At 39.8% G+C, this 144,179-nt stretch overlaps 6 protein-coding genes, 1 non-coding gene and 7 pseudogenes across 10 annotated transcripts; 9 read left to right on the top strand and 5 right to left on the bottom strand.

The window, feature by feature from the left end:
• The window catches only part of LOC143559867 (hypothetical protein At1g04090-like), a 3,349-nt pseudogene extending 1,562 nt beyond the window's left edge, over window positions 1-1,787 (top strand).
• Window positions 1,788-5,915: 4,128 nt separating this feature from the next.
• LOC143559881 (protein SOSEKI 1-like) lies at window positions 5,916-19,620 on the top strand. The gene is made up of 6 exons (XM_077048318.1): window positions 5,916-6,137; window positions 7,394-7,564; window positions 7,766-7,835; window positions 17,414-17,532; window positions 18,465-19,134; window positions 19,452-19,620. Exons 2-6 carry the CDS (start codon window positions 7,426-7,428, stop codon window positions 19,618-19,620), a joined length of 1,167 nt encoding a protein of 388 aa, XP_076904433.1. The 5' UTR covers window positions 5,916-6,137; window positions 7,394-7,425.
• A 249-nt stretch (window positions 19,621-19,869) lies between these two features.
• On the bottom strand, window positions 19,870-22,772 carry LOC143559866 (uncharacterized). Its single transcript, XM_077048309.1, has 4 exons — window positions 22,155-22,772; window positions 20,899-21,159; window positions 20,737-20,828; window positions 19,870-20,654 (listed from the first exon to the last, which is right to left on the bottom strand). Exons 1-4 carry the CDS (start codon window positions 22,752-22,754, stop codon window positions 19,958-19,960), a joined length of 1,650 nt encoding a protein of 549 aa, XP_076904424.1. The 5' UTR covers window positions 22,755-22,772; the 3' UTR covers window positions 19,870-19,957.
• Window positions 22,773-30,469: 7,697 nt separating this feature from the next.
• On the top strand, window positions 30,470-30,850 carry LOC143559880 (uncharacterized). Its single transcript, XM_077048317.1, has one exon. It carries the CDS (start codon window positions 30,470-30,472, stop codon window positions 30,848-30,850), a length of 381 nt encoding a protein of 126 aa, XP_076904432.1.
• A 10,664-nt stretch (window positions 30,851-41,514) lies between these two features.
• LOC143559899 (small nucleolar RNA snoR116) lies at window positions 41,515-41,598 on the bottom strand. The gene has a single exon (XR_013140017.1). It is a non-coding gene; the product is annotated as a small nucleolar RNA snoR116 (small nucleolar RNA).
• Window positions 41,599-43,494: 1,896 nt separating this feature from the next.
• LOC143559865 (protein PIN-LIKES 7-like) lies at window positions 43,495-57,642 on the top strand (annotated as a pseudogene). Its single transcript, XR_013140011.1, has 7 exons — window positions 43,495-43,929; window positions 44,002-44,121; window positions 44,618-44,678; window positions 56,698-56,737; window positions 56,820-56,872; window positions 56,950-57,135; window positions 57,213-57,642. The product of XR_013140011.1 is annotated as a protein PIN-LIKES 7-like (transcript).
• A 1,504-nt stretch (window positions 57,643-59,146) lies between these two features.
• Window positions 59,147-61,132, top strand: LOC143559888 (E3 ubiquitin-protein ligase RDUF2-like). Its single transcript, XM_077048324.1, has 2 exons — window positions 59,147-60,350; window positions 60,839-61,132. Exon 1 carries the CDS (start codon window positions 59,428-59,430, stop codon window positions 60,319-60,321), a length of 894 nt encoding a protein of 297 aa, XP_076904439.1. The 5' UTR covers window positions 59,147-59,427; the 3' UTR covers window positions 60,322-60,350; window positions 60,839-61,132.
• On the top strand, window positions 60,324-67,247 carry LOC143559879 (citrate synthase, mitochondrial-like; annotated as a pseudogene). The gene is made up of 16 exons (XR_013140012.1): window positions 60,324-60,350; window positions 60,839-60,868; window positions 63,476-63,541; window positions 63,627-63,816; window positions 63,892-63,974; window positions 64,097-64,146; window positions 64,226-64,303; window positions 64,383-64,511; window positions 64,596-64,638; window positions 64,736-64,822; window positions 65,360-65,461; window positions 65,560-65,667; window positions 65,763-65,813; window positions 65,953-66,026; window positions 66,842-66,893; window positions 66,978-67,247. The product of XR_013140012.1 is annotated as a citrate synthase, mitochondrial-like (transcript).
• Window positions 67,248-69,134: 1,887 nt separating this feature from the next.
• Window positions 69,135-98,059, top strand: LOC143559889 (callose synthase 2-like; annotated as a pseudogene). Its single transcript, XR_013140014.1, has 43 exons — window positions 69,135-69,241; window positions 82,145-82,383; window positions 82,475-82,575; window positions 82,688-82,806; window positions 82,885-82,978; window positions 83,061-83,171; window positions 83,247-83,363; window positions 83,624-83,716; window positions 83,842-83,933; window positions 84,021-84,147; window positions 84,223-84,360; window positions 84,439-84,515; window positions 84,604-84,688; window positions 84,936-85,058; window positions 85,543-85,660; window positions 85,742-86,062; window positions 86,840-86,892; window positions 86,980-87,040; window positions 87,128-87,209; window positions 87,303-87,352; window positions 87,453-87,539; window positions 88,232-88,369; window positions 88,454-88,545; window positions 88,640-88,724; window positions 88,804-88,964; window positions 89,041-89,164; window positions 89,585-89,685; window positions 89,765-89,888; window positions 89,987-90,138; window positions 91,195-91,304; window positions 91,399-91,524; window positions 91,606-91,674; window positions 91,765-91,957; window positions 92,044-92,203; window positions 93,129-93,248; window positions 93,320-93,435; window positions 93,610-93,693; window positions 94,497-94,609; window positions 94,688-94,917; window positions 95,000-95,794; window positions 95,867-95,917; window positions 97,411-97,596; window positions 97,672-98,059. The product of XR_013140014.1 is annotated as a callose synthase 2-like (transcript).
• A 473-nt stretch (window positions 98,060-98,532) lies between these two features.
• On the bottom strand, window positions 98,533-99,503 carry LOC143559864 (kiwellin-1 pseudogene; annotated as a pseudogene).
• Window positions 99,504-99,890: 387 nt separating this feature from the next.
• On the bottom strand, window positions 99,891-101,591 carry LOC143559863 (aspartic proteinase CDR1-like). Its single transcript, XM_077048307.1, has one exon. The coding sequence runs from the start codon at window positions 101,217-101,219 to the stop codon at window positions 99,891-99,893; it is 1,329 nt and encodes a 442-aa protein (XP_076904422.1). The 5' UTR covers window positions 101,220-101,591.
• Window positions 101,592-103,560: 1,969 nt separating this feature from the next.
• On the top strand, window positions 103,561-106,290 carry LOC143559862 (metacaspase-6-like; annotated as a pseudogene).
• Window positions 106,291-114,733: 8,443 nt separating this feature from the next.
• LOC143559878 (F-box protein At2g27310 pseudogene) lies at window positions 114,734-115,753 on the bottom strand (annotated as a pseudogene).
• Window positions 115,754-142,963: 27,210 nt separating this feature from the next.
• Window positions 142,964-143,734, top strand: LOC143559877 (uncharacterized). The gene has a single exon (XM_077048316.1). It carries the CDS (start codon window positions 142,964-142,966, stop codon window positions 143,732-143,734), a length of 771 nt encoding a protein of 256 aa, XP_076904431.1.
• Window positions 143,735-144,179: the final 445 nt, after the last annotated feature.

Here is a 144,179-nt window from a genome sequence, read left to right as displayed (position 1 = left end):
TACTGAGTACGATGATGATGATGATGATGATGATGATGATGATGATTTCATCAATATTTTCAATTTCAAAATTTTGATAATATGTGTCAAGTTTATAATTCTAAGTACTCTAATGTAATGTTAATCATTGAATATTTTCAATTTCAAGAATTTGACAATAATATATTAACAAGTTTTAAAACTTAACTAAATTTTCTTGCTATGATGATAGGGGATGGTTTTGCAACCGGGACTATTGATTTAGGAGGATTACAGGTTTGCCAAATCACTTCATTCGACAAAATTTGGTCTGCGCTCAAAGGCGGACCAGACAATAAGGGTGCAACATTCTACGAGCCATCTTCAATACCAGATGGATTCTTCATGCTCGGTTGCTACAGCCAACCTAACAACAGGTCTTTATTTGGATGGATTCTTGCGGCAAAAGCCGTCTCAAATGAATCTATCGCGTCACATACTTCCTTAGCTAAACCAACAGACTATTCTCTAATTTGGAGTAGTGAGTCTACAAAACTAAAACAAGAAGGTGGCAACTGTTACATTTGGTTACCAATGCCTCCCGAAGGCTACAAAGCCGTCGGTTATGTTGTCACAAACTCACCCGAAAAACCATCTGTTGATAAGATCCGGTGTGTCAAGTCAGAATTCACTGATGAAATTGAAGTTGATAGATGGATTTGGGGGTTAGACAAGAAAGTTAATAATAATAATAATCTGAATATGTATGAAACAAGGCCAAAAGATAGGGGTGTTAATGCTTTAAGTGTGCCAACAGGATCTTTTGTAGTTCAAAATGTTGGTGCACCTGCTGACATGTCACAAGTTTGTTGCTTGAAAAATATAAACAATAATCTTATGGCTATGCCCAATTTGTCACAAGTTGAAGCACTAATTCAAGCTTACTCGCCTATTATTTATTTTCATCCTGATGAAGAATACTTTCCCTCATCAGTCAATTGGTTTTTCCAAAATGGAGCTTTGTTGTATGAAAAAGGCAAGGAAAGCGAGCCAAGAACGATACAAACGGATGGATCAAACCTACCGCAAGGTGGTTCTAATGATGACTCGTATTGGTTAGACCTACCTATAGATGGTTCATCTAAAGAAAGGGTCAAGAAAGGTGATTTGGCACATTCTTGTGCTTATTTCCACATAAAACCTATGTTTGGAGCGACATTTACCGATATACCCGTGTGGGTGTTCTACCCTTTTAACGGCCCAGCAAGGGCAAAGGTGAAAATTTTTAATGTTAAGTTAGGGAAAATAGGTGAACATGTTGGTGACTGGGAGCATTTGACATTAAGGATTAGTAACTTCAATGGGGAGTTGAAAAGTGTTTATTTCTCGGAACATAGTGGAGGACAATTGATTGATGCTTCTGATATCGAATTTGAAAATGGGAATAAGCTCGTGGCCTATGCGTCGTTGCATGGTCATGCATTTTACTCGAAGCCCGGGTTAGTTTTACAAGGAAGTGGAGGGATAGGGATACGAAACGATGCATCAAAGGGCGAAATGGTTATGGATACAGGTGTCAGAGCGGTGGTGGTGGCGGCCGAGTATTTGGGGCCGATGGTTGTTGAGCCACTATGGTTGAACTATAGTAGAAAATGGGGTCCAAAAATAATATTACAAATGAGATCAAGAAAGTGAGGAATGTTCTGCCATTGGTGTTGAGAGGTGCATTTGATAAATTTGTTAAAGGGCTTCCCAATGAAGTGTTTGGGGAAGAAGGCCCTACAGGCCCAAAAATGAAATATAATTGGAGTGGGGATGAGAAATATTAATTTATTTATTTCGTTTAATTATCATAATGTGTGTAATTACATTCTATGATGTTTTCTTTAAAATTATTTTGATTTTTAGATTAAAAACTTTAGGCACAAATCAATGGGAATATGATAAGACCTATTAATCAAAAAAGTACAGTATGTGAATTTTTTATTTTATTAAATAATTGAAATTAGTATGTTAATACTCTCTCATTTTCTCTTATTGGTACACAAAACTTAAAACTGTCTTATAGTCATGACATATAAAGTTGTTTAATGAGTTGTATTCATGTTTGATATTTGTATTACGCGCGTCGCTTCTTACTTGTTAAACCTGTTAAGACACGAATTGTCAACCCTAATATATATATATATATATATATATATATATATATATATATATATATATATTTGAACACAAGGCATGTCACCTCATCAATAAAAGAAAAGGGTGAACTTTCTTAAGATAAAGTTTGATGGTACCTCATATAGATATCCTAAATTAAGAACATTTTATATAGATTTATTTCATTACTTTAAGGGGGTAATACATAGGTATAAAATCTGATACTCTGACAGGTTTATATTGATTTTCTGAATAATCCCAAACAGGAACCGAATGTAATACATGATAAATGATAGAGATAGGAATGGGGAACATAGGGTTTACAAAGTACCGTAGCGAATGAACCCATTCTCTTTTGGTGAGCGAGCTCATCTAACTACGATATTAAAGCAATACATAGTTTACACATGGCATTTAACTAAGCTATCTATACAAAATTACACATCAAGAATTTCCAAAAAAGTTGATGTTTCTAACACAAATAGCTCCCACCACCTTCTAAATGATCATGATCATTACCGCCTACCAAAGGCCAAGACAACGAAGGCTCAACCTTAAAATATTTAATTACGTGTGATATAGCTTTCTATAGAATAATGTTGTCAATATATATATAACAATCCCTCATGAATCATGGATCCTATTAAATATTATCCTAGAATCATTTTTAAAATGGTTTTGGATCTCACCAGTTGTATGTCCCTCTCTATGGATACAGAACGTTTGATTATATTAAACTTATAAATTAAGTTTTATGCAAATCATAACTCTTTAGCCAAGCTGCGTACGTTTAACAACTATATTCTATTTACTTATATGCAAAAAAGTTACAAAATTAATCATTAAAATTTGGTTAATGGTTATTACTTATATAGTTATATGCTAAGAGTGTCTTCGGACTTTGGATATTGCGAATATGAAATTATGAATCATATAAGGTGTTTGGTTGGATGATTGAAATAAAATCTTTTAGATTGGGTTGTCTCCAAACATTCCAAATTAAAGGGGTTGGTTGGGTATGGAATCTCATACATATATTCCCTTTCCATTATGTTGGGGTAGCATCTGACTAACGTGTTGTACATAATAATCCTTAGCGAGAGTTTTGCAACAAGTTAAGAAGTATCCACGATGGATATAAAATGACTGAGATGCACCCATCGTTGAGGTAATATATCAAGGGTAAGATGCCGAGATCGTTCAAGAATACAAGGGCTTTTAGTACCGGAATGCGGTCAACAACTATATAAACCCAATAATTTTTTTTTTAAATTAAGAAACCTAAACATAGAAAACAAAATATATGTGTTTGAAAACGATCACAAGTAATAATCACGTGAATTTGATTTCCCCCTTAATAACAAGATTAACCCTTTGTGGACTACCAAGAAAAAGTTGACTTGTGAGCTTAAGCAAAGGTCGTGCCTTTGTAAGACACGGTCGCGCCTTGTGAGACACGGTCATGGTCAGTATGTGGGGTCCATGGATTTTTTTTCACTTGGGAGAGTAGCACGGGCCGTGTTTTGCCAAGCACGACCCTATATTGTTGTCTTCTTTATCTTTTTCTCATGATCAAAGCACAAGGTGTGTTTTGTCAGTTTCTTTGTAAGAACTATATTTTGAACACGAGAACACTTGTTTTGTCATTTTAAGGTTTGTTTGTTCATAAAAATCAAATATAAGCAAATAAATAAATTATTGTTCGTGTTAGACAACCTAAGATGTGATGTGTAAAGTCTTCTAAGATATGTGATGTGTAAATCAACAAAAGTGACGCACCCGGGTTTTGGAGTGTCACATAGTGTGCTACCCCTCTTGGACAAATGTTAGAATACTTGTTTACTAGACACATGTATAATGTAAATGTCACCCAACAAACTTCCTTTTTGTTTTGGTAAATTACATGAGAAGATAAAGCTAGTTACACTATAAAAGAATATATTATCATCGACCCCTCCATGATAAGTATTCATAACCCACAACTGTGGGTGGGGGAGTGTTGGAAGCCGGGAGAAGAGTTGTCTCTCTGGCTTCGATACCATTCATGACCGTTATTGTGTCATCACAAGAAGATCACATGCTACTCACCTAGATCTAGAGGTATGTGTCAACAAACTACTGATCATTGTTTAATGTTTTGAAAATTACAAACATAAAAAGAAAATTTGGAGGCAAAGGGTGTTGGAAAATTTCTGCAAACGATTATTCATTGGAATTTTGAGAGTCGTGTAAACACTATCAGATCAAAATTATTTGTGGTTCACAAATAATTTGATCGGATGAAACTAAGATTTAAGAGCAAGAATCAAGTATGGATTTGTGTATGTTATGATAAACTAGAAGAAAATTCGTATGATCAAAAGAACATTGTATTAGGGTTTGATACATGGATAATGATAATTGTTTTGCAGTTATCATAAACTGAAAATACGCACTTGTTATTTTATTAACCTTTGTGACGAAAATTAATTAATTATCTAATACGTTTTTAATAAAGCAACATATGTTCGAAATACGTTATAAATAATACTTTGCAGTTATTATAAGCAGCTCAACCTCAGCCAGGGGCGCTGCCCCTTGGACCCTGCCAGGGGCTGCCGTCCCTTGGACCCTGCTACCAGGGGCGTTGCCCCTTGGAATCCCCATGACTTAGGATTATAATAAGATCAAATAAGTGTGCACCTCGCACCCGACTTATTTAAATTCATATTACAATTAATTTGATCAACAAGTTAATCTCAATTACACTGAAATCACTAATAAAGGGGAACTAATACAACGGAATATGGAGGCTCATGACTAGGTGTTGTAGGTCGAGTGCATGTTTATGCGATAACCACTCCTACTAAGAGGGGTTGGGGTACCTGTGTAGGTAAGGTTTATGAGTAGTTTACCACATGGCAAACTCACCCCTAACTATATGGGTAGTTTGCCAAATTACAATTTGTGGCAAAGGTTTACCGTGTGGTTATATGACCTTTGAAGAAATTATAATGCCCATTAATAATCAATATATTACATATATTACAAAAAAAAAAGTTTTAGGGTGCCTATGAGTAGGTGTTTCCAGTTATTTTCTTGTTTGTAGGTACTTGAGGGTAGAAATGAAATAACATGTATGATTGGCCAGTGAATGAGTAATACCCATGAGTGTCCCTTCCTCTCTAACCATGGAAGAAATGTTGCACAGTAAGGAGTCATGGCTCCATAACACGTAAAAAGATATTTACAATCCAAAGTTACAAACATTATGAATAGAATCTATCTTGTCATGTTTTTAGCTAGGATAATTAAAGACCTTGATACCTGATTTTATATATACATACATACATCATACATGTGTTTATTTTAATGAAACGTAGATTATAAACCATCATATATATCATTCTGAGGTCATGAAACGGCACGCAGACTTTTGAAGATGCTGCGTGGATTTCACCATCAACCAATTATCAACCACCACCATCTTAACAACAACCTCTTTTTGTCTGTCTTCTTTTGTGTGTCATGTGTGTATATAAGCACACATAATTAACCTTAATTCTTCCAAACACAACTTTTGTGTTAAGTTTCTGTCTTTAATATCATTTGTTTATTAACTTGGGAATAACAGGTGAGAATTCCGTCATCAGTTATTTCATTATTCACATCAAAGTAAAAGGCAAACTAGCAACAAGTTACGCGGCTACTTCTGAATTGTCTATCCAAATCATGTAGAAAACTTTGACCTTGATTCCTTTATTGTTATTCTAAATGATCGCCTAATTGTGTTTTATAAATTAAATTCAAGAGATTTTAATATATATGCATGTTTTTGCAAAACCCTACTTGAATTATATGATTTTGTCTCACTTCGTAATATCTTCTTTTTTTAGTTTTTGAATTCTTTTATGATTGTTGCTTCGTTGGATCGGAACTAACTTCGAGTTACAAACAGAAAAACTAGATAGAAGATTAATCTTGTGATCGTTCAAGCTCATGGAAGAACCCGGTTTTGCAATAGAACGTAGCTTCAAAAGGTATGATTAATTTCTTTATTCTTGTAAGATATGTATATGAGTTATAACTAGTTTGAAAGTATGAATAATTGTAATATAAAATCAGATCATATATATGAAGAAGTTTCAATTTAGTTTAGTTCTCAATTTTATGGATTCAGTAGATCGAATCAGGCCGGCTAAACCCTTTTGAATGCCTAAAACAAAACAAGAATTCATGACGTAATTAACTTCTGTTTTTATGTAACTAGTTTTTACTTTTTCTTTTTTTTTCTAACATGATTTTTAACGGAACTCGATCATGCTGTGCATGACTGCATGGTAACTAGTTAATTTTGTAAGAAAATTATTATTATTACTATTATTATTTTGAGAATAGTATACGTACTATTTGTATTATTAGAATTTGCTTCAAACTATTAATATCAATGTCAACAATAAACTCGTAGTGTTTAGTTTATACACAATTTAAGAAATAGGCCAGAACATATCAATGTCAACCCAACCATCTATCATTATTTATATAACTAATATTTTTTTACCATTCGTATTACTTTAATTTTATGGCCAACCATCAACAACCGGCTTAACAATGTTACAATAACAAAACCTTAAAACTTTTGTCTCGATTAATTCATTTTTTGTAGCTAGGTTATTATTATAATTCATTTTTTGTCTCAAATAATTCATTTTTTGTAGCTAGTAGATATTAAATGTATATTAAATCATTAGAAGTTTTATAAAGACAATATCATATAAAAGTAAAAACGAAACTATTAACTTTTCAAAACTTTTTTTAAAAATATAAAATTTGACATTAAAGATCATAAAGTTGTATTCATTTTAGGTATACAAATTTAAATATTATTTGTTATTATCAACTAATTATATAATCAAAATAGTATTTGGGGGAAATAAAAACGTTATTTTAATAGCACAACAAGATTAATATTAAGTGATAGCTAACCATTTAAACAAACATAACGAGTTAATATTAATCAGAATCTCTCAAACGTAACGTTATTTTAATAGCACAATCTCTCAAAACCTAACTCGGTTTGACTCAAGAAAGACTAATGTTCGCTCGATTAGAATACAAGAATTTATCGAAAGAAAGACTAGTTGCATTTTGATGAACCCTAACGACGTATAAATTATACATATCTTATCTAGATCAAATGGTTTCCATTTGTTACTTTTCAAATGTGTATAGCATCTACGCTAATAGACATATCTTTTTATGCTAATATATTGCCTTGGTTTCTCCTTCCACACAGAAGATCAATGGAGGCACAAGCCACCACCGTTAATGGCGGTGTTTGGAAACGAAGTTGGTGGTGAAGTGAGAAAAGTTCATATTATTTATTACTTGTGCCGCAACGGGCGTGTCGAACACCCTCATCTCATTCGCATCCATCATCACTCCCGTAACGGTGTACACTTAAGAGGTCAATAATTTCTTAACAAAGTAACTAATAGTCTAATAGTGAAATGCATATACATGTTGCATATGTATATAGAACTCAAATTAGACTTAAACAAGATCATGTGACTGTCATGCTTTACTATGTTTGTCCAAGAAAACAAAACAAAAATAAATAAGTCATTTCCTAGGAAATATGAATCATCAAAAAGTTATTGGTTTGTAGATGTTAAGAGGTGGCTTGTGGAGCTAAGAGGAAAAGACATGCCAGAAAGTTTCGCTTGGTCATTCAAGAGGTTTGATTCTTTGTTGAAGAAATACTAAGTGACCCCGGCAGATTAAGGATAATCTTAGGGTTAAGTAGATGTTTCCCACGAGGGTTAGGTCCGGCAAAGATGGTTATTCTTCTCAGCCTGCAAAACAGACACCGTGAGCTCGTCACTGAGAAGGGGGGGTTCCTCCTGGTGACCACCCTCCGGCGTGAGAATCAGACTAGATTGCTCTGAATATAAGTGTATATTAAAAGAAATAGCTAGAGATGATAAGATAATATCAGATGATATATGATGATATAAGATAATGATACCGTTCCAAGGTGTTGGAGTATTTATAGCCGAAGGTAGGTTTCCAAGCAGGTACGGCCAGCTGTACAATATTCCTTTTCCACCAACTACAGGCTACGCACATGCCACGATGGGAGTTGGTGAGTAGGCAGCGGCTGATAGTGACATGGCCAACTGTATAATATTCCTTTTTCACCAACCATGGGCTGTGTACGTGCCACGATGGGAGTTGGTGGGTAGGCAGCGGCTGATAGTGACATTTTGTACTAGAGCGTTCTCCTCCTCGTACTGTTGTCGGTGAGCTGTCACCCTGTGATTGGTTCATGGGCTGCTTTGGTCAGATCTTGTCTATTTTGTCCATACCTTGGCAGGTATAGTACAAAAGATCTTCCAGAAGCGTACGGACTGGCTCATTTGGGCGGGAGTATTCCCGCCCTGCTCATTCCTTCTTCAGGTGACATTACTGAATTATTAAGAGTTAGTGCCTTGTGCGTGTAGCCTTACTATTAGTGCGGGTAGCCTTCCCTCATGGCTTGTATCCGCAGCTGCGGGAACAGGCGGGGTACTTTACCACTGGGAGGCTTTTCCTGCGGGAACAGCTGGCGTACTATGCGTAAGGTCTTCATCTCTCTGAGCATGGTGGGTCCTGCGGATCCAGTTGGTCTTTGCGCAGACGTCCCTCTTCAAGGTGAGTCTTGCGGGTCTAACTGGGCTCTGCTAGGACCTACCTCTTCAAGTCCCCCCAGTCCATTGTTCTCATGAATTGTTAATAAGTGATGTGAACTTTTGGACTTAAGCAAGGGGTTTTGAAAAGGGTTTTTAGTTTTAAGGTTTTCCGTGGGGATTCTTCCCGCGGTTTTCCTAATGTCACGTGCAGAAATTCCTGACTTTTCTGCTTGATCTTTGGGTATGATGCGGGTAGGTGTGTAACCTCCTCGCAAGTCAGGAGCGTTGAGTTTCACTTGTGTAGATTCTCCACGAGGTTTTGGTAGTTTTAGACATAGTGATCAATTATGTTAAACAACCAATTCCATCTTGGAGCTTCAAACAATCTAGTTCTCAACGTTCCCGCTATGCGGGGATGTTATTTCCCTTTCCACAAGCATGGCCCAGAAGATCCTTCTTGGTTTTAATTCCCTGCAAGTGCTAAGTATGTGAAGGGTTTCGCCTTGACACTGTACCCGCACTCGTCTTATAGTTTCTTGATTTCCAAGGTATTCTTGGCTTCAATTCCCTGCAGGATCTAAGTATGTGAAGGGTTTCGCCTTGACACTGTACCCGCACTTGTCTTACGGTTTCTTGGTTACCAAGGTATCTTGTTAGCTTCGATTCCCTGCAAGTGCTAAGTATGTGAAGGGTTTCGCCTTGACATTGTGGGTGCACTCGTCTTATGGTTTCTCGCTTTCCAAGGTAAGGGGGTATATTCCCTCTTATTTTTGAATCTTTGAATCTTTTTGAATCTTTTTGAAATTCGAAGAGTTGGTGAAAGGATAAGAACAGTCCAAACTGTTGAAGGGACGTTAGCGTCGTCCGACGGTTTCTTCTGACAGTTTCAGGACGTGTAGGAAGTTATGGCGACGTGATAGTATATGGTCATTCCAGACGCTTTTTCAGGCGCGTGGGCGCGAATTTTACGGCACGCGTCCTGTTGCCAGCTTGCTTTCCACGTGTCATCGTCTCATTGCGCCTGCGCTTTCTCTCTCCTCCGCATTAAATTCATCGCATTCATTGCGATGAGTATATAAAGGGGGAGAGGGTGTATCTTAATTCACACCTTCACTTCACTCTTCTTCTTCTAAACGATTTCTGGCGAATACTCTAACTTTTCCGTCGAGCATTCTCCTGAAATCGTTCTCTATCATACCTCCAAAATGTCTTCTACTCATGATCCTGAGGTTACTGCCGAAGAGTCCGACGTATACCCTGAGAACCCGATGTCCGCGTCTGACAAGGACGACAATAGTACTGCTGACGAGTGCCAGTGTGCTCTCTCTGTCGATATATACAACTATATCGTCAAGAAGTTCATGCTCGATCCTTACGAGCCTGAGTTTCTGGAGCCTCACCAGACGGTGTATGATGCCCCCAAGGGTAAGATAGGGGTTTATGCCTCATCCTTCATATATGGGAATCTCAGATTCCCATTAACGAAGTTCGTATACCGTGTTCTGTAGAAACACGGTGTACATTTGACGGAGGTGCACCCGATGGCGATCGCAAAGGTTCGCCACTTTGAATGGGTGTGCCACATTCTGGGCGTTGAGCCCCGCGTCGACCACCTGATGACCTTCTATTCCTGGAGGTGCATCCAGGGCTGGTATACCTTGGTCACTCGGATCAAGGGTTTGAAGATCTGCGCTACCGAGCGCAGTCTTCGGTCTTGGAAGCGGGAGTTTTTCTATATCTCCGCTCGCGTCGTCCCCATAGCGATGGCGTTCAAGAACGGGAGAGCACTCCCCAACCTTCACGCCTCCAACTAACAGGAGACTGAATGGTTTACCAAGATCTCCCAGATCCAGACTCCGGTTTACCGCTTTGCGGAGTCTGGGATGGTGATGCTTGGGATGAGCCGGGTATGGAAGGATGCCGGTTCTGGGACGCCACAAGTACCTATCATCCTCGAATACGGTTTGAATTCTACTCCCTACGGTATGCTCCGTCTTTTTTGCTGATTTAGGGTTTTTCTTCTAACTGTTTCTCTTTTATTTTTAGAGGGAAACAACTTGCAATCGCTTCTACAACCGCGGGAGACTGGTGGTCCTGCTCGACTGGGTACTCGTGATCTCGACGAGAACGAGTTGCCCATTTTGGAGCAAACGGCGGATAGGTTCGTGGAGATCTACCCGCCGGGCCACGAGATTTTGAGCGCCACGCGGCCAGGTAAGGGATTCTTTAACCCTCGCCCTCTTCATGCTCAAACCTCTGCTGGAGTTTCCCTAATTTTATTATCTTCTGATGTGGAATCCGCAGATGGGCCTTTCTTCGTGAGGAAGAAGAAAGCTGACGGCGTGAAGGGCAAGGCGAAGGTCGCCTCCACCGCCGATCAGGGAAATCGGTCCGAATCGGAGACCGAAAGTGAGGAGGCGGCGGGGAACCCTGGTGAGACCATTGTCACGGGGGTTGGGACAGCTGTCACCTCCGAGCAGCCAAGGGTTACGACGGTGACAGGCATGAAGAGGCCAATTCCATCGGGTTCGTCCCCGCCCGTCAGAACCTTCAAGATTAAGAAAACCCGTAAGCATACTTTTTATTTATCTTACCCGCAATTCTTTCCGCCATTGTTTTTAATATTTTGTTATCTTCATGCAGGCGTGGATGCAACCGCATTCCAAAGTGGTGCGGGAAGGAGCAATTCTGGACCCACGACGGTAGGTTTGGTTAACCTACCCGAGGCGATGACCCAGGCAGCTGCGCCTGTTTGCAGTGTTGGTTCGGTTGCTCATCCCGTTGAGGCAACTGTTCCAATTGTGACGTCATCTCCGCTGGCTATCAGTGCCATCTTCACTGCATCCTTCACTGAGCCGGCGGTGATTTTTTCTGCGGGCTCCTCCGCAGCGGCGGCCACGGTTGTGAGTACACCTCCAGTGAGTTCACCTCCGATGGTCTCTACCGCGGCGGCTTCAACCGTGCCTCCGGCACCGGCGACTACCTCGTCCCCGGCCGGTTCATCAGGTATGTTCAGGGTTGGGGCTTCTAGCCAATCTCTGTCTCCTTCCCATCTCCCTGACCTCTTGGATGGATATCCCTTAGGTTCGGGTGATGGGTTTGGCGGCTACCGGCCTGTTGTCGACCCTACAAGTGCGTAGGGTTATTTTGGCCTATTATCTTTTTTTTTATATCATTTTTTCCTAACCGTTTTTTGTTTTTGCAGTTTCGGATTCCAATGAGGTGTATGTTCCACGGTGGAACATCCGCCGGGGAACAACCCTTCGAACGGCTGTGGACTGCGTCGAGTGGGCGCGTCACGCAGCCCCAAGCGTTGCGTTGGGGGAGGCCATGTCTAGCTACCAAGAGGGTAGGCTAACGAATGAGCTCCGAATCCTCCTTGCCCGGATGCAGCCGCGAGTCGAGTTGCGTTGTCGTGAAAACGACAAGTTAAAGACGGCGCGTAGCCTGGAAGTGGCTCAGGCGCGAGCAATCCGGGAGGAGAATAAGAGGCTTGCCGCCATTACTGCAGAGAAGGAGAAAGCCTTCAAGGACCTTGAGGTCGAGGTCCAGGCCAGGCATGAGGCCCGTTCCAAGGCTACCCAAGCTGTTAACGAACAGCTTAGGTTGGCTAAGGAAACTGCGCGGAACGCGACCGAAAGGGCCACCAAAGCTGAAGCCATTGCTGAGCCTCTGCGCGCCGAGAATGAGGAGCTAAAAGCCAAACTAGAGAGGCTTCAGCAGGTTCATGATGCTTTGGCTTTAGAAGATGCCAAGAAACTCCAAGAGCTCCTGGACCAGAAGGGTATGCTTGACCGCACTGAGCGTAAGCTGAAGGGCGTTGAAGAGGCTGCTGCTAAGGAAGTGTTGTTTGCCAACCTTAACAAAAATGAAGCCGAACGCGCCCGTGACCAAGCTCAAGCTGCCCTCCAGGAAGCTCTGATCACCAAGGAATGGCTTCTACGAGAAGCGTTGTCACAGGTATGCGTAGCTTCATAATATCTTTACGCTTTTCTTTATACTTAGAAAAGTTTTTGATACATATATATTTTTTTTTGTAGATTGTGCATCGGATCTTCACGAACACATCTTATGACGATGCCATGAGAGCAGCCCTCAACGCTTCCCATGAGGATGGGGAAAAGGCTGGTTTCCTGCTTGGTCTGGGGTTTGTTGAGAAGGGCATCCCGCCTTCCAACTTCCCTCTTTATGACGTGGACACTGAAGCTGCTTACGACCAAGCAGTGAACCAGTATGCTGTCTTCCCGCATCCGGTGGTGGAGAAGGTGAACGAAATTGCTGCTGCTGATGATGGGCTAACTATTCTCAAGGCTTTCCTTGAACCGCCACAGCCAACTGATGGTGCGGTTCAAGTGGGTTTGGAGGGAGTGGTCCTGAAGTTTGAACCTTGAGATCCCTTCCCACCGTTAGGATAGATTTACATTTCTGTAGGCGGGTAGATACCTGGCCGTTCTTGTAATGTTTGAATTTTTTATGAAATATAAATGTTTGTGCGGGTGGGACCGTCACTTTCAGTTAATGACTTGCTTTATAAACGTTATATGACTTGCTCATGCATATTATAGTTTAATTTGGCACTTGTTTTGCCTTATAAACAATATATGATTTGCTCATGCATACTTTAGTTTAACTTAGCAATTTTCCAAGTGTTTTGAATAAGTTAACCTTTCGACGCGTGGTTGTCAATAGGTTAGTGTTCAGTTTCCTCTATCATGATTGTGCAGGTAGGACCGTCACTTTCACTTAGGATGACCAAACTTCACCTATAACTGACCTGCGTGAAGGTTTTCCTCATCTTTTTAGAAATTTTCTAAGTGTTTTGAATAAGTTAACCTTTTGATGCGTGGTTGTCAATAGGTTAATGTTCAGTTTCCTCTATCATGATTGTGCGGGTAGGACCGTCACTTACATTTAGTGGGATGACCAAACTTCACCCATAACTGACCTGCGTGAAGGTTTTCCTCATCCTTTCCTTAGAAATTTTTACCGTTTTTTGTGTTTATGCGGGTTTTGCCGCCTTCCACACGCAACGACTTACTTTCCCACTTATTTATGCGGTGAATACCGGCATATCAGTGTGGTCAGATCATAAGTAAATGTAAGACTATCAGCGTCAATGTGATAAGGAGAATCATTTCCATTAGAAGTGGCTCTAGGCCTTTTCTTTACAAGTTTGGAATTGATCTACATGCAGCCTGTGTAATTGAGCTCCATTCCATGTTCTTGGGATGGGGGTGCCATCGAGCCTTTCGAGCCGATATGCGCCTGGTTCGGAATCTCGTTGTTTACGCAGTATGTAGTCTCCAACATTGAAGCTGCAGTTTCATTCGTGTTTTCCTCCACTGGGGTTCTACATGCATTAGCCTGCTTAGCGTTCATTACGCCACGAGGTGTGTGAGTTTCCCATCTCTGACAAATGCTTCGACGACGTCCTTCAAGGATACGCATTCCTCCGTGGTGTGGCCTTTTGTCCTGTGGAAGTCACAGGATTTGCTTTGATCAGCGTTTAGACGCTGTCGGATTATTGGAGCCTCTGGCCATGGGAGCCTTTCGGTGGCAAATATCTCGGTGACGCTTTTTGTGAGTGGCGTCCATCTGGAGTTCCGGTTCGACGACTGCATGTTATCCCTTCCGCCTAACCGAGGGTGCGAGCCGGATGAGGTGTCAAAGTTTACCCTTGACTGCCAAATACCAAGTTTCCTCTTTTTGTTTTGTCGGGTGGTAAGGACGTTGTTTTCTCTTGTTTTTTGAGTGTTGAGGTTTGTGCTCTGGGGAAGATCTCTACCCAGTTGCTTTTCCGTTTCCGCGAAGCGTTTAGCTGCTGTCATGATGGCATCCCACGTGGATGGCATGCCATCTTTACCCGTCAAGGTGCGGATGAGCTCTGGGTCTTCCGCGCCCTGGATGAAAGCAGCGCGAACAAGATCTTCGCTAATAGTGCCCAGACTTAGCTTCTTTGAATTGAAGCGCGTGATGAAGTCTAGTAAAGACTCATCTTCCTCTCGGATGCAGTTGAGGATCGTCCATTGCTCTTCGGTATACTTTCTTTGTTGACTGAAGTGTTGGCTGAACTTCTGCTGCAAGTCTGCCCAATCGTAGATGTGGTGGACCGGTAGACGGTCAAACCACGCTCTGGCTGCCCCCAACAAGCGTCATTTGGAACATGTAACACCACGTGGGTTCCGTCCAATTGCTGACGGTTGCCCCCGCTATGAATCTGTTCAAATGATCGTCTGGGTCAGATATATCATCATATGTGCCTATGTTGGACATTTGTTTGGCACTTTTCGGGGCAATTGCTTCCGCAATGTCCCTTGCAAATTTGGACGTTCTCGCATTTGCAACAGTTGGTCTAAAGGTTTTGGAGAAGTCACGTGGGTTTCCCCCCGCGTTCCTTGGTTTGAAGGTTTCTCCAAAATTCCTTCTCGGTTGGAGGTCTGTTTCCTTGCGCTTCCCTTTCGCCCTATGACGAGGGTTTGCGTCAATGTCGGACTCCTCCCAATCATCGTCCAAGTACTCGCACTCATTGCTCATGTTGAGCTGTTGTCGAGTGCTTCCGAATTCGTCAGCCTGTTGGAGTGAACGTAAGCGTTCATCCAACTCAGTTTGGAATTCCTTCTGACGTGCTTCCGCTCACGCTTTAACTTGATCAAGTGTTTGGCGGGGGAGCCTCGTCTGTTGTCTCTCCAAATGGGTATCGGTGAATCCCAGTGAAGGATTGTTTACTGCACTTGCCCCAGCTTGGGTAACCGGGATAGTGTTCGTAAAAATTGTGTACTCGCCGGTGTTCCCCCCAGTAGCTGGGGTTGTGGTTACCGGAGTTTCTTGGTCACTCGTTGGCCTTGGCATCGGAGTAACCTTAACCATCTTTCCAGAGGTTTTGAAAAAACTGAAAAAGAATTAGTTCTAGCTTTTATGCACGGATGGCGCCAATGAAGAAACACTAAGTGACCCCGGCAGATTAAGGATAATCTTAGGGTTAAGTAGATGTTTCCCACGAGGGTTAGGTCCGGCAAAGATGGTTATTCTTCTCAACCTGCAAAACAGACACCGTGAGCTCGTCACTGAGAAGGGGGGTTCCTCCTTGTGACCACCCTCTGGCGTGAGAATCAGACTAGATTGCTCTGAATATAAGTGTATATTAAGAGAAATAGCTAGAGATGATAAGATAATATCAGATGATATATGATGATATAAGATAATGATACCGTTCCAAGGTGTTGGAGTATTTATAGTCGAATGTAGGTTTCCAAGCAGGTACGGCCAGCTGTATAATATTCTTTTTCCACCAACTACAGGCTACGCACATGCCACGATGGGAGTTGGTGAGTAGGCAGCGGCTGATAGTGACATGACCAGCTGTATAATATTCCTTTTTCACCAACCATAGGCTGTGTACGTGCCACGATGGGAGTTGGTGGGTAGGCAGCGGCTGATAGTGACATTTTGTACTAGAGCGTGCTCCTCCTCGTACTGTTGTCGGTGAGCTGTCACCCTGTGATTGGTTCATGGGCTGCTTTGGTCAGATCTTGTCTATTTTGTCCATACCTTGGCAGGTATAGTACAAAAGATCTTCCAGAAGCGTACGGACTGGCTCATTTGGGCGGGAGTATTCCCGCCCTGCTCATTCCTTCTTCAGGTGACATTACTGAATTATTAAGAGTTAGTGCCTTGTGCGTGTAGCCTTACTATTAGTGCGGGTAGCCTTCCCTCATGGCTTGTATCCGCAGCTGCGGGAACAGGCGGGGTACTTTACCACTGGGAGGCTTTTCCTGCGGGAACAGCTGGCGTACTATGCGTAAGGTCTTCATCTCTCTGAGCATGGTGGGTCCTGCGGATCCAGTTGGTCTTTGCACAGACGTCCCTCTTCAAGGTGAGTCTTGCGGGTCTAACTGGGCTCTGTTGGGACCTACCTCTTCATTTGTCTATTTTTGTTTTTATCTATACATGGTAAAAATAAGCATATTTTTACCTTTTATCGTAACAAGGGAGACCGTTACGATTAACGAGGTGAAAGAATGAGAAATTAAAGGAATATCTCAAAATACGGGGGAGACATTTTAGGAGTGTGAATTTATTAGTTAACGCGAATCTAACACGAAATTATAAGTCTAGGTTTTATAGTTTCGGGTTGCATCTTTTATACATGCCAAATTTTAAATTAAATGTTCATTAGTTATGTTTAAACACAATTTGTTTCCTACACATATTTCTTTAGCAAAATTTAAAAGCCAAAAAAGAGATTAAAAATAAAAAAATTAAAGTTAAACAGGTTATATTTGTATCAATTTGTGAATATGCATTTTGTGCTCGGGCTTGACACGGTTTTCAGATTCTTACATTTAAGTTTAAAAGTTTTAGGTCAATGTCAAACTTAACCCACCAATCATCAACACGACTCAATTGACACCTCTAAAAGTTAGTTTCTTACGCATCTGGTGTTCTCGGTATATATATACACTAAATGATTATATTGCCTATATCCTAGTAACTGAAGACTATATAAAGTTATGGTATTGATTATAAAACTGTCAGAAATATATAAATGTTCATTTTAGGTTGTTGAATGTATTTAATATCATAAAGCTTCAAGTATTTAAATAATTTATTGTTAGTATTTATTTTCTTCAATAAATAAATTACAGAAGGTACAAAAAGAGATATGTTTGGCAAGACATATTAAACGACGACCTCATTACCCCGATTTGTGACAATGAATATGTTCTCAAAGGGTCAGAGGTCTACTCAACAACATTAAACAATGGTACATCTTCTTAATTTCTTGCTTTTATTAGTTTCTTACTATATTTTTCATTGTACAATTTAATTAAATCATACTCAATAAGTCGATATTGAACTAGTTATCATATCATTACAATAAAACAAACTTCTATCGACGTATTTTAACCAAAGTCCTCTAATTTGCGGCATGAACAAACCAATTATTAGATCACACTGTAACTAATAATTATTTCGGATAGTATTATGTATATACGGATTATATTATATAACCCCTTAATTGTAAACCTTAATTACAACATTATTAAGACAAATCACAATTTTAGTCTTTACTGGCATTCCAGGCCATCCTTCTGGATCAACTACGTCTATCGACACTCAATCTCCACAACTTGAGGCTCTTCAAGAGATGAAATCTCAACATGGCTTTCAACCCATGCCCGACACTACTCCACAATCCTTCATTGGCTATCATTTGCCTCACGATCATAGCAGCAGCAACAACAACAATCACAAACGAAGTCATTTTTCTTGGGCATCCTCTTATAACACCGTTTATGGGTCGTGCAAACAATGTGGTATTGGTCATATTCCTAGTGATTGCCCAAACCGAGGCCCATCTACATTTCATGCCAATCCAACAGCCAACTTGGCATACACCCGCTACAACCTTGCCGATAACAAATCTTATGGTAATGAAGCAAACAGTCATGTAGTACAAGATCTATCACCTCTTGACAATTTGGAGACATGCTATGGTAATGACTTATGGAATATTAGATCATCACATTTTAATGTATATTTTTAGTTTGCTTAGGTGAATATTTAATCATTTAAACAGCACAATATAAAAGAACAATATGAAACTTATTTTTTTTTATTGTTTTGTCTGTTCTTTTAACATATTCTTGTTGTCCACGAAATAAACCTCTAAATTATTATTTGATTGATTGACAGACATTGATTCATACGAAGGGAAAGAAGTCTTTGAGTTGAAAACATCACCACCATTTGAAGGCAATATAACTGGTCCAAAATACCCTTCAATAAGAAAAGAATATTCCCTAGATTTCTCAACAAATACATCTACAGAAATTGAGGAATCTTCTTTTGGCTCCAATGTTACAACTGAAGACACAACAAAGAATCAAGATGGGGACAAAGACAAAGAAGTCGATGTAAACGAGAATAATTCCTTTCACGAAACGTTATTGAATGATAATATGGATGATGATGAGAACAATAACAATAGGAGTAAGAAAGGAGGTGATAAAAGTGAAATAAGTTATCTCAATATTGTTCAGTCGCCGAATTACTCATACAAGAAATCAGGTCAGAAGTCGGGCATGTTTCTTAACTGGATCACTTGTGGGACCGCTAACACCCACGAGAAGGCGGTGGTGGTGATCAATAAAAGAAACTGTAGCGTACCTTCTACGGTAAGTTCGGTTTCTGAAAAATGTGGTAACGAAAATAACATGGGGCAAATATGTAAAGAACAGAAGTTGAGGGGTTCTGAGAAAAGATTTGACACGAACGATAGATCAAAGAAGAGTAAGAAGGAGGATTCCATAAACTTGAAAACCTTCGGAGCTGCTTATAAGCCTGTGAATGGCCCCAATTGCTCGTAAGTTCAATTCCTAATTTCTAAACTTTCTATATTACATTTTGACTTTTAAAGTCAAATATATGTGTTTTGACTTTCAAATTAACATGAATTTTATTAGATTTTTTTAAAAACTCGATCAACCCATTTAAGCTCTAGTTAGTTTATACAGATGAATATGAATTTGGTGTTAATTTGCTACATAAACCACAATTATATGTAACTTGAAAAACTATAGGTTTGACTATTGTTCTTATTGCTTTAGTAGTATTCTTGGCCTTGTGATAATAGATCAGTACAAACGCTAATCGACCCAAGTTTTGGCATGGTTGATGCAGGCAATGTGGAAGGCAGTTCAATCCAGAGAAGCTTCACAACCACATGAAATACTGCAGAGGGATGAAGTCAAAGGCCAAATCTACCAATTCAAGACTTGAATCAAACACAAGAAGATCGCATTCACCTTCTTCAAAATCTATGGATACTTTCTTCTTGACAAATAATTGAACACTTGTTTGTGCCTAAAAACTACATTTGTATAAAATCAAAGAAAGCATGTGTGTACAGAAAAATTAACTACTGTAGTCAACATTTTGACTTTGTGATGAATCTTGAACCAATCTTTAAAGGATCACAACTTTAAATCATAAATATTGAGTCTTGCAAAATAAAGATCCCTAAACAAAACAAATGCTACATTCTATTGGTTAAACAATAACTACCATTCATTAGTTTTGGTTAGAACAATAACTTCTTTCTTGATTATGTGAAATGACATATCTGCCCTCACATCCGCAACTTCAAATCTTTAGTCAGTAATCAGCAATCTGTATCTTGACCTAAACTACCTGCCTGCTTTCTGGACATGATCAAGCAAAAACCTATAAATTTGTTTCCTTAAATTTTCCACATTTTCATCCCCGTGAACTGATTCATCAAGCCAACGGTTGACCCGTTTAAGTTGACCCAAAAGACCAACCGCAGCACCTGAATCTTCCCCTTTTGTTAACCAGAACCCGTTGTTCAAAGATTTCTCAAAGTAATTCAAAAACCATTTTTGCGACACTAAAAGCAGTTCTTCAGTCAATTTAGCCGTTTCCTTTAATCCACTTCCTTTTGACCATTTTACCCTCTCGGGATTTTCATTTTTTGCTACAGGACTGGAACCCACACGCCTCACTCTTGAAGCAACAGGTTCTTGGGTTCTCGGGATCTTCTTGTTTCCTGGTGACCGGTTTTCCGTTTGGATTTTATCTGAAGTGTTTTCAAGGACAATATGGTAATTTGCCTCACTGTCTTGAATCTTTTTGGTGTCTTCCATTGTAAACAAAGTAAATTTTCCTAGGTTTGATTCTAAAGCAGCTTGCACCCATAATGCACTATTGTTAGATTGACTTTTGGTTTTGACATCAGTTGACTTTGAGTCAATTAACGCATTGACTGCTGTGGTTGACGTTTGAAGGTCGTGATAGAAGTTCAAGAATTGTTCAACAAGAGGGTTTCTAGCGGTCTCAGCAAGTTCACATATTTCACCAAACCGACTGCATAAATTAAAATTTTAACCGAATTAAGTTATAAAAGTTAAACGAATTAAATTTATAAAAATCCTTCCTTAAGTAGTACCTCATGCATTGAAGGATGCTCTCGATGGCTGAAGATTCTTTTAAAGCATGTATTGCAGACGAAAAACCAAGATTCCTGTGACAAATAGCTTCCTGAAAGATAACATGTAACAAACATCATTAAACAAGAATAAAATCTTGAATAATTTGACAAATCAAATACCTTTCCAAGTTGACGAATTGTAGGCGAAACAAAATCCCATGAGATTTTTGAATCAGGACATGTTCTTGCATTGACTTGCACTTTCGTAAGGTTGTTTGGAACATGAATGCTGTCGAATGAGGTTTTCAAGTCCTTTTTTAAAGGTTTGTTGATTGATTTTTCAGAAACTATCACATTCTTGCTCTTGAGAGGTGCAAGATTCATATTAGGCTGTTTTTGAACAAGATCTTTCACTAAAGATGACTTCCTAACCGAACGAACCTGAAAATCAAGAGGTATCTAAAATAAGGACTGTAATAACGTCAAGTAATTTAGGGCCTGGTAGTCTGGTACACCACCTCCAAAAGTGTACACTAGCTTGATTGTCACATCATACGGGCCGCATGACTTTTTCACCCTATCATACTGTATGATATCATATGGGCCGTATGACTTTCCATCCTATCATATGTGCCGAATAATAGGGTGACAAAGGCCGTACTTCCCGTGTAGATTTGTCAGTAAGTACTCAGTAGACACCTACTCATTTTCTGCCAAACAAATCATACGGGGCCGTAAATACAACTTGTATTACCTTTTCCATGTTATCATACGGCCCGTTTGACCACTTTTCGTCCTACTATACAACTCATATGACACATTAGTGTGTCTGAATAGTATGTCAGGGGTCACAAGTCATTTCTTTGTTAGTCAAAAAAAATCATACAGGTTAGTGATGAGCAAATTCGGTACCGGTACGATATCAGTACCGATTTGGTACTGTCGGTACCGAATAGGTACCAAAGTTTTGAGTTTCGGGATCGGTACGATACGGTACGGTACCGGTACCGGTATTTTCCGAAATTTCACCTTCGGTACCGGTACCAAACCAAATATTTCGGTACCGGTACCAAGAATTTGCAAATTTCGGGATTGGTTTTATTGGTACCGGTACCGGTACGGTACCGAGCTCATCCCTAATGCAGGTCATATGATTTGACCACTTTTCACACTTTCGAAACGGCTTGTTTGAACCCTCATCCAAACACGTGTTGAGCATATGTCAGTGGTGTTTGTATAGCAGCCATCATAATTTAAGGCGCCAGCCACATATATATCAAAAATTGTTAAGCAATTAAGTATCAATACTATGAAGTTATTGAATCGGTCATTAATGGCTAATTTATGGAATACCAAAATGTACAAGTATCTAAGCATAGAGTACAACTGCTACATAAATAATTTGACTGCAATATAATAATAAAATTAAAATATACCGGAGTAGAACAGAGTGGAGACGAAGGCTCTCGGACTTTTATACCCGACCCGGTATTTGTTTCTGAAACAGACCTCCGGTTTTTCACCGCTGGACTCCGGTCCCACCCCTTCCTGGCCGGAAAATCCAAACTCAACCTCCTGGTTTCCACGTCATCCTTAACCTTCCCATTCGACAACGACAGCCTCCTCGTATCCTTCACAGCAGCTTTCGCCCTGACCACCAACAAATCACTCGAAATCAAATCCTTGGGATCTCCGACACACGCCCTCCGCTTCGGCACCGGTTTGATTCCTCTGACAACCGGCACCGGCGACCCGGGTTCAAACCGGGTGACATGCACGAACTGGCCCAGCTGTATCTTATCACTCAAAATCAAGTCCACGTCAGCTTTGGGAACAGACACGTAAGCGGAATGAATGGAATCAGATAATCTCAAGTAAAACCCCCGGTTCCGTCTATCGAAATCAAACACGTCGTCCTGTGGTACAATGGCGATGACTTGGAGGAGAGGTGTACGGTGGTGGCCGGCGACCTTAGCGTTGGGGTTGTTAAGGGTTTGGAGGAGTTTGGAGAGAACGCCGGGAGTGAGAGAAGCCATGTGGGTGGTTGAATGATGGTGATGGTGATGCCACCATGGCAAGGTTGAGTGTGAGGGTGGTGTAAATATATGGAGGGAATCTCAAAGTGACATTGGATTGATGGATTAGAGATTTGTGTTTGCCGGCTACAAGGACGGAAAGATGCAGGTTATGGGGTTTAAACTTTAAAGTGGTCAGGGCTCAAGTACCATAGCCATGTGCAGGGTTTGTGTGAAGCTAATACCGACAAGGGTTAACACCCAGGGGATCTCCTTTTTGCAAACTGTATCTATCAAATCCTATATCACATCTGGCCGGCTAAACATTATTATTATTATTATTATTATTTTTAACCGGGGCTCAAGTTGGATTCAGAGTTTGATTAAGTCTTCCATTGGGAAACTATAGCGCTGCCACACTTAACAGTCGTTGTGCCACTACAAGAGCAGAATTTTCTACCGTAACACACGCTGGGACGAAAACCCGGATGGGCTCGGGATTCGAACCGACAACCTTACACAAAGCCGAGTGCAAACTCTTCATTGACGTAATCACAAGTGAAAATCGATCTTGGATCTCAATTAGATAACCCAAACTTACTAGTACCAGGCAACAAGTGACTGAATAAAATAGTAGGAAATAATACATTTTTTAACAAGGTAAACCAATATTTCACTTAGTAGTTTTTACTTAGACATAATGTAAACCATTAATACTAGTTGGATTCAGGCCTGACACATTCTAGAATAACATTATTTTTTTTTCTTTCTTATTTTTTTTGAACAACTAAAATTTTCATTCCAGCCAGAACACCCTACACTCCGTAAGAATATGAGATACACACCAGAAGGACCAATAAAAAAACATAAACAACTACCCCATTGTATTGGCGAAGCTTCATTGAGGCCCGGGGTGGTCCCGGCCTCCCCTGTTTTTGTGCGTAGTAGTGTAAATTTACCCATTTTCGATCAAAAAATTTTATACATAATATAAGTACAGCCTTTTTCGGCCGAAAATTTGAGCCTCCCCTCCCGGTGCTCAGTCAGTCCGAGCTTCGCCACTATCCCATTGTATTACCAACAAAAATTCAACCGCCAACTCAATTCTCCCAAAGAAAATCCAATGGACTCTATGAAGCAAAACCAAACTCAACATCATAGCTTTTAGAGTACCTTGAATTCTAACAGAACCAACCCCATTATCCCATATAATCTAATTCCTCCAAGCCAGACTATCCACCTAGTGAGTTAGATTCAAGCTTGAAATCATGAAGATCATATTCATAAGCCTCAAACTGCAACTCAGTTTATTAAATTTATTTAACTATAAAAAAGTAAAACAAGTATTTAACTAAAATAATAGGAAATGATATTTAACTCAATTTAACACGACCCACTCTTCTTATGTATTACTCATACAGTAAGTTAAAAACTTAAAAGGGTGAGTTCGCCAAGATAAATAGAGGATAGATGTGTAATTGGTCTTTTGATTTAATTGTATGTGAGTGATTGTTAAAGTTTGAGAACTTTAAGATCTCGTATTCAAAATCTGATTTAAAGAGTTTTTCGTATAATAATAGATTTTTCCTTAATGGTATTCCTGGGTAACTCATCTAACATCATAATCAATATAGATATCTAACATCTCATTTCATAAACAGTTAAAACTCTATTAAAATCATAATCAATATAGATATCCAACATCTCATTTCATAAACAGTTAAAACTCTATTAAAAAAGATAAAAGAAAAAAATAGATGTGATATATCATATATGTGTAGCACAACCTTAATGATCAGTCAAACATACCTTAATGATCAGTCAAACATACCGATACATTATCTCTTTTTGCTTGTCGCAGTCGTTTTTCTTTTGACTTGTCACACCAATATTATTCTTTTATAAAAAAATGTATATTTTCGGGAGATGTGATGAATATTTAGAGTGGTACATTTAGGGGTGTTAATCGAGTCAACCCGATCGGGTTTCGGGTTATCGGGTCAGGTTATTCGGGTTTTCCTTAAAAAATATCTAACTCGCAACCCGACCCTATTAAGTTTCGGGTTAGTCGGGTTTGGGTTATTCGGGTTTCGGGTTTGTCGGGTCGGGTTATTCGGGTTAATCGGGTTAACCATGTTACTTTATAATTTTAAGTTGTTTATTATTTGTTTGTAACTTGTAGGTTGCAAAATTTCTCATTCCACTTAATTTTCAATTTCTTTTACAAGTAATTATCTTATAATTACACATATAAACTTGTAAATGAACCGAACGAACATAAACAAAGGCATGCCCGTATTCTCTTATTTAACTTTTAACGAACACGAACACGAACACGAACACTTAATCGAACAAACATCTGTGTTCATAATCGTTCATTTAAAATCTAAACGAAGAATTCACGAACATAAATGAACATAATTAAACAAAGATAAATGAACATGAATAAACATATATGTGCATACATTAACGAACACAAACATACATTAGCAAACATAAATGAACGCATTTAAATAAACACAAAAAAACAAATATAAAACATATTAGGGTGATATAATTACTAAATGCAAATAATTATTAATAATTTTTTACTAATATGTAAACGAACATGAACGAACGTAAACAATCTTAAATGAACAATCATAAACATACATTTACAAACATAGATGAACGAGTGAAATATGTGTTCATGTTTGTTGGTTTATTTAAATGAACACAACATAAATGAATTTTCCGTCGAACGGTTCATGAACACAACATTATTGCCATTATAGTGCTTATTTCACCTTTTAATCATTGTATTTACAATTAAGTATCACCACTAATCGGGTTATTCGGGTTAACCCGAAACCCAATTTTTTTCCCAAAAATGAACCCGAAACCCGACCCTATTAACAATTCGGGTTATTCAGGTTGGCCCGAATAACCTGATTAATACTTTTTGACCCGATTTAACCCGACCCGAATTTGCTTGTTCGGGTCGGGTTAATCAGGTTTGGGTATTTTGGACACCCCTAGGTACATTTAGCTATCTTTTAGAAAAATACAATAAATAGTTAAATATTTCTATTTTTTAAGCAAACATTTTTATAAATGTGTAATTAGTAGATCTCGGCAAAAAAGGAAGCCCCGGTGAACTTTTTAACCGACCCTTTAGATGAGAGATCAACCCTACGACCCGCTGACATTCTTGTTTTTGGATGGGAAAAAGGGAAGCACGCGTGCGTTGATTTGACAGGTGTGTCCCCCCTCGTTGGGTTACGGGACCATGGGTTTGTGGTGGGTCATGCGATAAACAAGGCAGAGGCGGGTAAAGTAGCTAAGCACGAGAAAGCTTGCCTTGAGAATCAGCACGTGTTCGTACCGTTTGCTTTTGACACCTTTGGCGCTCTCGGCCCTGACGCGGTTCAATTCCTTAAGCGGGTTCAGTAGGTGGTCAGCAGCAACTCCGCCCATGCTAAAGGAAACGTTATGTTTAGTAGGGTAGGGTTTGCTATTCAGAAGGGGGTAGCGGCGCAACTTGTTGCCTGTCTATCTGCCGTTAGTCTGTAATTTTCCCGTTGTATTGTAATTTCAGTTTTATTGTAATTTCAATTAAATTAGCCTTTACTACAGTAATCATATAAGCCGTTATGTATATAGTATATTTAAGAATAGAATAAGAAGGTTGATAAATTAAATAATTAATTGTTTGATGAAGGTGGGTTCCATTGGGTGGTAGCCTGGTAGGAATGGAGATGAAGCAATGAGTAACAAAAGTAGTATTTTTTTATTATTATTTTTTTAATTTCTGTGTTTCAACTCATTTTAATTATTGTATATAGAGAGAAGAAAAAATGGTTGGTCAACTCCTTAATAAGCACAAGGACATAAGGTACAATTACATAGCGGTTACTAAGGGGGTGTTTGACCAAGCTTATATTTTTGTGCTTATGCTTATATCTTTTTGAAGTTTAGACTGGTCGCTATGGGGCACCCATGGCTGAGGTGGCGGGCACCGTTGAGCGCCGAACACCGCCGTGGGGCGCAGTCCAACCAAGGGCGCGGTGGTGCCCAGCAAGCCAACGGCCGGCGCGGATGGAGAAAATGTGGCTCGTCACCGGTGGCTTCTTTCTTCTTGTCGGGTTTGTTGGAGAAAATAAACCGGAGATGGTCGGAGGTCGGAGGTGGTCGGAGGTCCAGATAAAACCCTTTTCATCTCAGATTTGCTTCCTTTTCTTGACGAAATTGAGATGGAGATGGTCGGAGGTCTTTGTTTTGGCAGAGGATGAGGTTGAGTTGTTGAGTTTGATATATAGGGTTTGGGTGTTTGGGTGTTTGGTTTTTTAGTTTTATAAAATAAATATAAAAAATTAAAGGGGCTTCGAAGCTCCCGCACCATAGAAGGGCATCTTTGGGGTGGGGCTTTGAACCCCTAGTGCACACGTGGCGCTGACGTGGCACTGGGGAGGGGCTTCGAAGCCCCTCACCATAGTGACCAGTCTTATAGCTTATTTTATATCATTTGATAAGCCCTTTTTAAGTGTTTGGATTAGCTTATATTCTACAAGTTGATTATACATCTTAATAAGTTGTTAAATCCATCATTTTTAATTTGTTATAGTAATAAGTTACTTCAATATTATTAATTCATCACCATTTGAAGACAAATGAATAATTTACCCCCTTAAACAAATAAGTTTCTTTAAATAAGCTAAATAACCATCTTCAAATAAGCTTCTACAAATTATCTTATATAAGCTTATAAGCTTAAGCTAAAAAAGCTAAACCAAACACCAAATGAAACTTATTTTATAAAAAAAGCTAAAAAGTTATAAGCTTTGCTAAAAAAGCTAGGCCAAACACCCCCTAAGTTTTCTTCTCTAGGTGATACAAATAAGTCATTGGTATGCCTAAAATAAGATATTGGTAAACTTATTTTATCTTGAGTTTAATTCTTATATCTCCTAAGTAACACTCTTTTCTCGTGCATTTCCTTTACAATAAACAACAATAATGAAATTTGTCTACTTAGTTCTATGATGATATTTGGCTTAATATCATGTCATATGGGGTAAAAGAGCGAGCCTTTTTAGAGTATAAAGTCAGTGATCGCAATGAATCCGTGTAACATTTATTTCATTGTTTAATGTACTATTAGCAAAGATAGAAGCTTCTAACCAACCAAAGATTCATGTGTATCATTGCTATAGTTGTAAGTTTGTTCTACATTAGAACACAAGTATAACATACTAGTAAAAATGGCTATATTTGTTATTTTCTCTTAAAATTTGCCATGAAATCCAAGAGTATAGGATTCCATACTCATCATATGTAGCGGGTTTGTGAATTTATTCCAACCGACTTTGTAGTTTGAACATCACTCTCTCGTTGTTCTCCCTTCTTTAAATCCTTGACATAATGTAAAATGGAAACCGTTGATCTATAAGTCCATTGTCAGTGTCTTCACACCACCATTGTCTTTACTGAGTTACTCTACAACGATAGTCTTCACTCAAAACCAACAAACAATCGAATAAAATATAACGCATGATGAACAAAAAGACTCAAGGAGCCAAGGAACATGTACTCATGTAGCTTACTAATAATAACTCAAAACATATAACACATTATGAACACACAGAGCAAATGAGCATGTGGCTTACCATAATAAAAATTGAAACATATAACATGTACACCTAATATATATTACAAAACCACACGAATTCCCCTAAATCTTTCTATACATTTGTGAAAGCAAAATTAGGTACGACCTATCAATTTCAATCAACACTTCCCATGAAGACTCAATGAATAAAGGATGAATAAAAGATCTTATCATGTGTTATACACTTATACCATGTTTTGGTACCACATTTTAGAACATTTTTTGTAGAATAATCCAATAATTTCCTATAGTTTGAAACAATCTTCAAATTTTCACGTGTAATGGTAAAGGGTATATCTTTTACAAAACACAACATTAACAAATTTTAGCCAAAAATTGAATTACAACCCATTAGTGGCCTCAAGTGTAAGTTGTTCGCATAGCATGGTTTTAAAGTAGCTTGTTTACTTTTAGTAACTACAAAACTGATGCAGTGTTTGGTATGCAGAAATGAAATGAGTTATTGTGAGATAATGAAAAAGAGTATGTTTAGTTACTTGATGGAATTAAATTATCAATTATACAAGAAATCTCATTCCATCATAAGTATTCTTTCCCATCCGGCTTCTTTTTATTCATTTTATTCATCTTTTAACCTTATTATCTGGCAACACCACTTGACAACTGCCACCACCTTCATAACCTAACAACCACCACCTGATTGCCGCCACCACCACCACTATCACCACCTCACAACCAGCGCCACCACCACCATCGATTGGCCACTGCAAGTTGCTGACAAGTCGGCATAGCGGTCAATCCGAGAAGGGTATAATCATGGCGGCATTATCCAAATACATGGATATGTCGCAAAATAGGGTGTTCACAAATGGGCTCTCGTTGCGGGAATGGATGTGTGGACTTTACTCGTCATAAAAAAGAAATACATTGGATTTGAACACATACACAACGCCTTCGAAAGCCCAACGTCCGCCCGTGACACCTCAACATGGACCTCAACAAAGTGGATGGTGCTTTCCCAAAAGAGTCAACAATACCACAACGCACAAAAATAAAATAAAAGGCGACATCATCAACAAACACATTTTATTTGGATCTAATTTTACATGTTTCAGAAAAGAAGATATGGATAACAAAAGACGCAATAAATATAAGAAACAAAAACAATTATAACTAATAACTAAAATAACGCTTTTTATACCGTAAGAATTTTAGTGAAAAATATATTTTTCTCTTAACTTTGTAGCATAAAATTATTGGCTTATAGCTCTCTCCTTTATAATAGTCAAAGATGGGAATCACTCCCATTGTAAGCAAAATGTTTAGCCGTGCTTGAATGAATCGATAATATGTCTACTTATGGTGTATTGTTATAAAGTTTGTGCCGGGAATATTGTTGTGTTTTAATGACTTATGATGCATGTGCAAGTCACCCCTTAGGCATTAACTATTGCGTAATGTCTAACCAACCCTTCTGAATCTAGTTAGTGTCATCAACCAGAGAATTAAACTCATCAAAACTGGTTATGTTTGGTTATTGGGATTTCCTTTATTTAGACAAAACACTTTCGAATTTTATTAAACTTGTAACCTGTTATATTTCCATTTATGCAATTGACAACCAATTACAAGTATTAAATAATGCCAACGATTTAAATTATTTAATTTTTAAGCAATGCTATATCATCCTTATGAGACATATATCCGGATGAATGATTCACTTTCTCACAAATCATTGTGATGATTGACTTGTGTAATTAGACGGATACAACATTTGTTAGATCGAAAGGATTACGACCTGTTTTTTCATTATTTTCGATAATGATGTATTTTAGTTCCTTAACCTAAATCTTATAGTTGTGTATTATCAATATGTATAACAATATGGTCGTACTTCATGTTGATCCATCAACTTTGTTAGGTAATTAACATTCACTATTATAAATGAGACATCTTACCATTTAAAAAGACTTGACAAAATTGGCCACCAACCCCAATGTGTTTGACCACCAAAAAGGCTAAATTCATTACTAAGCATCCCAGTTCATAACCTCAATTATAACCCTTTGTTATAACTCTTTCTCATGACAATTTGCAAGCTCGCATCGAGCATAGTTTTGTAGCACAAATGGGAGGCGAATCCGATCCAAACAAGCCACATTATGACATCACATTGTCAAGAAGAACCCGAAGACCACGTTTTGGAGAGAAAGTAAGTGCTTTGAGAGTTGAAGATAAACAAGGTGATGAAGAGAATGAAGAAGAGAAGATAAAGATAAAGTTGATAGATGTGTTTGGCGGGAAGGATGATGATGAAGAATGCAAAAACTCTCTTGGAGGGCATTTTACTGAGGAAGACAAGCAACGACAATTGGTGGTCAAGCATGAAAAGGGACACGATGGGGTGAGTCTTAAGAAAATGGTTAGCCGTTGTGCCAAGATGTGGGGTCATATGATCAAGATCAAAGGTGGTTCTAGAAAGAAACGTGTTCTTCAGCTTACCATGTGATGACGGATGAAGACACAATATGATGGTTTTTGCCTTGGTATGTTTGTTTTTTATATAAACATAATTTGCATACTATGTACACGGTAAATAATGTTTGAGGGACTTCTCTATGCACAAAAGTTATCTAGATTTGTTTCATGTTGTCTTTAGAGCATTTCAACGCTAGAAGTTTCAAACGTCTACAAAAACACCACGTCTATTGACACATTATATTAATTGCAAACACTCAATTTTCCTCAAACTACAAACCCAGTTTTAGTTTAGCAGGTTTTATATTTGAAGAAACACTAACCGGACCCCGGACAGATTACTGGTAACCTGGGGGTTGGATAGCTGTTTCCCACGAGGGGTTAGACCCTTGGAAGATGGTTCTTCTGATAACCTGCAAAACAGACACCGTGAGCTCGTCACTGAGAAGGGGGGGGGTTCCTCCTTGTGACCACCCTCCGGCGTGAGAATCAGACTAGATTGCTCTTTAAATATAAAAGTATATTAAGAGATTGCTAGAGCAGATATCAGGTATATTATGATGATATAAGATAATGTAATGTGTTTAGATGATCATACCATTTGGGGTATTTATAGCCGAAGGTAGGTTTCCAAGGAGGTATGGCCAGCTGCAACAGTGTTCCTGTTCATCAACAGTAGCCTACGCACGTGCCTTGCTGGTAGTTGGTGAGTAGGCAGCGGCTGATAGTGACCAGGCCTGCTGTATACTATTCCCTTTCCACCAACTGCCGGCTACGCACGTGGTATGACAGTAGCTGGTGAGTAGGCAGCGGCTAATAGTGATACAGTACAGGAGCATGCTGCTCGCCATACTGTGTCAGTGAGCTGTCGTATCTCTGATCAGATCTTTCGCCCATACCTCGTCAGGTACAGTAAAAGATCCTTCAGTATACAGACTGGCTTATTTGGGCGGGAGTATTCCCCCTCCCGCCTCTGTGCGGGATTGCTCCCGGCTTTGCTCATTCCTTCAGGTGACACTGTGATCGAGAGCTAAGTGCCTTGTGCGTGTAGCCATGCTGCGCGGGTGGCCTTCCCTAATGGCTTGTATCCGAGGCTGCGGGGACAGGCGGAGTCCTTCACCATTGGGAGGCTTTTCCTGCGGGACCAGCTTGCGTACTGCGCGTAAGGACGTCACGTCTCTGAGCATGGTTGGTCCTGCGGATCCAGTTGGTCTCTGCGCAGACGTCCCTGTTTAAGGTGAGTCTTGCGGGTCCAACTGGGCTCTGCTGGGACCTACCTCTTCAAGTCCCCCCAGTCCAATGTTCTTCTCATGCGTGTTTAATAAAGTGAGGTGAACTTTTGGACTTAAGCAAAGGGTTTTGAAAAGGGTTTTGTAAGGTTTTCCATGGGGATTCTTTCCGCGGAAGTCCTTGTCACTTGCAGAAATGCCCGAGTTTCCTGCTTGGTCTTTGGGTATGATGCGGGTAGGTCTGTAACCTCCTCGCAAGTCAGGAGCATTGAGTCCCAGTTGTATGTATTTTCCATGAGGTTTTGGTAGTTTTGAACATAGTGATCAATTATGTTAAAACCACCAATTCCATTCTGGAGCTTCAAACAACGTAGTTCTCGACGTTCCTGCTATGCGGGGATGTTATTTCCGTTTCCGCAAGCATTGCCCAGAAGATCCTTCCTGGTTTCAATTCCCAGCGGAGCGCTAGGTATGTGAAGGGTTTTGCCTTAACACTGTACCAGCGCTCGTCTTACGGTTACTTTACTTCCAAGGTATTCCTGGCGTCAATTCCCTGCGGGTGCTAGGTATGTGAAGGGTTTTGCCTTAACACTGTACCCGCAGCCGTCTTATAGTTACTTGGTTGCCGAGGTACTTGGCTTCAATTCCCTGCGGGTGCTAGGTATGTGAAGGGTTTTGCCTTAACACTGTACCCGCATCCGTCTTTCGGTTACTTGTTCACCAAGGTTTACTTGGCGTCAATTCCCTGCGGGTGCTAGGTATGTGAAGGGTTTTGCCTTTACACTGTACCCGCATCCGTCTTACGGTTACTTATTTGCCAAGGTTCTTGACTTCAATTCCCTGCGGGTGCTAGGTATGTGAAGGGTTTTGCCTTTACACTGTACCCGCATCCGTCTTACGGTTACTTGTTTGCCAAGGGGTAAGGGGTATTTTCCCGCTTACTTTTTAATATTTTCGAATTTTGAATTTTGAAATTCGAAGAGTTGGTGAAAAGATAAGAACAGTCCAAACCTCTGAAACGTCGTGCGACGGTTTCTTCTGACTGTCAGGACGTGCAGGAAGTTATGGTGACGTGACAGAACATGGTCATTCCAGTCGCTTTTTCTGGCGCGTGGGCACGATTTTTCGGGCGCGTGGCCGCGAAATTACTGGCACGCGTCCTGTCAACAGCTGTTGCCAGCTTGCTTTTTGCCACGTGTCATAGTTTCATTGCACCTTCGATTTCTCTCTCCTCCGCATTAAATTCACCGCATTAATTGCGATTACTATATAAAGGGGGAGAGGGTTATTTGTAATCCATACTTTTCACTCTTCTCTTCATCTTTAAGGCGATTTCCGGCGAATACTCCTTTATTCAATCGAGCATTCTCTCGAAATCGTTCTTTTCTTCCTCTGCAAGATGTCTTCTCGTGATGCTGAAGCTATAGCTGACGACAGGGGTACTGCTGGCGAGTGCCAGTGTGCTCTGCCCGGCGATCAGTACCGGTATGTTGTCAGGAAGTTCATGCTCGATCATCTCGAGCCTGAGTTTCCTGAATCCCATCAGACCGTGTACGATGCCCCCAGAGGCAAGATCGGGGTTTATGCTGCATTTTTTGTCTATGGGAATCTTAGATTCCCATTGACAAAATTTGTTTACCGTGTCCTTGAGAGGCACGGTGTTCATTTGACCGAGCTGCACCCCATGGCGATCGCCAAGATTCGCCATTTTGAGTGGGTGTGCCGGATTTTGGGCATCGAGCCCCATGTGGACCGCCTGATGACCTTCTATACCTGGAGGTGCATCCAGGGGTGGTACACCTTGACGACCCGTATTAAGGGTCTGAAGATTTGCGACACCGAGCGCAGTCTTCGCGCGTGGAAGCAGGAATTCTTCTACATTTCTGCCCGCGCCATCCCCCTTGCCATGAAGTTTAAAAATGGCCAAGCGATACCGAGCCTTCACGCCCCCAACTACCAGGAGGCGGAATGGTTTTCGAAGATATCCCGGATCCAATCTCCGGTTTACCGGTTTGCGGAGTCCGGGATGGTCATGTTAGGGATGAGCCGGGTGTGGAAGGATGCGTCTCAGGTTCCCATCCTTCTCGAATACGGTTTGAACTCTATTCCCTATGGTATGTCTTGTCTTTCTTTTTGATACGCGTTTGTCTTCTAACTGTTTATTCTTTCAGAGGGAAATGATTTGGAGTCGCTTCTGTACCCGCGGGAAACCGACGGTCCTGCGCGGATGGGTACTCGTGCTCTGGACGAGGGCGAGTTGCCCATCCTGGAGCAAACGGCGGATCGGTTTGAGGAGGTCTATCCGCTGGGCCACGAGATCCTGAGCCACCGGCGGCCAGGTAAGGCGATATTCTTTCCTCAATCCCTCAATGCTGTACCCGCTGCTGGAATTCCTGACCCGTCTTCTTCTGAGGAATCCTCAGATGCTCCTCCGTTGGTGCGGAAGAAGAAGGCTGCTGCCGGCGTGAAGGGGAAGGAGAAGGCCTCCACAGCTGATCCAGTGGTTCTATCTGACTCGGAGTCAGATAGTGAAGAAGTGGCGGGGAAGCCCGGTGGTGAGAAGACCACTGCTCCGGAGGCTACGACCGTTACCTCCGGAGAACCAACGAAGACGACGGTGACCGGTACCAAGAGGCCGGCTCCATCGGGTTCCTCCCCGCCCGTCCGTACGTTCAGGGTCAAGAAAACCCGTAAGTACAATCATAATGTCTGTAGATTTATCACTTCATAAATTTATCCAACACTCTCCTCTTTGTGCAGGCGTGGATGTTGACGCATTCCGGGGTGAAGCGCAGAGGAGTACCCTTCCGCCAATGACGGTAGGCTTGGTCAGCCTACCTGAGGCGTCGACCCAGGTGACCGCGCCTGCTTCCGCTGGTTCAGTTGCTCCTGAGCAGACTGTTCCAGCTGAGATGACGTCCCCGCCGGCCGTGAGTGCGATTTTTACAGCATCCTTCACAGAGCCGGCGGTTACTGCTGCTGCTGACTACGAGGCAGCGACCACGGCGGCGACCACAACAGCGACCACGGCGGCTGCCACCATGCCCGCGCCACCGGCACCGATGGCCGGATCATCAGGTACGCGCAGGGCTTCCCGCCGATCTTTGCCACCTTCCCGTCTGCCTGACCTGTTGGATGGATTTCCTTTAGGTTCAGGTGATGGGTTTGGCGGCTATCGGCCTGTCATTGACCCTACAGGTGCGTGGGGTTCCTTTCTTTTTCCCTTATGTTTTTTTATTATCTTTTCCTTACTGCTTTTGTTTCTTTTGCAGTGTCGGATTCCAATGAAGTGTATGTTCCACGATGGAACATCCGCCGAGGAACAACCCTTCGCACACCTGTGGAGTGCGTGGACTGGGCTCGCCACGCTGCTCCCCCGGGTGCGTTGGGGGAAGCCATGGTTAGCTACCAGGAGGGTAGGCTAACCAATGAGCTTCGGGTTCTCCAGGCCCGGATGCAGCCGCGCGTCGAGCTGCTTTGTCGTGAAAACGACAAGTTGAAAGCAGCTCGCGCCAAGGACGTATCTGAGGCGCGTGCTCTTCGGGAGGAGAACCAACAGCTGGCGGCAGCTGCCGCCGACAAGGAGAAGGCCTTCAAGGCCCTCGAGGTTGAAGTTCAGGCGCGACTCGAGGCCCGTTCCAAGGCTGCCCAAGCTGTGAATGAACAGCTTCGGCTGGCCAGGGAGACTGCGCGAAACGCAACTGAGAGGGCTGCCAAGGCTGAAGCCGTTGCTGAGCCTTTGCGTGTGGAGAATGAGGAGCTCAAGGCCAAATTAGAGGCTCTCCAACGCGCTCATGATGCCTTGGCAATGGAAGATGCCAAGAAACTCCAGGAAATCCTGGACCAGAGGGGGGTGCTTGACCACACCGAGCGGAAACTTAAGGGCGTCGAAGAGGCTGCCGCAAAGGAAGTTTTACTTGCCAACCTTAACAAGAGCGAAGCCGAACGCGCCCATAACGAAGCTCAAGCTGCCCTCCAATGGCTTCTTCGAGAAGCGTTGCCTCAGGTATGTTTAGTTTTATCTTCACGCTTTTCTTTTGTAAGAAAAGGTTCTAATACTTGTGTTTTCTTTGTAGGTTGTGCGTCGGGTCTTTTCAGAGACCTCTTACGATGATGCTATGACCGCAGCCCTCAACGCTTCTCATGAGGATGGGGAAAAGGCCGGCTTCCTGCTTGGTCTAGGGTTTGTTGAGAAAGGCGTCCCGCCTTCCAACTTCCCTTTGTTCGATGTGGATACCGAAGCCATTTATGACCAAGCATTGAACCAATACGCCGCCTTCCCGCATCCAGTGGTGGAAAAGGTGGACGAAGTAGCTGCTGCTGATGATGGGTTAGCTGTCCTCAAAGCGTTCCTCGAACCACCCCGTTCTTCTGACGGAGCGGGTCCAAGTGGAAGCGGCCCTGAAGCTTGATCCTGAAGATCCCTTCCCATTGCTAAGATAGACTTGTATAGTTTTATTCTTTTAGGCGGGTAGTTACCCGGCCATTCTTGTAATATATTCTTGAAATATTAATCTTTTTGCGTATAAGATTTTTATTTCCTTCTTTGGGTTCCTTGCTTTATAAACTTATGACTTGCATACTTAGTTTAAATTAGCAATTTTCCAAGTGTTTAGAATAAGAACCTTTGAACGTGGTTGATAATGGGTTAAAGTTCCGCTCCCTCCTTCGTGTGTGCGGGTAGAACCGTCACTTGCACTTGATAGGATGGCTAAACTTTAACCTTCATCTGACCTGCGTGTAGGTTTTCCTTTTCGAAATTTCTAAGGCATTAAGATAAGTTAACCTTTGAACGTGGTTGATAATGGATTAAAGTTTTCGCTTCCTCTTTCGTGATTGTGCGGGTAAAACCGTCACTTGCACTTAGTAGGATGGCAAAACTTTACCCTTATCTGACCTGCGTGTAGGTTTTCTTCACCTTTTGAGGATAAGTTAACCTTTGAACGTGGTTGATAACAGGAAGTCTTGCTTCCTCTTTCGTGATTGTGCGGGTAGAACCGTCACTTGCACTTAGTAGGATGGCAAAACTTTACCCTTATCTGACCTGCGTGTAGGTTTTCCTTATCCTTTTTAAGAATTTTGTTTTGAACCGTTCGACGCGCGGTTGTCGATAGGTTAGTGTTCGGTTTCCTTTCATGATTCATGCGTATAGACCGGCACTTTCATTTAATGGGATAATTGAACTCTTCCCCTTCAACTGACCTGCGTGAAGGTTTGTCAAGTTATTGGGTTCGTGCGGGTAGGACCGCCTTCCCACGCAACGACTTCACGTAATGTGAACGCCGTCACCAGTGTTGCATAGTTTAACCGTTCGACGCGCGGTTGTTGATAGGTTATTATTCAGTTTCCTTTAATGATTCATGCGGATAGACCGGCACTTTCATTTTTGGGTGCTGAACTTTTTCCCAAACTGACCTGCGTGAAGGTTTGTCACGTTATTGGGTTCGTGCGGGTAGGACCGCCTTCCCATGCAATGACTTCACGTAATTATGCGGTGAAAACCGGCATATTAGTGTTCAGAAAAGTATAAATGTAAAATCATCAGCTTCGATGTTCTTAAAGAGAATCATTTCCATTAGAAGTGGCTCTTGGCCTTTTCTTTACAAATTGGAATTGATTTACATGCAGACTGTGTAAATGAGCTCCCTTCCATGTTGGGATGGGAGTGCCATCGAGCCGATACGCACCTGGTTCGGGATCTCGTTCTTTACGCAGCATGTAGTCTCGATTTTGAAGCTGGAATTGATTCGTGTTTTCCCCAGCTGAGGTTCTATACGCACCCGCCTGCTCAGCCTTTATTGTGCCACGAGGTGCGCGAGCGTCCCATCTCTGACAAATGCTTCGACCATGTCCTTTACGTCTATGCATTTTTCAGTGTTGTGGCCTTTTGTCTTGTGGAAGTCACAGTATTTGCTCCGATCAGCATCGTGACGATGTCGGATTATTGGAGGCTTTGGCCATGGGAGCTCTTCAGTGGCGAATATCTCAGTGACGCTTTTGGTGAGTGGCGTCCATCTGGAGTTCCGGTGCGACTGTACATTATCCCTTCCGCCCACTCGATGTTGCAAGCCGGATGAGGTGTCAAAGTTTACCCTTGACTGCCAAATGCCTAGCTTCCGTTTTTTATTTAGTCTGGCGGTGAGGACGTTGTCTTCTCTCGTCTTCTGAGTGTAGAGGTTTGTGCTCTGTGGGAGATCTCTACCCAGTTGCTTCTCTGTTTCCGCATAGCGTTTTGCTGCTGTCATGATGCCATCCCATGTGGATGGCATGCCATCTTTACCCGTTAGGGTGCGGATGAGCTCTGGGTCATGTGCGCCCTGGATGAAGGCAGCGCGAACAAGATCTTCGCTGATATTGCCCAAACTTAGCTTCTTTGAGTTGAAGCGAGTGATGAAGTTTGGCAGAGATTCATCTTCCTCTCGTATGCATTTGAGGATTGTCCATTGCTCCTCGGTATACTTCCGTTGCTGGCTGAAGTGTTGGCTAAACTTCTGTTGGAAGTCTGCCCAGTCGTAGATGTGGTTGACCGGTAGACGATCAAACCAAGCTCTAGCAGCCCCAACAAGCGTCATTTGGAACATGTAGCACCACGTGGGTTCCGTCCAATTGCTGACGGTTGCCCCCGCTATGAACCTGTTCAAATGATCGTCTGGATCAGATAAACCGTCATATGTGCCTATGTTAGGCATTTGTTTGGCACTCTTTGGGGCGATTGCTTCCGCAATGTCCCTTGCAAACTTGGACATTCCTGCATTTGCAACGTTTGGTCTGAACGTTTTGGAGAAGTCTCGTGGACTTCCACCTGTGCTTTTTGGTTTGAAGGCTTGTCCAAAATGCCTTTTCGGTTGGGATTCCGTTTCCTTACGCTTCCCTTTTGCCCTATGGCGAGGGTTCGCGTCGGAGTCGGATTCCTCCGAGTCATCCTCCCAGTACTCGAATTCGTCGGCCTGTTGCACGGAACGCAAGCGTTCGTCCAACTCAGCCTGGAGTTCCTTTTGTCGTGCCTCCGCCCATGCCTTAACTTCATCGAGAGTCTGGCGGGGGAGTCTTCGTTTCTCAAACTGGGTATCGGTGGATCCCAGTAGGCGATCATTTACTGCACTTGCCCCAGCTTTGGTAAGTGGGGTAGTGTTCGTAAAATTTACTTCACTTGCCCCGGCTTCGGTAGCCGGGGTAGTGTTCGTAAAAACTGTGTTGCCGGTATTCCCCCTAGTAGTTGGGGTTGTGGTTACCGGAATTTCTCTAACCATCTTTGTAGAAGTTTGAAAAAACTGGAGAAAAATAAAGTTCTAGCTTTATGCACGGATGGCGCCAAAGAAGAAACACTAACCGGAAACGGTGAAAGTACCGAGTTTGACACGTATAAAGAAAAGCTTATCATATGATTCAAATTTCTACAAATTGATGATGAAGACTCTAAAAGTAGATCAACCAGCCCAGAAACACATGCATATTGTCATCTTTAAACCAATATGAAACCAAGTCAATTGTACATAAGATTGATTACACACGAAAACCTATCAATGAAATAACAAAAAATTACATTCTCGGATATGCAATAGCAAAATTCTAAGGTGAAAGTTCAAACCCGCAATGACGGATCTATGAATATTTTCGGGTGGTGCACTAATTTTAGATGCTTCAATTTTATGGAGTCGGATAAAAAAAATTTGGGGCGGTTCGATGATTCGGGCAAAGTTCATTACATAATAAAAATTCCATAAAATAATAATAATAAAATGGGAGAGAGTGGCATCTATAACTTTGTATAAGTGTGGGTTTGATTCCCATACTTATATAACTTTGTATAGTGTGTTTGAGATTGCTTACTTTTATCAACTTATAACTTATTAACTTTTTAAAAAGTAATAGGGTGTTTGGGATTGCTTTTGATGTGAGAGGAAAAGTTTTATAAGTTACATTGTTGTAACTTATTAACTTAATGAGAAGTTATAACGAAGTAAAATAAGGAATCCCATACACCCACTTAAACTTAACTTAGAGACCAACATGAAATATGAAATATTCATCCCAAATTTGAACAATTCTACTTATTCTAAATTTAATAAACTTTTAGCTATGAAAACCCATTATTGAAAATCTCATTGGACCTGTCAATACCTTGTTAGCCAACACATTAGTTTCGATTATACCATTCGGGCTTTTTCATTCCTATGCTCGATAAAAAGAATAAAGGAGGCTCTTAAATCACTTCAAAAGTTTCTTTTACACCAACTAAACTCTTAAATCACTTAAAATCTATTTTTTCGATTATAATCAGTTGTTTCGGTTTTTGTTGATAGCAAAAGTGACACAACCAAAACTATTTAAATTAGTTGCTCGAACAAAACATCAAAGATGAATTAGTTGTTTCTAAAGAATTTAATTCATCTAGAGTTCATTTCATTAATAAATAAATAAAAAATCACAACAAAAATTTTAGTAAATGCAAATGGATTTATAAAAATTCACTAATACACAAAAGCATCTATAACATTGTTTTATTTTGCCTTGAGCTATCACTTAGTTGATCTATCCAGTACATTAACCCTTTATCATTCACTAGATACAAGAAACTCAACGTCAATCTTCAATAACCACACTAACCCAATAATCACAATTAAAAGCCGGTCTTCAGTCACATCTTCTCCCATCAATTCCATCCACCTTCACCATCACCGTTTCCGTCCAGCGTCATGGCCACCATCCTCTTTCATCACATCCATCAATTATTTCTCACATGTCAGTTCTCAAATTGAGTAATTGAAATAAAAATTGTTGAATCTAATTGATCAATTAACCAAGAAATTGATCCAAATAAAAATTAATTAAAAGCTTTAATCAATCAATTTTTTGGTTAGAAGTAATGGGTTTTAACCTTGAATGTATCAGAAAAAATAAGCCAAAAAGTTTTAGGTTTAAAGGTTGGGACTTACTGAATCCGCCTTGAACATTTTAGTGTTTTTATCCGTGAACATATTCCATACATTAAACGATTACTGTACATTAACACCTCTATATACATCATAAAAATACATACATCACAAATTTTTTAGTTTTAACAAATAAAACTAAAATTAATCGAAACTCTGACGGAATTTTTACAAGGATTACATAAATGTTGAAGTGTATGGTAAGAAATAAATACTAAATCAGATTAATCCAAAAACCAGTCCACTACAGTATATAGGCAACGACCAGCACATAAAACGCTACAAATAAACGCTTTAGCGACTCTAAAATGTTGCCGTAAATAATTCAATACGCGTAAACTGATTTAAAAAAGTTATTTCTAAAACAACTGACAATTTTGGAAATGTAGAAACATCTGAATGCAAAAGTCCGATTAAACAGACAAATGCCAGAATCTCAGTTGCAGGTTGTTATGGGCAACGTACAGCGCTAAATATGCTACTAAAAAGCACATCAGAGACTCTAATTTGTTGCCTTACAAAAAAACAAATGAAGGCTCAGTTTAGTGTTTGAAATCATCAAAGTAAGCGTGAAGCTTTCAGAGTTTGATGGTATATATGTTAAATCATCATAGCCTTGATATAGAAGAATTGAAAGAAGAAAAAAACAGATAGATCTGACCTGAGAATAAGATGAGGATGAAAATGAAAGATGTTGTGAATTGGTTATATAGCGATACATGAAATCATCAAACCCTAATTTACGGTTAACATAAAAGCCCATTTACTGTTGGGCCGGACCATGGCTATTTTGAAATCAAATAAATAGGGGCAAAACCGGGTTTTTACTCCAAACTAGACATGCACGACCCGATTATTCGAAAACAGGTTAATTTAATAACTAATTAATAGTCAATAATCAAATAACTGGTTAGACCGGTTAATTAGGTCGGGTAATACCTTGTTTTCGAGAACAAAAACTCTAACTGGTATAACCAATTTCGAGTATAAAAAAAGCCAGTTACCGGTAAATACTCAGAAAAAAACTGGTTTTTAAAAAATTATAATTAAAAAACCCAAAATCAGTTTCAATTAACCGGTTTTGGTGCGCTTTTTTCCGGGTATAAACCGGTTAGAGAATCGGGTATTGACCGGTTAAGTTGTGCATCTCTACTCCAAAACGGTACATAAAGTCATTTATATAACGGTTACAAATATTCTTGTGGTCAAAACCGGCTTAACCGGTTTTCGATTTTTGGGTTATGTTTGTTTCTTTTTTTTATACACCTTTACACTCTGTTCCTGAGTCTACGATAAAAAGGAAAAGAAAAGAAAGTGGGTGGAATTAAAAAAAGGAGGGTACTCCAGAGTTGTTTTAAGAAAGGAAACTAAAGAAAGGAAAATTGACCCATTCTTTCCTTCCAAATCGAGAAGATTCCAAGAGAAAAGAAAGCAGAAGAAGTTTAACCAAACTAGAGGACTGTTTGGCAATTGTTGAACCATTAAGTGTTGAACTAGAAAGAGATTTGAATGGTTAAGAGAATTTGAATCATTAAGTGTTGTTTGTTTGGACCTTTGAATGACTGTATATAATGACTATATTGCCCCTCTGAACTATTAGCAAACAATCTGTTTAAACAAGCAATCTATCGAATATGTTAAACCAAACTGAACAAAACTACAAACAACAAAATACATATTAGGCTAAGGGTAACGAGGCTTGATTAAGCCCCAAATGATCCAATCAAAACCCGACACGTAGGCGATGACATGACCCTGGATCAAGCCCCTGATGATGTAGTGGTCCAGGTTATCCGGGGCTTGATTGATTTTTTTTGTTATGCACACAATTATAAATTAAAATACTTCATTAAAACATAAATAAAAAGGAAAATAAAAAGGAAAATAAAACATACATATAAATATATTTTTATTTTTTTGTCGTCAATTCATTCCGAATACGATTTTTTCTTCCTCCATTAGCGTTTGGCCGGATTGCGGTAGGTGGCTAAAGTCATTGGCTAGAAAAGCCACTTGACAATTCCTTAATTTCTTTTTTATAGTCGTCATCAACAACCGTTTTTTCCCACGATCCCTACCCGGAGGGTGGCTACAACCATTATCTTTCAAATGACCTTCAGACAAGTTTAGGTCGAAGAGACGTATGTGCCGGACGCACTAATTTTTGTACGTTTTGCCTCATCGGCCACATCCTCCACACATAGTTAAATCCATTTCGAGCAATTTCTTAACACCTCCCACAAGTAGCCCTCGTCAAACGTCTTCACCACCCCGTACCTCCTCAACACCTCTTGTTTCCATTCATCACAAGTGAATTGGTAAACCACGAGATCATCGGACCCACTCGGCCGCATTCGGTTAGCATCGTGGTTATGTATGTTGGTAAACAATCCTACATATTCATTTGAATTCTTTTGGCCCATTACGACTTAGTTTAGCAATAATTCTTAGTCTTGACACATTGTAATATTACTTATAATTGGTTTTAGCTAAGTTATGTTTGTTTATTTACATTCGTAAGCCGTTCATTTATACTATCATCGAATGAGCATAAACTAACACAAACATGTTCATTTTGTTAACGAACAGCTACAAACAAGAAATTCCCATTTGTTTAACTGTTTGTGTTTGATCTTTTGTTCAGTCACAGTTAAAAGGTCGTACACAAACATGCTTCTTTTGTGTTCATTTACAAGCTTAATTGATAATTATGAAATGATTTTGCGCAGTTGGGTAGTTTTTACACATGGACATGTACTTACCAAATGATCCAAGGCTCGGCTTTGAGGTACAACGCATCGAAAGAAATCAATAAACTATCGAATGAAGCAAATAAAGACTTGGATGCAAATCAAAACACGCCTCTTTTAAATAATGAATATTATGATCATGTTGATACAATCATGCCTTCATCAAACTTGATCAATGATGATACCGAAAACCAATGTGTAAGCATCCGCCTTTGAATTTTTTCGTGTATGTTTTTGTTTCTAATTCGTTTTTGTGTTCATGATTTGTAGATTGTGTTTAAAGGGTTTGAAGAGAATGATGAGAAAAAAGACGAGTCGGTTTCAGATCGGTTAATAGAAATGTTAAAGAAAATTCTAGAGCAACTACTAGCTCCCCCGACTCTTGGCTCTGTAAGTATAACAACCAAAATAACCGATCCATAACTGACATAGCTGAACCCAACCCAAAGCAGGTTTGATTTATGTATTTTTAAAGACTGAATTTATGGTTCGGTTTTGGTTTTGCATGCACCAGAAACCGAAAAAACCATAAACCCAAAAACTAACTTTTGTTTTTGAATTTATGGAATATAGTTTTATTTTTAAATGTTAAATAATTAGTTTAAATTTAGGCTTAATGCCTAAATGTGTAATAATCAATTAAAAAAATTTAGGCCCAAAGTTGCAGCACCAATTTCATTATTTTGGGCCTAATTTTTTCGGCTCAATAGTTTCAAGCCCAATTGGCAAAACAGAAAAATAAAAACCGAACCGAATATCGAAAAACTGAAAGCAAACGCTTTTCAAAAGCCTCAAACCAAATGTTTGGGTTGAGCTGAAAACCAACTCATATCAAACATATGATGTTGTACTCAGCAACAAAAAAACTATGATAACCGATGATTAGTTTGCAGGGCTCGTGTTTGGGGCTATTCCGTTGGTAAAAAACCTTTTTATCGGTTAAAGAGGTATGTACCCGCCTCAACACCGAGCGAGGCGGGTCAACCCACAAGATACAGACAAGAGTCTTGAAAACAAGACATTATGAAGGCACAAAGCCAAAACCTATGCGCATGGCGCATATCACATATGCTCACGCATATCACATATGCTCATGCATCACATGCTCAGGCATCACATGCTCAGGCATCACATATGCTCACGCATCACATGCTCACGCGTATCACATCTGCGCGTGGCGCATCCGCGCGTGGCGCATATCACATGCTTGTGCATATCACATCTGCGCATGAAACATCTGCGCGTGAGAATAAAGAGAAGACCTCGCGCATCCTCAGGATAGGCGCATATCACACATGCACATAATCAACCTCGTCCTTATCCAAATCAGGATTAGGGCAACCTTGATTGTGCACGTCAGACAACCTTCCAGAAGGTATCTTTTTAAGGAATAAGAATATGCTGATGTTGACAGCTGCCAAATAAAAGGTGGACAACTCAGCATAACTCATGTGCTACCACGTGATTACAACCAATGAAAAAGCACCAGGTGTCCCCAAGGACACGTGGCGCAAATCAATTGGAGGAGGCCAACAAACCCTAACTGGGTCTGAGCCCAATCAGTGGAAACCCTAGCACTATAAATACAGCATCAACTCCACAAGGAGGGATGATCCAATTATCCAACAACACACAGTTACAGCCAGTAACACACTCAATCACATCCAATCACAGAGTATTCAGCTATTAAGCAATACTCTCCAGATTTCCTTAATCTGTTATTATTATCTTCTCCCACAAATACTTATTCTCACACCGGAGGGTTACCCCAAAGAGGACCCCTCTGTCCCTTTCTGAGGGGTAAGTTGACGGTGCTGTTCATTTTGTAGGTGGAAGAACCCAGATCCCAGAGATCCATCGGTGAAGAATCATAATCACACCCGAGGAAAGTAGATCGGCTACCAGTGAGTCGATCCACGTTTCTTCATTGGCGCCATCCACTGTTACAACGGCAACAAGATCTCATCAGATCTATATATAAAAAAAAAAAATTTCACCATGGTTTCTGGCGTTCGTAACGTTGATCAAGTTCTGGAGGATATTGAACGTGAGGATGTTAATGAGGGACATCAGTTTCTGAGGGCGCCGCGTGATTCTACGCGCACCACCAGTAACCGTCCCTTCATCACAACTCCTCATGGCCAGACTGAAACTCCTCCAGACGATCTTACGTTACAAAATCTTGCCGGCGCGAAACAAAAAGGACCAATGGGTCCAGAAGATGAAACAAATGACCCTAAAGAATGGCTCATAAACGAGCAACGGCGCCTAATGGACAAGTACAATGAGCTGGTAAAACACAAAACACAAAGGCAAGCGTTTGATAAGCAAACTGTTCATGGAACAAAAAGGGCGCGCGCGCCGGAAGAAGGACATTCTGTTCACACTGCACACACTGAGTTCAGTGATGAAGAAGTGCACAGTATGAGGAAGACGCGAGATACTCATGCAGGAGGCTCACAGCTCCGCGCGCCCGTGAACATGGCGCCTGGAGCCAGAGCCGATCTGGATCTGCAAATACCGTACAGCCCACCAGTTAGAGGGCAAGTGGACGTAACCACACCGTACAGACCAGCCATCTTGGTGAAACATTCAAAGTTCACTGAGCGCATCGCGAAGGCTCCCATCCAGCACAAAACCAAGATGCCAAGTGGTTTGGGAAAATATGACGGCACAACAGATCCAGATGATTTCTTGCAAGGTTTTTACAACACGGGAAACCTAGAGAGCTGGACGATGCCAACATGGTGTCACATGTTTGCTCGCTGCCTCACGGGCGCGGCGCGTGTCTGGTTTGAGAGCTTGCCGACTGGGCAAATCGATGGGTTCGAGGAACTATTGGAAAAGTTCCAAGCCCACTTTGTACAGCAGCGCAGACACACGCGCGACCCTGATGACATCATGCACTGCGTGCGCAGGAATGATGAAACGATTGAAGACTACATAACACGTTTCAATCAGGAGTCTCTGGCAATCGGAGGTATAACTGAGCAACTCCTGCGCGTGGCCTTTATACAAGGCGCGCGCAGTGATCAACTCCGACGAGCTCTCGTAAGCAGAGATGGCATGCCCATCACTTGGGCCAAACTAATGGAAGCATCGCGAGTCTTCGCGAGAAATGAAAAACAAATTGCCCAAGATAGGGCAAGAGAAAGAGCGCATCAAGCTGAGTCACCGCGCAGCAACGAAAAAAGGGGCAAACAGAACTCTGTATGGTCCAGGTTGCAACCAACCAGTTTTTCTTCCGCAGAAAAGCAGGCGCAACCAAGCTCACCCCAGCCCCAAAAAGACGTTCGTACTCGCGGGGAGGGTGACAAGAGGGAAGGCGGCAGAGATCCTAACAGACCTCTGCCAAGAATATGGACTCCCCTCACTAAAACGCCTTCACAGGTGTTAAGCACTGAGAATGTCCAATTCAAAAGCCCCAAGCCACTACACTACAAGGGACCATCAGACAGTGGCAAGTACTGTGAGTTTCACAAGTCCACAGGACACAACACTGATGCATGCCACCACTTGAAGGATGCAATTGAAAAGGATGTGAAATCAGGCAAGCTGGCTCACCTGGTGAAAAACTCAAGACCAGAAAATGAACAATCAGGAGCCTCAGCCAGCAAAAAGTACAAAAGAATCTGTGTAGCCGAGGGAGGAAGGCAAGAGCCAATTGCTCAAAAGAAGAGAGTCATGGGGGATGAGAAAGCGAGGGCCATGAATGAGCAGGTTGAGGATTTACTGCGCGCAAACATCATCCGCCCGATACGATACCAGACATGGGTAGCCAATCCTGTGATGGTAAAGAAAAGTAACGGGTCATGGAGGATGTGCATTGACTTCAAAGACCTCAACAAAGCGTGCCCAAAAGATTGTTACCCCCTCCCAAACATCGACGCAAAGGTGGACTCCGTGGCGCCATTCAAGCTCAAATGTTTCCTGGATGCCTACAAGGGCTATCACCATATTCAAATGGCACCACAAGATGAGGACAAGACCGCCTTCAGAACTGACAAGGGTGTTTTTTGTTACACAAAAATGCCCTTTGGTTTGAAAAATGCGGGCACCACCTACCAAAGACTTATGGATGCCGTTTTCAACGAGCAAATTGGAAGAAACCTAGAAGTCTATGTGGATGATTTGGTGATCAAAAGCAGGGAGGAAAAACAGATGCTCAAAGACATCGAGGAAACCCTTGGGCGCCTAAAGGAAGTTAACATGAAGCTCAATCCGAGCAAATGCACTTTAGGCGTACAAGAGGGAAAATTTCTAGGTGTAATGGTCACCAAGGATGGTTTCAAGGTGAACCCAGAAAAGGTGGAGGCCATCCTTGACATGCCCTCGCCATCCACCATGAAAGAAGTTCAGAAGCTGAATGGTAGATTGGTTTCAATCAACAGGTTCCTAGCGAACCATGCAAGCAAATCTACCCCATTTGTCAACACATTGAGGAATTGCTTAAAGAAAAGCCAATTCAAATGGACTCCTGAGGCCGAGCAAGCTTTCAGTGAGATAAAAGAATGTTTGATAAATCTGCCCGCGCTCACAGCTCCACTTCCTGGTGAAACTTTGACATTGTATCTATAAGCAGGAGAGCGCGCAATCGGCGCAGTATTGTTGGTGGATCGCAAGGGAATCCAAACGCCAATATACTATGTGAGTCGGGTGCTGACAGATCCTGAGACGCGCTACTCCATCATGGAAAAGTTAGTTTTATCACTAACACACGCGTCGCGCAAGCTTCATAGATATTTCAATGGTCATCCCATTGAAGTTCTGACTGGTTACAACATCCAGCAAGTCTTGCGGCGTCCCGCGCTCTCAGGAAGGCTGACAAAGTGGGCGCTGGAATTAGGTGAACACACGATCGCCTATAAGCCCCGTCCAGCAATAAAGGGACAAGTCTTGGCTGATTTCATCGCAGAAGTCCCCGAAGGAAGAGTTGAAGAGGCTCAGCGCGAGGTAGACCCTCCGCGAGCCAATGATGAAGAAAATGTTTGGAGATTGTTCACTGACGGAGCTTCAAACAACGAAGGGTCAGGCGCAGGTCTCAAGCTGGTGGATCCAGAGAATCATGAATATACTTACGCCATCAGGTTGGACTTCAAGAGCACCAACAATGAGGCTGAGTATGAAGCCCTGCTGGCTGGCCTGCGCATCGCGCACAAATTCGGAGTTAAAAAGGTAGAGGCCCATGTTGATTCATACTTGGTAGCAGCACAGGTCAATGGACTTTATGATGCCAAGGAGAACACCATGCCTCTATATCTAGAGCAGGCGAAAAAGCTCATCGAGCAGTTTGACTGCTTCAGAATCATTCATATTCCGCGCAGTGAAAACAAATCTGCCGACGCGCTGAGTAAGATGGCATCAACCAGCTTTGATCACTTTGGCAAAGATGTCAGGGTAGAAGTACTGAGCAACCCGTCGGTGGGAGCAAAGTCCGTCCTTGTAACTCATACAACCCCTTCATCATGGATAACTCCAGTAATGGAATTCTTGAAGGAGGGAAAAGTACCGGACGATCGTGCACAGGCGAGGAAGATAAGACACAAGTCGCAGAACTATGAACTGCTTGATGGTACATTATATCGACGCTCTTATCTGGGACCGCTCATGAAATGCCTAGATGCTGAGGAAGCAAGCTATGTGATCAGAGAGATACACGAAGGAATCTGTGGAATTCATGCTGGCCCGCGCATGGTGGTTGCCAAGGCAATGAGCGCAGGCTACTATTGGCCAGGCATGTACTTGGACGCTTTAAAAGAGATCCAAAAATGCAAAGCATGTCAGAGCTATGCGCCAAACACCATGCGGCCAAAGAACAACTTGATTCCGGTGACCTCCGCATGGCCTTTCCACAAATGGGCAATCGATATTGTGGGTCCCCTACCGCAAGCGCCTGGGCGAGTAAAATTTTTGGTAGTGGCAGTAGGCTATTTTACAAAATGGGTTGAAGCCAAGCCACTAGCAAAAATCACAGCCGAATCGATGAAGCAGTTTATCTGGAGCCACATCATATGCAGTTTTGGCTTGCCCATGGAAATTGTGAGCGATAATGGCAAACAATTCACTGACAGGAAGATATCCAATTGGCTCAAGGAATTGCGCATCAACCAAATTTTCACTTCAGTTTATCACCCTCAGGGGAATGGACAAGTGGAACGCGCGAACCAAAGCTTGCTGAATGGGTTGAAGAAAAGGTTAGAGGGAGAATCCCATTCTTGGGTCGAAGAGGTACCTAATGTCCTGTGGGCGCACAGGGCATTAAGCAAAACCAGCAATGGTGAGTCCCCGTTCAGCCTAACCTATGGAACGGAGGCAATGATTCCAGCAGAAATTGGATGCCCATCCCATAGAGTGCTCATGATGAGAAAGATTGATAACGAGCGCGAAAGAAGGTTGGATCTCAACCTACTTGAAGGGCGCAGAGAGGCGGCTATCATCAGCGAAGCAAAATACAAGAAAAAACTGGAAAAATATTACAACCAGCGTGTGAAAGAATGCCACTTTAAGAAAAATGATTTTGTCCTTCGAAACAATGAAGCTAGCCGCGCGATACCCCCGGGAAAAATGTCCCCCAATTGGGAGGGACCTTATCAAGTCTCGGAAGAATTGGGAAAAGGCGCATACGCTTTAAAAGATTTGAATGGAAAGAAGATCCCGCGCGCATGGAACGCGGCACAGCTTAGAAAATGTTTCATGTAAAAATGTCAATTTTGTAATCAAGGCTTTTTAAGCCATTATGAATAATGATACGCGCTATCTTCTCTTAATGTGGATTCTATTACCTTTTGCATACATGTTTCACACTTCCCTTTATTAATTTTGAGCAATATGACAACATTGTATTGACATCAAAACGAAATAAAAACGAAGTAAAACATACATGCGCGAGCTGCAAGCTCAAACGCGTTAACGAGTCTTAACTCTAAAACGTCAGGGCCTTAGCCCAATTCTATTACCTTTTGCATACATGTTTCACACTTCCCTTTATTAATTTTGAGCAATATGACAACATTGTATTGACATCAAAACGAAATAAAAACGAAGTAAAACATACATGCGCGAGCTGCAAGCTCAAACGCGTTAACGAGTCTTAACTCTAAAACGTCAGGGCCTTAGCCCAATTCTATTACCTTTTGCATACATGTTTCACACTTCCCTTTATTAATTTTGAGCAATATGACAACATTGTATTGACATCAAAAACAAAATAAAACGAAGTAAAACATACATGCGCGAGCTTCAAGCTCAAACGCGTTAATGAGTCTTAACTCTAAAATGTCAGGGCCTTAGCCCAATAATGTGAGCCTTAGCTCAAATCACACACAACATCCATCCTACATACTGCGCAGCCTGACCATAAAAATACCTAAACACAATTAAGGCAAAACAAATGCCAAAACATAGTTGTTAAGGTTTCAGGTCGAGGTCGCGCATGCAATTGTAATGGATATCTGAGCAACACATATTGACACGTAAAGGCTAAAAAACTCATAGTTCCATGCGCGATAACGTCGCGCAAAAGAGGAATAATGAAAACGCCAAGGCACGTGTCAACATAATCAAGATATGGCAAAATCAGTTACAATATGACAAGGATTAAGTATAATAATTTCCTTACAACCTTGTTCTTATTTCGACGTGCAAGCATATCTTATATTCAACAAGCAAACATGCGATATAAAAAGATGAATAGGGAATGCGCAAGATGCAAAGAAGGGAAAAACAAAATTTCATTCCAAAGCATTGAAATTTACAAGTTTACAAGATGAGGAGATACAAACTACAAATAAAAATAAAAAACATGAAGGGCTTCTCAAGTCTCCACGTCGACGTCAGCCTCTTCATAATCCTCATCACCGCCCTCAGCATCTGGCGCAGCCTGCTCCTCGTCATCTCCATACTGACCATAGTCAAGTTGTTCATCCTGAATGGAGTCTTCTGGCACAACAGTGTCAGGAGCGAATCCTTTGGCCACGCCAGAGCCGCTAGCAGGAGCAGCATTCCCCGCGCCATCATCGCCGCCACCAGCCCCTTCGCACTCGTCAAGTAATTTCTTTAGCGCGCCGAGGTCGGGCTGGTCAGCAAGCGCGGATATCTGCAAATCATAAGCAAAAATATGAGTACAAAAATACTTGGAAAATAAATCAAAGTAATCTCATTTAAGTTAAAGTACCTGCCCAAGGATGGGAATGGGAGTATTCAAATACTTCTCCCCCATCGCGACCATGTCCGCGCAGGCAACGTCGCTCTGATAAGGGTATTCGGATGGGTTCTTCTTCAACATGCCATATTCATAGCCATCCGTAAACCCTTCAGCTCGACCCACCAAGCGCGCGGCAGCGTTGCAATCCATCACAAGGGCCTGGAACTCGTCTGAGTCTTTCATCGCGTAAGCGCAACGAGTCATGCCCTGTGAGATTAGCCATTGGCGATCCTGCGCGAGGGAAGCAACAGACGTCTCGAGGGCAGGAACCTGAGAGTTTAACAACTCAACAGTTTCCTTAGTCTTTTTCAGCTCCTCTTTGTCGGACGCTGCTGCCGCCAAGGCTTCTTCTTTTTCCGCCCGCGCAGCATCAAGTGCTTCCTGGCTAGACGCTGCCGTCGCCAAGGCTTCATCTTTATCGGCCTGCGCGGCCGCCAGCTCCTTCTTCAGGCGCGCAACCTCACTCTCCAGCGATGAGTTTTCAGTTATAGACTGGACAAGAGCTTGGTCACGCGCCTCCGCCTCCAGCTCCAAGTCGCGCGCTCTGCGCGCGTACTTGGCCGCCTCCGCCGCTTGTAGCTTCTCCCGCGCAGCCTGAAGCTCATGCCCGCGCTTCACGAAGGCGCTGTTGGCACTTGTTATGTTCTCACTGAGCTCTGCTTGGAGCTTCTCAGCTCTCTCTCGAGCATCAGAAAGATGCCAAGCAGACACCTTAGCCTCTTGCTTGGCTTCCGCAAGAGCATCACGTACTTTTACGTAATCATAGCGAAGCTCTTGGGAGGCAGCAAAGAAGGCCGACCCAGCTAACAGATGATCGTTGAGCAAGTCGTCGCGAGCGCGGTCCTCCTGGAACCTCCTTTCAGATGGAGTCACAGCATGAGCCCAGAATTCCGCACACACACCCATGGACTGAATTGTGCTGTCTTCAGTAATATTCCATCTCGGGCGGTAAATGTGATCGGCTTCCTGCAAAAACAAAGTAATTATCTAAGTCATCAACACATTAAGATGGAAGTCCGCGCAGCGGAGCAAAAAAGAACCTATACCTGCGGGGACGAAGCAGAAAAGTCAGCGGCAGGCCCACGAGAAGGCTCCGCCGCGAAACCTCGCGCCGCTGCAGGGCTGGCGCGACCGCGGTCGGAGTCCTCAACTTCAAACTCCTCACCCTCCTCGGAAACATGCCTTTTCTCCTGCGACCTAGAACCAAAGTCAGTCTCGCGAGGAGGGCTGTGCGCAGGAGGAGGTGACGGAGGTCTCGGCGCCGCCAGATCGGCGCGTAAAACGGCCTCCTGCTCCTTAGTAATCCCGATGAGGGGAGATTCATCGCTTGCAGGAGCAGGAGCAGAGCCAACGGCGCTGGCACCGGCGCCAGGAGTGCCGCCAGCAGCTTGTACGCCAGATACGGCTTCTATGAAAAAATCAACAACAAGAAATGGTTCGTGACTTGATCTAAAAGAAAGTCAGAAAAAAAAAAAATAAAGTCCCAATACGTACCTTGGCGCAACTCCGTTCGCGAGGCAAACATCGCCATGAAGTCCATTCTACCCTTCTTTGAGGGTAAAACAGGGGACTTCGAAGCGACCTCCGGCGCAGCCTCGGCATCTTGTTGCGCTGTCGCCGACTCTACAAACATTTGAGTGAGCAAAGATTCATTAGCAATTCTATCAGAATCGCGCTCATAGAACCATAAAAGATAAGCAAAAGATAAGCAAAGGATAAGCAAAGTATACCTGTCGAAGGCGCAACACCGCTTCCCTTTTCCGCCGCGCGAAGGGAGGAGGTAGTGGCACCAAACCTCAAGTGGACAGGAGGTCTGCCCACTCTTTGAGGCAGGGAAGACAAGGAAAACTTGGTGGTAAACACCTCGGTTTTCTCAGGTCCCTTCGCCTGGGTAGGAGGATCCTGAACAGCAGGGGCATCATCTTTCTTCTGCTTCTTACTGGCCCCTGCGCCAGTTTTCCCCTTAGCTTTACGCTTTAGTTGGGGCGGCTCCTCTTCCTCCTCCTCCTCCGCGAGCTCCAGCTCGTAGTTTTCGAGCGCATCTACAATACATGCAACAGAAGTGTTAGCCAAATTTGGTATTATAAAGGCAAATGCATAAGTACAAAGGCTTACCAGGCGCATCGCTCTCAAACAGAAATCCCAGATCAACAGGGATGAACATGTCATCAAAGCGATCGGGGAAGCCAACCTCCCCAGCGCCCAGCGCGACGGATCCACCCTCCAGGTGCTCATCATAGGCGGCGTGGATATTCTCCTTGGTGACTGCACAAAACAAGTTAAATATCAGCAAAAAGACAAGTATTCGCGCAGAAATAATGCAATGAGATTAACTTACACAGGCCGTCAACTTGGATAACGGGCTCAGTCGCGCTGTCAGCCCACCTCCTGCTCATACCAACCCCCACCAGCGCCTCCTCACAAATTTTCTTGGCGGGGGATGGCTCGGCGGTCAACTTTTTAACCCAGGCGCCAGTTGGGTTCTTGAAAACACCCACATCCGCAGGCGCAGAAGAGATCGCGCGCATCGTCATGCGGATGGGGATCACACCAGCCCTGATGTAAAAAAACCTCTCAGACCAGTCATGAAGGCTCTTGAATGAAACAGTGGAGCACTTCACCTTCTGACTGCGATGAATAAATGAGAACCAAGAATCTTGGATCTTGGGCTTGTAAAAAAACTGAAAGCGCCGAGGGGTGGGCTCCTCGCGCTGGGATTTGCACATGAACTCAAAGTGAGTCATGCGCACAAGTCCAAACGGATGGACTTGGGATATATGAATCCCATAAAACTTAAGCAGTGCACCCACAAACCTTGTCATCGGGAGACGAAGGTTGCAGTGGGTGAAAAAATGGCTATAAAGGGATATATAGCCGGTAGGCGGGTCCGCCGCCGTTTGCCCGGCCCCAGGCAACATGCAGCCAAACACAGGGAGAAAACCCTGAGAGGCGATAAGGCTGTCAAGATCAGCCTGCCTCAGTTTGCAGGGGATTTCATTCCACCTCTTCACGGCCTTGGTCCTCCCTACCTCCTCCGATGAGACCTCAGCAGCCTTCTTCCCCTTGCCGGTCTTCTTCAATGTAGACATTACTAACGATTTTCTACGGCAATGGATGGGGGAGATTGTGTTGTCTGAGCTATCAGACATACAACTGTGACAACGAACAAAGGATGATCTGAAGAACAGAGACCTGGAAGCAGAAGACAGCTAATCGGAATAGAATGAAAGAAAGAAAAGCTCTGAATAAACAAGAAGATGAAGAATAAAAACTCTAAGGGCTGGCTTTTATAGGCCCAGGAGAGAGAAAAATTGATACTGATCGGACTCCACGCGCCACCACTCGCAGGTATAAGCCAACGCGAGCGCGACACGTGTCCCTGACACTGTGTGAGGGGACACGAAAAGAAACGATACAGCTGCCACCAGAGTTCACGCGCCACCACTCGCAGGTACGGACCAACGCGAGCGCGACACGTGTCCCTGACACTATTTGAGGGGACACGAAAGGCAACTGTAGCACCTCGAGCACACGAAAGGCCTGACACGTCTCCATCACTGACGCATGTCAGCAACAACCAACCACGTTCAGGGACGTTTCGTTTTCAACCAAAAGGATAGAATTTCGCGCAACGATGAATGATAAGAAGAAAAAGACAAAACCCCTACTAAAAGAGCAAACTATTTAGTCTAACATCTATCTTACCTCGCTCGCGCGAGACAAGACACACATTAGACTGGGGGGGCTTGAAGAGGTATGTACCCGCCTCAACACCGAGCGAGGCGGGTCAACCCACAAGATACAGACAAGAGTCTTGAAAACAAGACATTATGAAGGCACAAAGCCAAAACCTATGCGCATGGCGCATATCACATATGCTCACGCATATCACATATGCTCATGCATCACATGCTCAGGCATCACATGCTCAGGCATCACATATGCTCATGCATCACATATGCTCACGCATCACATGCTCACGCGTATCACATCTGCGCGTGGCGCATCCGCGCGTGGCGCATATCACATGCTTGTGCATATCACATCTGCGCATGAAACATCTGCGCGTGAGAATAAAGAGAAGACCTCGCGCATCCTCAGGATAGGCGCATATCACACATGCACATAATCAACCTCGTCCTTATCCAAATCAGGATTAGGGCAACCTTGATTGTGCACGTCAGACAACCTTCCAGAAGGTATCTTTTTAAGGAATAAGAATATGCTGATGTTGACAGCTGCCAAATAAAAGGTGGACAACTCAGCATAACTCATGTGCTACCACGTGATTACAACCAATGAAAAAGCACCAGGTGTCCCCAAGGACACGTGGCGCAAATCAATTGGAGGAGGCCAACAAACCCTAACTGGGTCTGAGCCCAATCAGTGGAAACCCTAGCACTATAAATACAGCATCAACTCCACAAGGAGGGATGATCCAATTATCCAACAACACACAGTTACAGCCAGTAACACACTCAATCACATCCAATCACAGAGTATTCAGCTATTAAGCAATACTCTCCAGATTTCCTTAATCTGTTATTATTATCTTCTCCCACAAATACTTATTCTCACACCGGAGGGTTACCCCAAAGAGGACCCCTCTGTCCCTTTCTGAGGGGTAAGTTGACGGTGCTGTTCATTTTGTAGGTGGAAGAACCCAGATCCCAGAGATCCATCGGTGAAGAATCATAATCACACCCGAGGAAAGTAGATCGGCTACCAGTGAGTCGATCCACGTTTCTTCATCGGTGAAAAAGCTCCTCTACGGGTGGTCCAAGACTCCATGACATTACTCGGGTAACCATAATTACAATTTTGGTAGCTTTAAAATCTTTACAAAATTAATATTTTTAATCTTTTTATCAATATGTTGTCATAGGGATGGAACCATACCTTGTCTCACTCTTATACTAGGAGGCAACCTCACACAAGGTACAAATGAGGTCAATATTATAATGTTCAAAAACGATTTCGATTCTAAGTTTGTAAATGTTAAATTTTTTTTATAGGTTTAAGAAAGGCAAGTGTGAGGCCCACAATCATCATCACGGTTATCATCGTGCGTTACCTGATTCTTCCCGTGATTGGGATTGGTGTGATTAACGTGGCAGGAACGATGGGGTTGCTTCCACCGGATCCGCTCTTTAGATTTGTGTTGTTGATTATGTTTGCTCTGCCTCCTGGTGTGAATATAAGTAAGGACCTTTGACTTTGGAAGTCAAACAATGACTTTTGAAAGTCGAAACAAAATTAATCTGAATGGAATATGCAGGTACAATGGCACAGTTGTTTAATGTTGGAGTGTGCAATGCTTATGATGTGGACTTATTTGGCTGCTGCTTTTGCTCTTACAGCTTGGTCAACTGTTTATATGTGGATCTTGTCATGAAAACTGTTATAAATATATGTTACCACAAGATATTTCATTTAAATTCTTTTACAAAATGAGTTGATGTCCAAAAGGCCAAACCTGGATTGTTAATCTATCAACATGGAGAACAAGTAAAACCTCAACATTTGTTTTAATTAAGAATTTTATGAAAGCTTGATTAAGCCTGGTATTGTCTGGTTTGAGTACTATGGCTGTATTTGTAAATCAAAGAATGATTTGTATTAGTCTTCTCATAATAAGTGATTGTACTATGTTCGAGTACTATGGCTTTATTTTTTTCGTATTAATAACTCTTGAGAAAGTTCGTAAATTCTTCTGCACATTGGTCTTTCTGATATCTCTATGAATATTAGTTCATCAGTTGAAGACTAATGTCAAAAACATATTTTACAATAAATAAAATATTATTATCAATTACCAACTAAGCCCCGCCGCGAAGCGCGGGTAATGATACTAGTTATGTATATTATGCTCATCTCAGGTCAATTTGGGTTTTCCTCCACTCATTCTTCCCTTCAAAATTAGAGTTTCAACTATTTAGGTCTGCTTCTACTCATTCTCCCCTCCAAAGTTAGAGTTTCGACTATTAACAAGTGTCGTAGTTTGTTTACTCTTCACATGCCCCAAACCTTAACAATATACCCTCTCTATATTATCTCTCATATTAGTCACCCTTAATCTTTTTCAAAAAACTTTGTTTCTTGTCCTATTTAACTTTGTGCAAACACATATCCACCTCTATGTCCTCATGTCTGTTATGTCCATGTTACACACGTGTCTTCCTGATAGTCCTAAAATTTGATCAGTATGAGATTATGGTTGAGTTACGACCCTATAAAATTTTCTTTTTAGTTTACTTAGAAACCTTTTGTCACAAAATACACTTGTTGTATCACTATCTATGCGCGTGTATCTATGCACAAACAATCCTAAATATCTAAACCTGGTTGACTATGAAACAACATGTCCTTCATTAGTGATCCGGATGTCTCAATCATTGTCATTTTGTCACTAATGATGCAAATAGAAGTGTTAGTTTAAATCGTTAAATAGCCAAACTACTAAATCCTACCAAATTAAGGCTTTTTTGTTTTAAGATATGAATGGGTCTTAATGGCTCTAAAGTCTGATTCGGTCAGACTTCAGATTGTTTGTTTTATTAACAATCCACATCTGGTTCAACATAAATATGAATGATTCAGCTTCAAAACATTGTTGAATGGTTTAACACGTCCATCACATTTCTTCACCATCATTCTTTGTCGCTATCACAATATATCCACCACCATTCTTCACCATTGTTTTTCACATTATCACCATCGACCACCACTATTTTTCACCACCAATCTTCACCACTGTTTTTCGTCGCCATTATTCACCTTCCCACCGACCACGCCATCTCCACATACCGAGCGAACACCATAGATAACGATTCTCAAGTCTTCATGTACTCGGTCAAATGTGGTGATTTTTAAAGAGGATTAAATAACTAATCATGGATGTAAGTGATAGTGGCAGTGAAATTAGATGTGAATAAATGGATTCAAGTAGGGATACCAATGGGTCGGGTTCAGGCCGAGTATTGGTAATCCCATACCCATACCCATACCTGTTTGGGTTTCAGGTATACCCATTTTTCATCAAAACAAGTTAAACCGAATCATAAAAAGCCTAATAACTATACCGTAAATTGAAATCAATGCTTCAACAAAAATGTATTAAATGTAGATATAGATATTTGTTTAGATCAAAAGTTTCTTCATTCTTGATGGGTTAGAGTAGATATTCATGCGTCTTTAGATAAGACACTTTGACATGGTCAACTTACAACATCAAAACATACAAACTTCTCATTAAACATTAAACAAAAACTTATAAAACACTCATGTTACACACTAACTATGCCATCAACACAAGCTTTAGCCACTAAACCAAATAACAACATTAACAACTTAAAACATTATTACCATAACCACACTAACCTAACCAACCAATCTTGTCCCACCCACCCACACACAAACACACTCTCATCCACACAATAATATCCAACCCCTCTCACACCAACCAACACCTTCCATTAACCCATAATAATATAATGTCCTCCACCACCACCACCGTCATGGACCGCCGTACCTACTGGTGCCACGAGTGTGACATGAGCATCACCCTCATCCCCACCACCACCACCACCTCCCTCTGTCCTCACTGCAACTCCGATTTCATTGAAGAATTAGATTCCCCAATTACCTTCAACAATACAAACCCTAATAATAATATTAATAATAACAATCAATTACTGTTTCCTTCATTTCTCGACGACCCATCAATTCCGGAAGCCGATAACCCATACTTCCACCGTGTAATCACCCACCTCTTCAATTCCGACCACCACACTCCGACCACCTCCCGCCACCACTCTCCGGCGTCAAAATCCGCAATTGAATCAATCCCGTCTGTCAAAATCACACCTGGGTTTCTTCAAATTGACCCAATTGTCATATGTGCCGTGTGCAAAGACCAGTTTGTGATCGATGATTTAACGAAAGAGTTACCGTGTAAACACTTATACCACTCCGATTGCATCCTCCCGTGGCTTTCGCAGCGTAATTCGTGCCCCTTGTGCCGGTTCCAGCTCCCGATTGACCCCGTAGACGGTGATTCGAAGATTAGACGCCGGTCGAGGTCTCGGGTTTTGAGATTGGGGGATTTGGTTGATGAGGAGGATGATGAGGAGTTGTTGGGGTTTGGATTGAGGCACCTTGCGCGGAGGCATCGGTTGGTGTTTCCGGGTAGGGATCAGCGGGTTGGGACGGAGGGGCTGTTTACGCCGACTCAGATTGGGGAGGAGGTGCAGGTGGATGTGGATGTGGTGGCGGGGTCGGGCAGGACGAATAGTGTTGAGACGGTGTCGAGCTGGCCGAGCTGGCCCGTTGATGGGGGTGAGATTGATACTAGAGTTAATGATGATGATGATGTTGTCATGTCTTGATAATGTGGCGGATGAGGACTCGGTTACAGGTAATTTGAAGGTGTGTTTGTTGATTCTAGTTACTAGCATTTGATGATTACACATATTGGATTTCGTTAAGGCATGTAAATTAGTTCAGTAGGAAGTTCGTTTATGTTCGTTTAATTAAACAAACAAACATGAAAATATGTTTCGTTCGTTTGTTTATGTTCATTTAGCCCATTTAACCGTGTAATTTAATAATTTTAAAAATAACTAAACATGTTTTAGACTTTAATTAGTGTTTGTTTGTGTCGTTTATTTTTATGCATTGTTCGTTTAGATCCTCAAATCTCAACGAACTGACATAAACATAAACAAACACGAGCATGCTCATTTTGTTAACAAACGTACATGAACAAGAAAATCTGATTGTTTAGTTCATGTTCGTTTACAATACTTTTAGCAGACACCCAATATTCGTATCTTTCATTTGGTGTTTTGAATTTGACGAACACTTTCATGTATGACCTAACTGGATCTTGTTACTTGTATGCAGATGATGTATAGTGGTTCTTATGGTTACAAGGTACCTCAGGAGCCTGCAAATTTAACCAAGTGTAAATTGGTTGCGGGTATTATGTTTTACCTTCTGCGCCTATATCCTAGATCCTAAACCCTAATAAAGATTTGGTGGCCCGTGATACTGTTATGCCGATTGTATCTTTCTACATTTTTGGTTTCTGTTATTATAATGGGCCTATGTTTTCCTGTGTTGAGTTTGCAAATAACATTTGATGCAGTTGTAGTTTTGTTGGTGTTATTGTTATCATTGTGCATTGTGGGGGTTTCTAGAATGCTCTGCAACTACATATCCAGTGTTGGTACTTTACATTATATATATACAACTACAATTCTACAAATAATTAAGGAACAAAAAAGAACACTTTGATCATGGATTGGATGAGGTGATTCATGGCTTGCTATATGGTTATGTATAGAGAGATGTTTAGATGAGAACCATGAACTAAATGAACACTTTAAATCCTGGAGCATATTTGTAGTTTATGTGTATATATTCATTCAAAGATGTTCTAAATAGTTGATAAAAAGTATATCAAGCAGAAGCAACATATAGGAAAGGAAAACATAAACAGAACCACTTAACGCATTATATATTAATATTCATTTCTGATTTGCTTGTTTTTGAGACTAATGTTAGTGAAATTTGTTTGTTTTATATTAATATTATTTTTTAAAGTTCATTAAGTTTATGTTTTAAAGTTTTAAATTTTCTACATTCTACTATGTAAAGTTGTTTTTTATAAGTTTATGGATTTCAATACTTTGTTTGCATATGAATATGAATTGCAATTAAAAATCATGTTGATAAATAAAAAAGTAAAAATAACTCGTCCTTTGAAATTATATATGTTTTTACTTAATGATTTTTTATAAATTTGCATGTGTTGTACGCGGGTCAATAATCTATTATATAATATATTTTGTAGTTTCAAATGTTATATGCTTATTTGACGATTTCAATATTTCCATCCGACAATAACCTAGTTACTCACTAAACCCAAAATAACCCTAACCAAAATGGTGGTTCATAATTTACGCCTTATAATTTAAAGTGACCCAAAATAAAAAAAAAGTCCCCTAGTGTTTTTTTTAAAATAAATTTTAAATGTCAAAACCTCAAGAGTATTTGTATTTTTAATGATAAAAAAATAGAAACTAATCCAAAGCAAATAATAATCCTTGATGGGCTCACCGCTCCCCCATGGGCCATGAGCAAGGGGCGTCGAATGACGAATTTTTAATTAGGTTTTAGTTTTTAGTGATTATTTAATTATTTTCTAAAACTGATAGTATAGCAAATCGCAACACCTTTTTCTCGTGTTAGTTTTTTAATAGATATGACTGGAGTCATTTTCTACAAAGGAAAAGTGTAAATGGAATATTTATATATTATTTATTTACTTATTTTGTTATTTCTCTTGTCATTTTCTACAAAGGAAAAGTGTAAATGGAATATTTATATAAGATGTCATCTGTAATAAAAGTGGACATGTATGAGTGTATGTTCTTATGTTGATAGTTCATTGTGTTCTAGAAACTATTTTCTTCAAGCAATAAAGAAAGTCTACGAATTAAGTTACTGCATTAGTCAATTGATGACCAGACATATATAATCACCTATGCACCTACATGCTGGATGTGGTCAATGAAAGCATTTTAGAGGATAATTTAAAAAAAAACCCTTTTTCTGGTTTAACTGTAAAATGTTGTAAAGCATATCATATTTTGAAGCATTTATATAGCACCTTCGAACTGAAGCAGAAATGTAGTCCATTACAGTAAATTTAGCATGCTTCTGGTTTAACAAGTAAAAAACTCATGTTGCATATTGTATACCTGTCATGTGATGAATTCTGGAAAGTGGAAACTGATGTATGAGATGTGTTGGTATATATAAGGGCTTTCCTTTTTTTGTTTCCATATTATTTGATAGCGTATACATTGCTAGATGTGTTGTTCTAACTCAAAAGTTAATGTTGTTTTTTATATTTAGATTTCCAAAACTTTTTGACATGTGCTGACGAGGCTTGTTACAGGTGGTAGACTACAGAGTATAGAGCACAAACTTTTTTTTTACTTCTTTACGTGGTTTACACAGAAAACATGGGACAGTGAAAAGAATAACACAACAGTATTTTGAAAAAATCCATTGCATAAGAGGCTATAATCTAACATTTATGCAAGTTAATGTTCCTTTAAAAAGTAATTTTTGTTGACTATATGATATGACTGCAATATCGAGTACTGTGAAACAAAAAAAGAAAGAAACAAATAAAATAACTATGCTTAAAATGCCAAAGAATTAAGCTATGTGCAGAAGAATACTATTTCCTTTCTAGTTTTCATTTTATGTATTCAATTATAACTGAAGATTCATTGCCCTGCGAGTGTATACTCCAACTTGTCCAATAGAGATTTATCAAGCACATGTCATATTTATACTCTTAATTCTTCAATTTGAAAAATTGGTTTCGATGCCTTAATACGCTTAGTTCAATGTAGGATCTTCATTCTCAGCTTAAGGAATTGATTCCAGGTACATTTCCCACATTTATGCTTATTGGTGTCAATCTTGATTATATTCGTTATTAACGATTTAAATGTTGTGCAGGAGCGCCTAAAAAAAATCAAATCAGAATATGGAAAAGTTCAGTCGGGTAACATTACTGTTGATATGGTAAATAAACTTCTTTTGTGTTTTTTTTTCTTCCAGTTTTTGGTTGTTTTCAGTATTTACTTACGCTTTTGTTACACCTTTGAAGGTAATTGGTGGCATGCGAGGGATGACAGGTCTGCTTTGGGAAACGTCGTTACTTGACCCAGATTACAGACCATTTTTATTTATGCCTTGACCTAATTTTCTTTATGACCATTTTTCTCAAAATAAGGTACCAACTAAAGAACAAGTGGATGCTTTATCAAAGGACCTTCGCAGTCGCGCCACTATCCCAGGTCAACTTCAGTCATATTTTAAACCTATTTAGCATTTACTATAACCAGGTGTATTTTTTTCATTTGTTGTTGCAGATCATGTGTACAAAGCAATCGACGCCTTACCTGTTACAGCTCATCCAATGACTCAGTTTACAACTGGTGTTATGGCTCTTCAGGTTCATTTGAAACTTTACATGTTAAATTGCAAGTTGTTCAGAGAATTATGATCAATCGTTTAACGTAATACGGTTATCTATGGAACCCACTTAACAATTTTAACTACTCATTCTTGTTTCAGGTACAAAGTGAATTTTCAAAAGCCTATGAGAAAGGAATCCATAAATCCAAGTGAGTATTTTTGGGATATCAATGTATAAGTTATATTTTTGAATAATTGAATATGTAATGTTGACTTTACTTATTATAGATACTGGGAGCCGACATACGAGGACTCGCTTTCATTGATTGCTCAAGTGCCAGCTGTTGCTGCATACGTCTACCGCAGGTATCCATATCTTTGTTTTTAGTTAAATATTCATGCTGTTTTGTACCAAGTCTGAATTCACTTAAATTATTTTTTATAGGATGTATAAAAATGGAGAAAGAATACCAATGGATGACTCACTAGATTATGGTGCAAATTTTGCACACATGCTTGGATTTGATGGTCCTGAAATGCAAGAGCTTATGAGGCTTTATGTCACCATCCACAGGTGAGATTATGTGTTTGTAATATATGAGCATACGTTTAAACGAAATTTAAAATATTTTTTTACCTGGATCATGAATTGTTTCAGTGACCATGAAGGTGGAAATGTCAGTGCACATACTGGTCATCTTGTAAGCTTTTAAACCCTTTCCCCACTTTTATTATTATTATTATTATTTAAGTTCTTGTTTATATATATTATATAACTATTTTTTATGGCTTGTTTAGGTTGCTAGCGCACTTTCGGATCAATATCTTTCATTTGCTGCTGCGTTAAATGGTCTAGCTGGACCGCTTCATGGGCTGGCTAATCAGGTGTACTTTTGCTGTCACTAACTTTTTTTATGAGTAAATAACACTTTTAGTCCCTGTCGTTTGGCCAGAATGACTAGACTTGTTAACGGACCGAACAGACATGAAAATTTAACCGAAGAAACGATCGAACACGAACAATTAAATGGATGGGTTCTGTCTGTTTGTGTTTGCTCGTTAAATGAACATGTTTATGTTTGTTTATGTCAATTCATTAACTATATGAACGAACGGTTCACGAATCTAAACGAACGAATATAAATAAACATAATATATGTAAACAAATTAAAATTAATGAACGTTCAAGAACATAAATGAGCAAAGACATGTGTTCAAGTTCGTTCGTTAAATTAAATAAACATAACTTTTTTGTTCATATTCGTTCGTTTATTTAAATAAATGAACTTTTTCCACCGAATGGTTCATGAACTTATAGTTTAAAAGGGTTATTTGGGACAAACCACAAGGACTAAAACTGTAAATTACTTTTTTTTAACTTGTGTAATTAAATGTTCTTATGTAAATTTTTATACTGTGCAGGAAGTTCTGTTGTGGATAAAGTCGGTGGTTGATGAATGCGGAGAGAACATAACCACAGATCAACTGAAGGAGTATGTCTGGAAAACCTTAAATAGTGGCAAGGTAATGTTATTATAAGTTTTTTTTTTCCCTTTAATTGTGCTAATATTTCTGTTCATATTAACATATGTTTATAAATTTTCATCAATTCTGAAACACAGGTTGTTCCTGGATTTGGACACGGTGTTCTACGAAAAACCGATCCCAGATATATGTGACAACGGGAATTTGCATTGAAACATTTGCCTAACGATCCTCTGTTCCAGCTGGTTAGTGCATAACAACTTTTTGTTGTTATAGTTATTTTTTTCTAGGCTACCTTTCTCTGACCGTTTATTCTTTTTGTTTTCTGTTATTTTTTTAGGTTTCAAAGCTTTATGATGTGGTGCCTCCAATACTAACAGAACTTGGAAAGGTAAGTTGCTTTTATATTGATTCTGATCTCGCAAATTTTTGGTCAATGACATGACCTCTTTTATGTAAACTAATTTATTTTAGATGTCTGTAACTAAAACTTGAGTTCCATTATTTTTTATTTGGAATTGTTCTTGTAGGTGAAAAACCCTTGGCCTAATGTCGATGCTCATAGCGGTGTGTTGCTCAACTACTATGGTTTGACCGAAGCAAGGTATGCAACTTATATTTTTATTAAATATTAATTGTGGATTTCTAATGAAAAGAAATCACGAAAGTAACTGTTTTTTTGAATGTGTTAAAAACATTATGACCATGTCAAAACAGTTTCACACATATAGCCATGAAATACGTGAACCTTTGGTCGCATATTGGCTTTTACTTTCCTAAACCCTATTCAGTTAGTTTAAGTCATTACTGGTGGGTAGGCCTGTAAACGATCCAAACGAAAATGAACGGTCGTGTTCATTCGTTTAACTTTAACAGAATAAACGATCGAACATGAACAATTAAATGGACAGAGTTTTCTTGTTTGTGTTCGATTCTTAATATCAGCATGTTCATGTTCGCTTGTTAATAACATAAATGAATGGTTCATGAGCAAACATGATTGAGCTAACATCAGTTAAAACTAAATTTTATTGGGTAATATTCTAATATTTAAAACTAGACTAAATTGTAATGGGTCGGAAAACATTAAAGGAATATATTAACGAATGTAAACGAATATGTTCATCTTTGTACGTTAACTAAATGAGTTAAAAGTTTGTTCATGCTCATTCGTTCATTAAATAAGCGAACTTCGCGTCGAACGGTTTATGAACTGTTCACTTAATGTCCTACTGGTGGGATAAAGTATGACAGGTGATTCTTAGTCTTGTATCTATTGGCTAAATGAGTGATTTGTCTCTGACATTTTGTATATACACATGCATAACATATCCAAGTAAATGATTATTTTTATGATTTTTTAATACAAGAATAGTATTTTATAACATTTTGATTATTTAAAATTTTAACACGTTTCAGATATTTCACCGTTCTCTTTGGTGTGTCGAGGGCAATTGGAATCTGTTCTCAGGTTAGCCAATTAATTTTAATGTTTTTAGTGTTTATTTATTATATGTAAATGTCTTAAATCTTTACAATCTTATTTTTATTTCAGCTCATATGGGATCGAGCTCTTGGGTTACCATTGGAGAGGCCGAAAAGTGTTACAATGGAATGGCTTGAACAACACTGCAAGAAGTCTGCATAACTTTATAAACACAAAAGATCCAAATTTTAATTTTTTTACAAAAAATCAAGTATTAATAATGGCTTGTATATACGCGGTAGTCGTATGAAAAGCAGTGGCACTAGAATTTGGACAGAGCAGCCAGCGAGTTTGTGTATTTGACAATTGTTTTGGTTACGTGGCTGGTTATGTGTTTTATTGTTTGTGTGATCGGTTGATTATTGATTTTGTTTTGAAATGTTCTATTTCGGTGAGGCTGGATTCTGGCATTCTTGTGTTTATGGTTGAGCGAATTAGAATACTCGAAAGTGGTTTAATATGGTTTAAAATGCTTATAATGTTCTAAATCATTTTATCTAAAGTAAAATAATATTATTATTAACAATGTGTGTTCAACATGGAAAAGATTTAAATAAAGAATTGCGAGAATCATTAAAAAACACTGAACGATTTTTTCCATCTTCATATAGCCATAGCTCATAAGACATTTTTTCTGAATAGACTCATAAGTCGTTTAAGACTTTGCAAAGGGCTTTATAACAAGAGAAATAATATGTTGGTAAACTTTCCATGACCGATTTCAGTAAAGTTAACCTGCCATCGATCGATTAACAATCTTTATTAAAAGAATTTCATTAACAAGGCCGTAATTATTAATCACTAATTCTGTTAAATCCAAATAGTAGATGTGTATTATTATTAAATTACATGTATGTGAGATGTAACCCAAATAATTATTTTGAATTAAACTTTGAAAACCATAATGTGAGTTAGTGATATAATAAAAAATAACTCACGACCAAAGGTGATGTCGAACTCAGTAAATCATAGTCAATATAAAATGTTTAACGCCTAAATAAATGACAATATAATTGGAGTGGGTGGCATGTGCGTTGCTATTAATTTAGTCAATATAATGTTTTGCAACTTTTTGGATTTGTGGTTCAATATATTATTTTAACGTTGACGTTTACCTTAAGAAAAAAAATAATATATATTTTCGGTTTTATTTCAATGAAATTACATTGATAAAGACTAGGTATTTATTGTTGGTTTCAATGAAATTTCATTTGATGTGAATAGATATTATATTTTCAAAGCTTACGAGTTGGGTATACAACTGATTCTTCTCAAATAATAAAGATAATGGTCTCGGTTCGGCTTACACAACCGGTTCCAAGTTACAGACCAAACTAAAAATTTAAAGCCATAAAAATTAAACCATTTGGATTTCAAACCGACACTTGATATGGTTTCAATGGTTCGGTCATTCGAACAATGAACACCATATATATAATTATTAAACAAATCACCCAATCATATGTTAAATCAACTACAAAATTATCTTTGTTTTGATTAAGATTAGTAACACCTCTAACCGTATTTGCAAAAAAATGAATATAATAATATTGTCAGTTTAACACACAACATCAACAGATAAGTTTAAAATGTGGTGGTAAGATTGTTAGGATGTAGCATAAGATATCAAGGGTTCAATCCATGTAGAATGTACGTAATATTTAGCTGTATAAAAAAATATTTTAATACATAATAAAAAAAAACAGAGCTGTAAACAAACAGAACCGAACGAAGCCTTACAAAACAAACCATTAACGAAATGAGCTTAACATAAACAATAAAATTATAAAATTCAAATGTTAGGTTGATTTTCATAAAAAAAAAATCAAAAATAAACAAACCTTTAACTAACAAACATAAACAAACACATTACTGAACGTAAACGAACACATGTTGCCTCATTTAACTAAACGAATAAAATTTCCTGGTTGTGGTCTTTCATTTAGCAATTAAACGAACGAACACAGGCGAACTTTCCGCCAAACGTTCGGTTGATTTACATCCTTTGTTTAAGTATAATATTGAGCGTTGCATTAGGGAAGTGAAGTCGTGAATAATAATATAATATTAGTAAACTCAATTAAAGCTGTCTTTCTAACGTCCTTTTCTCTCTCTCACTTGTCACTCAAGCTTTTTACTTCCGTCTTGAATCCAATCATCACTCTTTTTTCCTTTTCTTTCTGCATCGATCAATCAATTGTTTCCTTATCCACTCGGAATCAGTTAACCAACCAATAATAACAATAATAATAATAATATCAATCAGTATACCGATCAGAGTTTAATTTCAACTCCTCCGCAAAATGAAACGTTGATCAGTAATAACTCACTCGGTAACTTCATTATCAGCTTATATTTCTATGATCTTCTACTTATCTTATGATTATTCACTCTTTGATCGTGATTGCAAGGGCTTAGGTTTTTCAATTTCAGCTTATTAGTTGAATTTTAGGTGTTTTATGAATTAGGTTTTTATCACTTGTTAGTTAATTACGTGAAATTGCGATAGATTGTAGCTTTAGCTTATGCTTATGATAAATTAGACAGTTGAAGTGTTTGGTCTACTGTTTGATTGTTGATTAAAGTGATCTTGCTTTTAGGATATTATTTATAATATTATTACTACATAAGGTGCTGATTACGTGTACCAGAAGGTCATCATCGGCATCTGTTTGAATGATCGTATAGTTATGTTATTGAAGAAACACTAAGTGACCCCGGGCAGATTATGGGTAATCTGGGGGCTAAGTAATGTTTCCCACGAAGGTTAGGTCCAGCAGAGTAAGTTGTACTTCAAGGAACCTGCAAAACAGACACCGTAAGCTCGTCACTGAGAAGGGGGGGGTTCCTCCTTGTGACCACCCTCCGGCGTGAGAATCAGTCTATATTGCTCTTTCAATATAAAAGTATATGAATACTATTAGAGCAATTATCAAGTAAGTTATACGAGATAGTAGATGATGAAATGATAATACCATTTGCTGTCTTTTATAGCCGAAGGTGGGTTTCCAAGGGGTTTAGCCGGCCCAACACGCTACCAACTGTAACCTATGCACGTGCCCTACCTGTGAGTGGTGGATAGGTAGCGGCTGACACAGAGCAGGCGTGCCGTGCACTCTTCGTCTTCTACCAACTGCAGGCTAGGCACGTGGTCTGGCAGGAGTTGGTGGGCAGGCGGCGGCTATTGGTCACAGTGCTGTGGCGTGCTGTCTGCCACGCTGCTGTCAGTGAGCTGTCGCATTCTTGGTCAGATCTTTTGTCTTTACCTCGTCAGGTATCACGCAAAAGATCCTCCATCATACAGACTGGCCCATTTTGGCGGGAGTTTTCCCCCTCCCGCCTCTGCTCATTCTTTCAGGTGACACTGAATATTTGTAAGTGTTAAGCCTTATGCGTGTAGCTATGCTGTGCGGGTAGCCTTCCCTGATGGCTTGTATCCGCAACTGCGGGAACAGGCGGGTTACTTTACCATTGGGAGGCTTTTCCCTGCGTATGCAGCTTGCATACTGCGCGTAGGCTTCTCTGAGCATGGTGGGTCCTGCGGGAGTAGATGGTCTTTGCGCAGACATCCCTGTTCAAGGTGAGTCATGCGGGACCAACTGAGCCCTGCTGGGACCTACCTCTTCAAGTCCCCCCAGTCCAATGTTCTTTTCACGAATGTCTAATAAAGTGAGGTGAACTTTTGGACTTAAGCAAAGGGTTTTGAAAAGGGGTTTTTGTAAGGTTTTCCATGGGGTTCTTCCCGCGGAAGTCCTTGTCACTTGCAGAAATTCCCGAGTTTCCTGCTTGGTCTTTGGGTATGATGCGGGTAGGTCTGTAACCTCCTCGCAAGTCAGGAGCATTGAGTCTTAGTTGTGCGGATTCTCCCTGTGGTTCTGGTAGTTTTTTGAACATAGTGATCAATTATGTTTAAACCACCAATTCCATCTTGGAGCCTCAAACAACGTAGTACTCGATGTTCCCGCTATGCGGGGATATTATTTCCGTTTTCACAAGCATTGCCCAGAAGATCCTTCCTGGTTTCAATTCTCAGCGGGTGCTAGGTATGTGAAGGGTTTTGCCTTTACACTGTACCTGCATCCGTCTTATGGTTACTTTACTTCCAAGGTATTCCTGGCGTCCATTCCCTGCGGGTGCTAGGTATGTGAAGGGTTTTGCCTTTACACTGTACCCGCACCCGTCTTATGGTTACTTGGTTGCCAAATATTTTGGCTTCAATTCCCTGCGGGTGTTAGGTATGTGAAGGGTTTTGCCTTTACACTGTACCCACACCCGGCTTATGGTTACTTGTTTGCCAAGGTAAGGGGTATTTTCCCGCTTACTTTTTTGAACCTTAGTCTTCAAATTTTTTAAATTTTGAAATTTGAAGAGTTGGTGGATGGATAACAACCCAATACCTCAAACGTCGTGCGACGGTTTCTTCTGACTGTGTCAGGACGTGCCAGAAGTTATGGCGACATGACATTATGTGGTCATTCCAGTTGCTTTTTCAGGCGCGTGGGCACGGGATTCCGGGCGCGTAGCCGCGAAATCTCTGGCACACGTCCTTTTGACAGCTGTTGCCAGCTTGCCTTTGCCACGTGTCATAGTTTCATTGCACCTTTGACTTCTCTCTCTTCCGTATTAATTTCATCGCATTAATTGCGATTACTATATAAAGGGGGAGAGGGTTATTTGCAATTCACACTTTCCACTTTCATCTCTTCTTCTCCAGTAATTTCCGGCGAATTTCTCTTTTCAGTAAAGCATTACTCTGAAATCTCTTCTTTCTTCCACCATGTCTTCTCACGATGCTGATGATCAGAAGACTGCTGGCGAATGCCAGTGTTCTCTTCCTGTCGAGCTGTACCAGTATATCGTCAGGAAGTTCATGCTCGAGTCTCTCGAGCCTGAGTTTCCTGAGCCCCACCATACTGTGTACGATGCCCCTAGTGGCAAGATCGGGGTTTATGCTGCATTCTTTGTCTACGGGAACCTTAGGTTTCCGTTGACAAAGTTTGTGTACCGTGTCCTAGAGAGGCACGGTGTGCACCTGACAGAGGTGCACCCCATGGCCATTGCCAAGGTCCGGCACTTTGAGTGGGTGTGCCGGATACTGGGCCTTGAGCCCCTCGTTGACCGCCTGATGACCTTCTATACATGGAGGTGCATCCAAGGGTGGTACACTCTTACAACCCGTATCAAGGGTTTAAAGATTTGTACCACCGAGCGGAGTCTTCGCTCATGGAGGAGAGAGTTCTTCTTCATATCCGCTCGCGCCATCCCCATCGCTATGAAGTTCAAGATTGGCCAGGCGCTTCCGAACCTTCCCGCCCTCAATTATGAGGAGGCGGAATGGTTCTCGAAGATATCCCGGGTCCAGTCCCCGGTTTTCCGTTTTCCGGAGTCGGCGATGGTGATGCTGGGGATGAGCCGGGTGTGGAAGGCGGCGAATGCGGATAAGGTTCCGATCGTCCTCGAATATGGTTCGAACTCTGTCCCTTATGGTATGTCTTGTTTCTTTTTGCTGACTATGATTTTTTCTAACTTTCTTGTTGATTTCAGAGGGTAACGATCTTCAGTCGCTCCTGAATCCGCGGGAGGAAGATGGTCCTGCGCGGATGGGTACTCGTGCTCTGGACGAGAACGAGTTGCCCATCTTAGAGCAGACCGCGGGTCGGTTCGTGGAGGTTTACCCGCCAGGCCAAGAGATCCTGAGCCACCGACGGCCAGGTAAGCCTATCTTCTATCCTGAACCTCTCAATGCTGTGCCTGCTGCTGGAGTTGACATTTCTTCTTCTGAGGAATCCGCAGAAGGTCCTCCACTGGTGCGGAAGAAAAAGGCTGCCGTCGGGAAAGGCAAGGAGAAGGTGGCCTCTACGGCCGACCCGGTAGTCCTATCTGACTCGGAGTCAGATAATGCAGAGGTGGCGGGGAAGCCCGGTGGTGAGGAGACCACCGCTCCGGAGGCTGTAGGTGATACCTCTGGGGAGGCAGCGACGACGACGGTTACCGGTGTCAAGAGGCCGGCTCCATCGGGTTCGCCCCCACTCGTTCGTATGTTCAAGCTCAAGAAACCCCGTAAGTACCCCCATAATTCTTGTCTAGATTTGTTGTTTCAAATAAATTCAACACATTTGCTTGTGCAGGTGCGGATGTTGACGCATTCCAGGGTGGAGTTGGAGCAAGTATTCCCCCGCCAATGACGGTAGGCTCGGTCAGCCTTCCTGAGGCGTCGACCCAGGCGTCTGCGCCTGCCTCCGCTGGTTCCAGCCTTCCTGAGGCTGTTCCAGCTGAGAAGGTGTCTCCGCCGGCCGTGAGTGCAATTTTTACAGCATCTTTCACGGAGCCGGCGGTTACTGTTGCTGAGGAGGTGGCGCCAACAATGGCTACCACAGCGGCTGCCACTATACCTGCGCCACCGGCACCGACGGCCGGACCATCAGGTACGCGCCGGGCTTCCCGCCGATCTATGCCACCTTCCCGTCTGCCTGACCTGTTGGATGGATTTCCTTTAGGTTCAGGTGATGGGTTTGGCGGCTATCGGCCTGTTATTGACCCTACAGGTACGTAGGGTTCTTTTTCCTTTGTATATTTTTGTCATCTTTCCCTAACTGTCTTTGTTTCTTTTGCAGTATCGGATTCCAATGAAGTGTATGTTCCAAGATGGAACATACGCCGAGGAACAACCCTTCGCACCCCTGTGGAGTGCGTGGATTGGGCTCGCCATGCTGCTCCTCATGGTGCGTTGGGGGAAGCCATGGCTAGCTACCAGGAGGGTAGGCTAACCAATGAGCTTCGGGTTCTCCAAGCCCGGATGCAGCCCCGCGTCGAGCTGCTTTGTCGTGAAAACGACAAGTTAAAAGCAGCTCGCGCCAAAGAAATATCTGAGACGCGGGCTCTGCGGGAGGAGAACCGGCAGTTGGCCGCTGCTGCCGCCGAGGAGAGAGCATTCAAGGCCCTCGAGGTTGAAGTCCAGGCGCGACTCGAGGCCCGCTCCAAGGCTGCCCAAGCTGTGAATGAACAGCTTCGGCTGGCTAAGGAGACTGCGCGAAACTCAACTGAGAGGGCTGCCAAGGCTGAAGCTGTTGCTGAGCCGCTTCGCGAAGAGAATGAGCAGCTTAAATGCAAATTAAAGGCTCTTCAGCATGCTCATGACGCCTTGGCAATGGAAGATGCCAAGAAGCTGCAGGAGATCCTTGACCAGAGGGGGGTGCTTGACCGTACTGAAAGGAAACTTAAAAGCGTCGAAGAGGCTGCCGCCAAGGAAGTTCAACTTGCCAACCTTGATAAAAGCGGAGCCGAACGTGCTTACAAAGAAAGTCAAGCTACCCTCCAATGGCTGCTTCGAGAAGCGTTGCCTCAGGTATCTTTATCTTTTTCTTTACGCGTTCCGCTCGTAATTAGAAAATGTTCTAATTTGTATTCTTTTGTAGGTTGTGCGTCGGGTCCTTTCAGAGACCTCTTATGACGATGCGATGAGCGCAGCCCTCAACGCTTCTCATGAGGATGGGGAGAAGACTGGCTTCCTGCTTGGTCTAGGGTTTGCTGAGAGAGGCTTTCCGCCCTCCAACTTCCCTTTATTCAATGTTAATACTGAAGCTGCTTATGACCAAGCTGTGAACCAGTACGCTTCCTTCCCGCATCCAGTGGTGGAGAAGGTGAATGAAGCTGCTGCTGCTGATGATGGGCTAAACATCCTTAAGGCTTTCCTTGGGCAGCCGCGCTCTGACGGTGCTGGTTCAAGCGGAGGTGGCCCTGAAGCCTGATCCTGAAGATCTTTTCCCACTGCTAGGATAGACTTGGCTTTGTATAGATTTCTTTTAGGCGGGTAGTTACCCAGCCATTCTTGTAATAGATTGTGAAATATTAATCTTTTTGCGTATAAGATTGTTATTTCCTTCATTGGGTTCCTTGCTTTATAAACTTATGACTTGCATACTTAGTTTAAATTAGCAATTTTCCAAGTGTTTAGAATAAGGACCTTTGAACGTGGTTGATGATGGGTTAAAGTTTCGCCTCCTCCTTCGTGATTGTGCGGGTAAAACCGTCACTTGCACTTGGTAGGATGGCTAATCTTTACCCTCTATCTGACCTGCGTGTAGGTTTTCCTTTTCGAAATTTCTAAGGCATTAAGTTAAACCTTTGAACGTGGTTGATAATGGACTAAAGTTTTCGCTTCCTCTTTCGTGATTGTGCGGGTGCAACCGTCACTTGCACTTAGTAGGATGGCTTTAACTTTAGACCTATATCTGACCTGCGTGTAGGTTTTTCTTATCCTTTTTTAAGTGTTCATAAGTTAACCTTTTAACGTGGTAGATGGTAAGTTAAGTTTGGCTTCCTTGTTTGTGATTGTGCGGGTAAGACCGTCACTTGCACTTACAAGGATGGCTAAACTTTACCTACATCTGACCTGCGTGTAGGTTTTCCTTAGAACTTTTTAACATTTTGGCGTTGTGTTTATGCGGGTATTGCCGCCTTCCACACGCAACTACTTCTTCCCGTAAGGGAAGTTCATAGGTTACAAGCTATCAATACATCATGAAAGGAGAATCATTTCCATTAGAAGTGGCTCTAGGCCTTTTCTTTACAAGTTGGAATTGATCTACATATAACATTTGCGTAATTGAGCTCCATTCCATGTTCTAGGGATGGGAGTGCCATCGAGCCTTTCGAGCCGGTATGCGCCCTTTCCCAGAACTTCTTTGATAACGTATGGCCCTTCCCAAATCGGGGCCAACTTTCCTGGGCGTTGTTGGTTCGAAGCCTCGTTGTTACGCAGTATGTAGTCTCCTTCATTGAAATTGCAGAGTTTTACCCGCGTGTTGTAGTATTTTTGCATTTGTCGTTTGTAGTTTTCTTCCCGCACGGCGGCTAAGTCTCTGCGCTCTTCGGTTAGCATAAGGTCTAACCGTCTTTCCGCATCATTGTCTCCTGGTTGGATTAAGACCCTTGGTGAGGGTAAACCGATTTCGACTGGGATCATGGCTTCAGTGCCATAAGTGAGACTGAACGGGGTTTCTCCCGTACTGGTCTTCTTCAGCGTTCTGTTTGCCCAAAGGACGTGTGGAAGCTCGTCCACCCAACCGGATCTATGTTCCAAGAGTCTTCTCTTTATGCCTTCGACGATGCTCTTATTTGCTCTTTCCACCTCACCGTTACCTTGCGGGTGTGCCACTGAGGTAAAGGTGTGGGTGATTTGAAGTTCTTTCAGCCACTGCTGTAGCTTCTTGTCAGCAAAGTTGGTGCCATTATCGCTTACCAAATTCTGTGGAAGTCCAAAACGACAAATAATAAATTCCCAAATAAATTTTTTGATATGCTTTGCGGTTGTTTGGGCTAAAGGTTTCGCTTCTATCCATTTGGTGAAGTAGTCAATGGCTACCACTAGGAACTGAACATTCCCAGCTGCTGTAGGAAATGGGCCTGTCACGTCAATGGCCCACTTCTGAAATGGCCACGAGGAAGTGACAGGAACAAGTTCATTTTTCGGGCGATGCGTGTTGGGTGCGTAAAGCTGGCAAGATCTGCATTTTCTGATGTATGCCAACGCGTCCATATGCATCCCCGGCCAGAAGTATCCCGCGTTGTTTAGCTTGGCTACCACAGCGCGGGGGCCTGCGTGTACTCCACAGATGCCTTCGTGAACCTCCCTTAGGAGGTAGTCGGCATCTTGGTTGTCCACGCATCTTAACAATGGGCCAAGAAAGTTACGTCTGTAAAGGATGTCATTGACCAGCTGATAATTCAGTGCTTTACAGCGTAGTTTTCTTGCCTGTGACTTCGACTCTGGTAACGTTCCTGTTTCAAGGTATTTTATTATTGGGGTCATCCATGTTTCTGTACCGGTTTGGATGACACAAATTTCCTTGTGCGGGACTGATGGTGTTTCGAGGAGTTCCACGCGGATGTCCTTTCCCAAGTGGGTGAAGGCCAGTGATGCAAGCTTGCTTAACGCATCCGCAGATTTGTTTTCGCTGCGCTTGACGTGTATCACTTTACAATCATTAAAATCGCGCATGATGGCTTTGGCCTGGGCAAGGTACAGGGCCATTGTGTCGTTCACAGCCGTGTACGTCCCGTTTATTTGGTTTGCCACTAGCATGGAATCTACATGGGCTTCCAAATTTTTTACACCCATTTTACGCGCAATCCTCAATCCGGCCAGGAATGCTTCATATTCAGCCTCGTTATTCGTACTTGGAAAATCCAGCCGAATAGCATAAGTATATTCCTGGCCTGCTGGATTTGTTAATTTTAACCCTGCGCCTGAACCCTCGTTACTAGCTGCTCCATCAGTGTAGAGTCGCCAGACCTCATTGATTTCGTGTGCTGGGGAGGGTTGAACCTCCTCCTGGCACTCTTTCTCCCGTGAAGCGGGGACTTCTGCAATAAAATCAGCCAGGACCTGGCCTTTAATGGCTGGTCTCGGCTTGTATTGAATCGCATATTCTCCCAATTCAATTGCCCACTTGGCTAGACGTCCCGATAACTCGGGTTTGCCTAGAACATTTGAGAGTTTGAAGTTGGTGAGAATAGTGATTGGGTGACCCTGGAAATATCGTCTCAACCTGCGTGAAGCGTGAATAAGTGCCAAGACCAGTTTTTCCAGGGTAGAGTACCGGGTTTCCGCGTCTGCCAGCACGCGGCTAACATAATAGATTGGCATCTGGATGCCTTTTCGTTCTACAAGCAGGACTGCCCCGGTTGCTCTATCTGTTGCGGAGAGGTATAGGATTAACTCCTCCCCCGCTTGTGGTGCTGTGAGTGTTGGGAGTTCGATCAGGCGTGATCGAATCTCCTGAAAAGCTGCTTCCGCTTCTGGTGTCCAGCGGAAGTGCGTTTTCTTTAAACAATTTCTTAGCGTTGACACAAATGGGAAAGACCTATCCGCATGGTTTGCCAAAAAGCGGTTAAGCGCGACTAGTCGTCCATTCAGTGTTTGAGCCTGTTTTATGGTGGTAGGTGATTCCATTTTGACAATGGCTTCGACCTTTTCAGGGTTCGCTCTGAAGCCATCTTTAGTAATAATGACTCCCAAGAACTTCCCTTCTTCCACCCCAAATGAACACTTGCTCGGGTTGAGCTTCATGTTTATCTTTCTGAGTGTGTTGAAAGTTTCCTCAATGTCTTTCAACATCGCCTCTGGCTCGGGGCTTTTGATGACCAAATCATCCATATAGACTTCCAAGTTTCTCCCAATTTGGGCGTGAAACTCTTTGTCCATTAGTCGTTGGTACGTGGATCCCGCGTTCTTAAGTCCGAATGGCATCATTTTATAACAAAATGTGCCATCGGGCGTCCGAAAGGCGGTTTTGTCCTGGTCATCTACAGCCATGTGGATTTGATGGTACCCCTTATACGCATCCAAGAAGCATTTAAGGCGAAATGGTGCCACCGAATCCACCTTGAGATCAATTTCTGGCAACGGATAACAATCTTTGGGGCATGCTTTATTCAAATCTTTGAAATCTATGCACATGCGCCATTGTTTGTTATTCTTCGGTACCATTACGGGATTTGCAACCCACGTTTGATATTTGCTAACGCGCACGATGCCCGCATCAAGGAGTTCCTTGACTTGGGTTCTGCACGCGTTGGTTTGCTCGGGCCCCATTACTCTGCGCTTTTGTACGATCGGCGTAACGGCCGGATCGCATTTGAGCTTATGCTCTGCCTTACCCCGGGGTACACCAGTCATGTCGGCTGGTGTCCACGCGAAGATGTCTGCATTTCGCTGCAGTAAGCGCTTGAGTAAGGTGCGTGTTGGATCAACAATTGTCGGGCCAATGGTAACGGCCTGATCGGGATATTTCCCATTGAATGCCCACTGTTCAGGTTCAGTGATGGTTTGTTTGGCCATCTTCGGTTTGGGTTTAGAGGAGACAGATGCGATGCATACCTGGGGAATGCCCGTGATCATCGCTACGCCTTCAGTTGTTGGCCATCCCATCATGCCGTGGACTGAGGATACCACGGCGTTGAATCTTGCCATCCCGTCTCTCCCGAATAGGATGTCATACGTATGATGTGGTTTTTTCATTACAACAAAATCCACATCCTCCGTGCGTGAATAATTCCCATCGGTGAGAGTGACGGGGAAAGATAGGATGCCCAAGGGAGTGTTCATGCTGCCGTCAAACCCTTCCATTGAAGCGTAGACCGTCTCCAGGCGTTCCTTGTCTTCATCGTCGAGCTTGTCGAAGAACTGCCTGTACATCATTGTCGACGATGCGCCATTGTCAACGAGGGTGCGGGAGGTGATGTAGTGCCCCAGCTGGCTTTTAATGACAATGGGGCCTTCTTTGTTTGGGCCTCCCGGCACTCGCGGGAAGCGCACTTCTGCTTCCTTCCATGCGCATGGTTCGGTTATCGGTCTCTTTCTTCCTCTGACCTTACCATGGACCATGTTGATGCTAATGTCGACGGGCTTTCGTCCGTTACCCCTGTACCTGTTGTCGTTCCTTCCTCCCTTCTTGATAGATGCCACGAGGTGTGCGAGCCTCCCATCCTTGACGAATGTCTCGACGATGTCCCTCAAGGATGTGCACTCCTCAGTGCTATGGCCCTTTGTCCCATGGAAGTCACAAGACTTGCTTTGATCCGCATTGGGTTTCTGTCGGATCGCTGGGGCTTTTGGCCATGGCAGTTTTTCCGTGGCAAATATCTCCGTGACGCTCTTGGTGAGTGGCGTCCAACGGTTTTTCCGGTTCGAAGGGTGCGTGTTGTCCCTTCCGCCAACCAGAGGGCGAGAGCTTGAGGGGGTGTCAAAGTTTATCCTTGACTGCCAAATACCTTGCCGCCTCTTTTTGTTTAGCCGGGCGGTTCTCACATTGTTCTCCCTTGTCCTCTGCGTGTAGAGGTTTGTATTCTGGGGGAGATCTCTTCCCAGCTGTTTCTCCGTTTCGGCAAAGCGCTTGGCTGCCGTCATTATGGCATCCCACGTGGATGGCATGCCGTCTTTACCCGTCAGAGTGCGGATGAGTTCTGGGTATTCAGCGCCCTGAATGAAAGCGGCGCGAACGAGGTCTTCACTGATGTTGCCCAGACTCAGCTTCTTGGAGTTGAAGCGGGTGATGAAGTCCAGTAAGGATTCATCCTCTTCTCTCACACAGTTGAGGATCGTCCACTGCTCCTCAGTGTGCTTCCTCTGTTGACTAAACTGTTGACTGAACTTGTTCTGGAAGTCTGCCCAGTCATAAATGTGGTGGACCGGTAAACGGTCGAACCACGCTCTGGCTGCTCCTACCAGAGTCATCTGGAACATGTAGCACCACGTGGGTTCCGTCCAGTTACTGACGGTTGCCCCCGCAATGAACCTGTTCAGATGGTCATCTGGGTCGGATATACCATCGTATGTGCCAATATTGGACATTTGTTTGGCACTCCTCGGGGCGATTGCTTCTGCAATGTCCCTTGCAAATTTTGACCTTCCTGCGTTTGTGGCAGTAGGTCTAAAGGCCTTGGAGAAGTCACGCGAGCTTTTTTCCGTGACTGGTTGGAATGCTTCCCCAAAATTCCTTTTTGGCTGGGGATCCGTTTCCTTACGCTTCCCTTTCGCCCTATGGCGAGGGTTCGCGTCGGTGTCGGAGTCTTCCCTCTCGGCGTCTGAGTACTCGTACTCACTACTCATGTTGAGGTGCTGGCGAGTACTACCGAATTCCTCAGCTTGTTGGACTGAACGCAAGCGTTCGTCCAACTCAGCCTGAAATTCTCTTTGACGTGCCTCGGCCCATGCCTTCACTTGATCAAGTGTTTGGCGAGGGGCTCGAGTTCGTTTTTCCAGCTGGGCATCAGTGAATCCCAGTGGAATATTTACTCCACTTGCCCCTACATGAGTGACTGGGGTAGTGTTCGTAAAATGTACTTCACTTGCCCCAGCTTGGGTGGCTGGGGTAGTGTTTGTAAACATTGTGTTGCCGGTGTTTACCCCAGTGGCTGGGGTTGTGGTTACCGGAATTTCTCTAGTCATCTTGGAAGTTTTGAAAAACTGGAGAAAGATGTAGTTCTAGCTTTATGCACGGATGGCGCCAATGAAGAAACACTAAGTGACCCCGGGCAGATTATGGGTAATCTGGGGGCTAAGTAATGTTTCCCACGAAGGTTAGGTCCAGCAGAGTAAGTTGTACTTCAAGGAACCTGCAAAACAGACACCGTAAGCTCGTCACTGAGAAGGGGGGGGGGGGTTCCTCCTTGTGACCACCCTCCGGCGTGAGAATCAGTCTATATTGCTCTTTCAATATAAAAGTATATGAATACTATTAGAGCAATTATCAAGTAAGTTATACGAGATAGTAGATGATGAAATGATAATACCATTTGCTGTCTTTTATAGCCGAAGGTGGGTTTCCAAGGGGTTTAGCCGGCCCAACACGCTACCAACTGTAACCTATGCACGTGCCCTACCTGTGAGTGGTGGATAGGTAGCGGCTGACACAGAGCAGGCGTGCCGTGCACTCTTCGTCTTCTACCAACTGCAGGCTAGGCACGTGGTCTGGCAGGAGTTGGTGGGCAGGCGGCGGCTATTGGTCACAGTGCTGTGGCGTGCTGTCTGCCACGCTGCTGTCAGTGAGCTGTCGCATTCTTGGTCAGATCTTTTGTCTTTACCTCGTCAGGTATCACGCAAAAGATCCTCCATCATACAGACTGGCCCATTTTGGCGGGAGTTTTCCCCCTCCCGCCTCTGCTCATTCTTTCAGGTGACTGAATATTTGTAAGTGTTAAGCCTTATGCGTGTAGCTATGCTGTGCGGGTAGCCTTCCCTGATGGCTTGTATCCGCAACTGCGGGAACAGGCGGGTTACTTTACCATTGGGAGGCTTTTCCCTGCGTATGCAGCTTGCATACTGCGCGTAGGCTTCTCTGAGCATGGTGGGTCCTGCGGGAGTAGATGGTCTTTGCGCAGACATCCCTGTTCAAGGTGAGTCATGCGGGACCAACTGAGCCCTGCTGGGACCTACCTCTTCAGTTATGTATATTCACTGTTCGATTGAGGTGAAGCGATCGCAAGGTTTTCAGTTTGTTGAATTTGAACTTGTTTCGATTATATCGAGATGAATTTTGGGGGTTTTAATGATTTGAGGTGCTTTATGGATTATGTAATCATGATTTTTTTGATTAATTCCGTGAAATGGCGACAAATAACATAGAGGATTTGGATAATTGAAGAATTTGGTTCACTGTTTGATTGTTGATAAAGTGATCTTGCTTTTAGGATATCATATTGTTATATAAGGTGCTGACTATGTGTACCTGCAGGAAATTTATAGTGAGCTGAAGCTTTAGTGGATTAGAATCTGAAGAAACAATGGCATACAATCGAAGAGGGTGCGATCAGCCGCCACCTGGCAGGCTGCTGCGGACTCAAACAGCTGGTAATTTGGGTGGGGAGGCTATGATGGACAGTGAAGTGGTGCCTTCATCTCTAGTTGAAATTGCACCTATTCTTCGTGTTGCTAATGAAGTCGAACCCCATAATCCAAGGGTTGCTTATCTTTGTAAGTCTGTTGTTTCTGTTTCGGTTTTTGGAAATATTGGTTTAATTGCTTGTTATCATCGGTAATCCATATTTATTGTATGCATAAATAGTTCGGTTCTATGCGTTTGAGAAAGCTCACAGACTCGATCCAACATCAAGTGGTCGTGGTGTTCGTCAATTCAAAACTGCCCTACTTCAACGCCTAGAAAGGGTATGTGTTTGTTTCAATGCAAATGATAATATTTATTATTGAAGCTTTGTGTAACTACATAAATTGCTTTCTTTTACTTGTTATATGAACTGCAACTTTTTACTATATACAGGAAGATCAAACAACATTAGCAGGCCGAAAAAAGAGTGATGCTCGTGAGATGCAGAGCTTTTATCGAGAGTATTATGCAAAATACATTAAAGCTTTGCAAGATGCTGATAAAGCTGACCGGTTATCATCTTTTCTTCTAGTCTTTTTGGCATCAAATTTTTTTTTCATTTTCTGATACAAATTTGTCTTCAATATCAGTACACGTCTTACAAAAGCTTATCAAACAGCGGCTGTTCTGTTTGAGGTATTAAAGGCTGTCAATCTCCATGAAGCTGTTGAGGTGGCAGATGAGGTAAATGCTTGACCTTTTCTTCTTTCAGAAATCATTTAAATATCTGTAAATTGATGGATTATTAACACGTATGTTTTCATAGGATGTGGAAGTACACAAGAAGGTTGCTGAGAAGACAGAAATGTATGCTCCTTATAACATACTTCCACTTGATTCTGATAGTTCAAATCAAGCAATTATGCAATATCCAGAGGTTTGTTAAAGAAATTTTGCATGCCAGTTTTTCATTCAGTGTGGTATTTTGACACTTTCACTTGTTTATATTTAGATACAAGCTTCAGTCTCAGCTCTTCGTAACACCAGAGGTTTACCATGGCCAAAAGGCCACAAGAAGAAAGTGGATGAAGACATCTAGGATTGGCTACAAGCTATGTTTGGTTTTCAGGTATGCTGAGGTGGCATGATAACAAGCTGGGTAATATCCGGTATGAGTCAGCTGGGGTTGACCCGAAACATGTTTTTTATTCCAAAAGTTTATAAGTGGTTGATGTGTCAAGTATGATTACAAAAATTGTACTGTTTGATCATAATTTAGTTTTTGAGTCAAATGACTTGAGAGAAAGGTTCACTTATGGGAGTTATCAACCTGTTTCATTTTAACAAAATATGTTGAAATTGCTACATCTAATGATATATGAATTGCAGAAAGATAATGTTTCGAATCAAAGGGAGCACTTGATCTTGTTATTGGCAAATATTCATATTCGACAATTCCCAAAGCCTACTCAACAACCTAAGGTATTATACTATTGTGTGCCGTAAAACAGTACTGGTGTTCATATATACACCTATTTGGACTAGTCTTAATGTGTGCATAAACATAAATGTTGGTGATGAAATTCTTGGATATTAATCTTTTGTAGTTGGATGATATTGCTGTTGATGAAGTTATGAACAAGATGTTTAAAAATTATCAGAAGTGGTGCGAATATTTGGGTCGCAAGCATAGTCTTTGGTGAGTGTCCTCCTTAAATATGTATAAAATATTTTATGATGAAAAATGTAGTTGTAATGTTTTGAGTCTGATAATTATCATTTACAGGTTCCCAAATATTCAAAAAGAAGTTCAACAAAGAAAACTGCTATATATGGGTTTGTATCTTCTCATATGGGGCGAAGCTGCAAACTTGAGATTTATGCCGGAATGCCTTTGCTATATCTATCACCATGTATGTATCATGACATATTTCAAACCTTTTCACTTATTTTAAAATGCGGGTTCTGAATAAATATATGCTTGCCAGATGGCATTTGAACTTTATGGTATGCTGGCTGGTAGTGTGAACTCTGTGACTGGTGAGAATGTTAAGCCTGCTTACGGGGGTGAAAAGGAGGCGTTTTTGAGGAAAGTTGTGACACCTATATATAACACAATTGCAAAGGTGTAGTAAAAACAACGGATATGTTTTGCAACTCTTTTTTGTATTTTATTTTCATAATTTAATTGTTGTTTTTTACAGGAAGCTCAAAAAAGCTAAGGAGGAAAGTCAAAGCATTCTCAATGGAGAAATTATGACGATCTAAATGAGTACTTTTGGTATTATTCAAAGATTTGCGTTATAATTTTAACAATATTATTGTTCTTGTAATCATATTTAGTGCATTAATTATGTATAAAATTGTAGGTCAGTTGACTGTTTCCGTATTGGATGGCCGATGCGTGCTGATGCTGATTTCTTTCACGTGCCTGAAGAACGCAGAGATAATGATGTGAGTATTTTATGATTTTTTCAATTCCAACAAGTTCTCTACTTTTTGACCTTTTTGGGGTTCTTACATGCCATCAGCTTGATTGGTATCCACGTATCATAGTTACTAGTTACCATATTGATATATGAAAATAGTTAATATCCAAATTTTGGGAACGTTGAATATTATATACAGGTCAGAGCGATCATAGTTGTATGAGAATAAATGTAACATTTTAATAGTTAATATGTTTGTTCTCTATTTTCAGGTTGAAAAACCTGCCACGAGGGGTCGATGGGTTGGGAAGATTAATTTTGTTGAAATAGATTCATATTGGCATATATTTAGGAGTTTTGATAGGATGTGGAGCTTTTTCATCTTATGTTTACAGGTAATCTTTTCTTTAGGGATGTGCATGAGTTGGTTTTGCGCTCAAACCGAACCGAAAACCGAAATTTCGTTTTTGAGTTTTTGAAAATTGTTCCGTTTCAGTTTTATGGTTTTTCCCGTTTTGTCATTTGGGCTTGTAAATTTTGGGTAAAATGTTTTTGACCCAAAATAATGAATTTGGGCTTTTTTTTTTTGTTAATTAATACTTAATTGATTATTTTTATTTGAGCTAAAATATTTGGTTTATTCGGCTTTAAATACATGCAAAACTAAAATCGAATTGACAGTTCGGTTTTACAAAAACATAAAACCAAATCGTCAGCTTTTGTTTGGATTCAGTTTGCTTGATTCGATTTTTTCGGTTTTTCCGGTTTCAGATACGTTTTTTTCGGTTTTGATGCACACCCCTACCTTCTTTCTAATTTCTTTAACTTTGTTTTGTTGAATGTATTATTGTCATTAATAACATTAACAACCGACTCTAGGCAATGATTATCATAGCATGGAATGGATCTGGCAATCTTAGTTCCATCTTTGAGGGAAAAGTGTTCAAGCGAGTTTTGAGCATCTTCATTACAGCAGCAATTTTGAAACTTGCACAAGGTTAGATTTACTTTTGACTTATGTTTGGCAAAATTCAAATGTTAATAGTTTCCAACAGTTCGATTACTGTTTCATTTCCAGCTGTTATTGATCTTGTGATGATGTGGAAAGCAAGGTTTAGCATGTCATTTCATGTCAAGCTTCGATACGTTTTGAAGGCTGTTTCAGCAGCAGTCTGGGTTATTGTTTTACCAGTAACATATTAATCCTTCCGGATTTGGAGAAACTATGAAAAATTGGTTTGGTAGTGGATCAGGCTCTCCATCTTTGTTCATTTTGGCAATTGTTGTTTATTTGTCTCCAAACATGCTTTCTGCATTGTTGTTTATGTTTCCGTTTGTCCGCCGGTATTTGGAGAGATCTGATTACAGAATCGTGCGGTTCATCATGTGGTGGTCACAGGTACATCAGTACATGAAACCTTTATTGGAATTTGTGATACTAGTTTTCATCAGGGCTAATATTGGAAAAACACACCGTTCAGGAACAGTGTAATTTGTTACAATTTGTATATCTGAAAACGCTCTCTTTGAGATTTGTGATAGTAGTTTTCATCAGGGGTAATATGGAAAAAAAAATACCTTTCAAGAAAAGTGTATTTATTACAAGTTTTTTATTTAAAAATGCTCTCTTTTGAGTTCTGTGATAGTAGTTTTCATCAGGTGTAATACGGGAAAAACATACCGTTCAAGAAAGTATAACCTATTTCAAGTTTTTTTTTAAGAATGCTCTCCTTGAGTTTTGTGAAAGTAGTTTTCATATCAGGGGTAATATGGGAAAAAAACATAACGTACAAGAAAAGTGTAATTCTTCACAAGTTTTATATAATAGTGATCTCTTTGAGTTTTCTGATAGTAGTTTTCATCAGGATATTATGGAAAAAACATACCGGTCAAGAAAAGTGTAACTTTGTACAAGTTTTATTTAAAAATGCTCTCTTTGAGCTTTGTGATAGTAGTTTTCGTCAGGGGTAATATGGGAAAAACATACTGTTCAAGAAAACTGTAATTTATTACAAGTTTTATTCAAGCATGCTCTCTTTGAGTTTGGTGATAGTAGTTTTTATCAGTGGTAAACTGGTAATATGGGAAAATACGCAAATGTTTTTATATTAAGAAGTCTTACGGTTTTTGAAGTGTCATTTAGAGTTTATTTTTGATAATTAATGAACATATGCAGCTTCCACTGTACGTCGGGAGGGGAATGCATGAGGACCCACTTTCGCTAATTAAGTAAGACATCCTATTACATGTGTGTATTGGTTAAATTAGTTAGTTACCTTTTGCTTTATGTGTAACCAAAAATGTTTTTTTTTCTAGGTACACATTCTTTTGGGTTGTCCTCATAGTAGCAAAGTTAGCTTTTAGTTACTACTTAGAGGTGTTTCTTCTGTTCTTCATCTTTTTCTTGCAACAAATATTCATGTACCTAATCTTAACATAACAATCATTACTTCTAATATTGCAGATAAAGCCTCTAGTGGGTCCTACAAAAACAATAATGAGAATTCACGTTACACGTTACCAATGGCATGAGTTCTTCCCCCAAGGTAATCTAGTAGTCTTATTTAGTTATTTATACCCATAAACACAAGTACATAAGTTACACCAAAAATGAAATTGATTTCACATTGTTATTTCAGCTAGCAACAATCTTGGTGTTGTCATTGCAATCTGGGCTCCTATTATTCTTGTATGTGTTTTTTTTATCTGATTTCTTTTTATTCTATATACCACATTTCATTCTCTCTAAGTTGGTTTGTAAGTTGGATTTCTTTCTTTGTTTTCTATAGGTGTATTTCATGGATACTCAAATTTGGTATGCCATTTTCTCCACAATATTTGGTGGCTTTTATGGTGCGTTTCGGCGTCTTGGAGAGGTTGGTTCTCTCCAGTATGATTCTTATTATTATGATTGATATTATTATTAGGGATTATAACTATTACTAGAGTTAATTACACAGATGGTCCATGTGGTTTCAGCAAAGTAGCAGGTGGGGGTACTAACTTTGACATGTTGCGTGTTTGGGGTTCGTGGTTCTAATTTTGTAACAAGTTTGGGTATAGCCAAGTTTAGTTAATCTTTTGTAAAGTGTAGATAAAATGACCAAAATACCCTTGGAACATTAAAAACAAAAAAATAAAAAGTAAAACTCATACGCATTCCCTTTGTGTCATCACCTGTGTTTTACGCAACTACCAACCACTGAGTTTTACCGTTTACTTTTTTTGTTTTCTAATGCTCAAGAGTATTTTTGGTCATTTTATCTAGACTTAACAGAGAAGTTGACAAAAGTTGGTGTTTATACCCAAACTTGTTAAAAACAATGAACCTCGAACATGCAACATTTCAAAGTTAGTACGAACCACCAAACCTGTCATTGCCGAGGCTTCCTTTAGCCCCCCCCCCCCCCCCCCCCCGCGCATTTTTGTCTAAGCTTTGCCACTGAAACCTGTTTGCTGAATCCACAGGGACCGTCTGTGAATAGAATTCACACTATTATTGTTATAGCTATTATTGTTGCTGTGAATATTATTATTAATTTTATTCTCAAATATTTCTGTTTTTCAGATACGAACGCTGGAAATGTTGAGAAGCCGATTTGAGCAACTGCCAATTGCTTTTAATAGCTGCTTAATTCCAGCAGAAAGAAGCGAAATGACTAAAAGGGGACTCAAGGCCACTCTATCAACTAGATACAGTCCTAAGGTTTTAATATTATTATTGTCATTAGTAACTACAAAGTTTTGTCTCATTTTATTATAATTAATTGTCGGTTTATATCTATTTCAGGTCTCTGCTAAGAAAGAGGAAGCAGCAAGGTTCGCCCAGATGTGGAATAGAATAATCACAAGTTTCAGAGATGAAGATTTGATTACTAACAGGTTCTTGAAGATGATTTTATATTTTTACGCACACATATCGTTAAAAAATGTACTATAGATTTTTATTATGTACCGGTTTTGTTATTTTTACCAGGGAAATGGACCTATTACTCATGCCATACTCTGCTGATCTGGATTTGGATCTCATTCAGTGGCCTCCTTTTTTACTTGCTAGCAAGGTTTCTTACATCCTGAATGATATTCTTTCTTGAATTTTACCTGCACATATATGTTGACTTTTTGATTGTCAAACTTTAGCTTCCTATAGCATTGGATATGGCAAAAGATAGTACTGGAAGGGATTCTGAACTGAGAAAGAGGCTGGATTCAGACGCGTATATGGTCTACGCTGTTCGCGAATGCTATGCTTCATGCAGAAATATTATGAATTTCTTGGTTTCGGGTGATCGAGAGAAGGCGTATGCAATTAAATTTTAATAATCTGAGTCGTTTCATAATTCATATATTTATATTATGTGAACTACCTTTTTTCAGTGTTTTGAGCGAGATATTTGAGATAGTGGACAAACACATAGAGGAGAAAACCGTGCTATCCAAGCTTAATATTAGTGAACTTCCTAGCCTCACTGATCAGTTTGTTAAACTTATTGAGTTCTTGGTATATATTATTTTCTTTCAAACCATTTTAATTGGCTTGTAAACCGAACAAACGATTGAACACAAACCTGAAACGGAGTTTTCTTGCTCGTGCTAAAACCAATTAAAAGTAAATATGAACAATGTGTTGGGCCTAAAAAGTTACTAAAACTAGACTAAATTGTTATGGGCCTAAACAATTTGAATAAATATATTAACGAACGAGCTTAAACAAAGTAATGAACATAAATGAATGCAAACGAACGAACGTTTACGAACTTTAATGAATGAGATTGTGTTCATGTTCGTTCGTTTATTAAATAAATGAACATAAATGAACGGTTCACTGAACATCTGGTTTGTTTACAATCCTACATTTTAAAGCAAGTAGTTTGACCTTTTAACCTTCTCAAACTAATTTCATGATTTTTGTTTCTTACAGATGAAGAATGAAGAAAGTGACAAGGATGATGTTGTGATTGTGTTACTTAACATGTTGGAGGTGGTGACACGAGACATAATAGTAGAAGAGTCAATTTCTAGGTACAATGAAATATGAATTAGTATTATTGATTTCTTAATTAACATTCTCTAATTGATTTCTTTTGCTTCATACATACAGTTTGATGGAATCAACTCATGGTGGCGCTTATGGAAACGATGAAGCACCACTTGATAAACGATATAAATTCTTTGCAGTTCTTAATTTTCCCGTTACAGGAAATGAAGAAGCTTGGAGAGAGAAAGTAAGTTCATGGTCTTTTGACTCCCAATCTTAATATTATTATGACGATTTTTTTTAATTTGTTTTGAGTAGTTAAACCATGATTGTTTTTGTTTTTAGATAACAAGGCTTCATCTTTTGCTTACTGAAAAAGAATCTGCAATGGATGTCCCATCAAACATAGAAGCCAGAAGGCGCATTTCTTTTTTCTCAAATTCATTGTTTATGGAAATGCCAGAAGCACCTAAAGTTAGAAACATGATATCGTTCTCGTAAGTTTCCATCATTTTTACACACTTCTTTAGGCTTGTAAACGAACACAAACAAAGGGTGTTCGTTCGTTTAACTTTAACCAAACAAATGATCGAACATGTACAATTGAACAAACGGATTTTTTCTTTTTTGTGTGTGTTTATGTTCTTTCGTTAATAGTATAAACGAATGGTTCACGAACGAACATAACTGCACATAGATGAACAAACATAAATGAGCTAAAACTAGTTAAATTTAATGTGAAGCACAATGTGTTGGGCTAAAAGGTTGTTAAAATCAGACTAAGTTGTAATGAGCCCAAAAATTTTGAATTAATATATTTAGAAATGTAAACTAACAGGTATAGATGAACAAACATAAACGAATTTAATTGAAGGAACGTTCACGAACGTGAATGAATGTACAAGACATGTGATCATGTTTTTTCGTTTATTAAATAAATGAGAACACCACTGAATTTCCTGCCAAACGGTTCACGAACTATTCATTAAACGTTTGGTCTGTTTACAGGCCTACACTTTTTATGACGTTTATTTAAAAAATAACATTTTATTTAAAAGTTTCATGTCCTGAATCATAGTTATTGGAAACCCTCGCTTCTTGCGCCTAGGCCTATTTTTCAGGCGAGGCTCAATAAAGGCATTATATTGATACATTTTGTCATTCAAGTTTAGGAATTGCATTTGAATCTTGACTAGTTTAGAACCTTTGGTACTAATTAAATGATATTAAATGTTATATAATAGCTTTTGTTTATTTTATTTGAAGAATAGTATTATTTTTCATATAAATAATATATTTTTATTTTTTTTATTTAAGTGCGCTTATTTTTCCTCTGGCCCTCACATTTTATGCGCCTTGAATGCGCCTAACGCATTTGATAAGTATGGTCCTGATCTTTTGTGGGTCCTAGATAGTGAGAGGATAATGTTGATATGGGCATTTTACACAAAATAACAATAGATAGTGGTGGTTTTATTGTAAATGATGGCATAGAAAACATCATTAAAAATCCATTTGAACACCTGATATCTATTTTTATGTTACTTGTTAAGGGTTCTTACACCTTACTTCAATGAGGATGTCCTTTTCTCTATGGATGCTTTAGAAAAGCCAAATGAAGATGGGGTTTCCATCCTCTTTTACTTGCAGAAAATTTATCCTGGTCAGTTTGTTTTCATAGGTTTTTCCTTTTCTAAACATGTATGATATATAACACAACTTATATATATATATGTGATATATAATATATTATATAGACGAATGGGAGAATTTCCTTCAACGGGTGAAGTGCAAAAACGAAGATGAACTGAGAAATCTTCCAGGTTATGAAGATCATCTTCGACATTGGGCATCATATAGAGGTCAAACATTGACTAAAACCGGTACGTGATTAATTTGTAATCAAGATGTTTATATTAACTTATTTTTATTTTTCTAAACAATTCTATATTGTTGTAAACTAGTGCGCGGCATGTTGTATTATCGACAAGCATTGGTACTTCAGGCTTTCCTTGACATGGCAAAAGATGATGGTATGCATATATACATAGTATCACCCTTATATGTAACTTTTTTGTGATATATAACATCAAAACTTTATATAATCTATATTCTTGTTGCAGAGTTGATGAAAGTTTATAAGGCTGCTTCATCTAATACCGAAGAGTTACTTAGCAACGATGATCGATCATTAATGACACAATGTCACGCAGTGGTGGATATGAAGTTTTCATTTGTTGTATCTTGCCAGCAATATGGTATTCAAAAACGATCAGCTGATCCACGTGCTCATGATATTCTAAGGCTCATGACAATGTATGACTTGTAATATTGAATTTTTGGTTTTGCGTGAAGTTTGTTATTGTATTCACTAAAATGCCCTCTTTTTTATTCATGAGCAGGTATCCTTCTCTTCGTGTTGCATATATTGATGAAGTTGAAGAAACTAGTGAAGACAAACTAAAAAAAGTGGTTGATCGTGTTTCTTATTATTCGGCTCTTGTGAAAGCTGTACCAAAGGCCAGTGACTCTGGCCCTGGCCCGGTTCAAAATGAAGATCAGGTACAACTTTCAGTTATATTGTAGAAACTCCATCAGTTCATATTCAAAGATTTATTTGGGTCATGGGTCAAAATGGGCAGAGCAGAGTCCACTTTTATATGTATTATAGAGTAATTAGTGTGTCTGAAAAAAAATTATGAGGTAATAAAATCTAATGCATTTACTCAATAGATACAAAGGAATGATAGATACAAGTGGTTCTAACAACTCTATAGCAACCATAACAAACAATATACAAAAAGACTTATATCCTTGTACGTGTGTTCAAAGTATAAACTGTCTAGTATGCCCCATCAAGCTTCTGTATCTATAAATATATCTTATGTACTTGTAATCGTTCGTTACCGATATAAAAAATACCTAGTTGCCACCCGTGGTCGATTTAGACCGAACCATGTTAAATCCCCGTGTTCGTTTATTGCTTTCATGTTCTGTTCATGTGAGTTTAATCCTAACAATGAACATGGTGTAAAATGTGTTTGGTAGTTATTCTTGTTATAGAAGAAAAGCATGTTAATTATACATCATCATCATCATCATCATCATCATCATCATCGTACTCAATATATCCCACCAATAGCAATGCTATGGTAGGGTCTGAGGAGGGTAAGATGTAGACAGCCTTACCTCTATCCCATAGGGATAGAGGCTGCTTCCGGTGAGACCCCCGGCTCGATAGTAGTTTTGCATCAAGCCTTGGACATAAGGCACATAGCACTCAATCATCGGGACACCGGCTGATTGGTGCATGTGCCCTTGTCTTTCGGCTATCAACGCCACCACATGATGCCTGATTAACCTTCCGCCACTTTTAACGTTATTTTCACGAGATTAGTAAAATAACGTTAAAATTAGTGCAGTTTTACTTTTGCCCACCCGAGGGCTCGATAGATGTTAATAATACTTATACAATTTAATTGTCCAGGTTATATATCGTATAAAACTTCCCGGGCCCGCCAAATTGGGAGAGGGAAAGCCAGAAAACCAAAATCATGCAATAATTTTTACACGTGGGGAGGGCCTACAAACAATAGATATGAACCAGGTATATTTGTGTTTTACACCTTAAAGTTTGTTAAATACAGTGTTTTAAGATGTTTATTGTGAAATCAACAGGATAACTACATGGAAGAAGCTTTTAAAATGAGGAATTTACTTCAAGAGTTTCTTGTCACGCATGGCGTGCGGACCCCAACCATATTAGGGCTTAGAGAGCATATATTCACTGGCAGGTACACCACCAACCCGTTTCTTTTTATTGTTTTTTCGTTTTACATATAGTTTTCTAAGAATGGTGAAGATTATACACGCGTCTAAGTTATCCTTTCTTAATTGTTTGAACATGTTTTTGCAATACTCCTCTTTGTGGTTAATAGCATTTCTTTGTATATGATTTCTGGTTTCAGTGTTTCTTCTCTTGCATGGTTCATGTCAAATCAGGAGACAAGTTTTGTAACCATTGGCCAAAGATTGTTGGCCAACCCGTTAAAGTAAAGTTTTGTGATATTATCGTATTGTAAATATTCATCTTTTATTATATGGTTCTGGCCCATGTCATAGAGATTTTATCATCTTCCAGAATAATTAATTTATGTTTTCGTGTGTATGGGCGCTATTTATATCATATGATTATCTTCTTTGCATCTTTAAAATAGTGCTCAACACATTTTTGCTATTAAAATGAAAAAAAATATTCTACAGGTAACAGTGTTTAAGATGATGACTATTTAAATAGAAACATCAATCATCATCATCATCATCATCATCATCATCATCATCATCATCATCATCGTACTCAGTATATCCCACCAATAGCAAAGCTATGGTAGGGTCTGAGGAGGGTAAGATGTAGGCAGCCTTACCTCTACCCCATAGGGATAGAGAGGCTGCTTCCGGTGAGACCCCCGGCTCGATAGTAGTTTTGCATCAAGCCTTAGACATAAGGCACATAGCACTCAATCATCGGGACACCGGCTGATCGGTGCATGTACCCTTATCTTTCAGCTATCAACGCCACTACATGATGCCTGATTAACCGTCCGTCACTTCTAACGTTATTTTCACGAGATTAGTAAAATAACGTCAAAATTAGTGCAATTTCACTTTTGCCCACCCGAGGGTTCACACATATATACATCATATGTGCGCACCGCAAGCAGGGCTATAAATAGTAGAAAACTGCATGAAGTGAAGCTTCTCATTATATATTGGCAAAGTAGCATGTATCTTGTTTGTCTTTTTTTTTGTTATCTCTGAACTCATTATCTTGTTCTCGTACCCTTTGCTCATTCAGAGTCAGATTTCATTACGGGCATCCAGATGTGTTTGAAAGACTGTTTCATTTAACCAGAGGTGGTGTCAGTAAGGCTTCTAAAATTGTTAACCTGAGTGAGGATATATTTGCAGGCAAGTATTTGCTATATATGTGTATTATAATCATCTCTATCGCTTGCTTGCCTTCTATTTACAATTTCAAATTCTCAGGTTTCAATTCCACATTACGCGGAGGAAACGTTACTCATCACGAATACATACAAGTCGGTAAAGGAAGAGATGTCGGTCTCAACCAAATCTCACTATTCGAGGCCAAAATTGCGAATGGTAACGGTGAACAAACAATGAGCCGTGACATATACCGACTTGGACACCGTTTCGACTTCTTCCGTATGCTCTCTTGCTACTTCACCACTGTCGGATTCTACTTCAACACACTCGTAAGATGTTTAAACATTTTCTTCCAAGTTTCAATTCTCAACACCTTTGACTTTTTGACCAACACTTCTTGTTTTACAACAGCTGACAGTGCTTATCGTATATGTCTTCCTCTACGGCCGACTTTATCTCGTCCTCAGTGGACTGGAACGAGAGCTGACCACAAACCGAGCAGTCGTTAACAACAAACCCCTTCAAGTTGCTCTCGCTTCACAATCCGTTTTCCAGATCGGGTTTCTAATGGCATTACCAATGATGATGGAAATTGGTCTCGAGCGTGGGTTTCATAAAGCTTTTACAGATTTTGTCCTCATGCAACTGCAACTAGCTTCTGTATTCTTCACATTTTCACTCGGGACAAAAACACATTATTATGGAAGAACTTTGCTTCACGGTGGTGCACAGTATCGAGCCACGGGTCGTGGGTTCGTCGTGTTTCACGCCAAGTTTGCTGATAATTACCGACTTTACTCGCGAAGTCACTTTGTTAAGGGGCTTGAACTTTTGATACTACTTGTTGTGTATGAAATATTTGGTCAATCTTATAGAGGTTCAATTGCATACATATTGATTACTGTATCAATGTGGTTTATGGTGGGATCATGGCTTTTTGCTCCCTTTCTGTTTAACCCCTCGGGTTTTGAGTGGCAAAAGATTGTTGATGATTGGACTGATTGGAGTAAGTGGATAAGTAATCGAGGTGGGATCGGTGTTGCCGTTGATAAAAGTTGGGAGTCGTGGTGGGAAAAAGAACAGGAACATCTTATATCTTCTGGTGTACGGGGTACTATTACAGAGATTGTTTTGGCTCTTCGGTTTTTTATTTATCAGTTTGGACTTGTGTATCATCTTAGCTTAACCGAGAGCAAAAGTTTTCTGGTACGTTTCGTGTGTTGTACGGGTTTGACTTTTTAACTTTTAGCCGTAATAATATTTGCCTTCTGGTTGCAGGTTTATGGAATTTCATGGCTTGTGATCATTGGCGCACTTCTTGTAATGAAGGTGCGTTACATTGGTTAGAGTAACATTAATATTTAGGTTCCTCTTCAATTAAAATATTACTGTTATAGATTTGTCTAGGGCTTCTGGTTTCCTATATATCGAGGGTTAGGCTTGTAAAAAAATCGAAGAAAGATGTATGGAGCATGTTCGTGTTCGTTCGTGTCACTTTAACTGAACAAATGATCGGAAACGAACAAATAAACGAACGGGGTTTTCTTGTTCATGTTCGTTAAGAAAATGAAGATTTTCATGTTCGCTTATGCTTGCTCATTTCACGATAAAAACGAACGGTTCACGAATGTAAACGAACAAACATAATTAAACGTATGTGAACGAATATAATTAAGCTAAAACTAGTTAAAAGTAATCTGTATGGCTTAAAAGGTTGTAAAGCTAGACTAAATTATAGTGGGCCAAAAGCTTTAAACGAATATAATTAACGAAAGTAAACTCACGAACTTAAACAAAGTAAACTCACGAACAAATACGAACATAAACGAATGTAAAGGAACGAACTTTATGAACATAGATGAACGAACGAGACATGTGTTTATGTTCGTTTGTTTATTAAGTAAACGGGCGTAAACATACTTCCCGCCGAATGGTTCACCGACTGTTCACTGAATTTTGGTTTCGTCCTACTGGCTTACTGAGGTTTACCCCTCCATTGTAATCACAACTTTCAAATATTTATTATTTATAAGTATGAGTAGAAGTCTAGAATAGATCAATAGACTATTAAAAATCTTTAAAGATGATTTGTTTTTTTCTTTTGTGAGATTTATGGGCTCAATCCTAAAGTACAATCTATAATATATATAAACGAAAACATAAAAATCATATGTGTCGCGATGTGGTCGCACCCCCTTTTTTTGGAGTCACCAGATTTGCTTGATTTTTTAAATGGAGGCTTCTCATTCATTTGACCCGAATTCATGGGTATGAGTATTACCAAACCCAGATATTCCTTAAACGGGTTATAACATCTCATTAAATAAAAAATTATTCTCACCAAACTAATGATGTAAAAATCCTATAAAATAGGATATACCAAAAATTAATATCTTATTTATTTTAAAAAAGCTATATATATTATTTAAATTAAAAAACCAATTTTATAGTAAAATAAAATAAACGGGTCTTGGGTCTCATCAAACCATAAGTATATTATTAACTTTCATAAATATTATTGATAATTAAAAAAACTAATTTTATAGTAAAAAAATAAACGGGTCTTGGGTCTTATCAAAACCAAATAGCTTTTAAACCGGGTTATAACATCTCATTTATTTGTGAAACAATTTATCATCAAACCATAAGTATATTGTTAACTTTCATACAATAAAAACAATATAAATTCAAAAAATAAATTAATATTATAACAAACAATATAAAACAACCCCCGTAATACGGGGGATAAAAACTAGTGTCTAATATAAATTCCATGACTCATAATTATATCTAATCAATTGAGTTTTGCTGCTTGATTCCAGGTCATGTCATATTGGAGGAAAACACTCAGTGCTGATTTTCAGCTTTTATTCAGATTAATTAATGGTTTTATTGTCGTCGCTTTCGCCTCGACTTTAATAACATTAATTGCACTGCCACATATGACATTAAAGGATATAATCGTATGCATTCTCGCATTCCTCCCGACCGGATGGGGACTACTTCTGGTGAGTCATCATTTGTCAACAACATTAGTTAATGTTGATATCAATGTTAACGAGTGTTATTTTATGTTTTTTTAGATTGCACAAGCTTTGAGGCCGTTTCTGAAGAAATCTGGAATGTGGTCATCGATCAGAACCTTGGCGCAATACTATGAAATAATTATGGGATTACTTTTGTTCACACCGGTTGCATTTCTTGCTTGGTTCCCATTTGTTTCAGAATTCCAAACGCGTATGTTGTTTAACCAGGCGTTTAGTAGAGGTCTGCAAATATCGCGTATTCTTGGCGGTGGACAAAAGAAAGACAAGTCTTCCAACAGCAAAGAGTGATGTTCTATCTCAGACCCCATGGTGTTTATACTTGATTATTATGTTGCCATGTGTATGTAAAATGCTTGGATACACGTGTGAATAGTATGTAATTATAAATTTTTCTTCATAGTAATCTTAAAACTCTTTTGAGCTATCATAGCACAAAACACATCTTGAAATTTGAACCTTTTGCATTGCAATTCTCATCCAACAACCAAAACACATCTTGAAAGTTGAGACGTTTTGGACATGTTAGCTCTAGAAGCGTAACACCGACGCTTAAATATGTGTTAAGGTTTCCATGAATTGTGCAGTTGAAATCTTATTAGATTTGAGAACCACTTAGAATTTTAAGAAGTTGAAAGAACTCAATACAACAAAATTCTTTTTGAAGTTTCTTTTCCATATATTACATTACGGAAAAAAATTGTAAAGTTTTACATTTTTTTCCACATTGAATTGACTTTTAACATAGGTGTAACTTATGTTTACATTACAACAATTATTACACATTTTTTGAAATTTCTTTTCCATATATTGCATTTTTATGTGATCTTGACTATTTTATATGCCTCAAGTTAAAAGTTATAATGTTATTGTAGACATTTGTATTTAGAAGTAGGAACCATTACATTGATATCAGTACTTGGCTAGTTATTCATAGAATACATTATTAGTGCAACCATTACATTTTTAAACATAAGCACACTCCTATTAATTTTATTATGATGATGATGATAGATCAGCATCTATTACATAAGTCAAGAACAACAACAAGACATGGTTGACCATATATAGATCAACTATCTGACCAAGTAATATTCAAATCTCCCCAGTCATCCTCTGATACACCCAAGGCCTCCCAAACAGCTTTAGAGCCATCAACAATGTTATTAGGACATGGTGGTTGATAGTCATGCTCCGCATCACAACCAACTGTCGAGTCACACTCGTCTACAACCATGGCTCTTACGCTTCGTCCGTTACCATTAATGGTAATATACTTATTACACCTACTACCTCCTTTCTACCATCCTGTTGATAGAGCTACAACCGGCTTGTCATCCGAGTGGTAACTGTTGTCACATTCGGATGGACCACCTCCATCACCTCCTTCTTCGAAACTGTTCAATGTTAGGGTCGCCTTTGTTCTAGCGGAAACTGGTGGTGAGCATTTGTAGGTTGTGTAATACTTACCTTGGACACAACACTCCGAGTCATTTCGGTGTTGCATTGTCCCGGTGGGGGTTTTCGTCCCCTTAGGCTGCCACTTGGCTTGCAGGTTTGAGCATCAGTATGTTGGGAGCATGCAACAAGAACCAACAATGCAACAAGGATTGCATTTGCACCCATGCTAAATATGTTCATATTTTATTTTATTTGGTTTCATGGAAAATGGGTAGTATTTATAGGTCTTGTCTTGTGGAAAAATGGCATGTGTGTGAATTGTGATGATGATTTTTCCACAACGTGTTAATTCATCCAAAGACATTAATTTGTGATTATGATATGATGACTTTTCTACAACGTATTCATTCATCCAGAAACTAGGACCATCTTTTCTGTAATTCTGCAACGTATTTACTAACAGGGGCGGCTCAAGGGCCACTATAAACAAGCTATGGCTTTAGGCCTCCACTTGAATAAGACCCCTATTTTAAAAATATATAAACGTATATTAGGTTCACTTTAAAAGTTATAAACCAAAAATATAATGCTAGTATACCGTACGAACTCTACGTTTTCTCTTGGGGATGTAGGTTTGAATCCTCATAGCATCCCAACTTTATTTTTTCGCGTTTTTACATGATTTCGAATTAGGGCTTTGCGATGCCAAAATCATGTCTTAGTAATTAATATATAGTAATAATAATTGTAATGTTAGAAATGATACAACTGCCAGAAAATATCCGATTTTATTCATCATTTCACAAAATGCAAATGTGCAGCTAGAAATATAAGTTATATAAGTGTGTTATATGAGATCATAACTTCATACAGTCTGTTCGTTTAAATGAAACTGTCTTTTTATTATGGTCATAACCAACTAAGAAGTTCATTTGTGCTAGATTTCCAAAGATCACCACCCCATCTACGGGAGCAAAGGCCAAGCAAATCGAATCGTTACCCAATCGAACAAACGTATTCATCGGGTCCAACTCCAAATCAGCACCGTTGAAGTGGGCTACCATAACCGGAAGATCCATCACTTCTAACGGGTTGTAACACAATCGTAGGTTATTTTGTGGGTCAGGACGAATGGGTACAATATCTTGCATTGAACGTCTCACCGCCAATTGAACTCGATTATAGAAGCTCTCAGGAAGCAGTGTTAACGATGTTCCTGAGTCGATGATAATATTGCCCTCGACCAATGTAGGTTTTGTAGTGTAAAAGTCCACACGTTGACGACCCACGGTGATCCCTTGAAAATTTAGATAGTAAAAGGTGTCAGGGTTTCCGGAAAATAATGGGGTTGAAACAACCCCGTCTCCAGAAACCCTGGCAGCATCACCAAAGTACATTTTACTTGACCTTTCTGTATGTGAAAACATTTGCACTAGGCAATATGAAAACTTTCCGTTAATCGATGACCCCATTTGTGTAACGAGCGAGAACGGCCCGCCTCCAAGCCCTATTATGCCACTTTGATCTTCGGTAAACATGCCAGCATTTCTATGCCCACATCCAAAAACCACATTTGTAAAGGCAATGGAGACGCCAGTTGCAGTGGAATCCACTGTAACTGTCTCTGTCGCAAGTTCTCCAGAACTGTACGACAGATCTCCATACTGGACCAAATACAAACAAGTGTTGTCGGACGTTGTGCAAGATCTCAAGGGAACCAACATACATGTTGTGGAACCACATGTCGTCGTGTTATAGGTCGAGGAAACCCTTGGCTTGTAAACAGGACGCGTTTGGTTAAAACAATATGAACACGGTTCACATTGTGTCCATATTATGTCACTCCCCGTGTCAGCAACACCTATGATGTCTTGAGGGGGAGTACCGATCGATATCTTCATAAGATAGTTAGCTAATTGCGGGTTTGGAAAGATATTTGTCATGCCGGACCGCATGGAACTAAAAATCCTAGCACGATCAAAAGAGCGGTTCATGGCGGCAACCACCCGCAGTGAAAGGGTAAGAGAAGGATCATAGAAGGGAGATGTTGGCGAGTCACGATGGATCAGGTTTGTAGTAATGCTAACACTCTTGGATCGTACAAGGATAATCAAAGTCGAGATATATAATAAATGTATTATCAAATCTGCTAAGATATGTGTGTTGGATAACATATTTGTTTTCATGTTTTTGTTAAGACAATCTAGGATATTTGATTCCAACGATGTTGAATATTATATATACATGTATATATACATATCATAGAAACATGGTTTATTGTTGAACTACTTTTCTTTCCCTCTTTCACTGAATTGTTTATTTATTTTTGTTTAAATACCAAACTACCAAGCAAAACTCTCGATGGCTCTTATGTTTCATGACTGAATCTTGGTTGGTAAAACCACTAAAGTGTTTTTAGTGTGTGTGTGTGTGAAGTAACTATATATTGGTTTAAAGAGTGTTTTTGTCACCGTCGGAGTAGTACTTACCAAACACAAACTTTCTTTTCATGATTAAGAATGGGAAACTCTAGGTTATTATGCCCAACAAACACGACTTCTATAGAGAGGGGGGGGGGGGGGGATGTTAGGGCCTGATCTAAGAATGTTGAGCAGTCTCTTGAGTTTGGGGAGATATAGGGGTGAGGATGTTAAACTGTTAAAGGATGTTGAGGAATTTTTGCAAATCGTATATCTTTGGAAATCTGAAAGCGTGGTTTACATTTTCAAATCAAAACTATTTGTGGTTCTCAAATGTTTTGATCGGATAAAACTCAGATTGATTGAGCAAGACATTGAGTATGGATTTTTGAGAGAGTAGGATGAACCACAAGTTATTTCGTATGATCAAGTGATGGCTATTAGGATTAGGGGTTGATAACTGCTTTACAACTATCTTATTTTGAATTTCAAATCAAAATATGCGCTTCTGATTTTGACATATTATATACTTACAAAATTCAATAATAATTAAATTTTTGATGCATTTTAATATAGCAACACATGTCAAAAGGCACAAACAGAGCCTAAAAGACATAAACGAAGCCCAAAATGCACTAACGGATCCCAAAAGACGTAAATGGATGTCAAAAGGCATAAATGGAGCTTAAAAGGCACAAACGAAGCCCAAACGGCACAATTGGAGCTTAAAAGGCGCAAACAGAAGTCAAAGCACACAAATTGTAGTAAAAAGCACAAACGGAGCTCAAAATAAAAAAATGAATGTCAAAAGGCACAAACAAATACCCAAAGTCACATACAGAGCCTAAAAGGCACAAACAGAGCCTAAAATGCACAAAAGGGAGACAAAAAAGGCAAAAACGGTGCCCAAGAGGCACAAACGGAACCCAAAAGCACGACTAGCACCCAAAAGGCACAAATGAAAACCAAAATGCACAAAAAGAACAAACCAACATCAAAAGGCACAAACAAAGCCCAAAATACATAAACGGGGCCCAAAAGGCACAAACGGAACCCAAAAGCACGACTAGAACCCAAAAGGCACAAATGAAAACCAAAATGCACAAAAAGAACAAACCAACATCAAAAGGCACAAACAAAGCCCAAAATACATAAACGGGGCCCAAAAGGCACAAACGATGTCAAAAGGCACAAGGGAGCCCAAAAAGAACGAACGGAGCCCAAAAGGCACTAACGAACCCCAAATTGCACAAATGAAGCCCAAAAGGCACAAATGGATGTCAAAAGGCACAAATGGAGCCCAAAAGGTAGAACGGAGCCTAAAAGGCACAATTGGAGCCTAACAAGTACAAATATAAGTCAAAACGCACAAATGGTAGTCATAAAGCACAAATGGGGCCCAAAAGGCACAAACGGAGCCCCAAAGGCACAATGAAGGACTCCAATATAACTTGCTAAGTGTTTCTCAAGAATGTAACATGAGCTACAAGGTTGCATTTGATGACAACAACTACATCTTGAAACATGAATTTGTGATTCCAACTGATATGATCATGATGACAGCACCAAGAAATGAGACCTTGTATGAACTCAACATGAAAGAAGCCATTTCCAACAAAAAAAAAAAGAGGGGGGGGGGGGTGGCATGTTTTGTGTCTAAACCATCTATACATGAATCAAGGTTGTGGCATTTATGGACATCATACTGATAGATGTTGGTATAAGAATGAGAACCTTTTAATATCAAGGAATACAATAAGTTTGGTAAAGATTTTGGTATTTACAAGCAAAAATATAATGTCTATCTCAAAAAAGGTAAAGACAAGGTTGAAAAGAATGACGAATTAGAAACTAAGAAACCTGAAAAGAAGTTTGTAAAACATGAAAAAGAAGAAGGCTGTTAAAGAAACTGAGTTTGAACTCATAGATAAACTAACTAAAGAGTCTAAGCAATTCCTTGTTAGAGACAGATATGATGAGCACGACCTAGACAAGATGACTAAATGTTATATTCATTGGTCGTTAAAAACATTAAATTCTGTGAGTTCAATATAATATCAAAAGGTGATCCTATACATTATACACTAGCGATTGCATACAGTTTTAACCAATCTAAGAATAACTATATTATTTTAACAAAAGTAAATTCGGACATTAGACATTTTCAAACACAGATATAATCGGCACTCATCATCCAAATATGGTAACAACCATTAACATTTACCAACCTCATAATAACGTTGTCTGTTCACAACATTCGACCAAGGTGATCGGACCTACACACAATAATCCAACGTTTTCAATCCTCAAAAACAATGGGGAAAAAGGCGGTGTTGATCGGATGTAATTACACAGGAACAAAGGCAGAACTCAAAGGATGTGTCAACGATGTCAAGCGAATACATTGTTCTTTAATCGATCGATATGGTTTCACAGAAGGTGACATTAAGGTCCTTATTGATGCGGACGAGTCGTATACTCAGCCCACCGGCAAGAACATCCGCAAAGCGATTGCTGATCTTATAGGCTCGGCGGACTCAGGGGACATCCTTTTTGTGCATTATAGTGGCCATGGCACCCGGCTTCCGGCTGAGACCGGTGAAAATGATGATACTGGTTATGATGAGTGCATTGTTCCTTGTGATATGAATCTTATTACGGGTACGGTATTGATATTTTTTATTTGTAGGTTATATATCTTGGTGATTTTAAATTGGTATTGAGTTTAGGAATTAGGATCTAAATGTACAATTTGAAAATTTATCCTGCATTTGGTTCATTTCTATTCGATACATAGCAGATGGACCTCTTTGATCATCTTGCTTTCTCATTTTTTTTATTTGGTTTTCATTTCTATTATTTGGTTTTTGCTAGAAAACTGGGTATTTGCAACTCCTTTTGATCAGTTCTCAATACTAGAAAACGAGTCATTTCTTTACGGCGGTTTTTGTTGGAAATTTGTTAGAGAACCCATTTTCCAACGATTTTCCTACGAAAAGCCGTGTGAGAAAATTAACAAATTTTAGAAATATCATTTCCATCCATTTCCCAACAACTTTTTCTACAAATTGCTACAAAAGTGTTGTTGCAAAGTTCATACAACTTTCGAAGAAAACCTATTTCCTTTTTTTATTTATTTATTTTTCTAATTTGCTAGTACAATTTTTGATGTGGGCCCAAGTATTGAAGACCGGTCTATTATGTATTTGAAGGCCCAAGATCGCGCTATAAAAGGTGGCCCACGAAAACGGGCATAACTTGGCCCACGAAGCTCCGTTTCAGGCCTATTGCTAGTCAATCGAAGTTTGAGACGAGGAGCACATTGTGACAAACGTCTACGGCGGTTTGGCCTCTGTCCGAAGCCCAAAAACGCCTCATAAATAAAGTTTTGGGCCTTTTTATGTTTTCGTTTTTGGGTTTGTGTTCGGCCCATGACCCAATTTAGGCCCATTTCGTATTAGAATCTTTATTTATATGTTGGTTATGTAATCTAAGGGGACAGACTTGAATTTTAATAATTATCAATTTTCTCTTCATTTTCCCTTGGGTGGGATTTGGGAGTTTCGAAGATCATCACGGGTATTCTCCGAATCTACGTGATTCGATCTTCACTCTTGTTTATACCGCTGCATCATATTCAAACTAAAGTATAGCACATACAATTATATTTATAATGTTTTCCAACAGTTTTAAACGTACTCAGACCGGTAATTATAATTTAAGTTTAATTAAAAAAAATTTCTTTATGATATTTGAAACTAAATTGTCAGTGAAAATAACAATTGTAAAATTTGCAACCATTTTACGAATAATACTAACTGTTGTTTCAGTCACAAATAGGTCACCAATTTTTAGTGACATACTCATATGGTATGTTTCCAGATGATGATTTCAGGGAGCTAGTGGACAAAGTACCTGAAGGTTGCACAATAACAATCGTATCCGATTCATGCCACAGCGGCGGACTCATTGATCAAGCTAAAGAGCAAACAGTGAGAGCTATGAAGACCCCGGAAACAAGGAGAGTTCCGAACCAGGTTTCGTCGGAAACATCATGCAAAAAACCGGAGACGCACTAAAATCTGCATTCAACCGCGATGATGACGACAACAAGGTTGAAGACACCACCATCGGAAACCGAGCATTGTCTCTTGACACCCTAGTTGATATCCTAAAGCAGAAAACTGGCAATAATGATATTAGTGTAGGAATGTTAGACCAACTTTGTTTGACCTGTTTGGTGAAGACTCAACTCCTAAAGTCAAGAAGTTTGTGAAAGTCCTTTTGAATAGCTTCAAAAGCATTGGCGGCGGTGGTGGTGATGGTGGTGGCGACGCTGGTGGTGATGGTATTGATGGTGGTGATAATAATAATGATAGTGGTGGCTTTATGGGGATGGTTAATGGTTTGGGTCAACAATTTTTGAAGCACAAGTTGGAGACCAACGCGGATTATGGGAAACCCGCGTTGGAAACGGAGGTTGGTGGGAAGCGGGATGTATATGCGGGTTCCACGCAAAAGAAGTTGCCCGAAAATGGGATTTTGATTAGTGGTTGTCAGACGGACCAGACGTCTGCGGACGCAACTAAGTCGGATGTATCTTATGGGGCTCTTAGCCATGCGATTCAGGGTATTATTGAGGAGTTGGATGGGAAGAGTATAAGTAATAAGGAAATTGTTTTGAAGGCTAGGAGTATGTTAAAGAAAGAAGGGTTTAAGCAGCAACCAGGGCTTTATTGTGAGGATAAACATGTTGATTCTCCTTTTATCTGCTAATTAAGGTTATTGATCATGTGATACAATGTTGTTGTTTCTGATTTTGTTGTTTTTGTTGAGGTTGTTTCTGACACAATGGTAACAGGGAGGTATTGAAGGGCAAGATCATTCTTTTCTTATTATAAAATACATACAATCGACAATGATAAATAGAGGAGTCCAAAGCTAATTATGGAGAAAATACACAATAATCACAGGAGCATTTCCCTCCTTAATTGTAGCCTAATTGAGGATCCAGAATATTCTAACACCCCCCCTCAAGTTGTGTAGTGGGATCTCCAATACCCAACTTGCTTAATACCGATTCGAATGTTCTTGCCGTAACCGCCTTTGTGAGAATATCAGCTAACTGATCTTCAGATCTCACAAACGGGAGTTCTACAGTACCATCTTCAATTTTTTCTTTTATGAAATGCCTGTCTATTTCAACATGTTTTGTTCGGTCATGTTGGACAGGATTTTCTGAAATTTTAATTGCAGCTTTGTTGTCACACATCAATTGGATCGGAAGCTTTACTGGAAAATTAAGTTCCTTCATCAATTTTTTTACCCAAAGGATCTCTGTGATCCCTTTAACAATACCTCTGAATTCTGATTCTGCACTTGACAAAGATACAACTTTCTGTTTTTTACTTCTCCAAGTGACCAGGTTCCCTCCGACTAAGGTAAAAAACCCTGCAGTAGATCGTCTGTCATTTGGATTTCCACCCCAATCAGCATCGGTGAACGCCTTAACATCTAGGTGCCCATTCTTTTTGAACACTATACCTCTTCCCGGAGTACCCTTAAGATATCGTATTATCCTCATAACTGCTTCCATGTGTTCCGACTGAGGTTGATGCATGAATTGACTTACTACCCCAACAGCATAAGCAATGTCTGGTCTAGTATGGGCTAAGTAAATTAGCTTTCCTACCAGTCTTTGGTACCTCTCACGATCTACTAGCTCATCTTTTTCATCTATCTTTAGCTTGTGATTTACCATCATTGGAGTATCACTTGGTTTGCAGTCCACCATACCTGTTTCTGCCAATAAGTCTAAAATATATTTTCGTTGAGAGATGAAAATTCCTCCTTTAGATCGAAGAACCTCAATCCCAAGAAAATATTTTAGCCCTCCAAGATCCTTCATTTCAAACTCTGTAAAGAGGTTCTTTCGAAGCAAGGTGATTTCTTCCTCATCACTCCCTGTTATGATCATATCATCAACGTATATTATTAGACATGTAATTTTATCACCTCTTTTCTTGAAGAATAGGGTATGGTCAGCGTTACTCTGTTTGTACCCATATTGCTTCATAACCATCGTAAATCTCCCAAACCATGCACGTGGAGATTGTTTAAGCCCATACAACGCCTTCTTAAGTTTGCATACTTCATTTCGTTGAAATTCGCCAGAGAACTCAGGGGGTGCTTCCATGTATACCTCTTCCTTGAGATCTCCATGTAGAAATGCATTCTTGACATCAAATTGATGAAGCGGCCAATCTTTATTTGCTGCTACCGAGAATAACACCCTAATAGTATCAATTTTTGCAACTGGGGAAAAAGTTTCAGAGTAGTCAATGCCATATGTCTGCGTATACCCCTTAGCCACCAACCTTGCTTTATATCGTTCAACGGTTCCATCAGATTTATATTTAATAGAAAAAACCCACCTACAACCAACAGGCTTCTTTCCTGCAGGTAACACACACTTTTCCCACGTGCCATTTTTTATAAGAGCTTCCATTTCTGTATTCATAGCATCTTGCCATTCGACTTTCTTACTTGCCTCTTGAACTGTCTTTGGGATATTCTCAGAGAGGAGGATGGCAGAGAATGCTTTTGCATTATCTGCAACTCCCTCTCTGCCTCCATTCACCGGGTACTTTGAAGTTCGAGATACATGTTCTGGAGAATATCGATTCGGTGGAACGCCTCTATTTATCCTCGGAGGCAGAACACGAGTCGGTGGTTCTTCTGACTGCATTTCTGGACTTGAAATATCATTATGACTTGTAACATCATCAAAATTGGACAAGAAAATATTATTTACCTCTTGTTGGACATTGTCCGAAGTAGATTCATTGGTTGTGTGTACTGGTTCGTCAGCCCCTTCTATGTTGGTTGGGAGGGACTCGGTGGCGCCATCTACAGGCTCTGTTAGAACAGTTTCAGAACAACTTAGAGTGTTTAACCAATCTAGAGATTCCCTAAGTTTCTCCCCCTGAACGCTAGATTGGTTGTTGAAATAAAATTCAGATTCGGAGAAGTCATAATCCATAGTGACATGAATACGACGTGTGATAGGATTATAACAACGATACCCCTTTTGATGAGTAGCATATCCTACAAACACACATTTTTCTGCGCATGGGTCAAATTTGTTCCTATTGTTCTTAGGAATGTGAACAAATACTATGCATCCAAAAACACGTGGTGGTAGGGTTAGAATAGAAGGGATAGTGACTTGACTTCCTAGAATTTGTAAAGGGGTTTTATGTTCCAAAATTTGTGTAGGTAGACGATTAAGTAGATAAACGGATGTAGCTATTGCTTCTGGCCAAAAAGACTGAGGAACTTGAGATTCGATCATCATAGCACGACTTTTCTCAAGTAGAATTCGATTTTTCCGTTCAACGACACCATTTTGTTGTGGTGTGTTAGGACATGTAGTTTGATGAATAAGGCCATTTTTTTCACAAAAACTTTGCATAGACTGATTTATAAATTCTCCACCATTATCAGAGCGAAGAATCTGTATTTTTTTCTTAAACTGGGTTTGAACCATTTCATAAAATGCAAAGAATTTTTTAGGAACCTCTGATTTATGTTTCAGAAAGTATATCCAAGTCATTCGAGAACAATCATCAACAAATAGCACAAAATATTGAAATCGACTATTATTAGAGTTTGGAGCAGGACCCCAAACATCAGAATGTATCAATGAAAAAACCGACTTAACTCTAGTGTTACTTTGATCAAAAGGCACTCTATGATTTTTAGCAAGAACACAAGTTTCACACTTCATATCATGAGTGGATTTATTCAAAAAAAGACTCGGAAATAACAACTTAAGATACCCAAATGAAGGATGACCAAGACGACGATGCCATAACCAAAGTTGTCTATCAACTGTTCCGTGAGCAAGCATGGCATGTCCCTGGTGAGTCACCTCGTCAACATAGTAGAGACCTCCTTGCTCAGTACCACGCCCAATTATCTCCTTCGTAAGAATGTCCTGCAAAATGCAAAATGTTGGATACATTAGCACCACACAATTCAATTCTTTTGTAACATGGCTAATAGACAACAATTTTGAGGATAATGCAGGAATGTAGAGACAATTTTTCAGCTTCATTTTCTTAGAGAATTCAATTGAACCCCCTCCTTTGATCTCAACCCGTTCTCCACTAGCAGTTTCGATATAAGTTTTAGATGAGGATGACATATCTAAAAAATCTTTATAATCATACGTCATAGTGTCTGTAGCCCCGCAATCAAAAATCCATTCACTTAATTTTTTTGGATTAGAATTTGATGTATAACGAGCTCGACAGACTTTAGGTTCCAAATTAATGTTGCTAGGGGTATCCTTTTGGTCATTGTCAAAACAACAGGGTTTAAAGTATTTAGGGTTGAGAATGGAAGGACTTGGGGTGTAATTTCCACCAAGCCCTTTACCTGTTGCGTTTATTCCAGCAGCCACACCACCAAAACCAATTGCTTCATCCTGCCTTTTTGATGTCGCCGGTTCAACTTCGGCGTCTTGATTTCCGATGGCAGCCGCCCCTTTGCCTCGCGATTCTGTCTTTTCCCTGTGATTGTCTTCCCACCATTCGGGATAACCAACAAGTTTAAAGCACGTCTCCTTTGTATGCCTCTTCATCTTGCAGTGGCTACAATACAATTTTGCTTTATCTTCTTTTTCTTTATTCCGCTGCGATTCTGACCGGTTTTTCGGTTTTGCGGTTGATTCCCTTGCTGCCAGTCCAAGGCCGATTTCAGATGACCTGTCAATTTCAGAATTTACAGGTTTTAAAATGTTGATTCTTGCTATCTCTCGTCGTACCATAGCGTATGCGGCTTCAACCGTAGGGAGTGGGTCTCGTTTCAAGATGTCCCGCTTAATTGGTTCCAACTTGTCATCGATAGCTATCAATAGTTGGTAGAGTCTTTGTTCTTGAATTTTGTTGTTGTAGATCTGAATATCTTCAGGGTGTTTCATTGGGTTCGGCTCTCTTCTGTCAATGGTCATCCAAATTTTTTTCAGTTTGTTCCAACATTCTTCTAATGTATCTCCTCCTTGCCTCAAAGAGTTGGCCCTTTTGTGAAGATCAAAGACTTGCAATGAATCTGCCTCAGAGCCATATGTAACTGCAAGGCCATCCCAAAGGGCCTTTGCAGTCGGATATTGCGAAACATTATTTACCAAACTAGCATCGATGTTTTGGATCAGCCATGTGAACACACACTGATCATCTTGTTCCCATCGTGCGTACGTCTGATCTGTTTTTAGAGGTGGTGACGGTTCCCCAGTAATGTGAGAGCCTCTCCCTCTGCCTCCAATAGCCTTTTTCATCAGGGCTGCCCATAGGGCATAGTTGTCTCCTTCTAGTTTGATTCCAAGAGATAGATTCTCGGAATTGGTTGTTATTGGCTGTGCTCCAAGACCATTTCTTAGAAGCGCAGCGATTTGTAGTGTTAATTCATCAGGGATGTTGGTTGCAATAGTAGTGTTGTCTGACATGTTGATGAATTTCTAGGTTCAAAGGATTATACCTTAAGCTCTGATACCATGACACAATGGTAACAGGGAGGTATTGAAGGGCAAGATCATTCTTTTCTTATTATAAAATACATACAATCGACAATGATAAATAGAGGAGTCCAAAGCTAATTATGGAGAAAATACACAATAATCACAGGAGCATTTCCCTCCTTAATTGTAGCCTAATTGAGGATCCAGAATATTCTAACAGTTTCTAACTACTTTTGGTATTTTTGAAAGGTAATTATATTTATACAATGATGCCATGTTATGTTCAAATAAGACTAATCTCTTATGATCACTATTAATCTAAGCCCAACGGGTCCAATCAAAGAGCCCAATCCAAGAGTTAGTAGAGGCCGTAACAAGTTAAACGTTCGGGATTATAAACATGCTTATAATCCCGAACGTTTAATGATTCTATTTCTCATCCCCTTCTTGTAATCAATGTCTTATGAATCAACGAAATATGTCTTATGTGGTCAATGGCATGGGGGAAGTGCATGCATGTTGGTTCAAGGAAACTGTTTCGGCCCAAGAAAATCAGCTTTGGGGAATTCTATGGTAGGTCAAATATGTTGCGCTGGTCTACAAGACTACAAATGTGTAACGACCCTCTTATTTCCGTATGCTTTGTATTTCTCGGTACGTTTAAATCAACAAAATAGAAAGGTCACAATATGTGTTTGAAGCTTGAGAATTGATAGCGTGTTGAAAAGTCAACGGACAAGACACTTTGGTCAAACAGGCTTTCAAAGACTTAACTCTCCATAACATTCTCTAGTTTAGCAAAGAATGTCGTAATCAAAACATTGTGACCATCCAACAAGTATTAGCCTTTTAAATCATCTTATCATGTTATAATCAGAACCGGCCCAAAGTGTCTTTTAGTCTAAAATGAAACTTAAATTCACTTAATAGTAACCAAGTTTTAATAGCAAGCGTTTGAGGCGTATGATCGACCAAACACTTTATTGCAAGAAAAAATTGATCAAAAACTCGTTACAACAATTCTCTATTGACCACACATCTAAGGCTCTAATCAAGCCATATATTTATAATATAACCCTAATTTGGTGACCAAGACATTATCATATTCATATTACAATTAGGAAACTAAACCAACTTGACAAACTTGTCAACTTAGGTTCTTCCATATTCACCGACTTGTGAAGACGATCCGGAATTACCAACAAACATCCCCCACTATTCGGTCTAAATCGAGACAGACAAGTATTAGCGGCTCAGCGATTTTAAGATCCCAAATTAAAATAAATACGAGGCTTTCTCTCAAATTTATTACAAAACCCTTTTCTTTCGAATGGTTTAATAAGAAACTAAAATTATTTTTAGAACAAAATTTAGACGATGGTTTAAACATTAAGCTTTTCCTTATGAGTTGTATGATAGAGCCAAAGACAAGTGGGCCTAAAAGACCATCTAGCACTTCAAACCAATGCATCAAACTAATGTGATAAGTGTGTGTCGCGTGTATATATCAAAGGAAAAAACATCATGTGGTGTAGATAGGAACATGTATGATGTATCATATGAACTAAATGATGTTCTAGTTGTTTAATGTATTTGTCTAGAACGCCATTGTGTAACTATAGTATACAAGCACATGATACATGAGGTTATAAACATATGGTTTTGATGTTTTAAACAAAAAGAATCACAATTTTTCTTTTTAAACAAACAATTATATATATTAAAAACGGGTAAAAAAAATTATAGTTCTAACACTATGCTAAAACATATACAACAAAAAACACTCAAAGAGGATAGCGCTATTTTCATTACAAAGAAATGAGCTCCCCTTTATGTCATCAACAACCTTTTCATCGTTTTTTGTATGTTCGGAGTCAGCCCTACAAGCTAAGGCTTTAGGTCCCTGAAATTTTGAGGCCTCGTTTTTATAAATATAAAAATAAAATAAAAAAACTATTATGCATTTAATATTGTTTCTACTTCGAAACTGTTAACATTCCTTTACTGTATTGTGCTGGTAACGCTCCTTTTTTGCAACCTGTGGCACCTGCGCTCGAGTCTCATTAGAAGCACTATAATTTTTGGTTATTACGTAATTTTACCTATGTGGGTGGAAAGGCCCCTTAATTAGGTCCAAAAAGAAATTGTCCAACTTCATTAATTTCTTTTCCAATGCCCTACTTATGCAATTAATTTTAGTTTGTATTCTTTGTTTAATTTTCTAATTAGCATATGTTCATAAAGTGATTTGTTTTTTTGTTTTTTTACTTACATAATTGTGTACTAGACAATTTTGTTTCAAAGATACCAAACAAAACTTAAGTTGAATTTTTTTACAGGTACATTACTTATATACCAAACCGAACTACTTTTTTTGACAGATATAAAACTAACCAAACTACCTTTTTAACAAAAATATATACCGGAATACTTTTTTTAACACAAATAAATAAAACGTACTGTTTTTTACTAAACTAAATAAACTGAACAATTCGCTTTAACAAAAGCAAACGTATCGAACTACTTTAAAAAAAACGAACCAAACTTATTTTTAACAAAAAAAATCAAAACACTTTTATTTAACAAAAAAAAATTAACCAAACTTTTTTTAAACAAAAATAATTTAACCGAACTTATTTTTATCAAAAATATCACCGTAACTTGTGCTAGGGTGGAGTTCGATTCTGTTACTTTTGTTAGAAGTAGTTACATTCGTTTAGTTTTTTTTTTTTAATTTTTGTTAAACAGTAGATATGTTCGTTTATTTTGTTAAAAAAAAGTTCGGTTCGTATTTTTGTTAAAAAAGAGTTTGGTTCGTTTATTTTTGTTAAAACAATTAGTTCAACTCGTTTAATTTTATTAAAAGAAGTTCGGTTCTTTTATTTTTGTTAAAAAAAGTTCGGTTCATTTATCTGGTTGATTATGGCTTGATTGGTTATATATTGGTGTTTAATTATTTAATTTGGAGGTAATTTTTAAAGAGGGACAGAAACTGAGCAATAAGTTAACCCCAAGGACTTATACGGATCATAGAAAAGGGTAAACTAGTAATTCCACATTTTTAGGTAACGATAGGGACTCAAATGGTTCATTTTTTAAACTACATGGACTCAACCAGTTCAAATTTTCTTTCGGGGTTTCAGTATGTCTCCGCCCTGAAACCACAGGGACGCAAACAGTAATTTTCTCTTAAATAATTTCAAAATTGTTAATTGATAAAGACAACGCAAAAGGCCCCCATATTTTTACTTAGCTTTACACCTCTTAAATGGTTGGACTGCCACTGTGTATGTTTTTCGTTCCTCGCTTTTCAAATCCACCCGTAAAGAATCCAAAATAGTTGCATGGATTTATTAATTGCATCCATCACTCCCCAACACACCAACACAAAAAAGTAGACCGTGTTCCAGGATAGGGCCAATAAATTGCACCAAACTTTTAGTTTATTTTAAACTTTCTTCGCGAAGTTACATGTAACAACTAAGTGGTCCACCGATTCTTGATTGTAGACATGATTACCACACAACACAGATGGTACGTGTAGATTATGCGAAGAATTGCTAGATAATGTCCATAATAGACCAAACCAAATAATTTCATTTTTTCTAACGAGTTATGATAAAACAAATGGTTTTATGTATATACCCAAACAAGCGTATCGTCAACTTTTAGACATATACACATTTTGTTACAGGGAAATTTATGTCACAAATTCACATAGTATTCATATTCACCAGTACATTTGTTATAAGAAACTTAACTATAAAAGAGCAAATGACCAATATGTCACCAAGAAAGCCACCCCACAACCAACCCGGACCAAGTCAAGCCGCCGGTCTTTCCTCTCCATCATCTCTTTCCTTTCTTTCCTCCTTTGAATATACTCATCATACCTCTCTTTCCACCTCTCTCCGCCGTCACACCGCCGTCTTTTTTCCGCCATAAGCCCATGCAAAATTACCATACTGTCCTTCCCATTCAAACACCTACCATCAATATCTTGAACCGTTAAACTTACCCCACTCACATACAACTCCAAACTACCATCTTTAACACCACATGTGACCTCTACATTACAATTCACATAATCACCATCATCATCCACCGCGGTCACCACCGCAAAAACCAACTCGAATTCATCCGTAAACCAGTTCCTAGTAACCGAAACTGGCTTTAAACTCGATAGATTCACCGCCCGGTTCATGTTAGGGTCAATCACAATCCAACTTAACATCATTTTCCTCATTAAATCCAACTCCATTGCCCGATCATCACCCGATAACTTAATATCCGACCGCACGAGCTCTTTCGGTCCCATAACATCAACCCGAAACAAATGGTGATCACTTGGTGATATGTTAGTGGACATAGCCTTGGAGAACACTAATTGGTTATTGTATTTAAGGTCAACGGATGAGATGAGTTGGGTGGTGGTTGTTGGTGGTGGTGTGGTGGTGATGAGGTGGTCGGAGGGTGAAGAGAAGGCGTCGGAGAAGAAAGACCGGTGGCCGGAGGTGAAGGTGGAGATGGTGGTGTTGACTAGAGGGTCAACGGTGGATGGCCACGTGGCATGGCATATGTTTGACCATAGTTTGTGGTCGGAGCAGAGGGTTTGTAGGCCGGAAGATATGCAGCCGGTGGCGGTGAGTGACCGGCCGTCGAGTCTGGTTAATATGTGGGTTTGGATGATATCTTCATGGAGTTTGGAGATTCCCATTTAAGGTTTTGGGAGATTAACAATGGTGGTAAGAATATATATACTTCAAGTCTATATATGTAGTTTGTAGTTTAGTTTATTATTTATATACACGTAGGCCATAGCATTATTTTTATTTTAATTATGTATGGAATAAAATATTAAAATGTGTCAACGTATGAAAACAAATAATTAGGAAAATTATTAGTTTTGATATGGTTGGGTATATATAGAATATATTGGTTTGTTTTCTATCCAAAGAATATTTTGCTTTTGTTGGGTAAAGAATTATTATTAAATAAGGTGATTGATTTTCTTTTTTGGTTTGAAAGAACAAGTTTCTTTTGTCATCTTCATTCTTGTTTATAGAAAAGGATTAGTTGTTGAGATGGGTATTTTTAAATTGGTTTAAAGTTATATTTCATTTAATTGTCAGTGAAAAGACTATTGAATGTGATTTTGTTATAAAACTTTATATACGAAGTTTTGATTATATAAATTGTTTATAGCATAAAATTATTACATTTTGATGGTCCAAAGAAAACATCACTATTATTATATGTAATTTATTAGGGAATGAATGGCAATGTATGTTAAAAAAAAGGGAAGGCTAATCCCAGTTCTAAGGACGTGTACGTTTCGTATAATGAAATGAAATTGAAATTAGATTTTAAATTTGAAAAATTTGGATTTGAAATTTGAACATTTCAATAGGGATTATAATTGAAAGAAACTGAAATCTAATTCCATTCTTGATCTGTTCGTTTAACAAATAAATTTAAATCTATTACCACAAAGGAATTAAAGTCGGTTTTTTTAACGAGGATAACGATGAAAAATTTTAGCTTTTTTATATTTTTTGTCTTATATATTATATATTTTCCGTTATGATTTTTTTATTTTTATTTTTTTGGAATTTTTTATAGGTTTTCTATTAAGATAAAAAAAATCCATCAAAAAAATATTCAAAAATAATAATAAAAATTCATAACTCAAAATATAATAAAAAAAAATAAAATGTTTTATTTGTTGTCCTCGTTCAAAAGAAAATATTCCAATGAATTTCCTTAAATTCCGCCACATTTTGGAATGATTTGAATTCCTTTACTTTAAGGAATTTGAAGGAATTTAATTCCAATTCTAATTTTTTGAACCGAACACACCAAAATGGAATTAAGATTCCAATTCCAACGAAACAAACACGCCATGTCATGGGATTTTAATTTCAATTCCTTTGAATTCCCACAAATTCTATGAAACAAACGCGCCCTTAGGGATGTAATGCGCACCTGAAACTTCGATACATTTTGTATTGGCACTAGACTTTGGCCCCTCATCCTAGACATTACTGATTGACATTCCATTATCTGGATTATTGAGATTAGTCTTTTATATATCATGGAGGGAGGATGTTGCGTTTTCCTCATGTGTGTCGTTATGAGAAGAGGGAAGGAAAGGTTTCACTTTCACTCGTTATCATATATGAAGGTTATTCAGACGGTTTTCTGTTAACGTAAATGGCACAAGTTACCTTTTTTATATTCTTTTCAGGCAAATTTTATCTTATCTCTATCTTATTAATTGTTTAGACCTTTATATACAATTTTGTGTTGTATGATAAAGGATGATCAAAACCAATACTTTTAAACATTTAATAAGTCACTTTCATATTTGGACCGGATTACCCGACTATATAATAAGGTGATAAGTTACCTATTTTTTTCAAAAATATATTTTGAGCAAATTCAAAAATATTCATTTTGCCAAAATGAGATCATACTATCATGTTCGATTGTTATCATATAATTAAAAAGTAGAATGAAATTAGAGAGAGGTGAATAAATATGAGGGTCACATTCGTCATGCATTACCTGTACTTTGAATTTAGAAATAAGTTAAACGCTAAAGTCGTCACAACATATTTGACTATTCAAGCGGCGACTTGCCATTGGAACTTCCTCGAACCTAATGGGCCTAACTTTTTCTCAAACTACTTTTCCATTTATAAAAGAAACATGCATGTCTACATTTTTTATAGGTTGTATTATTTATTATGTTTATTACTGTAGGGGTATGGTACTAAACCCGGTTTTACGATCCTAAATTTATTATGTTTGGCTTCTTTTATTACATGGACTAATACAATGTTATTGGGCTGAGGGGGTTTTGTGGAGGTAACCCTAACTGGGCTAGGCCCATTAGGGTATCATGATGGTGGCCATGAGACTCTCTATATAAGGAGGTCTCCACCTCCTTATTGAAGGGTCATGCTCAATAAGAGCCACCACCACTTTTTTGTGTCTGTAAACAAGAGATCTCAGGATTTCTTAGCAGTCACCTCCACTCCCCCAAAAAACCATTGCAGGTCTCAAGCAACTGGAGAAGAAGATCAAGACGTGGTTCGTTCATCTCGAAAATCCGTGGAAACATCGTCATGGATCAGGTCAGATTCATTTCGTGCTTCGACATTGGCGCCATCCGTGGGACGGCAACGAACTACCCTTCGATCTTCATCTCGGCTGTCAGATCTCTCCCAGGAAAAACCCAGATCTGGAAGTTTTACAGAAAAAGGCTTCAAGGCTTGTTCTATTAAAGCTCAAAAAGATCCATAGATCTAAAAGAGGCTTCCAGATCCGTGCAAAAAGAAACGGCCTGATTCAAATGATCAGGTCTCCGGATCTGTGATGGTTTTAAATCTGCTCCGGGCTTCAGATCTGTCCAGATCTGATTTACAGATCTAGGTCTAGATTACAGACCTGGGTTTTAGGTCTAAAGTTGCAGATCTGACTCTAAAATTGCAGATCCAGAAATTACCAGACTTCCGCCGCCATGTACGCGCGCCCGCGGATTCTCACTCCGCAGCCGTGCATGTGCCGCCGCGGAAACCACCATCTGGGCTTTGCGCAAGAGACCTCCGCCATGCACGCGCACACATGAGTCACCACTCCATCGCCGTGCATGTGCGCATCAGGCCTCGCGCCAAACTTCAAGGTTGGGAATCCTCATAATATCCCATATGGCTACGCGCCAAACTTCAAGGTTGGGAATCCTCATAATATCCCATATGGCTACGCGCCAAACTTCAAGGTTGGGAATCCACATAATATCCCGTATGGCTACGCGCCAAACTTCAAGGTTGGGAATCCTCATAATATCCCGTATGGCTACGCGCCAAACTTCAAGGTTGAGAATCCTCATAATATCCCGTATGGCTACGCGCCAAACTTCAAGGTTGGGAATCCACATAATATCCCATATGGCTACGCGCCAAACTCCAAGGTTGGGAATCCTCATAATGTCCCGTATGGCTACACGCCAAACTTCAAGGTTGGGAATCCTCATACCACATGCTCACACATCACATATGCTCACGCATATCACACATGCTTACGCATCACATGCTCACACATTTCACAGTCTACACGCACGCGCATGCAACATTTGCGCGTGGCGCATAACACAAAACCAAAGTCTACGCGCACGCGCATGCAACATCTGCGCGTGGCGCGGGACATAAAGTAGCTCGTAAGCCGCCTCACGCGCAAGCTCCACTATTATTACAGCTCGTAAGCCGCCTCGCGCGCAAGCTGTTATTATTCTTATAGCTCGTAAGCCGCCTCATGCGCCATCTCAATTATTATTCTCAGAGCTCATAAGACGCCTCTCGCGCGCAAGCTTTATTATTCTTAGCTCGTAAGACGCCTCACGCGCAGGCTTTATTATGCTACAGCCCGTAAGACGCCCCTCGCGCGCAGGCTATATCATTCTCAGCTCGTAAGACTCCTCTCGCGCGCAGGCTTTATTATTCTTAGCTCGTAAGTCGCCTCTCGCGCGCAGGCATTATTATTTTTACAGCCCGTAAGTCGCCTCACGCGCAGGCTTTATTATTCATATAGCTCATAAGACGCACGCCTCGCGCGCAAGCTTTTATTATTCATACAGCTCATAAGACGCCTCGCGCGCAAGCTTTTATTATTCATACAGCTCATAAGACGCCTCGCGCGCAAGCTTTTATTATTCATACAGCTCATAAGACGCCTCGCGCGCAAGCTGTTATTATTCTTTTAGCTCGTAAGACGTCTCGCGCGCAAGCTCTATTATTATAGCTCGTAAGCCGCTTCACGCGCAAGCTTCATTATTCTTACAGCCCGTAAGTCGCCTTACGCGCAGGCTTTATTATTCATACAGCTCAAAAGACGCCTCGCGCGCAAGCTGTTATTATTCTTTTAGCTCGTAAGACGCCTCACGCGCAAGCTTCATTATTATTATAGCTCGTAAGTCGCCTCGCGCGCAAGATTTTATTACTCACAGCTCGTAATGTAACACCCCGACCAAAGGCGGATTATACATCGGGGCGCCACATATTGTTTCATTACTCGTGACACTATTGGGTGTCAATATTTAATAAATACATTCATTCGCGCACACGCAAAGTAGACAGAACATAACATAAAGCAACATAATTCAATATATTATAAGGCAAAATATTCGAACAACAATAACTTGTCTTGATACATTTTAATCTAGGTCCAAAAGTAAAAACGTCCTACGTGTCCACAAGCTCCAAATGTAGCTACAGCAAACCTGAACATGTGTTAAAATAAAACGTCAAACACTTACGTGTTGGTGAGAAATCAAGTTTAATACAATACATAGATAACAATAAATCTGCGCGCAACATGTGTATGTCTGGTTTTCAACAAGGGTGTAATCTGATCGGGACCAACTCTAAGATTCATAGACTGCCAGTGCTCACAATTGAGCTCACAAACAAGAAAGACTGTGCAAGTGTAAACAAAAGAGAAAATCATAAACGATTGTTCTCCCGTGTTCATCTAATGGTACCATGAGAACTGCGGAATAGACCGACAAGACGGTTAATGATCCACACATACAAATAAACAGCCAAGTCTACGTCCTCAACACATGGGATACTGCGCGACTAAAGTTCATAAACAGTTTAAGACTCTAAGTTTGTATGAACACATGAACATCCCAAAACATTAAAAGCAAAAAGGGATTAGGTACGAGATTACTCACTTGATAAACGATGCGGTGAAAGATAAAGCAAGAACCAACTTTAAACAAGCACAAGTTATCCTATAAATAAGATTATTGTTTTAATGATTGGTTTTAAGTCTTGATTATAAGTTAGCATAATTAATAAGTAAATTATATATATAATATATATTACCGGAAAAGCAGGGCAGAACAGGGAGGAAGACGGAGGCAGAGAGGGAGGCGGCAGAGAGAGCAAGGAGGAGGTTAAATTAAGTGTTTGTGTGTGATGTGTTAGGAAAAAATAAGATTATTATTTATAGAGAAACCCTAGGGAACACAATCCCTAGAAAAGAGGAAAAGATCTCCAAAAAGCAAAAGATTCCAAAAGCAAAAGATATCAAAAGATATGGCAGCTGCAGGGGACAAGGAAAAGCTGACAGGTAACAGTAAACAGGCATGGGCGGGTCAGATAAAGGTACTGGTCAAGCATGGAAAAGCAGATCTCAAAAGATAATGTCAGTCACTTTTTCTACCAACCAATGGGGTTGGTGCGCATGCTGCGCCGAAAGTAACTTTTCAGACATAAGATAGGTCAGGTCAACAGCACAGAAGAATAGACAACACAAAAGCAAACGGCTAGATTAAACAGAAGAAAACTCAAAGGGTTTAGCGCGAGAAGGCTCGAGCGCACGCGCGAGGGCGAAGGCTGACAGAACAAACCTTAGCGCGCCGCGGGAAGAACTATTATCCTTAGCGCGCCGCGGGAAGAATTACCATTCTTTGCGCGCCGCGGGAAGAACTTCCGTTCTTAGCGCGCTGCGAGAAGAACTACAATTCTTAGCGTGTCGCGGGAAGAACTACCGTTCTTAGCGCGCTGCGAGAAGAACTACAATTCTTAGCGCGTCGCGGGAAGAACTACCGTTCTTAGCGCGCTGCGAGAAGAACTAAAATTCTTAGCGCGCTGCGAGAACAGTTCGCCTCGCGTATCGCAGGAACAACTGGTCTTCACGCAGGCTTCCTTGTAAGGAGTCTGGCGCGTGGAGCTGCGCAGACAACCTTAGGCGGGAAGAAACAAAGGACACAAAAATAAGAGAAGGGGTTCAAGGCTTAAGGGCGGGACGGAGGAAAGGAAAAGAGAGGAAGAGGCGGGAAGGAAAATATTATTATTAAAAAATAAAGTATAAGTATAAATAAATATTAAATCATAAAAGAAAGAGATCGGATCGGAGAAACGGGTACCTGGGTCGGGTCGGATCGGGGCAGATGTCACAGTCTCCCCTACTTTAAGAAATTTCGTCCCGAAATTTATCTCGAAGTAGGTTGCGCAGAGAACAGGTGCGGGTACTTGATCTTCATTTGATCTTCCCTTTCCCATGTAAACTCGGCTCCGCGCTTGGACTCCCAGCGAACTTTCACGATAGGGATACGACTGCGCTTGGTTTGCTTTACCTCGCGATCCATAATCTCAACAGGCTTCTCAACGAAATGCATAGATTCATCAACTTGAACTTCATCAAGTGGAATGTGAAGGTTCTCGTCAGCTAAACACTTCTTGAGATTGGATACATGGAACGTTGGATGCACATTACTGAGCGCGGGCGGCAGGTCAAGTCTGTAGGCAACTTTTCCCACACGCGCGAGAATCCTAAATGGTCCAACATATCGAGGAGCAAGCTTACCTTTCTTCCCAAAGCGGACAACACCTTTCCAAGGCGACACTTTGAGGAGAACAAGATCACCAACTTGAAATTCGAGAGGCTTTCGCCTGCAATCTGCGTAACTCTTCTGTCGGCTTCTGGCAGTCAGCAGATGATCACGGATCTTGGCGATTTTATCGGTTGTCTCTTGAACAAGTTCGGGTCCTGTGATTTGAGCTTCTCCCACTTCGCTCCAACAAATCGGGGAGCGGCACTTACGACCGTAAAGTGCTTCAAATGGGGCCATACCAATACTGGAATGATAGCTGTTATTATAAGAGAACTCGATCAAAGGCAAGTGTGAATCCCAATTACCTCCAAAATCAAGAACACAAGATCGGAGCATATCCTCAAGAGTTTGAATAGTTCGCTCAGACTGTCCGTCAGTCTGAGGATGATATGCCGTACTCATGTCCAAGCGAGTTCCTAGCGCAGATTGGAGAGATTTCCAAAAGCGGGATATAAAACGGCCATCGCGATCGGATATGATGCTCAAAGGAGTACCATGACGGCAGACAATCTCTTTGACATAAAGCTGCGCGAGTTGCTCAACACGGTAGTTTTCACGAATGGGCAGAAAGTGGGCAGACTTAGTCAAACGATCCACTATTACCCAAATGCTATCATGTTTGCTTGCTGTCAAAGGTAACTTGGTAATAAAGTCCATCGCTATACCTTCCCATTTCCACGTAGGAATTTCTGGTTGTTCGAGCAAACCAGATGGGCGTTGGTGTTCAGCTTTTACCTTAGAACAAGTCAGGCATCTAGCTACGAACACAGCAATATCCTTTTTCATACCGGGCCACCAATAAGTAATGCGCAAATCTTTGTACATCTTATCAGCGCCGGGATGAATAGAATACCGAGATTTATGCGCTTCACTCAGGATATCAGCGCGAAGATTCTCATTAAAGGGGATCCAGATGCGATTAAGATAACAGAGAATTCCACTCAGATTGGGCACAAAATGCGCTTCCGCGCCACACGCTAACTCGGCGCGAAGGTTACCATTACTGATGGATGCGCGCTGCGCGTCACGAATGCGCGATTCAAGGTTGCTTTGGATCGGCGCGAAGTGAAGCTGCGTGCGCGGCAAAATACAGTTAAGCTGGCAGGGTTTTCGGCTGAGCGCATCGGCTACCACATTAGCCTTACCAGGATGATACCGGATCTCACAATCGTAATCGCTGATGAGTTCGTTCCATCGGCGTTGCCTCATGTTGAGTTCCTTTTGATCAAAGATATGCTGAAGGCTTTTATGGTCAGTGTAGAGGATACACTTAGTACCATAAAGGTAGTGTCTCCAGATCTTCAAGGCAAAAACAACTGCACCTAGTTCGAGGTCGTGAGTTGTATAATTCTTTTCATGAACCTTGAGTTGCCTTGATGCGTAAGCGATAACCTTGCCTCGTTGCATAAGAACACAACCGAGACCTTGGTTGGATGCATCGCAATACACGACAAAATCTTCATTACCCTCAGGTAGCGCAAGAACAGGAGCTTCACACAACAAACGCTTGAGCGTCAGAAAGGCTTCTTCTTGCTTCGAGCCCCAAATATACGGTTTACCTTTGTGCGTTAGAGCTGTTAAAGGCAATGCGATCTTCGAGAAGTTCGAAATGAAGCGCCGGTAATAACCAGCTAAGCCCAGAAAGGAACGGATCTCGGTAGGAGTGGTCGGCGTAATCCAGTTCTTGATTGCTTCAATCTTGGATGGGTCGACATGAATACCCATCTTGTTTACAACATGACCAAGAAACTGTACTTCATCAGACCAGAATTCACACTTGGAGAGCTTGGCAAAGAGCTGCTCGGTTCTAAGCTTTTGCAATACCAATCGAAGATGTTGCTCATGCTCGGCCTTGGTCTTAGAATAAATCAGAACGTCATCGATAAACACAATCACGAATTTATCCAAGAAAGGCCTACACACTCGATTCATTAGATCCATGAAAACGGCGGGTGCGTTGGTTAAACCGAAGGACATGACCAAGAATTCAAAATGGCCATAACGAGTTCGAAAAGCAGTCTTCGGAACATCTTCATCGCGGATGCGCAACTGGTGATAGCCAGAGCGGAGATCAATCTTGGAGAAACAAGAGGCACCTTGGAGTTGATCAAAGAGGTCGTCAATACGCGGTAAGGGATACCGGTTCTTAATGGTGAGTTTGTTCAACTCGCGGTAATCAATACACATGCGAAACGATCCATCTTTCTTTTTAACGAACAACACCGGAGCACCCCAGGGCGAAGAGCTAGGGCGAATGAATCCTTTAGCAGTCAACTCTTGAAGTTGGCTTGCCAATTCTTGCATCTCAGCGGGCGCAAGACGGTAAGGAGATTTAGCTACGGGGGAAGCACCAGGGACAAGATCAATACGGAACTCGACTTCACGAGCGGGAGGGATACCAGGAAGATCACCAGGAAAAACTTCAGGGAAATCACGCACAACGGGGATATCGCGAAGCTTCTTCTCTTCAGCAGGTTTAACCACATGGGCTAAAAATGCAATACACCTTTTCCGCATGAGCCTTCGGGCTTCGGCGCAAGACATAAGCTTAAGACCACTGGAGGGTTTTTCGCCGTAGATATGAAGATCACCATTTTCTCGAGGTATGCGAATCATCTTCTTGGCGCAAATAACTTCGGCGCGATTATGCGAAAGCCAGTCCATACCAATAATAACATCAAAACTTCCAAGAGGCATGGGGATGAGGTCGATCAGAAAATCATTTTCGTTAAGGTTAAGCGTGCAATCTTTAATCACTGAGTTAATTAAAACAGTTTCGCCATTAGCCAATTCAACTGAAAAATTTTCTTTTAAGTTATCGCGCGGTCGCGCAAGCTTCTGCTCAAACGCGCGAGAAATAAAACTTCGATCGGCGCCAGTATCAAAAAGTACAGAAGCATAAAATCCGTTAAGCAAAAATGTACCATTAACTACGTCATTATTCGCTTGCGCTTGGTGCGCGGTTATGTTAAAAGCTCGGCCACGCGTCACTTGGTTCGAAATTTGGTTCACCGGATTCGCTTGCGTAATCTGAACTTGTAGTCTCGGGCACGCGTTCCGGAAATGACTGGGATCACCGCAGTTGAAGCACGATCTGGGTCGTGGGTTTTGGTAGGTTGGTTGTGGGTTCTGCGGGTAGACTGGTGGTGTTGGCGCAATTGGATTGGCGGGAAGGACTCTACAGTTTTCTGCAAAGTGACCAGCGCGGCCACATCGGTTACAAAGTCGACATGGGACTTGAGGTGGGTGGTGAAGTCTACAGGTTGGGCAAAAGGGGTGGTTTCCTGTGTAAGGTTTCTTAGTTGGCGGGGCAGGGAGTGCCGGATTGGTTAAGGCATAGTTATGGACTACAGGAGGAGTTGGGTAAGTCGACAGTGGGTTAGGCGCGTAAACTGGAGGTTGGTAGGCGGGTTGCTGGACAATGGGCGGGCTGGTAAGCGCATAAACTTGTCTGCGCCTACGCTTCGGGTTGTTACGGTTTGAGGGTTCAGGTTTGGTTTCTGTTGGTTCAGGGGCAGTCTTGGTGGGTTTGGTCTTTTCTGCTCCCCGCAAGAACAGGGTTCCTGCTCTGACATGGTTGTCGCTGAGCACAGCGGCCAACTCGATGGCGTCAGAGAGGGTTGCTGGGTTTCTGGCCCATACAGAATCTTGAATTTCCATGGGGAGACCCCCAAGGAATTTCTCGATGGCTCGGCGGGAAGGGGTAACAAGGTGAGGGACAAGCAGGCTTAGTTCATGGAAGCGCGTCGCGTACTCGCGCGCTTCGCCACTGTACTGCTTAAGATTCCAAAATTCTTCCTCCAGGCGCTTAACTTCGTTGGGAGGGCAGAATTCTCGCGTCAAGAGATCCTTAAATTCCTCCCAGAGCATGCTGGTAGCAGCCTCTGCGCCACGCGCATGAGCTACTCCATTCCACCATGTAAGCGCTCTGGATTCCAGGACACTGGAAGCATATAGGGTTCGTCTGTCTGAGGGGCATTGGGTGTGGAGGAAAGTGTTTTCTATCTTCTCGAGCCATTGGAGCATCACGGTGGCTCCTTCAAGACCTGTGAACTTTGGAGGGTTACCCGCGTTAAAGGACTTAATGTTATAACTGGAGGTATTGTTTTGGCTCAAAGCTTGGGCTATTGCGGCGGCCATTTCCTGGGAACGTTGCTGCGAACGTCTGCGCGAGGCTTCTCTCCTCTGATGGCGGCGAGATAGCGGAGGCATTCTATAAAAGTTTTAATTTTAGTTAATATCTTGGTTTTAGCGCAAAGTATAACCTCGAAAAGCTTGGTTTCGCGGAGTCAGTTACTGTCAAAAGTTAAAGTAAAATAAATGACCCTAAATGCAGACTTAATAAAGGTAACAAATTCGAATCAAGAATCGACAATTCATGTATCACCATGACTTTCCGAATTCCCAATTTAAAATATACGAGCAAACGAGTATTGGAGATTGACGATTCATGTATCACCATGACTTTTCAATCCTCAATATAAAATATACAAGAAAATGAGTATTGGAGGTTGACAATTCATGTATCACCATGACTTTTCAAGTCTCCAACCTCAGAACATAATCGTAAATGGAAATTGAAAATCAACTATTCATGTATCACCATGACTTTTCGGATTTTCAAATCCAACAAACGAATATGTAAGAAAAATCAATAAAATCGAAATTCAACAAAAATCGAAATATCGCGAAATAAAACATAAAATCATATACTGCGTCTGCGCAAGCATATTTATAAACAACGAGTAATTAACAATAAGCGCGCAAACATGAGATTTCTCTCATGCGCGAGAAGGGACTCTTAGGTATTCTAGGCCGTTACGTCTAACCACCTATCCTAAAGTCACGGAGCTCTGATACCAATCTGTAACACCCCGACCAAAGGCGGATTATACATCGGGGCGCCACATATTGTTTCATTACTCGTGACACTATTGGGTGTCAATATTTAATAAATACATTCATTCGCGCACACGCAAAGTAGACAGAAGATAACATAAAGCAACATAATTCAATATATTATAAGGCAAAATATTCGAACAACAATAACTTGTCTTGATACATTTTAATCTAGGTCCAAAAGTAAAAACGTCCTACGTGTCCACAAGCTCCAAATGTAGCTACAGCAAACCTGAACATGTGTTAAAATAAAACGTCAAACACTTACGTGTTGGTGAGAAATCAAGTTTAATACAATACATAGATAACAATAAATCTGCGCGCAACATGTGTATGTCTGGTTTTCAACAAGGGTGTAATCTGATCGGGACCAACTCTAAGATTCATAGACTGCCAGTGCTCACAATTGAGCTCACAAACAAGAAAGACTGTGCAAGTGTAAACAAAAGAGAAAATCATAAACGATTGTTCTCCCGTGTTCATCTAATGGTACCATGAGAACTGCGGAATAGACCGACAAGACGGTTAATGATCCACACATACAAATAAACAGCCAAGTCTACGTCCTCAACACATGGGATACTGCGCGACTAAAGTTCATAAACAGTTTAAGACTCTAAGTTTGTATGAACACATGAACATCCCAAAACATTAAAAGCAAAAAGGGATTAGGTACGAGATTACTCACTTGATAAACGATGCGGTGAAAGATAAAGCAAGAACCAACTTTAAACAAGCACAAGTTATCCTATAAATAAGATTATTGTTTTAATGATTGGTTTTAAGTCTTGATTATAAGTTAGCATAATTAATAAGTAAATTATATATATAATATATATTACCGGAAAAGCAGGGCAGAACAGGGAGGAAGACGGAGGCAGAGAGGGAGGCGGCAGAGAGAGCAAGGAGGAGGTTAAATTAAGTGTTTGTGTGTGATGTGTTAGGAAAAAATAAGATTATTATTTATAGAGAAACCCTAGGGAACACAATCCCTAGAAAAGAGGAAAAGATCTCCAAAAAGCAAAAGATTCCAAAAGCAAAAGATATCAAAAGATATGGCAGCTGCAGGGGACAAGGAAAAGCTGACAGGTAACAGTAAACAGGCATGGGCGGGTCAGATAAAGGTACTGGTCAAGCATGGAAAAGCAGATCTCAAAAGATAATGTCAGTCACTTTTTCTACCAACCAATGGGGTTGGTGCGCATGCTGCGCCGAAAGTAACTTTTCAGACATAAGATAGGTCAGGTCAACAGCACAGAAGAATAGACAACACAAAAGCAAACGGCTAGATTAAACAGAAGAAAACTCAAAGGGTTTAGCGCGAGAAGGCTCGAGCGCACGCGCGAGGGCGAAGGCTGACAGAACAAACCTTAGCGCGCCGCGGGAAGAACTATTATCCTTAGCGCGCCGCGGGAAGAATTACCATTCTTTGCGCGCCGCGGGAAGAACTTCCGTTCTTAGCGCGCTGCGAGAAGAACTACAATTCTTAGCGTGTCGCGGGAAGAACTACCGTTCTTAGCGCGCTGCGAGAAGAACTACAATTCTTAGCGCGTCGCGGGAAGAACTACCGTTCTTAGCGCGCTGCGAGAAGAACTAAAATTCTTAGCGCGCTGCGAGAACAGTTCGCCTCGCGTATCGCAGAAACAACTGGTCTTCACGCAGGCTTCCTTGTAAGGAGTCTGGCGCGTGGAGCTGCGCAGACAACCTTAGGCGGGAAGAAACAAAGGACACAAAAATAAGAGAAGGGGTTCAAGGCTTAAGGGCGGGACGGAGGAAAGGAAAAGAGAGGAAGAGGCGGGAAGGAAAATATTATTATTAAAAAATAAAGTATAAGTATAAATAAATATTAAATCATAAAAGAAAGAGATCGGATCGGAGAAACGGGTACCTGGGTCGGGTCGGATCGGGGCAGATGTCACACGTAAGCCGCCTCACGCGCCAGCTCAATTATTATTCTCAAAGCTCATAAGACGCCTCTCGCGCGCAAGCTTTATTACTCTCACGGCTCGTAAGCCGCCTCACGCGCCAGCTCAATTATTATTCTCAAAGCTCATAAGACGCCTCTCGCGCGCAAGATTTATTATTCTTAGCTCGTAAGTCGCCTCTCGCGCGCAGGCTTTATTATTCTTAGCTCGTAAGACGCCTCACGCGCAGGCTTTATTATGCTACAGCCCGTAAGAAGCCCCTCGCGCGCAGGCTTTATTATTCTCAGCTCGTAAGTCGCCCCGCGCGCCAGCTTAATTATTATTCTCAAAGCTCATAAGACGCCTCTCACGCGCAGGCTTTACTATTCTCATAGCTCGTAAGCCGCCTCACGCGCAGGCTATATCATTCTCAGCTCGTAAGACGCCTCTCGCGCGCAGGCTTTATTATTCTTAGCTCGTAAGTCGCCTCTCGCGCGCAGGCATTATTATTCTCATAGCTCGCAAGTCGCCTCACGCGCATGCTTCATTATTTTTACAGCTCGTCACCATCATGAAGAAAATTTCCCAAAACTCAAAGACAATAAAGACAAGGCCAAAGAACAGGGAAAAAACCGCCTCATAGCCTAACACACCTCATAAAGTCCAGCGCTCCACCTAGACGCTTGCGCGTCCAGGAGCAACACTGGACTTGGGGGGGCTTGTAGGGGTATGGTACTAAACCCGGTTTTACGATCCTAAATTTATTATGTTTGGCTTATTTTATTACATGGACTAATACAATGTTATTGGGCTGAGGGGGTTTTGTGGAGGTAACCCTAACTGGGCTAGGCCCATTAGGGTATCATGATGGTGGCCATGAGACTCTCTATATAAGGAGGTCTCCACCTCCTTATTGAAGGGTCATGCTCAATAAGAGCCACCACCACTTTTTTGTGTCTGTAAACAATAGATCTCAGGATTTCTTAGCAGTCACCTCCACTCCCCCAAAAAACCATTGCAGGTCTCAAGCAACTGGAGAAGAAGATCAAGACGTGGTTCGTTCATCTCGAAAATCCGTGGAAACATCGTCATGGATCAGGTCAGATTCATTTCGTGCTTCGACAATTACATATACTTTCAAGTTGGTGGATGTAATCTATTCCTTGTGACACATTGTAACACCCTTAAAACTTTCATGTCAAATTAACAACTTTACAAGTCTAGGGGCCAAACAAAAATAACAACAAAGTAAAGATTAGGGCCTAAAATGAAAATTAGTCGATAGCGGTTTGCCGGTTTGCTATCCTTAGCCTAGCGGTGAGCAACATGCCTTACCACCCGATCGGCCAACTCTCCTATGTGACAAGAGTGCTTTATTCATGACTCAAAATCTTGTTTAACACAAACGAGCCAAGCATATCAATCTTGATTACCATTTCATAGGCGAGCTTGTTGCCCCCCGACGCTTGCATACGAAATTTGTTCCAACCAATCTTTAGGTGGCTGATATTTTTACTACGAGTCTCCCGCGTGCTTAGTTTGAGCATCTCCGTGCCATTCGGTGTCTCGGTCCTCCATATTAGATAACAATGGAATATTATTTTTGTATTTACTTCTATATTTGTTGAACTCCTTAACTCAAGGAGTAATTGTTGTATTCCTTTTGTTTATATACGTAATCAGATAATAGAATAGTCTAGGTTGATCTAATAATGCTTTAAGGCATCATCAAAATGTTTGAGAATTTTTTTCTTTTATAAAGTATCACAAGCTCTAAAAAGAAAAAAACTTTTCTTTGATATGAAGCGATTAAGTTGTTATTATGTTATCTAAAATGAAAATAAATATCTTTGGTATGCACATACTCAACAATTTAAACCTAATCATACACTTCATAATTCGCCACGTCTGAAGGTTTGCCTAAAGAGTGGTTACACAAATGTATGTGTTCGACGAACCGTGTGGAGCCATCCAAACATCACAAGTTAATTTTACACGGGTTTTTATTTCTCGGAATCTAGTTACACCCTAAATTTTGTCTGTGTTGACATTTCTAGGTCTTGTCACTGTCATCCTCAAGAATATCTTTTAAGCAAGTGATCATGAATAACATATGGAAGTGCATGTTGGTGCAAGGAAATTGTTTTTGTCACGCTACGGTCCAAGTAAATCAGCTTTGTCAAATTGTATGGTAGGTCAAATATGTCGGGTTGGTAATTATGTAATTCACTGAATCACAGTGCATTTAAATCACCAAAATCGAAAGGCCAAAGTAATATGTTTGAAGCTTGATAATTGATTTTAGAAAAGAATGTTTGACCAAATGAAACTATGACCATTCAACAAGTATTGTAGACAAACAAACTCCACTACTCCCTCACAAGCAAGTAGAAACTGCTCTGGAGCGGAATCAAGGGAGGGTCAAGAGGGTGCATCAACCTGGTTGTTGGGATTTGTTAAATCTTTTTGGATAAAAGTCGGAACCTTTTAAGAAAACATGGTTGGACCCATTGGTTGTAGCCGATTGAGAAAATAACATTGTCATGACCCTCTAACTAAAAAATTCTCATTCCATCACTAGAACTGCTTAGCCATTTTAAAAGTAAAATAATAAGTAGTTTTCTCAAATTAAATTATTAATTTTTTACAAAACCATTCTCTTTCTTTCGGGTTTGATACCGAAATAATAAATTATAATTATTTTAAAAACAAAAGTATGATGATGGTAAAAAAAAAAAGAACTAAGATTACCCTACACAAGTTATGAGTTGTATGATAGAGAGCAAAAAGACAGCAGACAAGTTGGGGCCTAAAAGGCCATTAAACACTTCAAGCCAATGCATAAAACTAATGTGACAAGTGTGTATGGCATGTATATATCATAGGAAAATGTATCATGTACTCACGTAGGACATGTTTTAACCACACGCAAAAGCACAAAGTTTATGTCCTCTATAATGCTTGATTTGAAATCATTAAAACCTGAATCACATGGTTCTTGAAGTTGACACTCTCTTTTTCCTTTTTTGTTCTATAGGTCACGTCCACAACACTGATGAGTGATATTGGATAAGATACGTGGTCCAACTTCCAAGAATACCCAAACACTTGTAAATGAGAAAGCAAGAATGCCTTATCTATTACCATTTGTTTCTTTCTATTTCCGTTATCTGTCGTAGACCTTAACATATTCATTACTTATGAAAAATAATAATAATAATAATAATAATAATTAAAGGTAAGCTTGAAGTAACGATAAGGTTATTGTCACGTGACCTAACCTCGTGAAAACAGTCTTTTGCAAAAATGTTGACAAGGACACCCTGAGATTTCAAAGGCACTGTCGAAGACATCATCATTATCATCATACTCAGTATATCCCACCAATAGCAAAGTTATGGTAGGGTCTGAGAAGGGTAAGATATCGACAGTCTTACCTCTACCCCATAGGGATAGAGAGACTGCTTCCGGTGAGACCCTCGACACTGTGGAAAACACATTATATGTTATTCTGGTTTTCTTCTTGGAGTAATTTTGCTTTCGCTTTCTTTGTACATGTTGTCAGACCTGCTATACTTGATCGTCTTTACACATCTCTCACTTTTTTTCCACTTTTTTTTTCCATGAAATTTTGTAATTGTAATAATATACTAGAAGGATATAAGTGGGGGACCTAGAGGCAATGTATTTAAGAAGGTAAAGTAGAAAATAAAAAAAAGTCATTACCTAGTAACGATAGACTTTTCTAGCTCAATAGGATTAAAAAAAAAGTAAGTTGCTGATGTAGAGGTTAGCTGTAGTGCACCTATCACGAAAGCCATGTTAATCTTAATATTGTGATTTGTGGGGCATATTATAACACCCATCAAAATTCTTGGTTGATATAAACTTTTATATTGTCAGTAATTGATAGAAACTTAAATGTATTTAGATAGACCCAATCAGAGATGTGCAAACATAAATTTTAGGAACCGGTTTTGAGTTTGATCAATAAAAGTCAAGAATCGGGTTGGTTAAAAACCGGTTTTGGGTATGACCGGGTTTTGGACCCAACCCAATATACTTTAATAAGGCCCAATATATTTATGAAAACTATGTAAGCCCAACATAAGTTAACTGGGCTCAACCCTTCACCAAAGGTTCAGTTCATTTTAATTAAGCCCATCACAATGCATTTAAGACCAACTAAACTCTATTGGTCAATATCAACATAGTTAACCACTTAACCCCAACCTAAACTAAATCAAGTCCAATAACTATAATCCAAGTCCAAATTTACAGCGCACGTAACCAAATCCAAAATTAAACTCATTTAAAAAAAAACATTACATTTAATTAAAAGTACATGAGACTTAACTAAGCACAAATTATAAGTCTACAATTTATATAGTCATAACACTTAATTATTTTATTTTATGAACCATACTTATTAAACTAATTATTTTATGAAGTCTTATACTTATTTATAAACTCTTGTCTTATATATCTAATGATTTTTAATCCACCAACTCTTGGCCAGCCAAAATCCAAGTCTCGGCCAAATAAGTGTTTTCACCAAGTTTATTACTTTAAAAGTTATAATATTTTCAACTAAATTACAATGTTAACTAATATTAAATTACATGTTATTAATTAATTTAATAAGAATCTAAATACTTTACATGAATTGAGTTATTAAATCATAACTTACTAAACATATAAAAAAAGAAATTAAACGTGCACGCATATAGATTAGGCATTGCACGCATATAGATTAGGCTACGTATGCGCAACATTAGTAACCCGTGTTTATTTAGCTAAGGAATTTGTTTGACGAGTTAACTTTGTAGTATGTGAAAATTCCTAAATTTCTCATGAACAATGTTCCTAGACTGAACTTTCTTTATGCAAGCTTTAAAAATTCAACACTAACTCATGGTGTCACAATCTAATATAGGATTTTGGATAATTAGAGTTTAGAGAGTTACCCAATGGATTTTTAAGTAAAACATCATTGGTGATGGATTGAGTGTCGATGAACTGTTTTCCATTATTCCATATAATTTTTTGATTTAGTTGATCTTTGTTCTCCTTTGATCTCATTCGCACACATCAGTCAACTCACACATTAAACCTTGTAAATTGTAATAGTGATTGTAGTAGATTGTGTAGAAAATTAAGGTTAGATCATACAGTAGTTTTTTAATATAATTTGGAACTACCACAAAGAATTTGAATTACAGACCTAATTCTCGTCTCTACGCCATGCTTGCGGTGCGCGCATATAATGTATATATGTGTGAACCCTCGGGTGGGCAAAAGTGAAATTGCACTAATTTTGACGTTATTTTACTAATCTCGTGAAAATAACGTTAAAAGTGAGGGAAGGTTAATCAGGCATCATGTGGTGGCGTTGATAGCCGAAAGCAAGGGTACATGCACCAATCGGTCGGTGTCCCGATGGTTGAGTGTTATGTGTCTTATGTTCAAGGCTTGATGCAAAACTACTATCGAGCCGGGGGTCTCACTAGAAGCAGCCTCTCTATCCCTATGGGGTAGATGTAAGGCTGTCTACATCTTACCCTCCTCAGACCCTACCATAACTTTGCTATTGGTGGGATATACTGAGTACGATGATGATGATGATGATGATGATGACCTAATTCTCGTCTCCCACATAACACATACACAAATATTTATATTAAAAATTAATTTTTTATATTAAGATCTTTTGTGAATTTTACAAATCTCTGTCTCTCTAATTTAAGGTCTGATGCCCAAAATGCGATTAGAAACAAATAATTTGAGGGTAGGCTTTTTCATCTCTTTTTTGAGTCCCAAATGACGTCGGAGTCTTTCGATATTTTTATTGCACTTTGCCTTGATTTATTGTCTTGCTAGGAGAAGTTAATTACATAATTTGAATTTTAAATCATATCATAAATGTATAAATGATAAGCAAAGTATTCATGGCATTTTCTTTCTAGTATATAATTCTTAATCTCAAAACACAGTGTAATATACGGGTTCAAAGTATTATTATATATACTTCTATTTTTAATTTTTTTATCTTTGCAAAATCTTTCTGACATTGTTTTAATAATAAGATCGAGAGAGATTATAAAGTTGAAATAACACGGGAGAACGAAGAAAATAATGGCATAGTTAAGATAAAGAATTATTTATGAAAATTAACCAATAATGGCAGTATGTTTTAATTTGCGTTACATCATTTTCATGTACATTGTGTCTCGTATATAGCTTTATTAATCATATAGTCAAAAGTTATACGTCAAAATACTTTTAACTTGGACTTTTCTGTATTAGATTATTGACTATTTATATAGAATAAAGGTTATGACATATTCAACATATCTAACAACTAATAATGATTAAACGATGTCTACATATTTAATGTTGTAATAATGTTGATGTAGATATCATTATTAATATTTAATATTGCTACATGATCATAACTTATATGCTACTAATTGTCAAGGGTAAACTTATACTTCATTCGAGTGGAGAATATACTACTATGGAAATAGTTGAGTTAAAATATGAGAATAGATCAAGGTATTTATTACTCTAACTCTAGTAATATTAATTGTCGAGTTCTTATGGGATCCTTAAATCTTAATGTGAGGCATTGTTGTAAAACGCGTTGTTGATATTGAGGTGAGGAAAAGTGATACTTTAATCTTTCATGTGTATAATTTATGTGGGTTTTCCTCGGTAAATACAACCCTCTCTTTTTTTACTCCCCATTAGGAACTCATTGTCCTCTATAAGGATTGTCTCGTCATCCCACTTAAAAATTTGGGTTTACTAAAATGTCTCTTTAAACACCTTTGGAGACTGGCCAATATTGTTGATGAGGTTTACTCCACCATCCCGAATGGCAAAAGAGTGACTACAATGCCATTAGTTAGACCCCCCCCCCCCCTCCTCTTAGGCCACCCAGTAGTGAGCGAAAGCCTTGGGCGATAGAGGCGAGCACACCGCCACCCCCCCCCCCACCGGCGAAATGTGTGGCGATAAGGGAGGGGGGCGCGAACTTTTTGTCATCGTGAGTATGTGTGTGTGTGAGTAAGTGTGTATATATATATATATATTAGCATACAACATCATTACATCTCAAAAATAAATTTCTACTATTTGCTGACTGGGCGTCACGGGTCGCAATTCGCCTAATTTGTAGCCCCTCCGTTATGCATATCCTTATGTATTTAAAGGAATTTTAATGACATTTTATAGTCACCTTCATTTATCTACTTAGTGAGTTCCACCATCCACCTAGTTAACAAATCATTCAAAATCTTACTTCACCATCCACCAACATCAACTCAGTTTAAAGTATAATGGTTCTATCTTTAATCATCGTTCGCTCTATTTCAATAATATAGCAACCGGACTCATGGTATGGATCTTTATGTAAATCAGCATAGGTTCGTTTGCCTTTTCCACCTTTAATTTATTTTTAAAACAATCATACAAAACACAACAATATAGTATAGTGTTGGTAAAACTAAAAGTAGAAATGATGTTCTAACTTTTTTCCAATTGAATTTTCAGGTAGTTGTATTGTTTTCACGTGTGTCACCCAGATGTATGGAATAAACATGAGTACGTGACACATAATTGTCACCCCATGCTTTTAACGGAGTCTCTATTTTGTAACGTCTCCCAATCTCACTTGCGCTATGTGCCAGTGTATGGTGGGTAGGATTCGGACTCGGTGTTCCAAATAAGGCATCGGTAATATTTGAGACCATATTTGCTCATGTCCCTTCAGTCCCTTAGGGTGTTTGATTTATCATAAATGTTGGTAGAGTCTTAATTGTCATTTTCTCTTTCTTTTGCATTTTTGTGAGGACATGTATGCTCGGAGATGTGTATGCATGTAGAATTTAATGTGTGATGACTAACAAGGGCGAGTAATGTAATAGAATGACGTGACAACATATGTTAGATAATCAAGTGTCGCATTAGGTATGGTGGCTACACACACTTATCACTTGTTGGTTCGACATTTCAAATCCGCTAACCACATAAAAAAATTTGATTCAGCAATAAAGGTTAGGATCCTCAAAATACCACCCAATGGCCTTCATCTCACATAATGTTCCAAACTTATGTACACGAATCTGAAAATATAATAAGGGTATGGGTCGTCTTTGGGTTACTTGGACCTACCAACCCAAGAACACGAGTAATCGTGCTGCAGTATTTTTTAAAAATCAAAAGAAAACAAAGAAAACAAAAGAAGTCCAAGTGATACCTTGGTGCCGGTTGTGCTTTAAGTTGCATCAGTTACCACCATCTGGTGTTATTTGGTCATTTTTTCAGAACCGTAATACATCTTACGCAGCCATTGAATCTGAAAATATATTAAAAAGTCAAAACTTTTGTTCAAAAGAAGCCAAAACTTGTTATAGAATCTTTGTGCAAAACAGAAAATAACCAACAAATACGAATTTCGTGTTCAATTCATGTGTACGATATAATTTGGTTTTGGGTCGTGTTCGTGTTAGCTGGACCTACCAACCCAAGAGCACGAGTACACGAACCGTGAAACAATTTTTCAAAACAATATTTTGTCGACTATTGAATCTGAAAATACAATATGGTTTCGGGTCGTCTTCGGGATAGTTGGACCTACCAACCCAGGAACATAAGTACACGAACCATGCTGCAATATTTAAAAAAAAAAGAAAACAAAAGAAATCCAAGTGATACCTTGGTGAAGCAAGGGACTACAATTATTGCAGCGTAGGCGATGTGATGGACATCAACAATGGCAACAGTAACTCCATATGCACCAAACCAAATGCAATTTAGATATACAACTTGTATGTATAATGTTTATATCAAATGTATAAAATGAAACATACAACATTGTCTTTACCTCTATTGACAACATATAGATGTAAAAACTTTCCATCGTGTATGCGGTGCATGGCGTCAACAATAGGTGTATCGATTGTAAACACTTTCTGGATTTGGAGTCATTACTTGCATAATAAATCATGAAATTTTTTTAAAATTAGTTGAAAAGATAGAGAATAACCACTTACCAATATAACATCTTACTATTACATTAAAATTGCAATTACAATATAATATATGATGTTTATCGCTTGGAGTTATTTATCGCTTGATAATCTATTAATTAAAAAGTGAAAACTATATACATATTCAACAACAATCAACATCAACCAAACATTTAGATAACACCATCAAATCAATTTCAAATGTCTCTTTCTCTTGTTTTAATCTCACCCCATGATTCATGGTAGGCACCAACGGTTCTAAAGCATGGAATTGTAAAATTACCTAAGAGCAAGCGACAATGGAACGGAAGCAACGGTGGAGATGAACAGTCTCGTAGGTTTAATCAGATAAGGGAGAAGGCAGCGAAGTAATGGCATATTGGCAGCGAAGGGAAGATGCGTCTAATTGAGTGTCTGCAGCATAGGTTTTTTTTTATTTGGAAGGGGAAAAAAAATGGATTAAATAATATACGGTTACAGATACCATTAGTTGGGCGGGTTGATCCGAAATAATACCATTTTAGTAAATATGGGTTAAAAAAGGTGAGAAGTGATGAGAGGTTTACAAGTGGCAATATATAATATTCTTTTATTAGAGTAGTAAGATTTGGACGGGAAAGACAGGATTATTTAAAATTTGGACGGAAAAGATGTGATTCGCTTTAAATTTGGACGGAGCAGACCAGATTCAAATCTTTTTAAATCCTGTCGCTCCATTCCATATTTGTTGGTCCATTTTGGAAATATTGATTAATAATGGGTTATTTAAATTTTCTCTCTCTTCAAATGGGTTATTTAAGAAATTTTCCCTTTATTTAAAGTTTATATTAATTTCTTACGTAACTTACTAAACCTCAACTTGTAGAAGACGTCATAAAGAATATCTTTGTTGGTGGCGTAACTAGAATATTTTTTCCTGTAATGTTAGTATATTACGGTGCTAGAATTTTTAATGACTAGATATCGGAATTTTTGGTGCGGGTATGGTCATAAGATAAAAGGCACACTTTTAATAAAAGAACAATGTTATAGTAAAATGACATAAACGAAGGTCACATTTATGAGTTCGCTCGTTGATCAGGTTCAATAATGCAATTAACTTTTTTATAACTACTTGGGAAATATTTGGTTAGTAACATAATTAGGCTGCTTATTTTAAAAACAAAATCGGGCTTCTTAAACTTGAAAAAAGACTAACAATTTGATTGTTTTAACTAAATTATAACTTTTATTTTTTAAACTATTACAAATTACGGACTGAATCCGTAAAAAATGACTTTTAGTGGCTATCCTTTATATAAAGAATTGCCATGATTTTAGTTATTTACATTAACCTTAAAAAAAAAAGCTCTTATCTTTTTTCAATGTTCTTTCAAGCATACTGTGACGAGGATTTTAATATTTGACTAGTATCAAGTATCAACTACTTATTGAATTGAATTATACTAGTTGAATAATTAAATATGTATTAGGCGTCATGGTCTGTGGCCGTTCCGTCCTCCTAGGGGCTCGACTGTTCGAGTGTAGCGGCCATATTTAGTGAAGTTAAATGTTGACCGTTCACAAAACGTATAACCACCTCTAGTTGAACTTTGACATATTTTACTTTATTATACCCTATAGTGAGACCCATATATTGCATGAGGTTTTCAAATAAAAAATTAATTGCATATAATAATCAAACAATGAAAAGTTTAAATTCATTGTTCATGTAAATAAAATCCTCAAAAGAATGTGGCGACGGAGTTACCCTCCACAAACATTCAGAAATGCAAATATTTTTAGAACTAATATTTAGCATACCCCAAGCCATCAATCGGCTCCATGTCTCTTCTTCTAGGATATAGTTTTTCCAATGAATCTGGTAATGCGAAGACAGGTTAAAAATGTTTTTCATAATTCAGATATCAAAACAGCAAAATATGTAATTTATAGACTAAGGCATTATTCAGAGAATAGGCTTCGTAGAGTGGTTAAAAAATCCGTTATGGTACGTGATAAGAAATTCCATGTAATTTTTTTGAAAAAAAAAATATTTGTTGTTGGATTAAATTTTGTATCTTCATTGTAAGATAACGATTGATCGAGGACGACTACCCTCATTGTTTTTCATTGTGAACAATAACACACAATATGGATGTATTAAATTTTGTATCATCTAAATAACTAGTTAATAATGGTGTGCCTAACAAATGCACAGTTTTGTTAGTTAATTACTGTACTTTGAGCTTTCTAATGAGCGTGCTTTGAATTTGTTTAACGCATTTTAATGATCTTAATATATACATATGCGCATTAGGCAATTAAGTTTGGGAACCAAACTTGCATTTTTGTAAAAAACGATATTTGGCTATAGCTAACAGGATGACACATAAATTGTGCAAAACTTATTTTGTATAGTTGATTTTCTCGCTCAGGAATCGGAATATAACAAGAAAGTCTTCTGGCTATGTCAGTGAATTTCATACAGCCAAGTGTTTACTGAAAATCCTGTAATTTTCACAAAAAAAATTGCACGCCTATATAACCACATTTGACATAGTCGTTTCTCTCAGTTGTCATCGTAATGTTTTGTTCTCAAATATTTTCTCTTTGATTTTTAGTCTAACATCATATGTATTTATTTAGTTCTGCTAATATGTTTATTGTGTATATTTGCAAGTAAGGTACACCACAATACAAAGAAAGTTTCAACTGCGTTGTAATGTACAATTTAGATATCAAGGCTCATGTTTTGTATTTAATTATATAACAAGATTTTTTAGACCAGGTTTTGGTTATAATTTTCAGTGTTCTAATAATAAAATTAAATGAACAACTAGCAAGATTAGTGTAAAGGTAAATTCTTTAGCGTTTTTGTGAAATGTTTATTATTTAACGAGTATTGTTACATATAGAGTACAAAAATATTGATATCCCACTTTTGATATGGTGGACAACGCCCCCACCAAAAAGAGTTTCAGATTTAGATGGCATAGTTGCATTCCATCATGAGCACAAATGTTAGATTTTGATCACAACCTTCTCTCCATCAAACTCTTAAAAGTTTATATATAGGCATAAAATTCTTATATGAGCATCTCTTTTCTTCCATGGCAAAAATGACTTTGGTTTTCAAGTGTATGAGCGTATCATTTCTGTTTGTTCAGAAGCAAACCGTCTTTAGATTGCTCCAAGTCTCCCACGCCCACTGATTATAAAGCTTCGTCATCAAAGCGGTCTTCTTCATATACCTTTTGCTAATGATTATACAACCTTGGACCATATGCAGTTGAGGTTTTTACATGGAAGACACTAGAAGAGACATGACATGATTGTTGAAAAATGTGTCTATAGTTCACGGCCATAAGCTATTTAACGAGAGTTAGGAGGAAGCCGATCTTAGTGAAAGAGAATTGAGAGAAAAGCATGGTAGACCGTTGAAAACATTTGTGTCTTCAGACATGCTAGCGTAAATGGGTCCTTCACCTCTGAGTTCAAGTAATGATCGTCATTAACACCTTCACAAATGAATGATTTTATTTCTTTCATTGTCATATACTCCATCCGTCCCATTTTAAATGTCCATTTTTTTATTTTTGGTTGTCCCGATTTAAATGTCATTTCTATAAATATAAATTCAATTTTCAATTGTGCCCTTACCATTAAATATACTAGATGTTTCAGTTTTCAATTTTTGGTTGTCCCAATTTAAATGTCATAATAACTTAAAGGATATTATTGTCATTTTACAGCTAATAAAATAAAATGATCAAACATTTATTAATTTGTGTGTCTTGAGTCCCATGACATTAAAATGAGACAAAGGGAGTAATTGGTATATTACATTTATATTTATAGAATTATTAACTTAGAATTCCTTTTATTATTTATTCTTCTTTGCATCCTAAATTCAAAATATCTATACAAATAAAAACAAATACAATTAAAGACATTTAATTTAAAGTTTTCCATGTAATTGCACAAAAGGTCTTTTTGGTTTGATCATATTATAAGTTTGGTCCCCATTTTCTAAAAAGATGCAAACTTAATCCAAACAAATTGTGAGAAGGTTACATGTTTAGTCCTTACCGTCAATCTCAATTTTTTTTTTAACAAAAAATAATATCACGTGTCATTCAAATGAGGGTAATCGTAACTTTTTAAATCTAGAATCCAAATAAAATACTTTTTCAAACTCTAGAACTTACAGTATCAACATCATCACCTTTAAATCTTTAATCACACACCAAACCTTTGATTTTGTATTGATCGAAAATGATGAAGTCAACGCTACGAGTTTGAAAAACTATAACTTTAGTGTTCCAAATTTGAAAAAAAAAACACAATTACCTCACACAAAACACACACGCCATCACCTTTTCATTAAAAAATAATGAGAGTAACCGTAAGGACTAAACGTGTTACGTGCCACTCTTTCACAAACATTTAGACTAAGTTTACAAATTTTAAAACCTTAAAACCAAACTCGCAATACGATCAAACATTGGTACCATTATGCAATACACTCGAAAATTTATAAGTCATTTTCACAACTTCAAACACGTTTTAAAAGAAATCTAATCTCGTACGGTGAATGTAAACTCATTGATACTTTCAGAACTAAAATCCACAACAAAATTATAAGTCAATTTAAACAAACAACACTCGTTACATTTGGGGATAATCTTAACTAGGGTTTACAATTCCATCCAATGCAGTTTCAATTCACCCCATCCAATCAAGAATTAACCCATATCGGTGAGTCACTCATGAATCTTGATTTAAACCAACCGCCACCGTCACCGCCGTCACAATCGCCACCTGGGTTTGAGTCTTTTTCCGATGAACATCAAAACCCACGTCGCCCAATTGAAGATCGAATTAGATTTGCAATTTGCGCGAGTTTAAGACAACCCCAATCAACGGCGTTAAATATGATGTCAGTAGATGATCCAACTGTGGGTGTTGATGGTGAGAGCTTAAGGAATTGCAAAAGGGATAAAACCCGGTTGGCGAAAGCGTTGGAAATGGATGCTGATGATAATAAGAGTGATGGTGATCATAAAGGTGGGATCTTTGATTGTAATATATGTTTGGGTATGGCTAAAGATCCGATTTTGACATGTTGTGGTCACTTGTTTTGTTGGGGGTGTTTTTATAATGTTCCGTATGTTGATTCGGTTTCGAAAGAGTGTCCGGTTTGCAACGGGGAAGTGACCGATGCTAATGTTATACCCGTTTACGGGAATGGGAATGGGAGGAGTTTGGAAGGGTTGGAGTCTGATTTCGGAGTGATAATTCCGCCTAGGCCGAAGGCGCGCAGAGTGGAGAGTGTGGAACCACGGTGTTTGGATAATAGTATTAGTCCAGTGGCGGATGCGATTAGAAACCTTAGGATCAATATGAGGAATAGAGATGCGAATTCGGTTGTTCATGCTAGTGTTAATATTCAACCGCGGGATGAAAGATATGCTGGTTCGGTTGAGATGGATATGGCGGTAACTAGCACTGGGAGGAGGAGGAGACGTCGATTAAGGTGATGTTGATGCTGTAGTGTTAGTGTGGATGCGTATAAGTAGAATCTGAACTGGTTTTTAGATTATGAGACATAGAAGGTCTATTTGTTTTTTGACTTTTAATGATATGATTTTGAGCATAGAAGGTTGCAACGTCTAGCTGTTGGTTTACTAGATTGTGGCATAGATGCATAATGAAGTGATGTTATGCCAAAATTTAGGATGATTCGTGTTGCATTAGCGTGTGTATATCGACTTGAAACATGATTCGTAGTCTTCATTAGCGTTATAAAACGAAAATGACCTCAAGATTTCGACTCTTCATCAGGGAGCTTATATGGAGGTTTTCGAGTAGTACCTTCTGATATATGTAAGTATGACATGCATATATTTGTATGCTATTGTTATTAGTATACTTATTAAGTTGTTATCTAGTTTAAGAACGTCGAGAATACCACCTCTCACCACT

The sequence above is a fragment of the Bidens hawaiensis genome, unplaced genomic scaffold (genome assembly GCF_021521415.1).
Source record: "Bidens hawaiensis isolate Kalapana, Puna unplaced genomic scaffold, B.hawaiensis_p1.1 tig00020106_1, whole genome shotgun sequence".
Classification (NCBI taxonomy): domain Eukaryota; kingdom Viridiplantae; phylum Streptophyta; class Magnoliopsida; order Asterales; family Asteraceae; genus Bidens; species Bidens hawaiensis.
Note: the sequence above shows the minus strand (reverse complement) of the source record. Positions and strands in the feature narration are given on the sequence as shown.

What these genes read in the sequence shown, in the direction of transcription:
- LOC143559881 (XM_077048318.1), top strand. Translation starts at nt 7,426, where the DNA reads ATGGCGGTGTTTGGAAACGAAGTTGGTGGTGAAGTGAGAAAAGTTCAT. An exon ending in TTCGCTTGGTCATTCAAGAG is followed by an intron (nt 7,836 to 17,413) that starts GTTTGATTCTTT and finishes AATAAATTACAG; the next exon opens with AAGGTACAAAAAGAGATATG. An exon ending in CTCAACAACATTAAACAATG is followed by an intron (nt 17,533 to 18,464) that starts GTACATCTTCTT and finishes ATTGATTGACAG; the next exon opens with ACATTGATTCATACGAAGGG.
- LOC143559866 (XM_077048309.1), bottom strand. Translation starts at nt 22,754, where the DNA reads ATGGCTTCTCTCACTCCCGGCGTTCTCTCCAAACTCCTCCAAACCCTT. An exon ending in CTCCACTCTGTTCTACTCCG is followed by an intron (nt 21,160 to 22,154) that starts GTATATTTTAAT and finishes CTTGATTTTCAG; the next exon opens with GTTCGTTCGGTTAGGAAGTC. An exon ending in AGCATCCTTCAATGCATGAG is followed by an intron (nt 20,655 to 20,736) that starts GTACTACTTAAG and finishes TAATTTATGCAG; the next exon opens with TCGGTTTGGTGAAATATGTG.
- LOC143559880 (XM_077048317.1), top strand. Translation starts at nt 30,470, where the DNA reads ATGGGAGGCGAATCCGATCCAAACAAGCCACATTATGACATCACATTG.
- LOC143559888 (XM_077048324.1), top strand. Translation starts at nt 59,428, where the DNA reads ATGTCCTCCACCACCACCACCGTCATGGACCGCCGTACCTACTGGTGC.
- LOC143559863 (XM_077048307.1), bottom strand. Translation starts at nt 101,219, where the DNA reads ATGAAAACAAATATGTTATCCAACACACATATCTTAGCAGATTTGATA.
- LOC143559877 (XM_077048316.1), top strand. Translation starts at nt 142,964, where the DNA reads ATGAATCTTGATTTAAACCAACCGCCACCGTCACCGCCGTCACAATCG.